The 143,716-nt window shown below is 41.3% G+C and overlaps 7 protein-coding genes and 1 non-coding gene across 13 annotated transcripts; 3 read left to right on the top strand and 5 right to left on the bottom strand.

Moving 5' to 3' along the window:
* Positions 1-38,901: 38,901 nt before the first annotated feature.
* Positions 38,902-41,525, bottom strand: kcnk15 (potassium channel, subfamily K, member 15). Its single transcript, XM_035158859.1, has 2 exons — positions 40,969-41,525; positions 38,902-40,807 (listed from the first exon to the last, which is right to left on the bottom strand). The coding sequence occupies exons 1-2, from the start codon at positions 41,249-41,251 to the stop codon at positions 39,804-39,806; spliced, it is 1,287 nt and encodes a 428-aa protein (XP_035014750.1). The 5' UTR covers positions 41,252-41,525; the 3' UTR covers positions 38,902-39,803.
* Positions 41,526-48,975: 7,450 nt separating this feature from the next.
* Positions 48,976-55,254, top strand: ogfr (opioid growth factor receptor). The gene is made up of 7 exons (XM_035158858.2): positions 48,976-49,319; positions 49,850-49,915; positions 50,794-50,875; positions 50,979-51,057; positions 51,609-51,675; positions 52,638-52,786; positions 52,876-55,254. Exons 1-7 carry the CDS (start codon positions 49,194-49,196, stop codon positions 53,921-53,923), a joined length of 1,617 nt encoding a protein of 538 aa, XP_035014749.1. The 5' UTR covers positions 48,976-49,193; the 3' UTR covers positions 53,924-55,254.
* A 1,545-nt stretch (positions 55,255-56,799) lies between these two features.
* On the top strand, positions 56,800-71,134 carry col9a3 (collagen, type IX, alpha 3). Its single transcript, XM_035158857.1, has 32 exons — positions 56,800-57,073; positions 57,965-58,033; positions 59,420-59,455; positions 59,857-59,928; positions 60,147-60,200; positions 61,760-61,795; positions 62,229-62,252; positions 62,359-62,412; positions 62,862-62,915; positions 63,050-63,091; positions 63,196-63,252; positions 63,416-63,469; positions 63,604-63,657; positions 64,018-64,071; positions 64,182-64,235; positions 64,364-64,417; positions 64,505-64,558; positions 64,645-64,698; positions 64,785-64,838; positions 64,987-65,031; positions 65,231-65,284; positions 65,430-65,483; positions 66,073-66,126; positions 66,218-66,289; positions 67,002-67,037; positions 67,271-67,315; positions 67,746-67,778; positions 68,945-69,091; positions 69,210-69,264; positions 69,360-69,542; positions 69,877-69,954; positions 70,180-71,134. Exons 1-32 carry the CDS (start codon positions 57,008-57,010, stop codon positions 70,362-70,364), a joined length of 2,037 nt encoding a protein of 678 aa, XP_035014748.1. The 5' UTR covers positions 56,800-57,007; the 3' UTR covers positions 70,365-71,134.
* On the bottom strand, positions 70,463-75,430 carry LOC118110794. Of its 2 annotated transcripts, none has more exons than XM_035158862.2 (7): positions 75,211-75,430; positions 74,212-74,744; positions 73,702-73,858; positions 73,566-73,611; positions 73,350-73,470; positions 72,375-72,516; positions 70,463-71,764 (listed from the first exon to the last, which is right to left on the bottom strand). In XM_035158862.2, exons 2-7 carry the CDS (start codon positions 74,715-74,717, stop codon positions 71,723-71,725), a joined length of 1,014 nt encoding a protein of 337 aa, XP_035014753.1. In that variant the 5' UTR covers positions 74,718-74,744; positions 75,211-75,430; the 3' UTR covers positions 70,463-71,722. The 2 variants fall into 2 exon arrangements, with proteins under 2 accessions (XP_035014753.1, XP_035014752.1); XM_035158861.2 differs by having other exon boundaries at positions 75,231-75,429.
* Positions 75,431-76,513: 1,083 nt separating this feature from the next.
* Positions 76,514-106,216, bottom strand: si:ch73-181d5.4. Its single transcript, XM_047340150.1, has 17 exons — positions 106,111-106,216; positions 104,943-105,002; positions 103,004-104,153; positions 102,643-102,880; positions 102,327-102,450; positions 102,104-102,291; positions 101,478-101,661; positions 88,535-89,063; positions 88,180-88,339; positions 87,484-87,600; positions 87,258-87,380; positions 86,979-87,141; positions 86,276-86,888; positions 86,000-86,153; positions 85,802-85,891; positions 85,503-85,698; positions 76,514-84,929 (listed from the first exon to the last, which is right to left on the bottom strand). Exons 2-17 carry the CDS (start codon positions 104,986-104,988, stop codon positions 76,924-76,926), a joined length of 12,081 nt encoding a protein of 4,026 aa, XP_047196106.1. The 5' UTR covers positions 104,989-105,002; positions 106,111-106,216; the 3' UTR covers positions 76,514-76,923.
* Positions 106,217-106,629: 413 nt separating this feature from the next.
* On the bottom strand, positions 106,630-124,005 carry LOC118110706 (protein kinase C-binding protein 1). 5 transcript variants are annotated; one of them, XM_035158678.2, is made up of 20 exons: positions 123,549-124,004; positions 118,363-118,433; positions 117,596-117,756; positions 115,348-115,569; positions 114,798-114,911; positions 114,610-114,702; positions 114,422-114,509; positions 114,285-114,340; positions 114,111-114,188; positions 113,894-114,009; positions 113,312-113,787; positions 112,775-112,903; positions 112,545-112,700; positions 111,314-111,826; positions 109,787-110,263; positions 109,527-109,675; positions 109,274-109,354; positions 109,115-109,193; positions 108,753-108,992; positions 106,630-107,812 (listed from the first exon to the last, which is right to left on the bottom strand). In XM_035158678.2, exons 1-20 carry the CDS (start codon positions 123,560-123,562, stop codon positions 107,634-107,636), a joined length of 3,492 nt encoding a protein of 1,163 aa, XP_035014569.1. In that variant the 5' UTR covers positions 123,563-124,004; the 3' UTR covers positions 106,630-107,633. The 5 variants fall into 5 exon arrangements, with proteins under 5 accessions (XP_035014569.1, XP_035014573.1, XP_035014571.1 ...); XM_035158682.2 differs by having other exon boundaries at positions 115,348-115,491; XM_035158680.2 differs by lacking the exon at positions 123,549-124,004 and adding an exon at positions 120,619-120,726.
* Positions 124,006-126,766: 2,761 nt separating this feature from the next.
* trnak-cuu lies at positions 126,767-126,839 on the bottom strand. Its single transcript has one exon. It is a non-coding gene; the product is annotated as a tRNA-Lys (tRNA).
* An 866-nt stretch (positions 126,840-127,705) lies between these two features.
* zgc:113278 (Translocating chain-associated membrane protein 1-like 1-like) lies at positions 127,706-137,798 on the top strand. The gene is made up of 11 exons (XM_035159699.2): positions 127,706-128,164; positions 129,530-129,590; positions 129,695-129,813; positions 130,527-130,643; positions 130,718-130,776; positions 131,101-131,185; positions 131,811-131,881; positions 133,150-133,254; positions 133,342-133,485; positions 134,097-134,266; positions 134,405-137,798. The coding sequence occupies exons 1-11, from the start codon at positions 128,045-128,047 to the stop codon at positions 134,476-134,478; spliced, it is 1,125 nt and encodes a 374-aa protein (XP_035015590.1). The 5' UTR covers positions 127,706-128,044; the 3' UTR covers positions 134,479-137,798.
* Positions 137,799-143,716: the final 5,918 nt, after the last annotated feature.

The raw sequence follows: 143,716 nt of genomic DNA, 5'->3' as shown, positions 1-143,716 counted from the left end.
ATAAAATAATATCAACGTGAGAAAAGTGTGTTTAGGAGGAAGGAAGCCAATTCATGATCGGTTTTGAATCTCTCTGCTCGTATAATTCTCTCCATCTGTTGAGTGTCTGACCAAAGTTGACACATCGTTTAGTTAATTCTTGCTCATGAGCCTTTTTAGCTTTTCTTTGTTCTTCAGTCCTTTCTCTAATTTTTCGCTTTGCTGATCCGGCCGCAGCATCAGCCTCGTCTACAAAAATGCAAAGTCAAAAGTAATAATCTCTAAAGACAAGGCTGCTCCGGCTTTCTTTCAACCGGCTAACGTGCAGCTCACTGTGAAAGTTTGCCGGCAATGTGAGCATAGGCTTTTCCAGCCTGAGTGCCGTAAATCGTCGCCGGTGGTCCGACCCGACCACAGACATCGACTATGGTTTATAGAAAAAGCCAATTTTCTCCCTGATTGTCTCCTTTGCTGTTGTAGCTCATAAAGAGGCAGAAATATTAAAACGATTATTAAAAACTCCTTGCGTGTACATTTAGAATTGAAATCCTTGTAGCCGACTCTGCTCTCAGCTTGCCTGAATAACAATCAGATTAATAATCAGATTGGGGGATGGGCAGTGTCAGACTTTGATAAATCCTCATGTTTGGAAATTGAGATGGATTTATTTGGTAAAATGCCATTTGATGGTTGGACAAAAAAAACAGGTTGTAGCTGATTGCTCGTCGTTGGATGAAATGAAAAGGTTTACAGCCGAAGTGCTCTTGATGTTCTCTGTCAACGTGCAGTGGATCCTGAAGTCAGAAAGCTAGACATTGAAGTTAAAAGCATGACATGAAGCATTTCATTGAAATGACGCGAGGCAGGAAAAGGCAGAGAGTATCGAAGTGAGGGCAAAGTGGCTGAGATAGGTGTTTAGCTAAAAATGGTATCAGAGGAGCGTCTCGTGCCGTGGGTTGACAGTGCACTACAGCTCTTAGCCTGGATCCCCATGATGACAGACATTACCCAGCTGAGATCTATAATCTCATGTAAATAAAAGGTATAAAAGCCAGGCGTGGTCCTGAGTCACTCGACTTAAATCCACATTTTTCCGCGAAGACCTGATTGAAATCGCTCTTGTCTGTCCATAATAGAATTAACATGCAAGGAAAATTAATCATGCACCGCCGCCAGTGAGTTTTTGCTTTTAATCATGACAATTTCAGGCTTGACGAAGCTTAGATTGGCTCATTTAAGAAGAGGTTAATGGGTTTTTATTATGGTTAGATTTCTCATTGCACAGTGAGTGTGCCTGAACAACAAGGGGGGGGGGGCAGAGTGACCATCTATCTGATACAAAGGCTACTGTAAAAAAAATGTCTCTATGGAAAGTGCTACGTCGAAAAAAGGGAAATGATTTGAAACTTAATCTAAACGGTTTATGGTTAAATTAATTATAAAAGTGCAGTTTATCTCAGAAGAACATTTTTAAATAAAAAATCGGAGGTTGTGCTTCCTTTGTAAAACTTAGTGTCCGTTTGTTAAAGTAAAAAAGATTTAAAGTACACTGTGCTAGCTGCTATTTACAAGTTGGTAGATTAACATCTGTCCTAGATTATTCATCAATTCAGGATGTGAGATTATTAATCATTATATAAAATGGGTAAAGGAGAGGTGCATTATGTATAGTAGCAATGTTTAAACCTCTGCCTACTAGAAATCACATTTATATTCTATTAGTATTCAATAGTAAATCAATTTTAAAAGAGTCGTAATGCAGCGAATGGCACTCGGTAGTGCACATCTCCTTAAATCCAGTCAAGCCCAAAATTGCAAAAGTCCCTAAATATGCAGGATTTCTCAGTATATCAATGAGTAAAAATACATATGTTTTAACTTTAAAATTGCTCCATGCAGCAATGTCAAAGAAAGTGATTAAAATTCCTTGATACAAACCTTCATCCAGATGTGCCCCAAATCTCTATGAGTTCTTCCTTGGCCCACGCTCCAGCCTTTCACCAAGTGTCGTGGAACTCCATTTGGTATTTATTTGCATTACAAACAAACAAACAGGACTGAAAACATAAACTTCTTAGAGGAGGGAATTACACGACCAATTTGTGTTTGCTAAATGTTCAAGTATCTGCAAACCTTTACTGGAGATTTATGTGTTTCAACACAAAATCCACTCATTGGTCATTGGTGACACTTACACAGTCGAAGCACCAGATGGAAACATTGTGGTCCTGGTTAAAAAGTGAAAGAGTTCAGTGTGTAATGAAGCATGACACAAAAACTAAAGCACTTGTGTTGCCTACACTGAATCACACCCTGGTCTCTGGTGTCAAATCCCTGCGTTGTGTTCACCCATCATGGACCCACAACCCTCTCCCTACAACCTACATGCTGGACAGGAATTTCACCTTTTCATTTATATGATGAATATTTCCACAGATCATAATCCACACAGCGATGAAGTTTAGTTCAAAACAAATTTTAACTAAATAAATTATGTTGATTCTTGTCGTTCCTTGAAAACTGTTTTGTTGTAAGAAATAAATTGTTGTACAAGATATATTTGTACCATCTGTGTCACAAATGCAGCAGAAACAGTTGTTACGATTGCGATAAATGTTTGATGTGCTGCGCTGTGTGTGTGTGTGTGTGTGTGTGTGTGTGTGTGTGTGTGTGTGTGTGTGTGTGTGTGTGTGTGTGTGTGCTCTGTCTCTGGCCATTAGTGTCAATAACATTCGCAATCAGCAGTGAAAAAGCAGCACTACCCTCTCGGTGAAGATAATGAGAGAAGATGCAGCAGATTTGTTCAGCATCAGTCAGAGTTGTGAGTTTGTTTTCTGCACCACAACTGTTTTGGCATCTGGACACAGTAAAAAACACGTTTGACTCGCTGAGCGCTTCACTTCCCTCCGATAGAAGAACCAGTTCCCGGCACACTGGGGGTCCTGAAGCCTCTAATGGCCCACGAGCAGCAGCATGTTCCCACGACCCCGCCACACCAAAGTGGTTTAAATTAAACCGAGCGATCTCCAGACTCACATCTGAAAGTGGACCTCTGTGCTCCTGGGGCTAATTATTCAATATGATTTATTGCATAGTCCTTTGTAAACACTCCAGGTGCCTGCAGTTAAAACTTTGTAAAAGTTACATTTCAAACCCTTTATTTTTTTTTTATTAAAGTTTATATTACTTGTGGTATTGTTTATTTCTACTGCCCACATCCTGCTGTTTCCTGTTTCCCTGATTACAAAAGATGGGTTTTTTTCCCATTTATTTCATTATCGCTATTACGAAGGTCAAATTATGCTGCAGCTTTTCAACACTTTTCCCTGAGCTCTCACGCAGCCCACACATCCAATCACCTGCCCACATGGGGCAGCATGGTCACTTGTGATGAGGGGAGATTGTTCCACTCAAGTCAACAGTCTATCAAAGTATAGTTCAGTAACAATCAGAAATCCCCACCCACAACGCGGGGAAATACACAAATCAACACTTTTCATAGTGTCATGAAAACATTGAGAAAAACTTTCTGGCAGTTTTTTCTCTCTCTCTCTCTCTATTCAATAACTTGGTCATTCAGTTCCAGAGCAGGACTTGTTGATTTCACATTACGATTTTTGAAATGCTTTCACTTCAAGGCCTGCGCCTGACCTCAAATATATATCGTGTTCATGTTTAGACTTCCTGCGTTCAAGCTTCAGCTCTTCTCCACGCACATCTCTGCACATGTCACAAGTCTGTCAAAAGTCCCCAAACTACAGAATGACAGGTGCATGATAATGAAGTAGTGATATCTTTAAATCTATAGGAAGGTGAAAAGAAACACAAATAAATTTGAGATTGGCAATACTTTAAATTATGTCAATATCTTACAGGGAGAAAAAGAGGGGGTATTATTTTAAATATAACTTTATTATATAAACACAATAATATTTAGATAATATTCAAAGATACAAACTTTTTAGCACTTTCATATACTGGCAAAAACAAATGCTCGGACAGTCACACGACCAGTAAACTAATATGATAGCTATTTTCAGGGATCATTTTTCGTTGTTGTTGAATTTGAAGATTTAAATTGATAATTATTATAATCTTTCCTTTAAATTATCCTCCATTGCAGTTGACTGCAGTTTGCAAAGAGGATCCACTTGATGCAAGGACGCCCGAGATGACGTTCCTGGTAAACAAAGCTGAAGAGGAGACAGCAACTTCTGTCTGTATTTTCCTTGATTCAAGTGGCACAGAAATAAAAGGAGAAATGATGGTTTCGGTAACAAAAGGTGGATGTGCTGACGACAAAGAGCCACGTGGAAACTCTCATGTCAGCGCACACTGATAACAGGTGGTCGGATCGCGGCTGTGAGCTTCATTTCAAGGTTCATTATTGTTTTTCAGACACAGATACAGCGGCGCTTAAAAACTTGTAGGTGCAGTCATGGTCTAACAGGCGGTAAAGTATTTTGTTGTTATTTATTTATCTATTTCTTTGCTGGCTTAGACTTTTGGAGTCAGTGGAGCGCAAAATTACTTTGCACATATATATTATTCACTACATGGCAGCTTCATCGTCGCCATAGAAACTGGTTCATCGTTTTCTCTCGTTAAGGCAATTATCAGACAATAAGGTCAAGAGCGAACGTGGGGTAAATGTTTAAAATGTTTAAATTAGAAGACAAATTAATCGAAAATGTGAGGGAAGGACGAACAAGACAGAAAATCCATCTCAAACAGTTCATTTGTCCCACGATTATCATCAATCAACTCAGTCCACAAACTGTTTTTTCCTCAAGATGCATTTTTTTTCCACAAATACACATCTTTGACTGTTTAAAATTGAATGGTGAGCAAAGAAGCAGTGAGCAGACTGAATAATCCACAGACACTCCCAGAAAAACCCGTTTCCCAAAGAGAGGGCTTGCAGAGGGGAAGATGCATTTGCTTTTTTCATCATTTTGCAGTTTTCGAGGCTCCAGTCGTTCATTATGAACACATTCTGTGGCCTCGGCTGAAATCTGACTGGTCTCTGAAGAGCCCCTGTCCAGTCAAAAAAGACTCGTCACTTACTAACAATAAAATGTGACAAATTGTTAAGACTTTTAAAGCTTTTTTGGATTTGCTTGAACAAGGGACAATTTTCAAAATGTACTTAACGATATGTGGCTTTGCTCAAAGCTATAGAGCTAACATTGAACAAGAAATGACTTTAAATCTTTGTGCTCAGCAAAACTGATCAACGGGAACAAGACAAACTGAAGCACAGAGACTTATATACAACAGGGAGGGATGATTGAACTCAGGTGAAACACATCAGGATCAGGTGCAGACGATCAAACAGGCGGGAAACAGGACAAAGACAAAAGGAAATAAACCTAAAGACACACAAGGAGTGAAACTTCAAAATAAAACAGGAAACAGAATGAACAACCAACACAAACCGAATCCAAACACAATTTTTTTTTTTCAATATCAAAAGGGTCCAACAAAAGATCCAAAAGGTCTTGAGAAAAATAGAGCTCAGAGCTCAGGGTCATGACAGAACTGTAATAACTTTGACTCTGTAAAAGCTTGTTTTCCTCTAGCGCCATCATAAGGTCAAAATTTGTATTTATCCAATGTTCTGGCTAATTTAACCTCAGTTGCATAAATAACTTTTTTAATTGGAAATTAAATAAAACTGTCAACAACTCAGTTCCTATTTAATCCATGTATACTTTAATTGGTCAGTGTCAGGTGTGTGTGAAAAGCATAATCAAACGCTTATTTTATTGCAGCTTGGAAATAAACAGTGAGAAATTTAGTTAATAATATGACTTCTTTAAATGCAGCAGATAAAAAGAAAGAACATCTAATAAACTTAGTTACAATGACAGTTTAAATTTTAAAATACACTGCAAAAATTGTGGCTTTGAAGTCAGGGTGCTCTCATGTATTTTCATGAAGTTCATGAATCATCATTCAGTATTTATTCAAGCCTCGTTTGACCATTTTCTGTGAAGTAGTTTGGACTTTAATGTTTTGAAGTATTTAAATGCTTCTCATTGTCCCAATGTAAACTGTTAAATAGGGTGTTCATTTAAAATCAAGTTCTGTAAAGATATTTGTCTAAAGCTCACTCGTTTTTTCTTTGTGCATAACAAACCCCAAACCAACTGATGTAACAGTTTTAGATCATTGTAATATTTTGAAACCAAATTTACATATTCTGCATTAATATTATGTTTCCGTTCGTGTATAATCAAATAAAACCAGGATTCTTTATTTTAGAATCAGCCCTTTAAATCTACAATGGGAGAAGGTCCTGTTCCATGGAGGCCACCATGTTGCACCACCATCTTCCTACAGTAGCCCAGAATGGACAAACAAAACACTGGCTCTAAAGAGGGCATTTCATCTTAAGGGTCTTAAGTTAGATGCAATCTGCACCTTCACCATTAGGTGTCACTATATCCTAGTGCTCACTGAACCTTTAACCAACCTGTTATAACCTGTAAAAGTAACTTACAAAATAAATCTATTTAATATGTTCTATTCTAAATTACACATTTGAAATTAAAGTTTACAATTTATACCTTCTAACTTTTATTTTCATATATGTAGACATTTGTTTTCACAGAAACCACGTATTGAAGGACGACTGGACAAGTGGACTGTGGCTGAATCCTCTTACTCTCAGTAATGCAGAGGCCCGACTCATTTACTGATTGTGTTTTCAAACAGTCTCTGTTTCTGTGTTGTTGAAACGTCTGCAGTATTATGTTTGACAGACAGTTTGTGCTAATTTACACTTCAACTGAAATAGTACAAAGATCCTTTATAAGCAGATTACTGTATTTGTATCTGTCTGAGATGATAAACTGCACCAGTAATGAGTGTTTATGAACTTTTGGATAAGGCACAAAGAACCCAAGAAGAAATCTGTATGACTAGAGTTATTTCAATGTATAGCAGTTAACAGAAGAGCTTTGGTTTAATGGCTGTTTTTAATGAATATTTATTATCTTGTTATAATTGTCGGAATCGTTATCAAAAGGCTCAATAGCATAACTATGATTAAACGCTTAAAAGAATGTCAGTTTTAAATTTAATTAAGGGCTCCTCACACTTCTAATCTTATTTGTTTTGGATACAATTCTATGGATTTGTAGAATCATACATTAGATTGTTTTGTGTTTATTATTTATTCATTTATTGTATTTATTTAGGTCTTGGAATAGGGACATGACTTTCTAATGTAAATTCAATATTAGATTACAGTGAGTATTTCTTTTTTGCAGAATGCTCTTTGAATTGTTACTTCTAAAATACAGTAATCCACTGATTGTCACAATAATACAATAGGGCCTTGTGTTTAAATGTGCAGCACACGACAGATGTGGGATTCCAGCAACACTATCACGATTGTAGTTTTTCTCAGGAATACTTTATTTTCATAAATTTTGTAATTCTAGAGGTAATTTCCCACAAATGGTTGTAACACACAGGACTGACGTTGAATTGTTTTCTTTTGAATACAATTGATTATGTTTTCATATTATATAAAACGACTCTTTGTTATTCCTCTTGCAACACACGTCAATTTTGTTTTATATTCAAGAAAAAGACAAGAGTGCGACAAAAGTACACAACAATTTAACAGAAGCTGTCCTCCCATAAAAAAAAACAACCCCAAAGGTCGTCCCTCTCCTGACAGTTATATACAGTTAGGTTTTATTGTTGAGCTCTGGGACTCGTAGTTGGAAGAGAGGACGACCAAAAACATCCAGTGAATGAACACAGAATCGAGGGAAGGGCTGACAGTGAGGAAACAGAGACCAGGAAATCAAATGGGTAAAGACTGACCGGGGAAATGTACCCCCCCCCCTCCACCCTCCACCCTCCTTGGTCTGTTCAGCTCCGGTGTCATTTCCATGGTCCGATAATTTTGCTCCTACCTCTGGTGTCACTGGTAAATGACAGAAGTGGAACCACAGCAGTACTCTCTGTTCCGCACACCACGGGCAGAAAATTGCCCTCCTTTCACTCCTCCAGCCAGGCAGCGGCGTGTGTGCCTGCTCATTCACCGAGATCCATGCCAGACCTCGTCAGTTCCTTTGTGCAGCGTGGATGTAATTCCACAGATTACTCGGAATGTATAGGAGAGTGATGAACGCTAATAGTTTGCACAAGGAAAAAAAAAAACATACATCACCTGAGGATTAGAAAAACTTTCCCTGACTCTTCTTTCGATCTCTAATCCCATTAAAGCCTGAACTGGCTCCTGCACTGAGGCTGCTGCTATCCCTGTGCTGTTTACTGAGGTCTAGTTTACTCAGATATAGCACCTGCGATCCCACAACACCCACGGAAATATGCCCAGAAACCACCTTAGGAAATATTCTCTCCTGCTATCTCTCCCATGCAAGTGCTACTATTTATGGACCTTGTCTCTCTGCTCTCTGATTGTGTGTGTGCATGTGTGTGCATGTGTGTGCATGTCTATATATAAGCTATGTGAGAGAAAAATGCGAATAGGAGCATTGCTTATTTTGCCTTATCTTATGTTACCGTACTTGCAAATTTAAAATACATTCCTGCCCCTTAAGAAACACGATGGAAGCCATCAGAGAAAACAAGGCAACTGCTGCTCAGTCTCACAGTTTGAAAACAACTTTATTTGAGCAAACAGAATTGAAAGCCAAAGTTACTTTTAATATTGAACTTTTTTCTTCTTTAAAATGACAACATTTCGTGTGGACTTTAAAAGTTGATCAATTTGGCCACACAAGGTTTCAATGCCTGGCTGGAGTCTGGTATTTTATTAAGTTCTCTTTCCATTCTTGTTTTTGTTTTGCCTTGTGAACACTTTTGTCTCAAGGATGCTTCAAGATACATAACACTCAATATTTTCAAATTTGGCAAAAAAAAAGTCACTTAGACTAAGATCAAGGTCACTGTGGCCTCTCAAAACAAGGTTCTGAAGATTTTATCTTCAGCCTGCCTTCAAGAAATCTCTTCAAGTTTTGATTTCCATGCTCACGATGAAACAATTTATGTCGACTGAAAATGCAGTGGTTGGCTGCACAGGTTGGTTATTCTGGTTCACATTTGCATTCATTGGTCAATTGTGACCTTTCATTTTCCTTTTATCAGCAAGAATTATTAATGACTTGATATATTGATTAAGTCAAATCCCAACCGTCGCATTTGTATCGCTCCTCCTGAGCAGAAGGCAGATCTGCCTGCACTGGGAGATATTATAGGCAGATGCTGTGTAGTATTCGCCATGTGAGCGATGGAGCAGGGACAAGACTAAGCAACAGCAGCACAATAAGGCCCCGCTACATTAGACTGGGTCATTGGGAATGAAAATGAGTGCAGGGCCATGACATTTTGTCATTTTATGTGAATTCGCTGTTCCAAGAAAAAGGGAAATATTCCCAGAAGATAATTCAGGCAGTGATTATGTTTCCCTAAAATCATTATTGGTAAAAACCCATTATGGCATGTGGCTGTAATTTCTGCCTCGAATACAATTAGTACAAAAAATATCATGTCAGAATTTTTTGTTTCCTCTTTCCCTTTATTGACAACATACAGCTGCTGTGTGAAGTCCATCAATAGATCCTACTGGTTATTAAGATGCATGACGCATGATTAAGATGCAAGCTAGAATTAGGATGTGGGTGTCACCATCTTTCACCTTGGATGTCATATGGAGCAGGAGTCTGCACAGTAGTGACATTCGCCCTGTTTTTATGGTTTTAAAAAAACTAATCAAATGCTAACATATGAGAAACATGAACACTTGAACATACTGTGTGATAAGAACTACTGGAATTAAATAAATCATGTCCCAATCCCCTAACATGGAGGAGGAGAGGTTTATGACCTATATTGCAGTCAGTCACCAGGAGCTTCACTTTTCAAGTAATGTCATGTTGCCCATCTTTATATTCAGTCTTTGAGTCTCTTGCCACTAATGGCCAGTCACATTTTCATATCATGCAAGTTGTGATCGATTGTGGTTTAATGTATTTCACTGTCATTTTCCCTGAGCGGGGCGCGGCAGAAATCTCAAGCGCCAAGATCATCTGATCCAACAATGTGACCATCTCAGAAGCCGTGCATGTCGTGTAATCTGATTTTAATTCATACAGCAAATAAACCATTAACTCTGCAGCTTGAGACCCACCAGCCCTCTAACAAATAACTGATTAGAGGCTGAGGAAACTATTTTAAAAAAAGGTACAAACATACAAATATGGATTCCACAGAATATCTCCTCTCATTCTACTGAATCATCCTTGTTCTCCATAAGAGAAGCGTTTGAGTTTAGTCTGCAGACCTCATCTGAAAAACCCTGGCAATAGATATTTTGCCCAACATGACTGAAAATAGTTTCTGCTGAGCTGAGAGACTTTTTTCCCACCTGTCATCCACTGACAAATCTTTACACTGTGTCATAAATGACCTCCTGATGGGAAATGATGGGACTACTTATCTTTTATCTCATCAATCAGTCTGCACGTGGCGGGGGGGCCATCACCCGGCTTTTGATCGTTGCATTTTTGGTAAACTGCAACTGTTTCAGAGCCGAGTCCCACTCGACAAGGTCAGAGAGACGCAGGTCCAGGCATTTTAACCCCTTCAAACATAAAGGTGATGTTGTGTGTCCAGTGTCACGGGACAAAACACATCCCGACTTTCTGACCCACACACTCCCCACGAACGACCTCAGGTCAAACAACATCCTGCTGCCCATAGATCTCCGTCACTGGAGACCGTACTTCCCGTGAAGCTGCGCTCCGACTGTGGAGCAAAACTACTTGATGATGATTAACACCTGAGGGTATCACAGACGCTGGGTCCTATTTATTCAGAAAACTCCATATTTACAAAATGAAATTTGCTGTGAATAAATACGTTCGGTGAATAGCCTGGAATCTTTTTCCTGTAGCTTTTGGTGTATAGTGTTTTATAGTCAATACAACGAGTATCACTGTTATTGAGGTTTGTAGAGGACAGAATTGTAATGGTACTGAGATTTAGAAAATGGTGCATTTATATTTAATATACAAAAAAATATATATATATGAAATCTAAAAGTACAGAGATTTAAAGGTTTCAATGGAAATATATACGAATATAAAAAGAAAAAGACTTTCACTGTGCAAATGAACAATAAATAATCAGCAGCAGATTATGAATACGAGCAGCATATTTGAATGATTGCACAGATGCATGATGAAGAGTTGATTCAGACGAGGGGGTGGAGTTGGGCGGTGAAACATATGTAACTGTCAGTCCAGTGTTGTTGTATCTTTTGACACAAGCGTCCACCTCAACGCTCCACCTCCTAACATGGACTTTTCTTTGTTTGGTACTGTTATAACTACTACAGCCACTAGGGGGGGGGTTAGTCAAACAAATGTAAAGATGTCGTTTTGGGACATAATTACTCTCGCAGACCCAGATGTTTGTATTTCTTTGAACCGATCACAATCCTGCTATACGCTAATCACAGCAAGCAGCGACAGTGTCCCTTCAAAAGAGCGTGAGGGTGAACTTGTGCTCGGAGGAACATTTCCACACGGGGAGGTGATCACCATCTCTGAAATTCGAACGTTTACTGTGTGATCGCACAAATCAAATCTTTGTCTAAACTTGCCATTTTTTGCATGTAGCTTTCTTGCTTGGAGCTTGTTGTTGTTTTCCATAAAGACAAACGCTAACGGGCAGGAAGTGGAAGGTCGAGGAGAGACACACAGCCAGCGGCAGGTTCATCAGAGTCAGACTGGGACATGATCGACAGCATAAACTTATCGAATTTATTGTGCTTTTGTCAAAGTAAACATCATCTCGTCGGTTCATCGCCGATTTCAAATAGTAAGTAAGTTGGAGTATCACAGGGAAAGGGTTGAACCAAGGAGACCACGAAGCCAATGTGGAGATTCGAAAGTATAAAGTATGTCACATTTACGCAATAAACTTTGGCACAGCTATTTTCAGTGACGCGTTTCCACCCTCTGATGATGTACATCTTGCTGTTGGTGAGCTCACCTGCAGCTACGGGTTCTTATCAGCCTCTGCAGCGAGAGAGCTGCTCAGAAGAGCCTCAGCAAAGCATGCAGCTTTGAGTTATACGGGGAGGTCAGTAATGTCTGTAATGGAAACTCAGCCTTCGGGTTATTGGGCGCATGAGTTTTCTCATCAAACCACAGAGCATGGTAATGCAGTTGGTACAGACAAACCTGGAAGGGTTGTAGTGATTTGCGGGGGATGGTTTCTGGGGTCAGTTGAGGATTGAGGTGATGATGTAAAGAGCGAGGGAAAACATTTCGCTGTCTGCTAAGTCCTCGGCACACGGTGGAAACTGAGAGAGAGGCGGGAGGATTTGTCACAGCACAGCGTTGAATGTTGTGTTTCCGTGCGAAGCAGTTGTTTGTGAGGATTTTCCCATTTCCTGTCGAAAAGACTGATGTTGTCTCGAGAAATGTTTACGCGTTCTGTGAATTCATGGGATTCCTGCAAAAATGAAACACTCCCAAAAGAAAAGAGAGGACCAAAAATTTGGTTTGGCATCGTCCCAACCAATGTTGCGACAACGCAACAAGAGTTCTCACCTTGATATTTGTCACAGCAGCGTGACACAGCGCTTTCTGAGAGGTGGTCATTTCTCACTTGTAAAAATATCTCCAACGCTACTTTGAAAATCTGCATCATTGCGAGCGATTTTTTCTCCTGTAACCAACAGAATTCGGCCTAATGTGGCGGAGAAAGCGTCTGAGCTGATGTGAAAAAAAGGATTTCAGAGAAAAATGACTTCAGCCTCAGCAAGTGAATCAGCCAGCCAGGCATTGATAGTCTTATCAGAGCACTCCACAGAGAGAGAGAGAGAGAGAGAGCACCAGCAAACTTTTCACATCAGTGTGCCGCTTCTGTTGTTTCTGTGTTCAGTGGAGGGACGGAAAGTGTGTGTGTGTGTGTGTGTGTGAGAGAGAGAGAGAGAGAGAGAGAGAGAGAACAGGCAGAGATAGATACTCTATAATGAGTTTCCATGAAGCACTCTCAGTGTGTTATCATTTTGGTGATTTTATGAATTCATCACAAAAGAGTGAGTAAATGTCACCGCTGAAGGCAATAGAACAGGATGCTACATTTGGAATGAAAGGCAGAGGAGTAAGAGAATGAAGAAGAGAAGGTGGGGGTAGAAAAAAGGAAATTGTGAGGGGGGCTTCTGTGATGATTCGGCGGATAACAAACGCAGCGGCTGGTGTTGTTCATGTGTGCTGTCTTTACCCGGGGACTCGCACAGATACGGGGGGTTGACTGGGTAGAGGGAGCCGGCCATGTCTCTAAATAAAACACGACATTGATTTATGAGAGTGAACCTGCTACGAGTGCAGCAGGTCTCTACAATCGCTCTCACCACACACACACACACACACACACACACAGAGAGAGAGACACACACACACACACACCAATCACAATGCAGTTAAACCACTGAGTAGACTCCTGCACTGTACATCTCAGCAATCCCACTTCACTTCTTCAGACAGAGCAAAGCCCTCGGCATTTCTTCTTTCCCCATTTCTTCTTTTTATTTTTTGGTATTAGTCGTTCCACAGCTGCTCTCCTCTCAAACTCCTCATCGGCAGGGATCATCACAAAGAAGCAGAATTTCAAAGCGGAGAAGTTATTTAATTAATGAAAACCAATCACTCTGCGTTTCAGTTTGAACATGAAAGTTGCGGGTCTGTTTGTGTGAAATGATTGAATCTGTGGAGTTTCTGTCGCACCACCACACTGAGGTTTGGACACACGAGGCGCTGAAATAACCTTTGTTCTGGGCTGGAAGCAAATAAACACTGGGGGAAGTAATCATTTCTCGCCTGGAAGTGCCTGTTTATGAAAGTCTCCAATATGATTTGCTGATGCTGTATTATCATGTTGTCTCATCACCTCGGCAGAGCAGTTTCACCCCTTTGTTTGTTTGTTTAATGTTTGTAAGCAAGATTACACAAAAACAACTAACATGGAACTTGTTGGAAGGAACATGGGCGAAGAAAGATCCCATTTGATGAGGATCCAGATCAGGGGACGAATACATTTGAGATGTTTTTCAATGCATTTCTTTGATTTCTCAGAAAATCTTTTATGGATCTTGATTAAAAAACAGTTTTGCATTTTACAATTTGTCATGTTTGAGGTACTGGCATGTTTGCAGTGGTGGAGACAGTACTCAAACACAAGTAAATAGTACATATAAATAGACAAAAATGTCCTCAAGTAAAAGTAATAGTACCACAATAACTATTCTACTTTAGTAAAAGGCAGTAAGTAACTGATTCCCAAGTACAACAGTGAACTACATCATTGTGAGTCTGTGCCTCCTCTGAATCGATTGCAGGTGTTTGCTCACCAGTGACGTCTGAACCAAATCCCCTTTTCGTCATTGATTACTTTAAAAAATATATAAATAAACATTGTGTAACATGTATTGCAGTGTCATAGTGAAAATGTAGTGGAGTAGAAAGTATAGAGATTTGCTGGAATATGTAATCGAGTAAAAGGGAAAAGTACCCAAAAAATAAATCCACTTAAATAAAAAACAGATACATATAAAATGTGTTTAAGTGCAGTTTGGATGTAAATCTACTTTGTTCCATCCCATCATTGCAATTTGCTGAGTCAAACTAAAGTATAATGAATTTTAATGTGGTTTCATAAGTCGTTTTCAGACATGACCTCTGGAGGAACTCCGGAGAATTGGGTCAGGCTCTTTCTCCAGGCGGAGACAGGACGAAACCTATTCCACTGCAGAGATCACAGGTTTTTGTCTACAGCACATTGACACCGGCTGTTATCACTGTCTTCTACATGTGTGACACTGCTTTTTAACCCTCAGATATTTGTTTTCTTTTTGTTTTTTATCAATTTTGCATCTGCCGCATGATGGAAACATCATTAACACACCCACTCGCTTGCTGTGAGTCCTGCCGAGGAGTGAGATCTCCTGCTGTGAGAACACATCAGCTCCTCCGGACTTTCTGCGGATTTTACACCAGGGAGCCAGGTGGAGAAAGTCTGCAAAAAACTCTGGAGGCTCTCACTCTGAGATTTGCGTTCGCACGTACACCTCTGCAGAGTTCAGTGCATGTTTATGAGGGGAATGTCAGGTCTTAACAGAGGCTTTAGCAGGAAATATCATCCAGAGACTCAAATATTTCTTCATTTAATTAAAACTCTGCTGCAAATATAATCAACCCCAAAAGGTCAAACAAGAGGCGGCAAGCAAACAGGGAGGAACTGTGCAGATGAAGAAGCAAGAGACAGATGATATGTTTGAGTTGGTTTTAGTGGTTATTTGCTTAAAGGAAGCAGAGGTCAGCAGGCACAGAGTGAAGAAGAGGAGCTGCTGCAGGGACAGGCTGGTGAATGTAGAGAAGGGGACTGAGGTGAGACAAGTTCACAGGATGTTTATCGCTGAAACCTACAGGTAACTCACGCGGGTCTTACTTTCGAGAGGGGAAAGGAAACTCAACGACCTGATGAAGACGTGAGAGGAGACGACCACCGAGTTCACTCCACATCGCTCAGATGGTTATTACAAGTAACAGAGTGGAAATCAGTCTCGCATCAGCCTCCGAGCCGCACGTCTGACTCAGAGAGATCTGAAACTTTTGACATCCGCAATAAAGCTGGTGGCAAAATGATTACAAGGACACTCACTGACTGTCACATTTAAATATATTTCACAAGTGAAGGAAAAGTTCCACATATTATAAATGTGCTTTTTCACTTGTCTGCCAAGAGTTGCATGAATACATCAATATCACCCTGGTGTCTGTAGATGTGAAGCAACAGCCGGCAGCTTGTTAGCTCGCTAGAAGTCCTAAAGTCAGAATACCATGAGAATAAAGAGGGAAATAAGAATAAAGTCAACTTACAAGAGTAAATAGGAATCTAATTAGTAATGCTACAAATGTAAAGTCACAGTTTAATGAGGAAAATGTTATGAGGATAAAGAAAAATCACTAAAAAATCATTTCCTCCACCACAAAAGAGGCGATTTCCTACAAGTTTGTGCAGTTCTTTCTTCAGAATAGTTTCTTGCACAGTCTTTTCAAAGCTTTGTTACTCGGTGCTGATGTGCTATATTAAGTATTTTGTTATCTGTGAAATCTAAAGTATAACAAAATGTTACACATTCCTCATTTTGAGACAAGCAACAGACTGATCTTCTGATGTTTTCCTCTAAAATGACACAAATTCAGACTTTTTTCTCGTAATATTACGACTTAATTACTCAGATACTTTTTTCCCCTTTAAATGATCCCAATACTCATAAAATACACGATGTACAAAACGTACATGAGCTTAGATCATGTTCGATATTAACATGAGGATATTGTAGTAACGGCACTAATCATATAGCCCTTGTTATTTTGCACTGCGTGATGATCTTTCAGTGTTATATAAATGTTATATTGGTACCAAATGTTCACAGACATAGTATTTGTTTCCCACCCAAATATTATTATTGATTTGTGCAGTACAATAACAAAATAGCAAGCTAGAATAAAAGGGGCTTTTCCTGTTTGTCCCATTCTTTTGACCTTGTATAAATACAGAAATGAACTAAATAGCCTGAATAAAGTGGTGCGGCTGAGATGTTTTCAGGACAATGACTCAGACGATGAGGTTTCAGGACCTTTAGTGTGAAGCAGACGACTCAGACGGTGACACCCGTGACACCTATAAGTGACTCTGACTGTTTAATCTGCCTGTAATGTGCAGAGTCCTGACCCTGGAGAAAACCAACTCCTTTTATGAAGTATTTTTAGATTAATGGTGTATGATTACTGGGGTTTTTTTCATACCCGGCACTACTTTGAAAAGCTCAGTCTGCGATCCATTAAATTAACCAAAGCCCTTTTAAATGAGGCAAATCAAAGAGTGAGCTAACAATTAATACAGCTCTGAGAATAGCATCCGCTGAGCTGACACAAAATCCCGAGCACAGTAAAGAGCAGTGGTCCACTTAAAGAGGGAAAGTTTAAGAAGAGCGGCGAGGAAACTTTAGTGTGTTGCACATCCTCACATCTTCCCTGCTAATGACGGCAGTGTTGTGTTTATTTTGGGGTCATATCTACGACAGCAAGTCGTTTTCTTCATAATTTTGTTTGAATGATATAATTACAGATTTATTACTGAATTTTAAATGTGGTGTGATCCCAGTGTGGGTTTTGTTGAATGCTCACACACACACACACACACACACACACACACACACACACACACACACACACACACACACACACACACACACACACACACACACACACTCCTGTCATGAATGCATCTGGCTCGTACAATTTCCTTCGGTGTTCTTCATACGTGAAAGGCAAACTCTGCAAATTTGATTGGAGGTAAAAAAAAAGAAGAGAAACCCTTCAGTGTTATCTCTCCATGCAGGTTTATCACATTTTAAAGGGCGTCCATTAATATTTGATATTTCAAAGCCATGTACAACAATGGCTGCTAATAGCCAGTTTCTTTTTTTTTCGTTTTCCGACGGAGGAACTTTATGGGATTCACAGCAGAAAACAATGGGACCGTGGACTGAAAGGTCTGCACAGCTGCAGACACACACAGTGAATAGATTGGAAAAAGTCACCTGAGTCACCTCTGGACCCCGCGCTCGCTACTCCACTGTTCGGTTTCATTAAGGTTGGGAAACGCTGTCCTTTTCGGTTTCCTGATCCTTAAAGGCAAGCTGTGTGGCTCATGGAGTGTGAAATAAAGGAGTTATCACCAGCGCATCTGGAGAGGTGACACCATATTTCCTCATAAATGCAGCAACATCAGATTTCAAATAGAAATCTCCTCTGGGCATGAAAAGGCTGTTATTCCTTTATTATCATTCAAATGTGAGAACAGTAGCTTAAGCTGTAAAAAATGTGTGCATTACCATGTCGGGTCAATGTCAATATCTGTAGAACTGTATATAATAAATGCTACTGGGGTGTAGAGCTCTGTAAATGCAGCCACACTCACAAATGTTTCACCTGATGAAAGACAGAATACAATTTTAAATATTATTCATTGCTGTTTTTTCATTTTTTCTGTTGCACCGTCACGCTGGTGAGATACACAACTTCATTTTTTTATGGAAAAACTCTTGACAATGACAAGGAAAAGAATCTGGAATATTGAGAAAGAATGGTAGTAATACTTTGAAGTGAATATACATGTTACTACCATTCACTTATAGTCGTCTTAAAGACAAATGTCCTCTTCTTATTACAGAATTAAAACAATATAGTCAAAGACAAAATATAAATTTGTTGGTTGCACTTCTCTCTTTTTAAGGAGAAAACAAAAACATTTCTAACATTTCTACTTATTCCAACTTGTACATAAATATTGCAGAATGCATTCCAGCGATTTTATTCCTCTAAATCTTTCACGCGATGAGATGACACATACAAATCCAATCAAAGACGTAAATAGATGTGATTTTCACATCACTCACACCGGGCAACACAAACGGTGCAAATGACAAGACATGATAGATTCGAAATTTGCACAATTCAAACTGGCCTCTGCTCAGTCATCCAGACGCAGCTCCTGGAGAAGATGGTGAAATTCCCTAAGCTGTGTGCACGTCCAATTTGTCTTGTGGACACACACACACACAGCAGTGTTGGCTTCACCGGGTTTCCACAACAACGCAGCGATTATACAGGTAACACAAATGACCCTGCGGCCAAATGTGTGTGAGTCACTCAAGCTGCACTAAATTGCACACACTCATAGTTATCAGTTCCCTAAGAATTAATCCCTGTGAAAATATTTTAAAAAAAAGGTAGAGTGTTAAAAACAAACAAAACAGGATCCCACACCTGTTGAAATCCTTCGTTAAAATCTGTTCAGTTGTTTACTCGCTTTGGGAAAGAAACTGGGGCGAGAGATGTGGATATATGTGGCAGATGATGTTATCAGCAGGTATCTGTGATAAATAATTAGTGTTTTTCTAGAAATATTTCTTACCCTAAACACCTGTTGTTTTACTAGTTTGTTCTCGTCTATATACAATCGAGCATCAGAATCACAAAAATCCACAAATGTTAGTTTGTCTCCCACTTACCGGAGGATTTAATCAGCGTCTGTTAGGATCCCAACACTGATTGTCTCATGTGAATTTCTTTCCTCAGCGTCCTCTCAGATCTATTTCTGTCGCCTTATCGTCTTTGTATTGTCACGTCACCTCTTCGTGTCAGGTTTTGCAGGGTTTTTAAATTGGAGCTGTGCAATCAGACAAACATACACGACATTCCTCTGTCACCCGCTTTCAGTTTCTGCAGAAACAGGATCAGAATCCGTTTCATTTGCCGTGTATGAGCACACATACTAGGAATCTGACTCTGGTGAAGTTAGGCTCAGTGGACTTATACAAATAGACGTACAATTAACAACAGACCACCGGACACTCAAAATAAACGTGACCACTGTGTGCAATAGAGACAAACTTTACAAGACAGGAGTGCAAGGGGAAGCAAAATGTGCAACGAGAAACTTTTAACTGCTAATTATGACCCGAGGATTGTGCAGTGGTGCAGAGATGCTTAAACAAATATGGATCGTTAACATGCAGGTTACTTATATGGGGGTAGATGAATCATATAGTGCAGAGTACAAAGTTGCTGGATCAAGTATGGACCATTATGTACAGAATGCATATATATACACAAGGTATATTATGACCATAGTTTATTTGTACAATGTATATATACAGTGCGCTTAGATTTCTATTGTCGTAAACCTGTAAATATAAACCTGAATTGAGAAACAGTATAAAAATTATAAATAATTGGGGTTTGTGGTGGACGATAGTTGTATAGTAGTACATGTATATTGTCGTTGTATTGTTCCTGACACTGTATGACTGGTTCAGTGTTCATCAGAGTGATGTCCTGCAGTGGGAACAAGCTTTTCTGTTGCTACATTAACGGAGCTTTATTTTGTAAAGACACTTGTATGTTGCATGTGTGAAGTGAAAAAGTTGGTGGCAGAAAGTTGAATTGTGCATATTTATACTGTGGAAGCCTGTGAATTAAGTACAAATAACAGCAGAAACACGAGGGTCTTGTACGTTGTCAAAAATGTCCACTACAGCAAGAGTGATATTTAAAGTTTTAAAGTGAGATAGGGTCTAAATCCTGTTGCATCAGACAAACAAAAAACATGCACTTTGGGAAAAGCTGAACAATCGTGATGTGTCAAAATGGAGAAGCTCATCCTTTAAATGTAATTACTTGGTTAGGGCTCTTACGGTGCACAAGTAAACACAAAATGCCATTTAGAAACCGTTTCAGCGGCTCAGTGCGTCCTCACTCAGACTCCAGCGGAATTAGTCATTTGAGCACAATGCGTTGCTCCGTCATGCAAGACGATGCCAACCTCCATGAAGTATTCAAATTTTGTTTTTATACTGTCACATTCATAAACCTCAAACCTGAGCTTCAGTCAGGCACAGGCTTCTTAAAATGGAAATGAACGAAAGGGCTCAAAGGTGGAAAGCGCCGCAAAAGCTAAAAACAAAAAGGGCAATGAAACAAGCATAAATCACCCGTGCCCTTTGGCTTTCAAAATTTAATTTGTGTAAAGCATTTGCATGTTGTGGTGACTGGCAGGTTGAATGTTCTTCCACTCGCCGGTTCATAATGTGGGCACATTTAAAGTACAGCAGGTTATGTAGCAGATTATAGCAGTTTTGTTGTGTAGCTAAATGCCACCAGCGCCACCTCTCACATCACCTCTTCTTTGCTCTTCTCCTTGTTTCCTGTGCTCCTACTCGTGTAGGAACACGGCTCTGAGGGCGCACTGAAGATCACATCTGAAAGCGAAGCCACCGCTGCACACGCTATCGGACGGCTCCACGTGTGTGGAGATGTGGCATTTGAAAGAAGACGAGCTTGCGTGTTTTTAAAAAAAAAAAAGGGGGAGACAGGGTTGGAAGGGGGTTGCAGCGGAGCGACAAAGGTACGCCAGCGTGCCGTGTGCCAACAAAGTGCCTGCTGCCTTGTGCGGGGAGGGAGATGCGACCTGTCAGAGAGTGAGGGGGCTGGCTGAATGACTTCACATCACCCTTTCAGCTCCAGCAACTTCCCATTTATATTGTAATGCAAATCCGTGGCCTGTCCCAGATGGTGCTTTTCCAGCATCGTGGGTGCATAGAAATATGATTATTTATCCCAAGCACTTCTCAAGTCTTTAATGCACCCTCCTCCGTCTGCTTCCATCGCCTCCTTCCACTGGCAGCAGTTTAAAGTCTGTGCAGTCTGATGTGTGTCTCCCTAATGGTGAAGGAGGAAAAGAACAGATGATAAATTTGGGGAGAATTTGACAAGGGAGTACCTAAGAGATTACAGAGAAGCAAGAGAGAAACAAACCTAAGTGCATGAATCAAGAGCATCTTGGCTGAGCATTAGGCTAAGAGGCGTTCGCAGTAATTCTCACGACTCAAAAGTGCCTTTAATCACCTTTGCTGTGGGCAAAATATTCCTGAGTATGATCTTCCTAAAAGCATTTTTACTCTGAGTAAATTCAACCTCCTCTGCCTGAGTGGGACACGGACACAGATTTTCTGGTTTGCTTGTTGTGTGCATCAAACAACTCAGATTTTGTATAATGTGGATAAATCAAATCTGTGTTTTACAGATTGCACTGAATGAAACTGTAATGATAAGTTGAAAAATTACTGCAGATATTGAAATGTGTTAATTTTGGAGCCGTTTAAAAGATGTGACCGACAATAGATAATTGAACTTCAAGGCAAATGATATTACACCGAGGTGAGAGTTGTGAAAACGCTGCCTGGAGATACTTTTCATCCCATGTAGAATCATTTACAAGTCCGTTTTCAGATTGCTTTTTAATGTGACAGCACTTTGTAGTCACTGCTGATGGGATCATCTGAGCGGGGTTATGCGTGATGGCATAAACAGCGTAGCTGCAGGTTTCAGAGTGTGAAACAGGCAAATCCTGAGGGGCTGTGAGCGTGGTAATCAGCTGTGGACTATAAGTCGCTCTGTTATACTGTCAGCGTTTCTATACTTTCATCATAACACCTTCAGCAGAACTGTCGCCGGCTTCAGAATCATTTAGGTATCGCTTGACACTTCCCACACAAAGTAATTAAATCACAATCTTGTGTCAAATCATCTCCCCCAACCCCTGTCGCATCATTATCTTGTACAGTACGTACTGACATGTACTTTTTACTTCTAACTGAGGTGTGGAGGAGAATCATTGAATTATGAGGATTAGCTGAAAATTATGGTTTATGTGCAGTGAAACCAAAGGTTTGTTGCAGCTTTTCATTTTGGAAAGTCAGAATTATCTGCAGTAGAATTCAAGAGTGGAATAAACTTGTGATAAAGGGTCGGTTCAACCAAGTCTTTGAGTTGTTTGGACATGCAGATAGTTTTGGTTTTGTCCACTGAGTAGGGGTTTGTGGTGAGGATCTCTTACGTCACAAAAAGATCTGCATGCAGATTTATTCCAGGAGTGGGCAGAGCATCTACCAGAAGTTGTTTGAAATGATCTCGACTGCTAACCCTAACCCCCCATCTTTTTAGCATGAACTTAAATTAAACAAATTTAAGTAGCCCCAACTCTAACCCTACTTAAAAACAGAATTTGTATTTGTATCTTATTGAAACGAGACTTTTTAAAAGCTGTGATCGTTAATGACCCTGGTGGAGATTTCTAATGGGAGCTTTGAATATGGAAAAATGCAATATTTTCCTTTAATAACTGAAGATAGTGTTGATGATGGGAACAGGGTGCAAATGTGTGATGAAGCTCACTGGGTCATATTGGACATTTTTAAAAGATGACCAGGTGAGAATAAATATTTGTTTCTATAAAAATTTTAATTATACTGACAGGGCAAGTGAAACGTTGAGGATGAGGATGAATATTGAATCTTAAACACCCCCTGTGTTTTTAGCCTCATGCATGGAAAGTCCTGTTGACACTGCACAGAGTGAATTATCTGCTCCTATCTGCTATTTGCTATTTGTTTACATCCCTAACTTTTCTAAATATTGCTGCTGAAACTCCCTAAGTGATGAGGTGAGCAGAACTTTGGTTTTGAAACTAAAAATCTGTTTGAAAATATCTCAACAACAAAAGCTGTTTTCTAACGTCCCGGTAAATCGAGGTAATCCACAAACATCTGTCAACAGTTTTCTTTGCAGCTTCTTGAGCAGAAAGTATGAAAACATTGCAGAGATGTGTACTTTACTTCCCTGGTTCCTAACAGTACAAGGAATATAAAGTGTTGCATTTACTGGATTAAAGTATTTTTAACTGTAGCAATGAATAAGTCAACCCACCATTAACACTTTGTTATTCATGTAGAGTTTCTGCATATCCACACGCTGCTGGCTCATTTCAATGAAACATATGCCTTTATTTTTCTCGTAGAGCACATTTAAGGCAAATTAGAGGCAAAACAACTTAACAAATGGAAATGGCTTCATGGAGCTTTCCCCAGCTTTTCCCCCTCCGCTCAGTCAAGCTTTCATTAGGAAACGTTGGCTATTCTGTACTTTTTACTCAACGCAGAACAAACTCTCTCCTCGAACTGTATCATCATTGTGTGTCGTTATTTCATTTCATGGCGTGAATGCGGTAATTTCGGTCAATCGCTAGTTCAACTTCTTTATTTCCCCTGGATTTGCAGCTGAAGCCGAACAGTGAGCGTGTTCGTGGTTTTTCATTGACCTCTGGTGGACCTGCAATCACAGATCAATGCAAACAGGGTTCAGATGCACCACAAACTGTCTCCATGTTCCCAAATACATGAAGAAAAACCCGACGCTCCCAATGACCTCAACACAGAATGAGTGTTGAACCGTTTCATCGCTTCTCAAAGAAAAATCTAATCCATTTCACAAACCTGACCACAATACAAATTGCTGAATGAAACAGTTGGAACCTTTCAGCTGAAATCACAACTTCTCCTGCAGATTAGGCTTTTTTCTCTCTTTCTAACAAAATTGCTTAAATCAATGATCCGGCCATCAGCAGATTATTGTGTTAGTCATGTCCGCCCTGTTTTCATCCCACATCACTCTCCAAACACTTTACCTGCCCGCACAAAGAGCAGTTGTTGGCCATGAGCCTGGATGGTCCCAAAAGTTTCCCTGTTGTTCACCATCTGCATTCAAGGCAAAACCCCGCTATTGCCATTGTCACGAAGGGAAGCCTGAGAAGGGACTGGGAATTTAAAGCTGCGGCTGGTTCATTCAGAAAGGAAGACAGAGGAATGGAATTTGTGAAAAGTTAAGTCCTGCCCACCTACGTCTGTCGAGCTTTCAGCACATTTTACAATCATTAAATTTTCCATTTGAAATGTGCAGTGGTTTTATTTTTCTCGAATTCGATTTCACAGAGAAGTAAACAACAGCAGACTTCTCATATACCGACGACCACAGTGGATTTAGCGCCGGTAACAGATTTTATCACTTGACTCTACTCAGCTTAAACTCGTGAAACCTCACAGCTGAGTCCCAATTCAGGGGGTCGCATCCTTTGAAGGCTGGATTTGAAGTAGTTTGAAGTCAGCAGTGCGACTAGGCTGTACAATTCTGAAGGCTCCTTCAAACGCAGCCAAACAAATTTGTCCTTCCATTCCTGAGCAACAAAGGATCTAAAGTGGATCATTCTTGGAGCCAACTTATCTCAGGATTCATTGCAGAAGATGATGGATGAAACTACGGGTGGCTGAGCTGCGGCAAGTGTAGCCGCTCAAAGTAGTTAGCAATGAAATGGTATGGGGAGGACGAGGTGGAGACGCAAATAGGAAATCATCCGTAGACCAGATTGTCTCATTTCATTCTCCTTTCAGCTTGTCCGACGCAAAGTGCGAAGACGTGGCCATCGTAGGCCAAGTAGACCCCAACCTCTGAAGGATGCAGCCCATGAAGTACAGCTCATGCATGGTTGGACACTCCATTTCGAGCCTTTCTGATTGGTCAGAGCCTTTGACTTTTAGATTTTCACAGTATGGATCATTCAACCAGATACGATGTTGGCGCTCGCACTGAGTTTAAGAATGGAAACCCTGCTCGAGTTTGTCCATTGACAGTTCCGATATTTCTGTGCGCCCAAGTTTATTCACAGAAGACGGAAACCATGTGTTGAACAGATTGAGGCAGAGGCAATTTTACTATCTGCAATTCTGCAAACAATGGATAGTAAGAAGAAAAAATAAATATGGAATTGGGAAGATACAGATAATAATCTGTCTTTCCTGAAAGATTTTCAGTTTTGTAAAAGATTGCTCCTGTAATATTTTTTTTTAAAGTTCAGCACAGTTTATATTGGACATTTTGACAGCAGTCATGTGGGAAATTGGACCGGGGACCTGCTTAAACTGACAGCTGACCAAATGTCCCCGTGTGCCAGAAATCCAACCAATCATTCCAAGAACCAGATCGTTGATCATTCAGACAATTAAGCAGTGGTGACCCATTTCAGACTAGACGTCTCACGCCAAGCAAGCTGACATGAATTTAGCCTCATTCTAATTTTAGTCAGGGGTCACCGGTTTGAGGCTAAAACTGGGCAAAATCTGTGCACTGTCTGTCCCACTTTAAATATGCATGATGGGTATAATACTAAAAGATTGAGGCTGCAGTATCTTTACTGGCTGATGTGACGGAACTGTTATAACCTTTGGATGGTTTAAAAGCGTAATATAAAACAAAATACCTGGAGAAATACAGTCATTAAATATTAAATCTTTCATGATTATATCGTCAAACAATGTTCTTCACTGACAGGAGAGCAAAGGCTGAGGAATAACCGAGGTGTTAACTCAGCTTTGGCTCAAATTAGTTTTAAAAAAACAATAAAATAGCAAAAAAGCTGTTATTGTTACTATAAATACTTATATATACGCACTTTGGTTTCCATGCAGTGAATGCCACAGTCCTAAACAGCTATTTCGCTACTATAACTGCTGGTATGCCTTTAACCTTTAGAAAATAACACTTGAGCTGTTTTCACACCTGCAGTGATTTCCTCCATAATTTATCTGTAAGAACACAAATCTCGGAGCCAGCTGCTGAGGAACTTTTCTGGACTTTTCTGTAAAAACTCAGAATGAGCCCATGCATGAGAACACAGCAGGAGATTATCCAGAGGGTCGTGTTGAGGGCGTTTTCTAACACGCAATGGACGCTCAACTAAAAAAGAAAAGGTGTCATGCATGAGAAGACATTGATGAAGACGAGGAAAGACGATGCGATTCAGGAGCTTTTGGTGACGAGAGTGTCTGATGTGCCGTAAACAAAGCATGTGATGTCCGCAGGAGAGTCTATAAGTTTCTTCCAGACAAACAAAATTAAAAACTAAAGTTGAGAGAAAACAGCTTTGTTAGCCTATAAGCTACTTAGCTGTGCCTGCTAAGATTTGCAGCCTGTAACAAGCACATTGTTTAGTTCATCCCTCTCACTTTTTGTTTTTAGAAAGACGATTGAGAAAGAACGCCCCACCCTCCAAACTCTCACAACCGCTCCCTGCACGCCACACCAACATGCTGAAAGCTAGACAGGCCTATAGCTGTGATTGTTAAACTGTGATTGGACAATTGCTGTTCGGGGTCAACTTCAGTGAACCCACGACTAGCAAAAGTTATTCAAGAGCTATTGAATTACCCCCATTAATCTCCACACATGAAGGAATAGTTAGAGATACTGTATGAAAGCAGTGATGAGGGATTGACTCTGAAGTTGGAGATAAAATAATAACAATAAAAAAAAACCTTCATCCATCGTGGGTGGACACCTGCAGCTTTTGACCTCAGCTGTCTCTTTATTCTCAGAGAGCCGATCCCCAACAAACCCCACCAAGCAAAGAGAAATCACTGTGTTCACTCAGCAGCAGGGAAGTGCAGCATCACCATCTACAGGCCGGCGCTGCAACAGCACGCCGCCAGAGCTGCAAAACGACAGCTGCCTTTTTACACACAGTGCCTGCTTCGCCCTGTAGACACACACTGTGCCCACAAACACCACTTTCAGAATCAATTACTCACACACCACAGGTCACGGAACAGTTCATTACTGTTCAATTACCAGCGAATGTTCAATAGCGAGCCCATTACAGGGGAAAAGCTTCAACCTCGGTGCCAAGACAACAGGAGAACAAGTATGGCATTTTAATGATACTATTAAAGATGTGAGATAGATGAGTACAAACAGATAAATTAAAGCTGATTATATTGAGCTGTATGGAAGCGGGCACGTTCTGACGTCGGTGTAACCAATGACGAAGCCGGCCTCTAATTGTATCGATCGGCTGTGCCCCATTACGCCGACTTATCATTTATCTCACTGAGATCCATAATGTCGTTATTATCCCCGTGAATGCATTTTACCAACGCCGTGTTTTTTAAAACTTCTGAATAAATGGAGGAGCTGCGTGGTTTTTCTCCACTGACTCACACAGGTAGTTGCGATTCGCTGTTGGAGTCTCTGTGCTGCAGCTAATTAGGTCACAGCCGACGAACCTTTTCACATCTTTCTCATCGTCAATTATTCCAGCAGAACGCAGCCCTGATCAAGAGAAGGTTTACTTTTTTGCTTCTTCACCGTTTGGTTTTGAATGTTTTTCTTCGTTCCTCCAATCGCCCAGATTCCCCAGTGGGGCCTCCCAAGCTGGAAACCACAGCATGCGCATCAGATGAAATTTGACGAGGTGGCAACTAAATACATGAAAGGAAGGACTGCAGTGACAGAAACATCACGTCCCACTCATTTGATGAGATAACACACATGCAAATCTCACCGAAAAACTATTTATTTTGATTTGGCCACAACAACAAAGCCTTTCAAAGATGTTTACTTGGCAACACATTTATTTTAAGTTTTGCCAGTCAACACATCGACTGTATCTGCTTCTTTTCCATTTTCTCCCAAAGGCGTTTTTAAAAGAAAAACCTTCTGTATAATGTGACTATGACACGATGTAATCTACAGCAAAATGTGTATTTAACTGAGGCCACATAGTGTAGGATACTTACCTCTTACCTTATTTAATGGGAAAATATTCCATTCTGTTCTGCATTTTACATTTAAAAAGTAAAAATACTGAAGTTTTATAACACGGCATCAAAAACATCAAAAGTAAAAGTACTTTCTTATGTGGTTAGTTGATTTCCAGCCTGGGGCGACGTGCCCCTTCTAAAGGGTCACATTTTTTTTTGTCTTTTTCTTTAATCTTTGCTTTTTGTTAAATATTCTGTGCATGAAACTGTGGAACATCAGAAAGTCACTCCTAACTCCTCCTGGATTCACACAACATGTGAGAAGTGGCCCCAAGAAGGAACAGCTTCTTTGTGAAGAATTGAAAAAGTTGGGAACCACTTTATGAACTTAGCCAATTTTTTTTTAATAAAATCTCAATTTTTAAAGCTGTCAGATAAATGCAGTGGAGTAAAAAGCACAATATTTCCCTCTGAAACCTTGTGGAGGATGAAGTAGCAGAATATTGAAATATGAATCTGCCTCATACATCAGGTTTGAACAAAGATGATAAATCATCTGTCTAATGTCGGTTTTCTGCTTTTTATCATATAAATGGAGACAAAGGATTCACTCCCATTATGAATGAATCTCTTCAATCTTTTGTTGAATTTGACTCAATGAGCCCTAATATTAAAGAGTCACTAAAACCTTGGGCTGCATTTAACACCGACTTATAATCAGTTCTCTGATAAAACAGTTTTCATTCAACATTAGAGAAAATTCAGTCACTTGAAAGTGCACAAGACTTTAAAAGGGTCAGTTTATCTGAAACACAAACAAATATGCATGTTTTTCTACAGAAGGACACAGTGACAGACCAATTTGAGTTTTTCTTTTGATTTAAGTCATTTAATATTAACGGTGAACATCATGTGCCACAGTGCATGATGGGGAAGCTTGACAGTTGAAGGTCTTGCTGTATGAAATAGTAAATAAACTGATGAACATGTTCCTTCATTACAATGAATATTTAGTTTATTATGACTCAGCCGCACATTAAGCATTAACTAAACCTGCTGCTGTAAATAATTTATATTTGTTTATTTATTTATTAGGGACAGTGTCAATAATCAACAAACAATTAGCTGCATCGGCTCATTTTCATCTGTTGTCCCTTGCCAGCTCCTAAAAGGCAAAATAACTCATCTATAAACATCTATGGATATGTCATGTGCATATATAATGTGCATTATGCATTTCATCCAAACAGGATTAAAACACAACGGCTGATGAAAACAAACAGTGTGTCTTATGATTACATCACAACATCCAATAAAAACAAGCAAATAAATACCAAATGTGCATTAATCCATATCTTAAAACATAGTCTCTAACCAAGGACTCACCCGTGAGCGTTGTTTTAACTCTTGGCGGTGGGCGTGCATAATGCTGGTGTGGTCGTCATAATGATGATGACAGCCAATCACAGTTCTCCTCCACCAGGTAAGTAGGTAAAGGAGACAGGACCTGTTATTTTCAGAGGGAGTGAGAGGGATTGGAGCTCAGGGCTGCTGCACACTAGGATAATAACTGGGCCGATTTTAGACCTATTCACGGCCAGTCTGAGCCAATTATCCACCCAAATAATCCTGAATTGTGAAGGGTTTACAAAATACAGATTGTGTCTGAGCCTCCCTCTCAAATGGTAAATATCATATTTGATCTTTACTATAATCCGCTAGCGATAACCAATGAGAGCGAGCTGACCGGTAAACGCCACCAAGCGGATGTTGCGTACTTGTACAGCTGCGACTAAGAACAACAACACATCACCAACTCAACTTTCTCTTTTTTAGTTTTTTGCAGCTAAACAGAACTCAAGCAGGTGCAACCAGCTGACAACATTGATCCTCAGGCTTTTGTTTTTTTCTTCTAAACTCACGATTGATCGTGCGAGTTTATGTGAGACCCCAAATCTCTGGAATCGACTCTGTGAAATTGTTTCCCTACAAACACCAAGTGTGTGGTCTTACGTTCTGGTCAAATCGTCACATGTGTGTTCTTATGATTATAATATCAAAAATCTCTTTATTTTGTAAACCAACACTAATTAACCATAAGTTTCCCCATGTTGTTCCTTTCCTCCCAGGATGTGGAAAATCTAAATTGTCACTTGTTCATTAATGTGAAGATGCTTTTCCTCTGACAGTTGCTATTAGCTGCTGTTGATGCAGGGTAGAGGAGGGTGACAGATCGAGCTCCAGATAATACTGTTATCAGAGCGATTAATGCCGTCATTATGTAAACATGATAATGGCTTTTATTTGCCACTGCAGAAATAATTCAACCTGGTTCATTCGTTTGAAGCGCGCTCATCAAGACAGTTTGCATCAAAGAGTAAAAAATAAAGCGAATCACATTTTAGTCAAATGGTTAAAAACAACAATAACATGAATACATTATCGGGCCGAGAGCCATAAATCAAGCAGAAGACAATGAAAGTGTCAAAAATGTTGAATTGTTTCAGAGAACACTGCATGTTTGATCAGGGCTCGGAATCTTCCATAAAAGCACATTTCCTTCTTCAAATGCTCCCTGCAGAGTGTGGTTCAGAGAGAGGGGGAGAGACAGAGAGAGAGAGAGAGAGAGAGAGGGAGGGATAGAGAGAAAGAGAGAGGGAGGGAAAGAGAGGGAGAGAAAGTTGGCCGGCAAGTCCTGGCTCCCCCCCGGCATCTTTTCCAGCACACAGCCAAGATGGCCATATTGTGTCTCTAAACAAATCGAACGCTTGGCACTGTGACAGCTCGGCCTCTGTTGGTGCTCAGATGCAGCGAGTCAGCAGGACTGTGCTCGCCCGCTCCCCAGGTCACTGCGTGCGGCAGCCAGCGGGGGAGCCTCGGTCACGTTTTCCTCTTGCTGCCGGATGGCGACTGTGTCATTAGTCTTTTGGCTGCGAGTTGAGAAAAATAAAACATGAAGCATTGATTACTCTGTGTGAAGTTTTGAAGCTAAACGCAGTCCGTCTTCTGCCCTTTCCACTTCATTACGTTATATTGTGACTAAAGACTCCTGCTGAGGTGGAGACTGGGCCTTATTTATTTAATTTAAACATTTATCCTCAAGGCTAAAGAGAATTCATCTCCCTCTGGAGAGTCACAACACACACACACACACACACCTTGTTTTTATATATACACAATATGATGACTTACACTTTCCAAACTCATTTTTTAAATGGTTAAGCATTTTTTAGACCTTTTTGCTGACGGAGACATTTTGATCAATAAAAATATAGTGTAACGAGAAAGGAGAAATAAATCGAAATAACAGCACATTCTCAAGCAATCAAGGCAGCCCAGTGATGAATATTAAAACTGCAACTGGAACATTATTTTTTTATCATTGATTAATGTGCTGACTATTCCCCTGATTGATTGTATGGTCTCTAAAAAACATTTCAAAACGTTAGAGCCCAGACGTCGTCAGTCTTGTCAGTGACCAACAGCTCAGCACACAAAGATACTTGATTTACAGAGAGAGAGAAACAGCAAATCTTCTCGATGTTTAACATCTAACAGAACATTATCAAAACAGCTGGAGGTTAATTATTATCCTGCGATATGGTGAGGTTTTGGATATGTTCAGACACAAGTTCAGTTGTTTGGCAAACAATGTGGTTTGGGTTAAAATATAGAACCTTTGTTGTCATTGTACATATTCTGTATTTCTTTTATTCTATTGACATTTCTATTTTATTCTCTTGTCTACCTCTTACTGACTTGTTTGCTGCTGTAAAAGGTAAATCTCCCTGTGTGGGATCAATAAAGCTTCACCTCACCTTAGATTACAATGATAAATACATGGTGGAGGTTGGGAAACAAGTGAACAATGTTTTGTTGACTGGTCGACTTTGAGACTTTATAATAAGGATTACGCAAAAACTGAAAATATTACCACAAGCTACGGACATTTATGAGATCTAGGATTCCACATTTTGGCTTCATTGACTTCTCAGAGATTGAATTAATTGATCTTGATGTATTTAGGGGACTGATATTTATGAGTGTGTGCAATTCTGCGCAGATCCAAATAAAAATCCAGGGTGAGTTTAAATGTGGTTGCAGAAGGGGACTGTTGGGCTTTGGCACTCAGTAGTACTCTATTCAGTGCCAAAGTTGAAAAGTAAAATGTTCATTTGCTGTTAACGCATTGTCAGAAGGGTGTTTCCAATACTTAGTTTATCACTTTGCTTGATAAAAACACTATAAAGTGCTGTAGATATGAAATAATCCAGTCAGAAGCTGCAAACTCCATAATGACAGTAGACAAGAGTTGTTGTTTTTATGCTCACTCGGCATATATCCACTAGTGAATAAATACAATCTGCACAGATTCAAAAGGGTAGCATATAAAGAAACTCACACACATATATATATGTATACACAAACACTGTATTTCCACATAAGGCTGTAATCTGTACACTCCAGAAACCCTTTTGCGTGGGAAACAGAAATGGCTCCTTTCTCTCTCTCTGGGGCGATATGTCTATTTTTTACGACCGCACTGTAAAAGAAACGTCTTTGTGACACACACTCACACACAAAACCACAGACACACACCACATACATACTGTATCTACACAAAGGCACAAAGACAAAGCCTTGACAGCCTCAGACGCACACATCTATTACCGACTTCCCAATAATAGCCTTTTACGGGCATATAAAGGGTATTAGTGTAAGAGCTGTAAAACCTGTCACACCTTCAGTTGTGTGTGTACGACAGTCAAACTTTGAGGGGGGGGAGGAAACATGTCCGATGGGAGATAAAAGGATCGATAGAGGACGGAGAGAAAGTGAAAAAGGAGCGAGATTAGCCACAGAGTGCTGTGTACTCGCTGGGATGCAAGCAGCAGGCTAATTGCTCGGAGACCAACAGAGCTGGACGAGGAGCGGCAGCAGCTCTGATCGATTGTTAGAAGTTCTGGTGATATGTGCGTGTGGTGGTGGTGTGTGTGTGTGGGGGTGTTACATATGTGGCCCACAGGGATGAGCTGGTTGATAAGATAACCAGCAGATATTCACAGTGGAAGCTGCAACTTGATCCTTTAACGTAGAAATGAGCAGTGTGAAATTACACAGCATGAAAGTCTCTCATGCATTTGGAATCTCACTCGAGTAAAAGTCTGCTATGAGCTAAAAGTACTTGGAGCTGGTTTCATTAATAACTTTAAATGTAAATGTATCAGATGTGTGATGTGAAAGGTGTCGATTTTTAATCCACAGTGATTTATCGCTCACAGCTCCACAGAGGTTTTCACACTCATTTCTTTGGTTTGTCTTCCGCTAACTTTACTGTTTGGTTTCCTCTCACCCCTTTCATCAGTCTTTTTTCTGCAAGCTATAATCAACCTTATTTTCATGTAAGTAATTGCAATTTGATTTGTTTTACTCGCAGTTAATTCCTATTTCTGTTTTCTCTGACAATTGTGTAAAATACAAAAATTAAAGTAGCTACAATGTTGTGAAAGAATGTATTGTTCATTTTGACTTTATTCTGCTACAAAAACAACGTACCTGTATGTCACTAATAGAATAACAATATCACGCTATTAAAATACTATAAGTGGAGATCCTGCAAGAACTATTTACAGCAAAATTAACTATCAAAGTAAAAGTAGGCTACTCTATGCAAAACTACTTTTAGAGGTTTATATTTATATATTGTACATTTGCAATATCAATTCTGATGCATCATGTAATTAGTAGTATGTAGTATAATGTACAATATTTCTCTCTGAAATTGTGAAGTACTGTAGTACTACGGTAAATATACTGTCTACCTGTGGATGCTAACTGTGGTATCTGGTAACTGTTTGATAGCAATGAGGAAAATATCATATTGAATCAGTGATAATACAGAAGATTTTCTGTAAATTGATTGAATATCAAAAGGAAGCAGAAATTGAGAATTTGTTAACCACCGAGCAGCAGACAAACAATAATAATAATTTACGCTGCCACAATGAGCGATGAGCATTATATCTAATTCCATTTCACACACACACATCAGTCAGATCAGTGGCAGCTCGTCTTCATTTAAAATCATTAATGACTTTCCTGCAGAGAATTCAGCAAAGTGTGTCTGTGTTTGTGTGTGTGTGTGTGTGTGTGTGTGTGTGTGTGTGTGTGTGTGAGAGAGACGGCGTCCAATTCATTTGCTCTCATCTCAGTTTGAAGTAAGTGTTTAATTATTGTGTTGTTTGAGCGGAGCCACATCGTGCTCCGTCAACATTTGCGTCGAAATGAACGATGGAAGATTTAGCATACGAAAATCTCATATTGGGATTGGGGCCTCGTCTAGATCTTCATCATCGCTTATCTCCATCCGATACTCAGATCAGTCGTGTCAGGAGTAAAGAGGAGGGGGAGGCGTATAGATGGCACACAAGCTACAGCTGGACAAACACACACATATATATATCGAGAGTCATGTTCGATGTCAAGACCAAACCTGAAACTGAGAAGCTCTCTCACCTCGCTGTCCTGCCAGTGCTGCATCATGCTTGATATGAAGAACAAAATCAGTGTTGCACGTTCCCAAGATGTAAAAAAACGATAGGTACGCAAACGTTCATGGCTATTAATGCACCAACACATAATTTTAATGCACCATGTAAGTCTGTGTACTTGAATTATAGGGTGAGGAGAGGAGAGGAAGCCTTTAGACTGGGATTCACTGTTAACTGAATGAAATGTTCCATCCATCCATCCCACTTAACTGCCAGCTTGACACGGGGTCATCATATGGAGACAAACAACCGTTCAGTCTCACATTCACACTCAAGGATAATTTATAGTTTTCAATTAACCTAACCCCAGTCTGTGTGTCTTTGGATTGTGGGAGGAACCTGGAGTACCGGGAGAAAACCAACACAAACACTGGGAGAACATGCAAACTCCACACAGAAAGACGCCGGTCGAACTGGGATTCGAACAGGAAACCTCTTTGCTGTGAGGTGACATCAGTCCATCGTGCTGCCCTGTCTCCATGTTATTCTGCGAGGAAATATTTGACTTGGATATTCTGTTTTGTTTTATTAATGTGAAACATTTACTTGCCATCAAAACAAGACCTGAATGAAATGGAAACAAAAAAGAAAACTGGCAGACATTTTACATTAGAGAAAATATGCAACGATAATGAGAATTTAGCAACGAGACGACAGGAGCAGACAACGAAGATGCATTGAGAGCGTTTGCAAACAAAATCAGTATCTGCTTCGTTCTCGTTTGTTTGCACTGATGATGAATTCATAAGAATAAAGTCTCATAAAATGTTCAAATCAATTTTAAATAATTGTCATCATAGCCAGTAATATTTTGTTCAAGCCATCAAAATGTGTCTGAGTGTGTTTCTGTGCTGCAGTTATCAAAGATCTACTCAAGAGATTAATGCAGGAATCTTAACCTTCTGTACTCACAGTAGTTTCTGGTAGTTTTTCCCTCCTGTTACATTTTTCACTGCAATTTAAAGTCCTGCACTTCTGTGGAAACAGCAGGATCATGACCAGAGAGAGCTTGTGACAATTTAAATAGACACGAGTCTGTGAGATCCACTTCATGGGATCCATCATCCACTTCACTTTTACAGGAGACAAAAAAAAAAAAGTAATAACGAGACTGGAGATGAATAACAGGAATCATAATGTTACTGCAACAGACAATATTTTCACAGTCAAGATGAAGTTGCAGCGAGCGTCGGAGGACTGTGATGAACTCTCCACAGACTACCAGCACCACCGCCCATTTTGATTAGTCTCCATTTGATAATCCCTTTCAAAACCATTTGAGCAGGAGACGTAGCACCTCACTTTGAACCATGTCCTTGGGCACAAAAAAAAATCCTCACAAAACCCCAAAACTGTTTGGGCAGATAATAAAACGGCAACACAAGATGAAGGGATTCTTCTGTCGCCGGGGGGAATTTTTCTTGGGCTTATGTTATACTGATGTATAAAGAAATCCACTTCAACCAAGGTGAATTCTACCATTTGGATTGAATAGAAAAAAGGCTGCGATGATAACACACTGTCGAGTACAAAAAAAGAAAGAAAGAATTAGCAGCATGATTATACTCTAAGTTCTTTGAAACTCATCCTTTTTCAAACCCAAAGCTCCCATTCAAGGACGTGGTAATGAGACCAGCATGTGGCCAATCCACTATTCATCATGATGCACCGTGCAAAGTAATTCTGTAACTATTTTAGCCTCTATGCTATTAAAAGCTGCCATAATCCATCAATTGAAAACTAACTCTGTCTGGGTTTTGTGCCAATACATTGTTTGTACCCGTCAAGCAGTTCATTTAATAACTAGTTCCTGGAAAACTTATATTCCAATCGATGTATTTAGTAGAAACGATGTAGCATAATTTGCATTAGAAATGATAGCTACAAATGTTGTTTTGACAGATATCGATTGTCCAATGGAATAATGGCAACGAGGCCAGTTAATGAGAAAAGTGTCTGTGGATCATTTAAGTGCAGAGGGACACAGAGAAATAGTCTGAACTATTTTGGTATTTTCCTTGAACTCGAACATTTAAAAACAGAGACACGACCTTTCAGAGGATGTGAATCTTCTGTCTCGGACCAATGAGATGACATTTCAGTTTCTCAGTGTATCATGTCACAGGGATTAATAAACAAGGCACGGATCCGTCTCAGATCACATTCTGGTCATGTGAACACGCTGTTCTTCTCTGATGCTGTTGAATGTGAGGATTCACATTGTAAGCACTTCTTATTTGCTATTTAAAAAAGGCTGTGGTAGACAGTAATAGCCTCTAGTAATACATTCAACTCACTTCACAGAATATGATTCAACAGTATTTTTGTAAATATTGATGTTTGGTCCCAGTTTTATTTTGTAGAATCTTCTGATAACATCCACATGCAACCATCACTTTGGACAGATTGGTTTTTCTGATCTGGATCAAGAGTCCGAGGCCTGAGGAGATTCATGCGATGCAGATTGTAAAGCACCTTGAGGAAAAGGTGTGATTTGTAAATAAAAATTACTTTATAACTACTTTACTAGTATTAACTTTATTCTGCATTTGTGAACTAGTTTGATAATGACCTGGATCAAGAGGAACCTGACACCACAAGGTTAAGACATGTATAGATCCATAATTTATAATTATAATTTTAAATTGCAGTTGTTGACATATTTCATATTTTATTGTCAAAGGGAAATATACAAACTCAGATGAACCTAACTGATTAACACAATATTTAGCAATAGTTCACCATTCTATAATAATCAAACTGGACATTATCACATTCCTCTGTGTCAATGTCGTTGTACAAAAAGAGAAGTAGAAATATAAATCCTGTATTATAGAATATATTTTTCTGTCTCTGTATTTTTTTTCTGTTATACAATATATCACATTTTCTCTTTTATACAATATGTAACCTGTATACAGGATTTCATGCATTTATGTGAACTAAACTAAACTCGGTTGTTTTCTGTATAAATCAGAAAATAGCAGTGACACTACGAGTTCAGTAAATGTTGTAATATTGTCCATCATGTCTGAATTGAATCAAAGTTAAAGCAGTTGATCACAGGGTCGAACAGGGGCCGGCTCACCACCGCCACATGGACATATGCTGCCATCAAGTGGCTAAATCTCTCACATAGCTCTGTGTGACTGTCTGAACATCCCCAAGGCCTTCGACACTGCAGAGGGCCCCCTCGTCAAAGTTATTTCATCACACTTCCCTTTTCTCCCCGTCGTAAGATCACAGTGATGAGAACAATCTGACTCGTTGAACACAGGAAGGTCAAAAACCAGAGCATGTGACGTGAGGGTGTGAGGAAGTGGGTAAACGTTCCTCTCTTTACCCCCGAGCAGCCAGAGCAGATGGGATTTCATAACCAATCACCGTTTGAGCTTCTATCGGCCAATCACTTTTACATTTATATGGAAAGTAGTCGCCTCCTCCAGCAGATCAACAGATGGCTTGAGATGGAAGCTCGGGGGACACTTACTGTACAGACTTCATGGTTTCTGCTCCTCGTTCCAGACAGAGAACAGCTTTTTGAAGATGGCTGCAGGAGGAACTGTGCAGATGTTAAGACACATGATCTCATTGTATCTGACGACAGTTGAGATGTGGTGTTTAATGACTTGAAATATTGGCACTTGAGAAAAGTGGAATTTTTCTTTATGCTGTTGTTTATGGCCTTTTTACTGTTTACTGCATATCTCAAACAGACAGTCATACCTGAGAGCTAGTTTGTTTAGCTCAGGACACATATACTTATACACACCCACATATATGCATAAACTATAGCAGATAGTTGTTATATCTATAAAAGTGTGTTTTATACAGTCATCATATAATTTAATAACCACAGGTTTATCGGAGTGTAAAGGAGAATATTTGCCTCTGAAGACATAAAATAGCATGAAATGAAAAATAAGTAAAAGAACAAAACTAGAGTAAATTTATTTAGTTCCATCCCATCACTGTTATTTTCCAAATATGCATTAATTTGATAACTTGCAGATCAAACTTTTGTTTAAAACTGGGTTAAATTTGATAAATGATCAACTTTATTACACACATATTTAATTATTTTATAACATGTGTAAATTTAATTTCAATTACAAAAAAAAACATTTTCAACCTATTTTTTTACCAAAAAAAAATTATTTTGTGAATAACCAATAACCAATGCGTACTTGGTTTATTAAGTCAGTTAGTCTCTGTGTATATGAATTCAGAGGAATCACTTAGGCCATTCTTCCACCCTGTTTCCTCTGAACCACTTATATTGTGTAACATGTACTGCAATAAAAAGAAGGAAGGAAGTAGACTTGAGTCATTTTTTATTAAGAAACAGTACCAGGGAAGACGATTGGTCACAAAAGCTACAAAAAAATCTGCCTCACACAAATGTGACTTGATTTCTTTACACCTCCTAATGAAATAAATACACTCACACATTCAAAGGTCATGTCCTTTGGTTTAATAGAACAATAAGACTCACATCGAATCGGACTACAAACCAAGTCTACAAAGGAAAAAAGAAACACTTCCCTAGAAAATGGCAACTTCTCCGGGAGTGTGGGAAGCTCATTCACAACCCTGCTACATACAAGTTGTGTGCTACATCCAGTAAATTTGACTCAGTCATTAAACAAAGTGTAATCTGTTTATAGTGCTGAGCGATGCACTGAAATGTTATCCTACCCCCCCATGATAAGACAGAAGACGACTTATTAAATTCACTGAGCTAAGACGCCACATCTCATGTGGTTTGTTAAAGTTCTTTAAGGCTTTTTAATAAAAAAGTATAATGACATCCTGTAGCTGTGGCGTGAAAACGTTTTGGAGGAGCAGAGACCACTTACCTTCACTGAACAGTTGTTAATGAGCACTATGTCCAAAATACTGCTGCTAAAAGCCCAAACTTTTACATCTTCACATGGCACTCATGCAGCCACATTGTGTGCTGTACATTCATTTTGAGCATGCACTGCACTTTGGCTTACATGCAAGGAAAACTGCAGAACCACTAACAGAACTAATGGCAATGGTAAAAGATAATCTGTGCTTTTCAAATTAAAATGTCAAATATAGCCACAACAGAAGTTATTCAGTTGACAGAATCACTGTGTTTTCACATGCACAAAAGAGGTAACACAAAGTACAGAGTCGTCCAAAATACTGTTTACACTCAGTGCAAACACTTTCCTTCACTGTGGTGCTCTTCACACCGACCTTCTCCTTGAGCGGGGGAACTCCCGGAAGCTGTGCCCGGGCGAGAGCGTGCTTCCTGGGGAGGAGAGTCCAGTGTTGTCCCTGGAACCCGGCGAGCAGCCCTGGATCCTGTAGGACACCGAGTTGTAATAAACAGAATTGATATGGCAGCTGTGGTGTTCACTGTGGGACATGAGGGGACTATCGCAGACCCCTAAGCGGTAGCACACACAGGAGCAGAGGGAGCTGAGGCTCGACTCCGGCCTGAGTCTTCCTGGCTTGATCTGAAAATGCAGCCTGTGTCTGCAGGGGCTTCTTCTCCTCTCCTGATCCTCGGCTGGGAACGCGATGAGGTTGGTGCGGCTGGTTCCTTCCTCCATGGGGAGGAAGAGCGTACTGTGGCTGCGCACCACATTGCTCCTGCTCCTCCCCCTGTGGCTGCCTCTGCTCTGTTCACCCCCAACATGGAGGCTCACGGCCCCTTCCAAAAGGCCCCTGTCCCTCTTCAGCGATGCCCTTTCCTGAGCATCTCTCCGCTCATCCTCAGTGTTCATGGTGAGGAAGCGAAGCACCACCAGATTGAGGAAGGCCCCGATGACGGTCAGCCCCACCAGGATGTACAGGAAGCTGAAGGCCACATAGGGCGTCTTCTCCTGGAGGTCATCCTTTTTCTGCAGGGCCACAAAGTCCCCGAAGCCAATGGTGGTGAGCGTGATGAAGCAGTAGTAGTACGCATGGAAGAAGCTCCATCCCTCGAAGTGGGAGAACGCCGCGGCTCCCACACACAGCGTTCCGATGCAGGACAGGAAGCCCACCAGGACCATGTTCTCCATGGACACCTCGGTGCGTTGGAAGCCTATGCACTGCTTGGTCTTGTGCAGGAGGTAGCGGACGAATGTGTTCATCCTTTCTCCCAGACTCTGGAACATGACCAGAGTGAGAGGAATGCCCAGCACGGCGTAGAACATGCAGAAGACCTTTCCTGCCTCTGTGCCTGGTGCTGCATGTCCATAACCTTAATGCAGAGGTACGGAGATTAGAGATATAGCAAAATTCATAATTTACTTTTGTTTATGTGAGATCAAAACAAGCCTGAAATGATGCAGACTCAATCAAATGCTTCACTGCAAATACAGTAGAGAGAAAAAAGAAGATGGATGCATTACACGAACTTACCAATGGTGGTGATGACTGTTATGGCAAAGTAAAAAGAGCCGGCGAATTTCCACTGCCTGCCGGCTCGGTGGGGCTCAGCTTGCAGCACCACCCGCTCGATCTCGCGGTAGTCGCCCTCGGAGAAGCGGTACTTCTTCTTCATCTCGCTGCGCTTCTGCTCCAGGATGCGCCGGCGGGAGCTCTCCGACTCGGACTCGAGCGCGTCGAACACCGCGGCGCCGACCAGCAGGTAGGAGAACATGCAGAGGATGAGCGACAGGGTCCGGACGTTTTGCTTCTTCATCCTCGGCGGTTGGCACAGTTACAGGTGGCACGGCTGCTGCTCCTCCTCCTCCTCCTCCTCCTCAGCGGGGAGACTCCTCATCGGTGATGCAGCCTGTTGCTTGAAAACGCGGGCTGCTCGGAGTGTAGTTGCAAAATGTAGCGCAGGAGAAAAAGTTAAACCTGGAAATCTTATCTCACCGGGTTTAAATCCCTTGTTGGTGAAGAACGCGCATATTCTGCGGTGCGCATCGAGAGCGGCGGAGGCTCTGGACGCGGTCATCTGTTGAACCAAGTGGCCTCCTCGCATGCGCAAAGCAGGCACCGATACAAGGATGTGTGTAATGTTATATATGGAGCCTGTGTGACACATGGCACCACGAGCAGTCCTCTCTCTCACCAGGGGGCGACAAGTGAAGTCCCGGCTCGACCCGGAACATCTGAACTGGTCCTGAAGCTGCGCGTCCGAGCTGGAGACGTCCAGAGGATGAGGAACATGGAAATCATTGAATCTACCCTGGAATGACATGTTGCACACTAACTCGTTAAGTTGTGTTTGCTTACAGGCTCAAAATTTACTTCCCTACAATCAGTACATCACTTATGTAAAAAACATTATAATATAGTGATGGATTAAAGAGGGATTGTGCTGCTGATATATACACAAAAGAAACCACCATGACAATTACATTTTTAATCTTTGTTATCAGCATCATTACTGCTAATAACCACTTCTGCATCATTAATTATTTTAAATATGAATTATTAATATGCATGTTATCATTCATTGTTTTATCAGTCACACATTCTCTCTCTCTCTCTCTCTCTCTCTCTCTCTCTCTCTCTCTCTCTCTCTCTCTCTCTCTCCCTCTCCCTCTCTCTCTCTCCCTCTCTCTCTCCCTATGAAAGAGTCTAGTAGAACCAGAGTTTTATTCCCATTAGGATGGAGGTTTTTTTTTTTTCTTTCTCTCTCATTGTGGGAACGGTTGGGTTTCTCTACAATACAATGAAAATGAGATAAAACTTGGTTTACTCTGAGTTTAATCTCCCAACTTTAATCCATGGTCAAAACATTCATATAAAGTTGCCCAATTTACACAGAAACCAGCAACAACAATAAAACAAAATCAAGTGAACATTTAAAAATGTATTTGCAAAAACAAATTAAGGAAGAATGTACCAATATACCAACCTAACATGAAAATACAAATATGAAAAATCAGTAACCATACAGGCTACATGCGAGTTTAAATTTTAAGTATCAGTATCGATGAAATTGAAATGAATTTCTTGGCTTTATGACCTCGGCCTCCGTTTGAAAACCTGTTTATGTTCATGGATAAACACAGTGATGCGTGTTTCACATCCAAAGTGGCTAAATAAACTGCATTACAACACTCGGCTTCTGGAAACCTACTGTAGGTGATGCTGGTTGCCATGGTTACTTATACCAGACTCTCCGTGAGGTTGAGGCTAATATGTTAAGTGTAATGATCCAGGGCCTTGTTCAGTGAATCTTTTTACTGGTGAAACGTGAAGATAGAGACATTTCCCACAGTTGTGTCAGAGACAGTCTGAATGGAAACATCCTCCTGGTGTCACGGTGGGTTTCAGCAGCACCGGCAGGGCAGGTGCATCACTCGGTTTTATTTTCCATCCTCTCAAAACACAGAAACCTGCTCTCCATGGGCCCCTGTTTGCGTTAAGTGGCTAAATCAGCACACGTATTCCTGTTGTGATTCAAACCACGCTCTCCATAAATCAATTACATCTCAGCTGATAAGAGAGGAACCTGAAGCCGTAATAGCCACTCATCAATCCACACAGCTTGTACTCACATCCTTTTCAAAGCCCGGGGAACTAAATGAGGAGGCCCATCAATCCCCATCGGGCCCGGGCTTAAGGAGAAGTATTTTAACTCAAAGAGACGCCTCATTGATTTAGTCTTGCTCTCTCTGTTCTCCAGTCTCAGGTGCATTTTATTAACATACAATATAGTAAAATACGACAATTTATTATTGAAATGTTTTGTCCATGCAAGCTCACAATATCCCTTGCAATTTTCCCCTTTTGATATTTATTATATTAAGCTCTGTTAAATAGATATATAAAATGTGATTATAGATACATACACGGGTCTGTTTGTATTGTTTGATTAATGATAATGATTTACATTGAGATTATTGAATCTCAGCTGGATGGTTATTAAAAACTTTGCATTTATAGAATTTTCTAAAAGGTGCAGCATTATAAAAATGTTTTGTTTTAACCCTCATAAAATTAAAGAGACCTCATCAGTGTTCCTGGTGATGCAGAGACTAACTATGCAGATGGTGCGAAACCATTTTAAAGATGCACACGGCATCATGCAGAGAAAAGAGGATCTGGTGCCTGAAGGCACATTTCTCCACTAAATAAAACCCATCTGCCAAATCCTGCTGCAACAAAAATGTAAATCTGGCAAAAATCCTATAGGAAGGTTCATATAAAAAGAAATGAAGCTGCATTGTAAAAGCCAAACTTTTAGAATAGAGAAGTGGTTCTTTAGCAGGGAACAGCAGCTGTGCTTTGACAAGAATAGGAGAAAATTACATACGGGGACAATACAGAAATGCAAGATTAGGAAGCAGCTTCGTACAAAGAGGATTTGTCTGCAAACCTGTCATCTGTCAAAGAAATCAGTGAGAAGAGGACGACAACCTAAAGAAAACCAGACACGGACAGTGTGAAGGTAACTGCAAGGGCTTTAATCCAGGTATTGATCTGCTGGCTTGCTTTGACACATTGGTTTGATGATTAAAGTCGTTCAATACATCGTACTTTGAAATTGCATTTTAGGCTGCAAGGTTGTTCATCATATTTCTTTGTGTTTCCTATTAAAAATACAAATTAGAAAGTTCCCACAGTTAGAGTCTCTACCAATTACAGGATGCAGCAATAATTTGAAATGCAGACACATTTCACTATTGAACTCTAAGCAGATCGTTGTACAGGAGCAGGATGATCGAGCTACGGTACAAAAGAGAAAGAAGCTAAAAAACAAAACTACAACGGGAGGATAACAGGGATGAGGAGGCTTTGGTGACATGATACAATAGAACATAATGCCTTTATGTGCCAGCCATAGAGAAGAGGCAAGAAAATATGCCACAGCCGCTCTCAAAGCAAGTGTATAATGCAGAAATGTAATCCCTCCCTCATAATGTTACTTGCAGACAAAATTGTAAAGAAAAAAAAAGCTCCAGAACAGATACAAGAAACAGAGTAAGATTCTTTTCTGATAAATTGTTTTGTCATTCATAGTGTTTCTAATGTCAAGAATTAATTTTCAACTTTGGCATTTTAACCTTGGGATTTAACTCCAGACATTAAATGGATGTTGGGATAGGATTTTTGTTTCTTAAGGTCTTTTACAGACAGGTGATATGCAGAGAATTGTATACCAACATTAGTATGCAGGAGGCAGTGATACCTCAGATACCTATCTAATATATGGAAAAATATTGAAATACATGAGTTTGCGTTAGTGTATCTTGCAGAGGCTTGTTAGCTCTCCTCATACTGCAGCTCTCAGACATACTTTGTATGTATGTATTCTCTTCAGAAACACTTGCACAACGGTCAGCACAACAAGACATGTTAGAATAGACATGCCTTCATCTGCACAGGAGAACATGCCAGGTAAAACAAAGCAATATTATGGATGGACATGGATCAAATACTGAACGGCCTTGACCGAGCACAGACTAAGGGTCTCCAATGGGTCTTCACCTGCAAAATATCCCAGAAAGAGACAAAACATGACACAAAGACGGCAAATGTCCGTACAGACATGATCCATAACCACAAGGAGAGGCCCAGCAACTGCAAGTGATGCAATAAGCTGCTAGAAATGCAGAATGACCGGAGACACTAAATGATGCAAGATCATCAAAGATTAAAATAAAAAAATCTAGAAGATGGAAAACTGTCACGACTTAGAACAGGAAGGAATCGAACCCTAGACTCGAGACACTGATAAAAAGTTCAACAGGTGGTTGCACCATACTGTCTAGGAATCACACTTAAAGGAAGCAGCTAATGTAGAAATAGGCTTCTGATTTACATTTGAATAAACTCTACAAACTGTAGAATTGAAAATGTGTACTGAGATACATATTTTGCAGTACGTGTCATGTCCTGCTTTCTCCATGATAATCAGAATCCTTTTAATTGCCAAGTATATTTACACATACAGGAAATTGCCTTGGTGTGGTTGATGCATTTGGACATAAAAACAACAATCGGACATAAAATAATGGCACATGGATCATATTGAAAAGTCAAAAAGCGCCGGGGTTGGTCAGCAGTCCGATCCTGGTGCTGCAGTCTCTTCCAAAGGTGTTGCAGATGAAATTGGAGTGAGGATACTGGGACTGAATTTGTTGTTTGTGCTTCCTTCAATATCTTCTGTCCTCACGCTGCTGGTTGCACTTTTCTTCGCCCCTCTTGACTCCATCTCGGACAGCGTGGCACCATCTACTATGATTGGCGGGAAGCTGTTCCCAGCACGGCGGCGTTGGTGACTTTATCTCGCCATGTGATGTTGAGGATGCGTCGTAGGCAGCACAGGTGGAAGCTTTCCATTCTGCTTTCCCGCCTGGCATAGGTCATCCAGGATTCACATACAGCATGAGGACACATGCCTGGTACACCTTGGTTTGTTGTTGTCAAATCATATTTGTCTGTATTAAAAGGCAGTTATTTTGCTGCTGTTCCTCGGGTGTAATCCATTTGACTAAATCAGTTTCAAGCCATCTAGTAACGTTGGAAGGACTGAATACATGCAACTATGAATCTGCAAATAGCTGGTGCAACAGCTCTTGGGAACACAGTTCCCCAAGACGACCCTCAACTCCACCCTCCCACTTCCTGCAGGGTTAAACTGTAAGAAGCAGGAAACCGAGTTGAAACAGGGAGTAGATTAGCAGCTTGTTTCAGAGTCAATCAATTCCCTTCAAAGCCACACAATCAGCCTCGTTTCATTCAAGTATCATCATCTCTGTTTATGTTAACAAATCTTTCCATCTGCATTGATTTCACAGAGAATAAGGCAACATGGAATCCATTTTATGAGGCAGAGGCACTAAATTGCAACAGCAAACACTGGATGCCTGCAGAGCCCTCTTGGTTTCCACAGTAACTAGGACCAAAAATAGAAATCCACACCAGCGGCCATTCAACACTGAATCCCCTTTGATAACACACGGTTCTATTTATACCTTCTAATGCCGAAATATACTCTCGTATTAATGCATTTGTCTGGTTGCTGTCAAAAGACGGACATCACGGTCCAATTACGTGTTCACGCCTCTGAGTCCGTCCTCGTGCTGCGGCTCCTTACAGTGTGAAAACTGAATCGAAGTCATGATACTGTGACTCCAAAGATACAACATGAGCATATGACTTAGTGTAATGAGACTGGAACACTGGATATATTGGACTGTGCATTCATTTGTGTGGGTGGAGGGTGTAAGGGAGAGAGAGAGAACAAAAGCATGTGAGTTTGTGTGGGAATGGCAGCAGTGCTGTCTAAAGCACGTAACACAGATACATTCTCATCTCGTCTTTATTGTGTTGGCGGTCGACACTGAATGTCCTCAGAAACACTCCCCAGTTTGAGGTCAGTTGGGCGAGCGGTTGTCGAGAAAGATCAGAATAAAGACAGACAGAGATTCGTATCCATTTATAACTACATGCGAAATTGTAGCACATTTTGCTGTGTATTGATAACTCCCCTTCGCTCCCTGTGCATGTATTTTTTCCAGCCCCATCTCAATTTTGGTAATCCAGTCCTGGACATAATCAAAATGATCAGTCAATTATCAGTTCACAGAAAAATAATCAATTCATCAGTTAATTGCTGATGTAATCTCCAGCAAATAGACCAAACATTGCCTCGTTCCAGCTGGAAACCACTTGCTGCTTTACTTTGTTATACAAGTTCATAATGATCAACCTTGGTTTCAGGACTGTTGCTCAGTCAAAGCAAGATATTCGGTGATGGGCATTTATCACTAAATGGTAATTGCACTGCACTTATTTCAATAGAGCTCTTGTAGTCCTAACAGACACTTAAGGTGTTTTATGCTACAAGTCAAACTCATTCACATACACATCATAGAGTGCTTCTGTTACAACCCCCCCAAGAAAAACAAAACCTGGTACACAGACGCCACTGTTACTAAACTAACAAAACACTAAACACTGCAACAAAACTAACAACATGGGCCCTTGGGTTCTGAAAGGTACTGGTGGGAATATATATATAGAACTGTCACCCACTAAACCGATCAAAAACATAGAACAACAGATAAATAGGACCATAACCAAAAGATAGTCGGAGTCACAGAGAAATGTGGGGTGTAAATAAAAATGGGCACATGACAAAACCAACAACACAAACTCAGAGAGACAACTGAAGGTGTTGATCCTCTGACAGCAAACAACCAAGTGACAGAGGAAACCAAACCTCCTTATATACCCTCCCTGCCAGGTGACTCCTATTGCTCCTGATGAGCTGGGGAACATGTGACCTGGATTCCATATGATCTCTTTGGCCATAACATTATTTATATGTATGCTGCTGCTCCATTTCATTCAAGATTTGAGATTTTGTGTTTGCATTTAAATTGTTTGGTTTGATCGATGAGTGAAATAAACTCATATAAACAAAATAAACTATATTGCACATAAATGGGTTAATGGAATAGTTTTCTTATTATTTTTTCTATGTGCATTGGTTTAAAATGTGTTATTTTACTAGTTATCAGTACAACTATCATAGCTTGACTGCTGCTTTAGGTTATATAAGAGTAAAAGTGAACACCAACTGGTTGACAGTTTTTATTTCCAACCAACACAGCAAGTGTGCTGCCTTCAAGCTAGGTTGGAAAAAATCTTATTCTTACTCAGAGAGTACATAACACATATAGATAGATACAGACAGACAGACAGACAGACAGACAGACAGACAGACAGACATGGACATTTATTGATCCCAAATTCAGAAATGATTGTGTTACAGCAATGTACTAAAATATAACTGAACAAAGAATAAGCCTATAAACAAGAGACTAGATACAAGAGATGACAAACTATGTACAAGAGACAAGTTTGCAGTAGTTGCAGTAGTTGTTTGCATTTAAAGACAATGTAATGAGGTAAGTAGGAATATGACATACAAAAGAAATGTGAATAAGAATATAAGATGTGGTATAAGATATTTAAGATAAGATATGATAAGATAAGATAATCCTTTATTAGTCCCACAATGGGGAAAGGTGCTGTGTTACAGCAGCAAAGAGGACAGTCACTAATGGACATCAGTAAAGTCAGAATAAAGATGCAATACTTATATATGTAAGGAAATGTAAAAAATATATATATAATAAATATAAATAGAATAGAACTAAATATACAGTGAAAAAAGATTGAATTGCACAGACATAAATGAATATCGCACAGTCAGGAGCCAAATAACACTAAGATATTGTGGAATTGTTGGGGTCTAATTTGTCAGGAGTTGGTGTTAAGGCCAAATGTAGAATAAACAACTTCCTGGGGCCGAGAGGAGATGAACTATCATCTAATCCGCTGTGACACGGTCATGTTGTGACTCTGGAACCACGACTTCTTTGTCTGAACAGGACTCGTTTCGTTTTCTAGACTTGAGGTCACGCCGAACCGAGGCTGAGATGAACGCTGCTCCGCGGGGGTGCGTGAAGGCGTCGCGAGCACCTCAGCAGCCGCCAGCGGAGCCAGTGACGATGGAAGCCTGGAGAGAGGCGGGTGGTCAGGGCCGCTTATAACCGCAACATGCGAGGGTAAACCGCGTCCGTGTCCGCTCACAGACGGCGCTCGCCCGGCTCCGACGCTTGTTCAGTACCGCTGCTCTCAAGACGGTGTGTTTAATTCGGAGCAGGATGGAGGACGACTGCGTGTGTGAGTACGACTCGACCTGGGACACCGAGAGCGACGGAGACGAGCCGGCTGCGGAGAGCCAGACCCGCCGGTCGAGCCAAGACAAGAACAAGACCAGCTGGACCTTGGTACGTGTTGTTCCCGAACCTGCACTCACACAGACCGTGCTAAACAGTTTAAATACGACGAGTCGCTGCTTCCCCACCCGGAAATCACCATGACTGCAGAGCTAATGTTAGCTTAATGCCCAGCTGCTGCAGGCTGGCTAACTAGCCTAGCTAGCCGCTGTCGTTAGCTCGCTTTTGCGGGATTAAAGGTCTCTGGCTGCGCTGGTGTGTTTTGTTTCCAGCTGTTTGCAGTGGTTTCTGTTCATATCTCTTTATTCGTGGTGTAAATGTAAGGCTGTGATGCTGCTATGTCCGTTTCCGGTAGTTGGGTGGGGGGGTGGCGGTTGATTAGCTTGGCCTTTACATATGTCAACTTGTTTAAGGCTGTGTCAGGTTCCTGCTGTCATGTTGTGGCATCGTCGCTAAAGATAACGTGTCGATGCCGCTTCGCGTCAGGAAACCGCAGCTCCGAGTGCTGTCTGTGATCTCTGCTCTTTGATCTAACGCTGAAACACTTGATGCAGTTATTTCACTTTCACTTTTGCTTGCAGTGGCACCACACGCCCAGAAACACGAGGGCAGCAAAGGACATGCAGACGTACAGGAGAGGATATCCAGTAAGTAACAGGCCACACGTTGCATGAGGGCTGCACAGTAAAACATCACCAGTAGTTATAACAGAACAAGGTTCATCAGCATTGTGCAAGCATTGAGGAGTAATAATGTATTAATAGACCTCAGATCTGTTCAATCACAACCTTCACTCAGGATCAAACTTAAAGCAAATAACAATGTGACATTTAATGTGATAATTATCTATATTGATTTTCATTAAGTCTTTATATTGATATAATTTCTGGCCATATTTTCCAGCCGTATAGCTGCTTTCAGACATACACAGATCTCCAGAGAATCTCGGGACATTCTCCGGAGGGGCTGTATGTGAGAACACTAATGTCCGAGTGAGAGGCTCCGGACTTTCTCCGGAGTTTCTCCAGGTATAGCCTAGTCTAGTAGAAACTCCAGTAATGTCCGAAATGAGCCGATGTGAGAACACAGCAGTAGAACCTTCGCGAGCGAGTGGGTGTGTGATGCAGTTTCTAACTCGCGACAGATGCAAAAATGTAAAAAAACAAATAGAATACAAATATCTCAGGAAGAAAAAGTGGAGCCGTACACGTAGAAGACATCAACGAAGATGACGAGACATTTTGGCGATAAGAGTTGACGCCAATGTGCTTTAATCAAAAACAAGTGATTTCTGCAGCAGAATCAATGAGCTGCATCCTGCCTCTGCCTGCTGCACCACCCCTTTCTGCTTTGTTGTGAAAACGTCTGAGCGGAGAATCTCCTGCTGTGTTGTAAATTTCTGTAAGGCAAAATTCTGAGTTCAGTGATTTTGCAGAGTTCATGTCTGAAAACAGCTTATGTTGCACAACAGAAAACATCTTGTCACGAAGAGTGATGACACATTTTTTTGCTTGTTTTTCTACAGAATCTCACAGATGACGAGTGCTCAGAAGACAAAATGAACAATTTGCAGTTTTATCTGAATAAATTTCCCTCCTCTCCTGATGGTAAACACATTTGGATGTTAACACTTAACAAGATACTCCCAAGTGTTTGGGAAAAGTTGTGTGTGTGTGTTGAAGTTAATACCTTCTTTCTGGTTTGGTACAGATGTCTACATAGAGTCATTTCATAAGGAATGGAGAAATGACTACAAAAGACTGGAGAGAGTTCACTCGTACATTCAGTGGTATGTATTGTTTAATTCTTCGGGGGTATGTTTTGTCTGCGTCTAATCTGACACAGCAAAGTCATTGTCGTCTTATTTTTGGCAGACACATGACCTTGTAGTCTGAGTAAGTAGTGTGTGCACTGGTTTATCAAATGCCAGGACACAAGCTGTCCCGAATCCATACTCAATAAGAAATATGTAAGCAGGGTGTAACTAAGCAGTTTGTTCACACTGGAAATTAAGTATACTCCTTACAGTTGGTATTCATACTAGCAATGCTTGATTTTTGAGTGTAGTGTTGATTATGATGCAATGTGAATGAAGGAGCTTCTCACAGCTGGAAACAGAAGCTGCTTTCTTACCCGTCACTGTAGCTTTGGAAACAGGGAAGGACGTCTTGTGAGTTCCCTGTAGTTCAGAGATGTATGTTTTTTTTCTTTTCTGGAGTGAAGCACCAAATGATTATTGTTTTATGTTTGGGTTGTGAACAGCTGACATCCTCATTGAATTAGAGCACAGTTTCATTAGGTGTTAATTGGTTCTGTGTTGTTTCTCTCTGCCTCTGTAAGGTTGTTTCCACTGCGAGAACCGGGGGTTAATTACATGGCTTCAGAACTCACCAAGAAGGAAATTGAGGTAAGACTATTTTTAAAAAACAAAAGGGTATTAAATAATTGCTCAGCTGTGAAGGATTTGGCTTTTAGGAATGACTTAAAATTGTTCGGCTCAACTTTATTTGACTATTTATCCTGATGCTACAAAATGTTATATAATAAGAGCAAGTGAGTGAAAACATCAGTGTGTTCCTTCTGGATTTGATAACTTACAGACCTTCATAAGCTCAAGAAGTTTTTTTACAAAAAGCTTTGTAACAGAAGGTGCTCTCCTCTTTCTGACATGTTGGAGGTGAAGAGCATCTTTTTAAAAGCTCCAGAGCCTAAAGATGAAACAAAACCTGTGTAAATGATTAATTTGTTTCAGGTTTTCAGGTTCAATGTCCTTTTTTTTTATGGTGTCTATAATGTGTGATAAAAGCATATTCATGAAACCTTAAAGAGCCACCACAGTTTCATATCAAGCTTTACCGGCGCTGAAAGAGTATAATGTTCGCCCGGAGCAGCAGCTAAATCAACCAAACTTTCCTTTGCTGTGGATCATTTGCTGCACATAAATCTTCCTTTTCATGTACTTCCAAGTACAAAACATTTCTTTGTGGTGTTTACTACGCTTTGGGTTTATGTAGGATATATTTCTAATATAGGAAGTTTTCAATATGAAGCAGCTGACATGGAGAAGCTCAAAACGACTCAACTGCTGCTTTGAGAAACGTGTCAAAATTGTAAAGCATTTTTACACTCTTTTAAACTTTAAACTTCTTAGATCAATACTTATCAGGAAATGGCAGCCAGGTCTTTTTATTTGGACATTTTCTTCTTTACTATTTATTTTTCTACCCATGACTATCAACAGTTGGCTATGTATTGAAGCAAACCTACAATATGCTTATAATATTGTTTTTTAATATGCTTTTTTACACATTTTGACACATTACTTATATTTAAGATTGTGTTTTTCTAATTGATATTTTACCTCCTCAGGCCTTTAAGAAGAATGAGGAAGCCAAAAAGAGACTAGTCGAGTCCTATGAACTCATGTTGGGCTTCTATGGCATCCGTTTAGTCAACAAAGACACTGGGGAGGTGAAACGTGCTGAAATTTGGAAAGATCGCTTTGGAAACCTGGAGCGGTAAATATTAAATTTTCTCACGCTAGCAACCTTTGAGATATGTACTCTTTCGTTTTCAAATTCAGCTTCAACTTTCTGATGTCTTGCAGGAATATGCACAACAACCTGCGCATCACTCGCATCCTGAAGAGCCTCGGGGAGCTGGGATTCGAGCACTACCAGGCCCCACTTGTCCGCTTCTTTCTGGAAGAGACTCTGGTCAAGAAGACCCTCAGTAGTGTTAAACGCAGCGTACTTGACTATTTCCTGTTTGCTGTGTTGGACAAGCAGAAACGTCAGGAGCTTTTGCGCTTCGCCTACCTTAACTTTGAGCCAAAGGATAAGTTTGTGTGGTGTCCCAGGAAGATTCAGAAACAATTCAGGAAGGCAGACAAAAGATCCGATGCCATCGGGAATGGAGACGGAAAGGATGAAGCGTTTTCACGGAGTAAAAGCAAAGATGGGGAAGCAGGTGTGCAACAGAAAGAGGAAGGAGTGGATAACGTGACAAAGAATCAGAAAGGAAGCGATAAAACAGAAAGTAAAGACAAAAACAAACTGTCAGATGCGTCTGCTGAGCCAGAGCCAGAACCAGAATCAGAACCTGAGACTGTGGCAAATGGAAACACGGAAGTTGAGTTTACTAAAGAAAGTCTGGGGAATGGAAATGACTCTGCAGATGATGAGGAAATGGATCAGTCGCTCAGTCCAGACGCTGTGGCAGCAACAAGTGAGCCCTGTGCCGACAGTGAGAACAAACTTACCAACAACTCAGACGATACCATCCAGGAACCCGACAACAGTATGCAGACAGAGGAGGACATCGACCTTAAAAAAACACCGAAGAAGAAGAGGGAAGATGTCAAGGTGCTGCCAAGCAACGGCTCGGCCGGGGACCCCGACTGTGTTCAAATGGAGGAAAAAACAGGTGCAAATAAAGCCACTGGTCAAACGAGCCCGGCAGCGCAAACCCCTCTAAAGACTTCGAAACACTCTCCCACTCTTTCATCTGGAAGGGAGGAAAAAATCCCAAGGACTGAATTTAATGAAGTGCCAGAAAAAAAAACAGAAGACGATGAAGAGGAGGACATGTCGGAGGAAAATGTGTCGGCAACAAATGGGTCACAGATGAGCATCGGCAAACCTGAGGATGAGTAGAGAAATGGGACGTTGATTCAGCATCAAACCCCTCGAGCTCAGACCAAAACTATGGGACATCAAGACTAAACCGGATGATTGATTTGACTTTAAATGAAACATAATCTAGGGACAGAGTACTGAGAAGTCTTTCTGAGCCTTATTTCTACTGTATTTAATGTTGAGATATTGATTCTTTTCACTTTGAAGGAGTATATGGATTTATTCATTCACCAAATGTGGGACTGGATATGACTCAGTTTCTACATGTCCATCAGATATTAAAGAACAAGTCTGGTGATATTATATATATTTCATTTTTTTTGTTCAGCAAATCCCATGAAAAGACCAAAAGTGATGAGTTAGTTTATTTGTTCTCCAGATACTTTCTGACTTTTGTTCCTAGCTCCGAGCCCATGTGATCCTAAGAAAGACATAATCCTTTAATAACTGGTCAGATATAAAGTATGTAAGTTTTGTTTTTAAAGGGCTACATATAGTTTTTGCTAAGTGTTACTCAAACAGGAGTAAATGGTGTTTTTGCTGGGGGATGTTTCCAGTGTGGGTGATTGTACAGCAGCACAGTGGTTTACGTGGATTTATTGTAATGAAAGTGTCACCAAGTGCGACACTGTGGCTTCATTTATGTGATGTGGATAAGTTCATGGTTGTTTTTTGGTCTTTTCATGGGATTTCTGTACAATATGAACATTACCAGATTTCTCCTTTAAGGCAGTAATAGCTGAGACTGTCAGCAACTGATATGAAATATCTCTATAGAATACATAAAGCACTATTAATGTATGTCAATGAAATGATTTCAGATTTTCTAACACCTAAATACTTTCACAATTGAACTGTTTGTTTTTTTTTGCACTGAGGAATAATTGGAAGAGGGTTTTTTTTGTTGATAAAAAAAACAACTTGTTCTGGACCCCGCTGTTCAAATGGATTTAAGATTGAATGTTGCACGTCTGTGTGTTTTCACGCAGATTTGGGGAAGTAGACTTTTGATCACCTGCCAAAAAATAATGAGAGAAGACTGGTTGATTGTACGATGCGTTTGTTATCGGCAGAACTGAAAAAGCTTTGTCTATAATTTAAAGTCGGCTGTATGTTCATTTGAGACTGGATATTTATGAGCCAGGGTCAGTTATATTGATGCATCTTTTTTATATTTGCACTTAATTTTGAAATATTAATTGTTGAAGTTATGATCTTTACATAATGAAATGGTAATAACTTTACAAAAGTACTGACTCCTTTATAAATGATCCTTTTTCTTTCTTTCTTTTTTCTGAAGTAAACACCTGGCTGTTGACAAAGCAGAATAAAGTTATACTATTTTCTGATGCTTGTTATGACATTGATCTGTTGAGTTAAAATCTGAGTCCCATCATCATTAAATCGCAGTTGTCAGGATAACGCTGTCGGCTTTGGCTCCTCATCCTGATATTCTTCTTCTCAGCCGTATATAGTAAGAAACACTGGCCCTCGGTGAAGTGGAGTGACTCACAGGAAGAAGCATGTTAAACTTAGAGATACTGACGCAACACAACTTGTACAGAGCTCAGGAATCAGTGTGGAGGTTGAGATGTTTTTTTTAACTGCGTTGTCTGTGGCTGCCTCCATCTATAGATCTACCAGTGCCTCCCCTGAATATTATAAATAACACTGTTTGTTGGATTATTTTAAATTCAGACCAGAGTTTGCTTGTCCTCCTCAAAATGGACTACGATAGTTTGATAACTGATGTACTTCTTCTCTTGTGTAGATTTGTTTTCTGTTCAAGATATTTAATAATAATATATTCATAATATACTTTGTCTGGGGTAGTGTTGAAATGATTAGTGAGTAACATTTTTATATTCCTTTGACTTTTTGGAGCCTGAGCTTTATTCTTCATTTTTATCTCCACTAAGGAAGTTATGTTTTCACCCATGTCTGGTTTCAACAGGATTAGGCTAAAAACTACTGAACATATTTCCATTCAACTTGATGGGAGATGCGCCAAGAAAGAGCTCATTAAATTTCCTTAGCAATGAGAGATGGGATTTCTTTTTAATTTCACCAGTTTCCCAGTGAATAATTCACATGCAGATCTTGATTGGGGGGGGGATCAGGCACATGTAGGGGACTTTTAGTATTTTGTGACATCTTTATCAAAGTCTTTATCCATCAATCAAGAAAATGATCTGCAGATGAAGTGATGAAGGTCATTAGTTGCAGCTCTAGTCTGGGAACAGACGGGGAGTCACTTTAAGTATTGCAGCAAAACCTAAGATGCAACTGCACTTAAAAAATAGTTAAACCTCAAATGCTTCTACCGTTTTTTTGCGTTTTTTTTTACCGAAATACATGTTCAGATTACACTGAAAAAAAACAAAAGGTATTTCTCTCTGATTAAGATTTTATGCTGATTAAAACCTGATTGTTTAAAGTCCATCTGTTTTCTTTATAGCCTATAAATGCCAGTTTTACTCATCTTAAGAAAAGTGGTACCTGCTATTGTATATTATGTAAGATAATGATGTCACCAGGGTTATGTATAAAGTTTGGATTATATTATAACCAGAGGGATGTGATTACAATTTGCTTCTGAGTTGCATCATGGGAAATGTAGGATTCTGAGACTTTACATCAGGATACTAGAGGCATTTCAACTTTAAATCTGCCTCCTTTGAGAAACCAAATGTATTAAATGGATGTGCAGCACTAAATGTGAAGGAGTTCTTTATTGTGATTGTGCTTCATGGTGACACCAAGGAGCCTCTAAATTACCAACCTCTGGATATTTCTAACACCTTTAGCTCAGCCCACTTCTTCCCTATCCGAAACGGCTCCTCTCTGCCCCCCCCATGCCTCCCTCACCAGTCCCACTCCTCCTCACCCCCCTCACCCCTGTGCACTGTGCGCCAGACTGAGTTCAGCCCCTTCGGCTGGAGACTCGGGTTTATCTGGGAGCAAAGGGAAAGCCATTCAGGAGCTGCGCGCCGTGTGGTGAAGGAAGGCTCCGTTGCGGATTTGGGGGGGAGCGAGAGAGTACCAGGAACCGGGGATTTTACCTTTTCCACATAAAAGTTTGTGAGGGCGAGTGGAGGAGACATGGCGGTGTTCTCTGCTCTGTGGGTGCTCCTACTGTGCCAGCTTCTGACTTCATCCACAGCCCAGGTAAGAGGCATCAAGTGCCGCATCCTTCTCTGCATCCAGCGGCTGCAGCTGCTCTCTGTGGTGATGTGTGCAGCTAAAGTTCATAATCCTGACTTAGTGTGAGGAGTTAATGGGACCTGCAGATCCACTGGTTGATAGATCAAGTGTGTCCTGGTGCTGCTGATGAGAGTCGCTCTCTCCTGCAGCTGCTCGAGGCCCGAGCTGCCTGCGCGTCACACGGATGCTCTCTGGATGTTTCAGTGCAGTCAAACAGTATCTTAGTACAGTTTTGTTCATTTGAGTGAACGTGGAAGGTGTTTTTTCTTCTTCAGTCGTATCAGTCTAAGTGTCTTCAGGGGCTCGGTCCTTTCGCACCACTTGATGAATTCGGGGGTTATGTTGTCCCTGAACCTGTGGAATGCGCGGATCAGTGCCAGGGCGCACAATGCCACCTCTGTTCATTCAGCCTTCCTCACTGAGCCAAACGCAGGAGCTCATTTAGAAAAACATGAAACGTTTATTTTGCTGACACGAATCTGGTTTATGTGTGTCTTTTGTATAAATCTGGATCAGACTTCTGCTTGTGCGTAAATTCAGATGTAAAGCGTCTTTACGCACGCACTTGTTTGCTCATACTTTTGATAGTGTTGCAGTTGTACTGAATAATTTATGTCTATTTACATGTTTAGAATTTGCCTAAATTATTACATTTCGTTAACATTGTCCTGAGTATCTATTTTATATTATTTTGATTGATGTTTTCACCATTCTGTCATCACTGATTTATCCAGTTGATCTCCAATCTGTACTTTTCCTCTTGAGGTGACTGCATCAGACAAAGTTTGGATACATGACAGTCACATATAACACATGGAGAAATGCAAGGTTCTGAATTTGAATTTTGTGTTACAGAGGCCGGGCCCCAGAGGATCTCCGGGGCCATCAGGACCCTTTGGACCACCAGGAAAGGATGGCACTGATGTGAGTTGACCTGGTTCCTAACTTAAAGCTCATACACCTAATACATATTTCCTATTTAAGATTTAATACTCAACCAACTGCAGTGAGTGAGGAAGGTGTCACCTCCTTATTTTCTCTGTGTGAGTAATAAACTCATAAATATTTTCCTCCTCTGTATAAACATTATTATGAGAATAACCTTTTTTAAACTTGTGCCACACACACACACCACAGGGATAGTTCACAGCTCAGTGGCTTTGCATCCTTTACACGTTGCACTTCAAAATCGTATACAGATTTCATTTGAAATTCCCATTCAGGTGCAGCTTTGGTAGAAAAGTGTTTTCTTTCTGCTTAAACGTGGCTGAAATGTTTCTAGATGTTTTATCACAGTGACTCCTCCCACAGCTCCACCTACAAGTATTAAATGATAAGCATGGACATCAGGTGGGCAGGGTTTAGGTGTGTATGTACTAAATTTACTAATAGAAAAAATATCTGGTTAATTATACCTTATTCCTTTAGGCCTGCACCCTGAAAAGCTGAGATCATATTAATGCTATGAATGGACTGTGCTTCTTCTTTAGTTTGTCTCATTAACTAATTCAACTTGGTATGTGTTGATTTCCATGATTATATCTTGTCAGTGAATGTGAACAATTCAACAGAAACCACCTGAAATCCAAGCCCCCAGATTCTTCACTAACTAGGATATGATGTTATTGTAGAAATCTGAGTGAAATGACTCAATGAGACTTAATTTACTTACATTTTTTAATTTTAGGAGGAAATTGGATAGTTGGGAAAGTCAAATTAACAAGAAAAACGTTGGTAACATGTGGACTAAAACTCTGTGCATTCATTTTATTTGATTTAATCTGCGACATGAGGAAAAATGTTTTATGTCAAAATCTGTCTGGATTTTTTTTTAGTAGTTGATATTTCTGTGACTCCAGTAAAGTGCGGGCACACAGAGGGCTCATTCATACATTCCCCAACCCAGTGAGACCATCTAGAGTTTCACCTCACACCTCCTCCCTCCACCTTCAACCGCCCCCAACCCAACACTACCCCCCCAGTTCTAACCAAACTGAGGCTTCCATCATGTGACCAGTGGGCATCGGCTCAGTTTGTTCTCCCCCCGGTCGCTGCAGAAGCTAAACATTGAATCCTTTTCACTGATTCAGACCAGAGACTCACTGTAATATACCAGTTACTGATGATTTTGAACCACGAGCAAACACTGGATGTCTTTGAATCCGAGTGTCAGTGGAATTTAAAAGGCTTCATTTGTATGATCCAACATTAAACTGCAGCGTTTAAGACGTTGAACAAAATGAACTTTGAAAAGGAGCAACAGGTGTTTCTCTGTAGCTGTGATGCTCATTTGTCCTTTATAATTAACAGGCGAAAGACGGACCCGCTGGACTGCCAGGGAAAGCTGTGAGTATTCCAACTCGTCCAGCCAGTTTTATTTACAGTCGTTTTATGAGACAAAGCTGCGTGTGTCAAAGTGCATCTCTTTAATGTGTAGCACAAAGGAAAGTGGTCTTTTTATGTAACTGTGCTGCAAATGAAGGCCAAAATAAAATGTAAATTTAGGATGAGAAGACAATGAAAGACCAGCTGCTCGTCCAGACTGCTCCAATTTGTGCCAAAAACCGAAAAGTAGCACCATCCTCTTCAAAATTACAAATTTGTCTCAATTTGCACAACGTATGACATCGTCTTTCCTTAGACACTTAGGTTTAGAAAAACTTCCTGGTAAAATAATTTCATAGGTTTAAACTAATGAATAAATAAATACATTTCTTGTGCACAACTTCATGAATCTCTTTATGCAGGGTCCTAAAGGGAAAGCAGGAATACCGGGCTCCCTGGGGAAACCAGGCCTGCCAGGACTTCCAGGAGTGGATGTAAGTGTCCACAATAACACACACACACACACACACACACACACACACACACACACACACACACACACACACACACACACTTTGTCATCAACACATCATCTCTGCCCAAACCAAGTGACGTCTCTGGAACTGGGACTATTGATTATTGGTTGTGTCAAAGCAGCAGACCACAGAGTTAATCATCCTGTTGTTGTATAATGTTCTTCTTCTCTTTCCAGGGTTTGACGGGTCCTGACGGTCCTGCTGGGAAGGATGGGCCCCCGGGGGAAGCAGTAAGTGTCTCTTAAGTCTCGTGATCTTTCTGGGATGCTGAGGATCCACTTACACATGCAGCCAGTTTAGTTCTGTGACCCGTGTGCTTCAGACTGCCCCTCGCTCATCAGAGGTCAAACACACGAACGCGTACGCAAACTCCTGCATCCTGAGTGGAAGCTGTTTACGAAGATCTGTAGGAGAATCCAACGGGGACAGGGCCCGTGTTTCCGTGTTTTCCTCTGTCAGCCTGGATTTGTTAAGCCGGCTCAGCGTCTTGGTGGGAATATTTTTAATGAGGGATCAGAATGGGATTTATTTCTGCTGCTTCCCTAATCCGGCCCGGAATGCAGCCCCGTTTCCCACCAATCTGCGACGCGACTCTGGGATGATGATGATCTGTTGCCCTAATGCTGAGGGATACAGGTGTTATCCTCCGAGAGATACGGTGGAATGTGGAATTACAGCATGTGTGTGACATCAACCCTAATGCAATATCTCATAATTAAACAGGGAGACGTTTATTTCCCAGGATATATATAAGGCACGAAAGAATAAATACTGAGGGACCTCTGCTGTAAAGCTGCAAAGTCACTGTCAAGACAGATAAACGCTGCCAGCAGTTCAGCTAATTAGCAAATCTAATGAGGGAGCCTGCGTCAACCAGTGTCTCTAATTACTCAGATTACTCCAGTTGTAGCTGGATCACTGGGGCTCACGGTGCTGGAGAGACAAACAGGATCTGGCTGCTGGAGTTTGATACAAGGAGTGAGCTCAATGTTCAGCAGCAAACCAGATATTCATTCATTTTTTAAAATTTAGGGTTTTAAGTTGTTGTATTCACAGGTCATTTTCTGTGTGGTAATGATTTGTTGTCTCGTTTGCGCTCTGGGGAATGTGGTAAATAAACGTCTCTGTGTCAGGCCTGATTATTTGGGGTCTTTTGTCCTCTCACCTCTCGGACAACACAAATACAGCTGTGAGGGGTAAACAAACAGCTGGAGGAGGAGGAGGAGAGGTGGTCGTTAGAAAGGAAAGAGGACAAGGAAACCACAGTTTGATCAATAATGTGTAGAACGATTTGTAGGAGTCTTCTTTCATTTCACTAAAAGCAACAATAAGGGTTCATGTTAAGAAATAGGACTGAGTTTAAGTAACAATAGTTATTCTTTTTACAGCAAACCACCCTTCACATGCACGGGATCGTCCACGTTCTTGTGTCTACGTTACTGCACTTTAATGACCTTCTGTCTGTTAATACTGTTTGTGACATTTCTGCCTTTATTAGTCATTTATTAATCATTAATAATAAAAGGGTCTGTATCATTAATCATAGCAAACAGCACTGGTCAATGATACAGTGTATTCTCAACAACTTATATAGACAATAATATAAAAATATAGCAACACTAACAAAATCGTACATGAAAAAGGTTATAACAGGTGACTCTATTAGTAGTCACGCTGTTGGTATGTAGCAACGTTGGTTTTATTTACCCTGATTTTTGTGAAAAATATATATATTTAGTTTGAAGTTGTCTGAAAGGTTAATTGTGATGTTTCACTTTTCTCTCCACAGGGTGACTCTGGACCTTCGGGGCCACCTGGACCTCCTGTAAGTACGCCCACATACCAAGAAACACCACATCACACGATTACACAGCAGTGACTTCATGAAGGAATCCACCTCGCCCCATCTATCAAACAGTATCAGTCATCAAAAGAGAAAAAAACTGCTCATGCACCATCTGCATTTTTCCCTATTTCACACTGGAAATAACTTCAGAGAGTCAAGTTCTGCTCAAATCGAATGATGTGTCGACATTAAGATGATGAAGCAGCGTCACACATCATCGCTCACATCATCATTCACTTTGATCTAAACGGACTGAGACGGTTCATATTCACCTCACGGCAACAAACCAGCGACAAACTTCCAAAGCAGATTTGATGCAGTTTTCGCATCACGTGTTGGGTCCTGATGATGTGAGAAAATCCGATCACCTCTCGGTGTTTGTGACTTAATTTGTCTTCCTGTGTTTCCGTAGGGCAGAGGGAGAACAGGAGCTGCAGTGAGTACACGACTCTGACGTCTCATGTCATGCTCAAGTGCAGAAAGTTGAAGAAAGTCATGTATTTGGATGATTTGCACGTATACTCAGTGTCTTCTGTTTGCAGGGTTTACCTGGAACCAACGGGTTGCCGGGCGGAGTCGGACCCCAGGGTTCAGCGGTGAGTTACTGATCCCCTCGATTAGACTATCTATCTATCTATCTATCTATCTATCTATCTATCTATCTATCTATCTATCTATCTATCTATCTATCTATTTATGAAAAGTGCTACATGAAATGATCAGAATCGTATCAGCAGAGGCTCAGATATCCAGACTATTGCTCCAAAAACACTGGATCATGTGCTTCTCATTGTTTCCTCCACCAAGGAAGTTATGTTTTCACCTCTTTCTGTTTGTTGGTTGGTTCGTTAGCAAGATTATGCCAAAACTAGCAAAACTTGGTGAAAAGATGTGCGTCTGGAAAGAACCCATCAAATTTTGGTGTGGATCCAGATCACGGGTCAATGAAACACCTGATTGGTGACATTTCTCAGTAGTGATGATGAGAAAGGCTCTAGAATCTCCTCAATTACTTCAGACTAATCTTTCCTGTCTTCTGTCTCAGGGATCTGAGGGTCTTTCAGGACTTCCCGGACCTGCTGGCTCTGATGGACCCCCAGTAAGTGCAGTCATCATTATAGACTTGAGGAATGCTGCTGGTACAATGTGGTCATATGTTTTCACCACTGCCACCCAGTGGATCTCCAGTATGAAGGGAACGCTCTGATTCCCTGTGTCCTCTCCCTCTCTCAGGGTCTTCCTGGTACTCTTCATGACCTCAGCGGTGACCTTCTGGTAAGATTTAAATCATGCGCCCTGTCAAAGCAGCGTTAATGATGGTGACCTGAAGCTGCGTCCTCTGCAGACAGTCCTCAGTGTTTTGTCTCTTTCCTCTGCAGTGTCCTGCGATCTGCCCCCCTGGTCCCTCTGGTCCTCCTGGGATGCCGGGATTCAAGGTAAATAAATAAAGCTCCTGTCAGGGTTCTTCGTTTTCTATTTGTGTTTAATCATACGCCGCTCAATATGTCCTTGGAAATATATACAACATAAGTCACCCTGCACTCACACAATATGTGTCCTCATGCCTGTACTAACCTCTGTGTATGGTTGCTCACGTAGGGTCACACAGGACATAAAGGAATCAAAGGAGAGGTTGGAAAAGATGGAGAGAAGGTGAGTTTTTCAGGGGACAAATATCAGGGCCTCTGTCCCTGTGGCTGATCAGGTCACATGATTCTAATTTGGCTGCTTGTGTTTCTGGGATTTGTTGTTTTGATGCAACACTAAGTGTCCTGTTCTGTCTCCAGGGTGACTCTGGTCCACCTGGTCCACCGGGTATTCCTGGCACTGTGGGTCTGCAGGTGAGTGACATAAAAACTATTCAGGGAAATGTCTTATCATCCCATCGTAGTCTTCTGTCAACAACAATTATTGCGATATAATATGAAATGTTTTGCTGTTTATCATTCTTCGCTCATAAAGAAGAATTAAAAAACCACAACCTTCAAACGAGTCTTTAAACTTAGAAAGAAATAATAATGTGACATTAATCGTGATAATTATCGATATCAACTGATAAGAACATTTTTCTCTTGATGGCTCCTCAGATTTAGATATTTACATGGTTTAACCACATCCAAGCAACATTTGAGGAATTTGAGAAATATTCTGAGCGAGTGTTGTGTGTCTGAAGCTCACGATGACCTCATGTTGTGTTTCAGGGCCCACGTGGTCTGAGAGGTTTACAGGGACCGATGGGAGCTGTAGGAGACAGAGTAAGCACCTTTAGGAACATGACCTCTCTTCTCCTCTCCACCTTTCATATCACTCTCAATATTCACGCACCAGTTTGCTTCCTCTGACCTCGTGCTCTGTTCGTCTCCAGGGTTTTCCTGGTTTCAGAGGCAAACCTGGCATCGCCGGCATCATCGGAAAGACAGTGAGTGTCTCCTTGTTGTAACTTATGATGCAGTAAAATAAAAACGGCGTTTGATAGTAGTTTACAGCAGGAGTAGACGGCTGCTCCCATCAATGAATAGCTGTGTGTGTTTCATCTGATGTCTCCAGGGTGATGCTGGAGAAAAGGGACCACAGGGATTCAGGGGACCCAAAGGAGAAATTGTAAGTAAAGACTTTGAATCCTTACTATTAGTTTTTTACGTGTACATAAAAGGTGTATAAATTAAATCTTAATGTGTCTTTCAACAGGGTAAAATAGGTCCCAAAGGAGGCCCTGGGGGATCAGGACCCAAAGGGGAGCCTGTAAGTGCATTACCTGACAAATTATACTTTTTCAAAAATACGTCAGCGCTCAGAACCACAGGGATCATATTCCATGTCTTCTACAGGGTATTCCTGGCAGAGATGGCAAAGATGGTACGCCGGGATTAGATGGCGAGAAGGTAAGATGCACTTTTCTCTTCCTGTTAGATGTTTAGATGCGAGTCCAGTGCTGACGCAGCATTCACAGTGATGTTTGTGTCGACAGGGTGATGCCGGACGCCACGGAATCGTCGGAGAGAAAGGACCAAACGGCCTTCCTGTAAGTATTGTGATGTACACTTGGTGACACTGTGACATGGAATCACTCATTACTTTGATTCTCAAAAAAGTATAATTGTGAAAATACTATAAGTGATAAGTTCTGAACATGTTCAACGACGCTCATAGTTGTGTACTTTCTGTTTCAGGGTCTACAAGGAAAGGCTGGTACAAAGGGATCTACAGGAGAAGTTGTGAGTATTTAGACACCAACAGACGTTAAACTTGAAATCAAATCACCAAAAAAAAACCTGACAAATCTTCTGTCCAAGAAGCTTCTTGCATAAAACATCTACAAGTATCTACAACCAACTTCGTTAGCCTTTAATCCAACGATGACCTGGACGAGTGAGAAACTTCACAGAAAACTTATCTTTTGTCTTTTTCCACCAGGGTGATGTGGGGAAGACTGGGGAGACGGGGCCCTCTGGAGAGCCAGGTATTCCTGTATGTATCTGATGGGCTCTTTTGGGGGGGGATACTACTGGGTCAAAGACTCTCTGACATTTTACCCACATGAAACTTTCATGTTTGTGTCTCGTCTCTAAACATTTCTGACGTGTCTCCAAAATCTTTCCTCTGCTGCCTTCAGGGTGACATTGGTGTCCCAGGAGAGAGGGGAATAGCAGGACCCAGAGGAGTGGCTGTGAGTTAACGTCTACACTGTGTGGATATTGTGTGTTATCAAATTGCTGCACTGCGTTTATTACTTTCAAAGCTTCAAAAGCATATGTTACACGATATTTTAACATAATCATTGCCCCATGTACGAGCCAAATTATGAGAATTTCTGCTGCACAGAGGGACGTCTGGTGATTTTTAAGCAATTTGCAGAATTTAGATTGAGTTTGCGGTTCTTATAATCAGTGCGGACAATGTATACATAATTTGTATAAAGGAACCGTGTAGAATGCTTAGAGGCTTCTCGCATGAATATGAGATATAATAAACTTCTGCCCTTCGGAGTTAATGATATTCTGCTGCAAAGGCACGAAGAGCGTCGCTGCTGATTCAGGGTCTCGCTGAGGTGGAGTTAGAGGAAATACAGGTCCAGTGATGAGAGCAGGTTTTCATAAACAGAGAGGTCTTTGTTTTTCACATCAGATCCTGTGACGAGCAAAAGAAAAATGATAAATCATCACAGGAATGAACAAACATCTTCACGCCTTTCAACAGTTGTTTGCTGTATTATGTGTTTTGTAGTGCGATGACATTAAAGTGTCTGTTTCCAACAGGGAGGAATTGGACCAACGGGCAACAATGGACCTCAGGGAGGCAAAGGCTTTCAGGTCAGTTGCATGAAATCACTTATCGTCATCACTATTTTTAAATGTTGTCATTTTGCGTTACCTTACTGACTGTGTGTGTTGTGCGCTGCAGGGGGTGAAAGGAGCCTTGGGGGATTCAGGTCTCCCAGGTCCGACAGGAATCCGTGGAGAGTTCGGTGAAAGGGTGAGTTTGACGTGTGTGACGATATGAAACGTGTGCCGGGGTTTAATGCCACCCATCATCCAGGATACAACATAGGGCTGTGGCTATTTAATCGTCTTATAATAACGAAATATATTCTCTAGATTAATCATTTGGTCTATAAAGTATCAGCAAATGGCAAGAAAGTCCATTCACAAGGTGTAACTTGTCTAAAAACCAAATATTTCCAGTTTACTATCACAGAACACAAATAAAATACAATGAAAAATATTCAAATCTTTAGAAGATGGGACCATTTTTCTTGATACTCAAAATGCTGAATCCATAATCAGAATAATTGCAAAATAGTTTTTGTTTGATCGACTAATTCTTGCATCTCAAGTCCAGAATGCAAAAAAATAACAACAATAAAACAGGTCAAATTAAACGTCTCTGCACAGACACAGCAGAGACATGTGTCTGTCCCCATATGAGGGTCCTGTGTGTCTGTTACCAGGTCGTCCCTCCTCGCTCGGAGGTATAAACCGAGCGGTGGTCGACACAAAGCGGCCTCCTGTTCAGAACGTGAGGACAGAACAAAGCCAGTCTTTATACCAATCCCAGTTCCCCCTCAAACAGCCCACCTCACTTTCCTCCATCCCCCCTTCCCTCTCCCGCAGTCGGCCTTCTGCAAATGTCTCTCCATGCCGCTAGTTTACTCTCTTTCTCTCTCTCTCTCCTCAAACTCCTGCAGGGACCGAACGGAGCTTCAGGAGCCAAAGGAGACATGGTAAATATCTCTAAGTCAAAGTTCAACTTAGATCTGACCTCCCCTGAATGACTTGTAATAGTCTGCACCCACCTGTTATATGTATGAGAAACTATTATATAAGAGTTTGATGTTTGTTGATGCTGAGACTGTGTTGTCAGCTCAACAGATTATAGAATATTCTCAGTTATTAAAAAGAATAAAAATGGATTTGGATGAGAATCAATCAGATAATCCAGATGTTGTCTCTTTAGGGCGTCGCAGGAAGTGACGGTTTACCAGGAGAGAACGGAGAACCTGTAAGTTTTGTCTTTCATATTTGATTTCATATCCTCTGACAACAGTAAATAGACGTAAAACTGATTTAGGGCTCTGCTGCCTGACAGCTGACTATAGGACCAGCTGATAGACAACACCAATTTGAAAGTCTTTACACTGGTTGCTTGGTTATTTCACTTCATGGTCCTGCACTGGAATTTATGGCTCTGCAGTTCATCAGTGATTCTGAAAAATATATGGGATTTTCTTCCCTAATCGTATATTACCTTATCTATTTCATTTGTTGTATTATTTTATTCTATTTGTCGTGTGCATCAGTCTCAAATCGTTTCACTGTTTATATGTGAGCTCTATGAAGCCATAACCATCACGTTTGAATTATTAATTGATTATTTGTTGTATAACAGTGTGTTTTCATGTATATTCAACTAAAATTCTATCTTTTTTCAGGGTCACTTTGGACCAGTGGGACAAAAAGGAGAGGTGAGCGACAGTGTTATTACAATTATTACATCAGTTTCCCACAGCAGATGAATTCAACAGATCCCTTTACTCATTTTACCATTTCTCTCCATTTCTCGCTGTTTTACCATTTATTATTAATTTAAAGCTAATTCTTTCAACTTTTGATCCATTACTTAAACAAGTAACCAACAATTTGAACCAGCTTAACTGTTCTTCAACTTACGTATATCAATCATTTTCATATTACTTTAAACTAAGAATTCCATCTGTTTGTATATAACAATAAGTTCACTATTTTTACTATTTATTCTTTGGTGTTTTAATCTATTTTAACAAAAGATCCATTCTTTTTAACTACTTGAAGTTTTAATCCAGCATTTTTAGCAAACGTTCAACATCATCTTCTTGCTTGATAACTACTTTTCACACAAACACTCCTAAAACAGTGTTCAGGTGTTAAAACTGACTCAACATCAGCAGTTCATTCATTCTCATTTTTAAATCTCTCTAAGTTTTAGGCCCAATTTCCAATTTTTCAAACAATTTGAGCTCAACGATCTTCCACACGCACCCGAGCAGCTGCAGAAACACTCCCTGCAGAACTGAGACCCCTGGTTGTGAGTCACTGCAGTCGATTTGTGTCTATCAGCACAAAGCACATGAAGATGTTGTGTGTGGGTGTAATTAGCAGCAGTTTGCCCCCCCCGCTCCCTCACTAAACATTAAAAACAGGAGCCGTGCTCTGAACTGTCGCCCACTTGTCAGACTCGTTGCATGTGATGCAGCCTCACATTCCAGCTTTAATAGGATTAATTAGAGATAGGTATTGCTGCTTTAGTTTTATTGGCCTGTTTGCTGCTGTCGCCATGAGGGAGAGGAGACGAGTCACATTAAGCTGCAGCAGACTTTATGTAACTGGAGTTGCGGCGCTGATGAGCCTCCTGCTCAGTCTCATTTACTGTTTGCTGCTTCTCTTTGGAGTAATTATCAAGCAACGAGCCGCCGTGTGAATCCGCCCCCGCTTTGTCTCAACAGAGCCGGTTTAGTTTGCTCGTTAGTTTGTGTTCAGTGATTAAAGCGGAGGATTGTGGGTGTTTTTTTTAAGCTCCAGCCTGAAAGTGATTTTTGTTTCAGTTTTGTGAAATATAATGAGTCATTTAAAGGGTAATTCTCATTAATAATAGTCTGGAAAACGTGGTGAGCTGGGACCAAAGGGCGTGACGGGTCCTCAGGGAGAGCTCGGTTCCAGAGGGCTTCCAGGAAAACAAGGGGTAATGGGCTTCCAGGGAGAACAGGGTCTGCCTGGGATCTCAGGAAAGACAGGTGTACCCGTGAGTATTTTATTTTCTCTTCTTGGTATAAATCTCCTGACCGACGGAAGCATATTAAATGTTAATGTCTTATAATAAACTGCATGAATGAGGTTGCATTTGAAAAATGTCTCTCCAGGGTAAACTGGCGAGCGAGCAGCTGATCAGAGAGCTGTGTGGCTCCATGATTGATGGTGAGAAATCTCAATTAGCATTTGTCCATAATTCATTCTTACGTCGAATAAAAGCTGGAAATTCAGCCCCTGGTGTTTTCTTTTCTATCACACAGATCAGATAGCCCAGCTGGCCGCTAACCTGCGAAGACCCCTGGCCCCTGGTATGGTGGGCCGCCCGGGCCCTGCTGGGCCTTCAGGAACCCCAGGAGTATCTGGATCTCTTGGGCATCCAGGCACTCGTGGACCACCAGGGTACAGAGGTCTGCCAGGAGAGCTGGGAGACCCTGGTACCAGAGGTAGGAAAAATCAACTCTCAATCAATATTGGAGCAAAACAAATCAATCATGTCTTTTTAGTTTTACCATATGTTCTACTCATTAAAATCAGAACTACTCATACCGCAGAAAATGACATATTATCGTACATTAAACCATTAGATTTATAATACTGATGGCATTGCATAAGGAGCATGTTTCTAGTTTTAGATATTTTATATACAGGCAGGTATTATGGTGACATATATCTCAGGGTAGTGTTGTATAACCCGATCTTTTAAACTTCAGATATTATTATAAAACTGTACTTAATGACAGCATTAGGGTAAATTCACTTTTAAATTGTTTGCAACAGGTGATGTTGGTGAACAAGGTGACAAGGGAACCGTTGGTAAAGCCATTGATGGACCAACTGGAGACCAGGGATACCAAGGTATGAGGCTCTGATGAGCTACAACACTGTGGGTTACTAGACTGTTCATATAGACCTTACTCATGGAGGACGTGTCAAACAAGTAGGGCTGATGACAGCTGCTTCCACAATTTGTCCATCAAACCATCATCACAGATTTTCTGATTGTCCTACAAGAGGTTTTAAATACTTGATGCCAAATCGTTTGATCCACGCAACTAAAACCAACTCAAATCTTTTGCGTAGGCCTTCCTGGAGTTCCAGGAATCGTCAAAGATGGCCGTGATGGATCTGTAGGAGATCCAGGTGAGCCTGGAGAGTCAGGCAGGGTAGGTAGGACTGGGCACCAGGGACCTCCTGGTATCTGTGATACATCGGCCTGCCAGGGAGCAGCAGCCGCTGGGAAATCCTCCAACCCCAAAAACCAATAAACAAGACTTCCTGCACCCTGTGGCCAACCACCCCACGCAGGAAGGGTGAAAAGTGAGGGAAAAGAAGAAATGAAAGAAGAGTGATCACAACAAAAAAAAACTGTCCTCCTCCTTTATTGAAACAAATGTATTACAAGATGGGAAGAGTAACGTCAACAGATGTGATATTTTGAGAGGAACAGAGGAACATCCGAGGAGTAACACTAAGAAAAGAGCAACTGAGAGACAAAAACATGGAGATGACATCCTGAAATAAAGTGGACAGAGACACGAGTGCAAAAGAACAACTGCATCGCTCCAAATACTGTCACATCCGACTTGATGACTTACAAAATTTCAAAAAATGAAAATGAAGAGTCCTTTTGTGTATAAAAACTTTGTACATGTTATTTCAATGCCCCCCCATTACTTTTTTTAAAACAAGTGACTGTCTCTGCAGTGAATGTGCATGCATCACAGCCCATGAGTGAAAATCACAGGTGTTACCTCAACATACGAGCTTAACGTGTAATATATGGAAATAGGTGCCGGAGGCGAGAAGCTGTGTTTGTACTGTACAAGGAATAAAAGAAACAACTACCCAGGTGCCCAGACATTGTGTAGATTGATGCAAAAAAAAAAAAAATGTATACTGTTTTTTACAGCTTTTCTTATTCTAAATTACATGTGAAGCTGATTCTCCAGATTTGAGAATCAAATGTTTTCAAACACAACATCCACTTTGTACTACCAGTGCTGTAACTATTAAATATACAAGACTTTAAATACTATTTATTATTTGTGGGTGACTGTTGTATGTACAGTAAGATGCTACAGCGACATGTTGTAAGAAAGAACAAATAAAGCCACTTTTCAGTAAGAACAAACTCTTTTCTACACATCAAATGAACAGTCTTCACTTCGCAATAATTAACTCCATGAACATTACTTAACCCCATTTAATCACCAGGCAGTAACACTTCATACGCAAGATTTAATTATGTGATTGAAGACTAAATGCACGTGGAAAACTGAACAACACTCTGCCTGAACACAGTTTAACCAAAGTAAATGGTTTAAAAATCAACGCAAAATTTAAATTAGGTATAAAAATAGGCCAATATAAATAAATTAGTTAAGTCTATAAGTTGAGGAGCGTGAATGTTGCTCTTCAGAGAACTGTCTATTTTACCAGGGGAGCAGTGCCACCTGTTGGTGACTCTATGAAAAGCACCCCCCTCCCCCAGGCTTAGAGTGAACCAATACATAAGACTTTGCTGCACAACCTCAGCTAATGTTCTCAAATATCTGTCTGACTTACTAGATAAATGTCTCTATCTCCTGCTGGATAGAGTCCTAGCCTGAAGAAGAGCTGGATTTCAGACACAGTTCTTTCGCGTCATTGAATGATTCTGAAACTCCTGTAAACAAGGAAGATATGAGATTATTGTAGTTAACGACAAACTCAAACTTGTACTGTTTTATGTTATTACCATATACTTATATCTGCGTTTGGCTGTTACTAAGCAGCATTACATAAAAACAACCGGATGGATTAACACAAAACCTGGTGGCAGGAAATAACCCTTTACATTTTGGTGTGGATCTGGATCAGGGGCCGGATACGTGTAGTGTAGATTGCTAATATCTAGGAACAGGTGACTGGTGGTGTTGCCGCACGCTGTCAGCATAATATGGATACACAGCACGAGGGCTTGTTTTAATTTGCTGCCATGTATTTTTCACAGACTAAATAACCGCAACATTAGATAATCCATCACAGTAAGATAATAACGTTTATTTGATTTTATACTGAAAAACTAAAGAGGAATTTGATTTGAACTCTCTAAATAACAAAAGCAATATAAAGTCTACTGCAGCTCTATAATTCAACAAGAGGAAATTTAATAAAGATCTCATCTCCCCGTCCCCGGCTTTGAGTCTCAAATGATTTAGCTGCGGGGCGATGAAGCCATAAATGTTTTTCATCAATCTGTGTTTTAACTCCACGATCAAACCACACAAATGTACCTTTTTGAAGGTGTCTCCATACATCTTGTTGATGTACACGAGGAAGGCGGTGGTCCACTGGAGGGTGGTGACTCTATCCGTCCCTGACTGGCAGAACGGCACCAGCATGTTCAACTCGTCGCAGTATAGACGAATCATCTTTCTGCAGAGTGACACAGGACATACTGACATTTCTCAGACTTAATATACAGAACCTGTGACTTTGTTCTTAGATCCTTTAGTCTCATGTCGCTCATAAAGGATAGATAATGGTTTCTTTCTATGGCTGCAACCCACAAATATTCTTCTGCCATTTATGTTCTCGGTTAATCATTGACTCGTTTGGTGAAGAAGCATCAGATGACACTGATCAACACAGTATCCCAGAGCCTGAGGTGAAATAATGTCTCGTTTTGTCCAACTAAGAGTCAAGAGCTCCTGAACCAAAACAATTTTGGAGATTCACAAAACGTTGATGTTGATGACCCTGAGTTATAATTTGTATTTGAGTGTTCTGGTTATTCTCCATCCCTGCCTCAGGGTGGTGCTGTTCACCTGTTCTGTTTTCCCAGTAAGTATCATGTTGTAGGTGGTGCTGGTGCTTACTGGACCGGAGCTTGGTTCACACAGTTTAAAATGATGACTGCGGATGTCCCAACCACACTGTGCTGTGTTGTGTATTCAGTTTGCTATTGTGATTCTTGACAATTTGACTCTGTGAATGTGGGACCTGACCGATGTTGTGTCATTGTAAACAGTGTAAATATCTTTCTTGTGGTCCACATGGCCGCAAGGGTGAGAAACCATTTTTGTTGTAAACTATTTCCCCCTGTTTATGTTAGGGCGGCAGGTAAGATCCCTGTATGGTATTTTCCTTTTTTTCATTGTGAGGTAAGTTTGAGAAAACATTGGTTTAGTCTGTTTTTGTTCATTATTTTGGCAATGCTCACCCCAACTTCCCTTTTCTAAGGGAAATGACTAAATACACCCGCTCACCTGCGTTCCCTCTCGATACTGTTGTGTCTCTCCCTGCTCTGGATCAGTGACATACCGGGTCGGGCTCTTTGTCTGGTGCTGTGACCCCACTTCCTGGAGACAGCAGGTGTCACCACATCATCTATTTAAAATAAATATGACAGCATACAAGTCTCATTTAGATACAAACAAAACAAGTACTACTTTTGAAAATTATCATTATTATAATTATCAAACCTTGGTGCTTGTTCAGTTCATCCATGTGAGGAAAATTATCAACCACCTGAGATTTAAAAAAAAGAAACAAATGATTAAACATTCTGCAATAAAGTTATAATGAAACTTAAAGTTGTGATTTTTTTTCCCACCACACCTGAGCACACATGGTAGAGACAGGGTTAAATACACCCCCTGCGTTGGCTGGGCTGGAAACCCCTAAGAGACTCGCTCCTTCAGTCTTCATCCACGTCTGCATGTGTGGGCACAGTGTGTTTTGAGCATTTCCAGGCTGCTGGAATATCTTTACAAAACTGAAAGACAATAACAGATTTTGTCAATACATCAATATTATTATGTATTAATACACACAAAGATTTTTTAATTTCTGTGTTGTGCAGATGCATTTGGCTCATCCCTTGTTGGGATTACAAGAAAAACCTCATTTACAAACATAAACATCTTCTTCTTGTATTACATATAGAAAACATTTGGGTGGATGGATGGATGGATGAGATAAGATAATCTGTGTTACAGAAGCAAAGGAGTATTTCAAATAGTGAAATACACAATCTGTACGGGTAATAAATACATTTAAAAATACAATATAAACACAGGGAACTAAAAGATAGAAATGTGTACAATGTAGTATATTGGTGGAACCTACTGGCAGACAGCTGCTGACTGAACATCCCTCTGTCTCTGGAAGTCAACAGACATTGTGTTGAACCTCTTCTCCAAGCAAACTCTTGCGGAAAATCTCTGACCTGTGACCTGTGAGGACGCGCGGCTGTTGACGGGCACTTTAGTCGGACTCTTTTCCCCTCTGAGTCCGGCCAACACAAACCCCGGGACCTCCACAAAAGAGGATGGGGTCTTCTCCCCTGGTTTCACCAGACTGTGATCTTCAGGGGCCACCGACAGGTCAATGGCTTGGGTGGTTGCGAGGGGAGAAGTCACTGTGGGTCCAGTGACATCTGTAACCATCACTGCAGCAGGATGATCCCTCACATCAGGCCAACATCTGCTCATCAGGCTCACATCAGGCCCAGTCCCTGCCTCCATGTTGGCCGGGATGACGCGCTGGAGGTGTGAGTACTGACCATCGGTGAACTCCATCAGATCGAGCTCCGCTTCCAACATCTGACCCTGTGTCAAACACCTTGTCTCCATATGGCAGAGACCCAGACCCTGAGTTCTCTGGATGGACGTGAAACATGAAGGTTTCTACTTGCTTGGGAAAAGGCTGACATTTTGTTTTTTTTACATATAAGACAACTAATGTGTACATTTTTCTATTTCCACCATTAAAATGTAGCTAGTTTTTAATTAGTCACAGTGTTATTAACATTATATTTATGAACAAAGCTCAAAATGATGTCCAGTTGAGTTTAAACAAACACTAATGATGTTGGGTTAATATATAATATATAATATTCACAACTCAAAGATAACTCATTATATAATTACGAATGCTAGCTACAAAGAACCATATGAGTATGCTAACATTAAGCATTAAGCTAGTATTAGTTTGCTAACAACCTGTTAGTAACTTAATAAACTCATAGAAGCATTCGCATTGTTAACAGGAGATTATTGAGTCGTCCACTTGAACTCGACTCAAACAAAGCTGCAGTTATTGATCTGTTTTCTACAAGTTCATTACCTCCGGTGTTTTCCACTTACTTCTCTGACAGCTCCGTGATCTGTAGCCGCGCTGCTAACAGCCGGGGCCGACTAATTCCTGGACGTCGATAGACTTGAACTGTCAGTGTCGGATTATTGAAATGTTGCCTGTTCTATTGTGTGGAGAGAATAGATTTATAATACGTGACACGTTGTAAATACTACTACTACTAAGTACTTTTACTTAAGTACATAACAGAAGCACGAGTAAAAGTAATATAGTTTTCTATATAGCTTCATATAGTGTAGCACCACTCAAGTACAATTGAGAGGGAGATTCAAATATTAATAATGAACTTTATCTATATAGCACCTTTCATACAAAAGTGCTTTATATGCAATATAGATCAAATATATATAGCTGGACATTAAAAGTACTCTCTCCATATATATATGCACTTTATTCAAGTACAATTCTCTACAAACAATATTTCCTTAGTGGAAGGTGTATATTACATAAATATTCTCTGTAATTTGTCATTCAATTTTTATACTTTTAATCTAGTGCCTGTTTTATATTCTCTCGTCTACCTCAGATTGTCTGCTGCTGCAACAAGAACATGTCCCTGGTGTGAGAAAGACACTTCAACCAAGTTACCAAAGCTGTATCAATATCTACTAATGGAAGACACGTGATTCAACTGAATGCTGTCGCCCCCCACTGGTGAGACATGAGCTCTTCAGGAGAGGGTTGTTATGGACAATATAACTTCAGTCATCCATCAGCATTGATGTTTTTATTCCCAAGGACTTCCTCTTGCCTACTTATTGTCTTTCTCCATCTTGTTGTCATAGCAAGAGCCCAAGAAAATCTGAATCAATTCAAAGCTGGTGCTTGTAATGTGAAAAATACCCAAATCTACATGATACACAAGTGTAAACGAATACATGTATTCAAATGACTTTGAGGCTCTTGTAGTTGAATATTCATATATTTTACTTTATATTTCTAACCCACTTCATCTCATAGATAGATACTGTACCACATGTATTATAAACAATTCTAAAAACTATAATTAGCTTATTTACATTTACATTTATTTCCAAGTGGAGTTTCTTGCCTTTATTGTCACAAACAATGAAGCTGTCATGATAAGCAATTAAGAATATTGCCTCTAAAGAGACACCAGAAACCTTATAAAATGTGTCAACTTGTGTTAAGGAACCTTTTTGACTTTACCTGTAAAAAAGTACAAATTCATGGTTTGCTTTCTTCCCACAAAAGGCAATAAACATCAATCAATCAATCTTAATATCAATGACAAAATCAGACTTAATACAAATTTTAAAAAAGGTATACGTAACTTTATTGACTTGAAACAAGCTACGTGGTATCAGCAGAGGAACATAAAAGCCAGATCAAGGTTACTGTACCGACACTATGGCTATGTTAAAAAAAAACTAAAAAAACAAAAACTGTACATTTTCTGTACAAAACAATTCTGTATTTTCAAAAGGAAATTCACAGCTGGTTAGGTTTAAGAGACATGTCATCAAATAACAAAAATAAATGATTAATTTAACACAAAACTACAACAACGTGAACTCAAATACCCTAAGCATTTCCATATCAAGCAACAATGTGTGATCTTGCATGGCTTTGACCGTTGATACATTCAGTGTGGTTATGTTGTAGTATCTCTATCCACCCCCTGTACTGAGGGGGCCCAAGCATTTAGATTTTTGCCCATCTCTAACTTGGCTTGACATTTGTTTTATTTCCATCACTATTTATACTTCGATTGATTTTGGTTTCATTGGATGCTCCACTAACCCCTTGTTTATCAGTTTCACTGCTCTCCGGCCTTTTTTCTTTTCCCAACCCTGTGTTTGCATCTGCCAATGTGCTAGCAGGACTTTTCTCCTGTTTTTGACCCACTGCTCTATCTCTACTCCACTCCCTGTCTGCAGAGAAATGCATTTGTTTTGGTTTCGGGGTGAAGACATCAGAATGGTTGATCACATTTGGGAAGCGCATAAGACCCTCCGTTGGAGTGGGAAGTAAGGCAGCTCTAGGTCTCTGTGGTTTTCCACTGTTTGAAGGAAAACCCGGGGGCCCATTGAACACTGCAGAGCGTGGATTACTAGGACCTTGGGATCTGGTCATGTGATGTGGACTATTGAAATGACGTGATGCAGTTTCATCTGAATGTCTTATAGCTTGCATGTCATTCTTCATGGCTGGCTCAGATCCCCTGGAGTCTAAACCTGGGCCCATCATGTCTGGACCTCTTCTATCAGACCCAGGAACCTCAGAGTTTGGATCCCACCTACCAGGCCCATGTCTTGCATCTGAACTTTCATCAGGCCCTAGCCGTCTCATGTGTGGACCTCTCTTCTCCCTTCTAAACTCGTGCTCAAATCTTCGTCTACTTGGTCCATGGCTTTCCATGTCTGCCTCTCGCCTATCAGATCCTCGCCCCCCACAATCTGAAAACATTCCATCAGCCCCTGGACCCTCAATGTCCGAACTTCTGTTTACAGGTTCTGGTCGTCTTAAATTTGAACCTTCGGAATCTATTCTATTGAAGCCTTCAAATCCCCTTGGGCCTCTCCTATGTGCACCAGGTTCTTCCATGTTTGGCCCTCTCATATCCCCCCTGAAGTCTGGCTGCCTCCAGTCATTTGCCATATCTGGACCCCCTTTCATATCTGTCCCTGGTCCCACAAAGCCTGAACCTCTTCTATCAAGGCCTTTTGTTCTATTATCTGGATCTCTTTCCCCTCTAAAAAATGTCCCTAGTCCACCTCTGTTTGACCCAGCACCTTGTCTATCAGGCTCTCTATGTTCATTTCCAGGTTCTCCCCTTGGACCTTGGTACATCATGTCTGGATTATCTTGGAAAGGCCCTGGACCCCCGCAACCTGGAGCATTCCAATCATCTTGTGGACCCATAACAGGCCCTGGAAAACTAAAATCTGGTCTTTCCTGTACTGGTGTTTGCCCCCTCTCTCCAGCACCTCTCCATTCACTTTGAAGACCTGGCCCACTTTCTTGGCCCTTCTCATCTGGACCTTCCTGGATAGGTCTTGGGCCCCTGTTGCCACGTCTTTCCAAATTATCTCCTGAATATTCCTGCTCATTGTCGACAGCCTCCATATTTGGCCCTCTCATATCTGACCATTGTTCTTGTATGTTTGCGCCCCTCCATCTCTCTCCCCGAATTAGGCTAGAATCTGGCCCTGGTCTTCTAACATTTCTCCTCATAGGCCTTGGAGCCCTCATATTTCTATCAGATATTCTATCAGATCCTGGACCCTCTATACCTGGGATTTCTCGGTTAGCATCTGAGTCCTCAAAATCAGCCATTCCCCAGTCATTTCTTCTATCATGCCTTAGACCTTCTGTATTAGGACCTCTCTGTTTTATGCATGGGCCTCCTATGTCTGGACCAACTGATCGTCTCCTTTCAGGTCCAGGTTCCCTGGAGCCTGTGCCTCCTGATTCTCTCCTACCAGGGCCTGGGCTCTCAATGTCTGGACCTCTGAATTCACAACCTGGTGCTCTAAAATCTGGACCTCTTGGACCAGTATCATGTCCCTCCGTAACAGCTCTTTCAGGCCTCACACTTCTGAAGGGTGGACCTCTCCTACCAAACTCTGGGCCATCCATATCTGGAGGGTATCTTTTTAGTTCAGGGCCCATGAACTGTGGGGGTCCTGGAAAGTTCATGCTGTTTTCTGTTTCCTTCATATCTGGAGGCCTTCTCTCTGGCCCAGGACCCATGAAATTTCCTCTGTCAGGCCCTGGATCCTGTATGTTTGAACCTGAATATTGAAGTCCTGGCCCCCTCATGTTTGGACCACCTGCCATTCTCATATCAGGCCCTGGGCCCTCCATATTTGGATACTCTCTGTCAGACCCTGGACCCCTGAAGTGTGGTCCTCCCATTCCCTGACTTTGAGTACCAGGTGGTCTGTCTTGTCCCATTCCTATGGAGTCAGGCCCAGAAGGCCCCATATATGGGCCTGGCTTATCAGGACCAAGTCCACTAGCATTTTGATGTCCTGGTCCTCCTCTCCTGTTAGGTCCCTCCACAGAGTGACCTCTCCATTCACAGCCAGGCCCTCTGTCTGGACCTGCTGGTACTCTCCTTTCAGGCTCTTGTCCTTGGAAATCTGGATGTCCTGGTCCTCTTTTGACAGGACCCTCCATAGCAGGACGTCTCCTTTCATGTCCTGGTGGTCTGAAATCTGGACCTTCGGGTCCTCTCCCGTCAGTCCCAGGGCCTTCGATAGTAGGACAGCTCCTTTCAGGTCCTAGTCCTCTTAAATGTGGACTTTCAATTCCTATCCTGTCAGGCCCCTGACCGGCCATAGAATAACCTCTCCTATCAGGCCCTGTAGGTCCTCTCCTGTTTATTCCAAGACCCCCCATAGCAGGATCTCTCATTTCAGGCTCCGGTCCTCTGAAATCTGGACCTGCAGGTCCTCTCCAATCAATCCCAGGATCCTCCAAAGGAGTACCTCTTCTTTCAGGTCTCGGTCCACTGAAATCTGAACCCACAGGTCCTCTACTGTCAGGCCCAGGACTCTCTATTAATAAACTTCGGTTCTCAGCTCCTGGCCCTCTGAAATCTGGACCTCCAGGTCCTCCTCTGCCAGGTCCAGGGCCATCTATAGCGGGACCTCTCCTTTCATGTCCTGTTCCTTTAAAAGCTGGACCTTCAGGTCGTCTCCTATCAGTGCCAGGACGTTCCATAGCAGGACTTCTCCTTTCAGGTCTTGGTCCTCTGAAATTTGGATCTTCAGGTCCTCTCCTGTCAGTCCCAGGACCGTCCATAGCAGGACCTCTCCTGTCATGTCCTGGTGCTCTAAAATCTGGACCTCCAGGTCGTCTCCTATCAGCCCCAAGACCTTCCATAGCAGGACCTCTCCTTTCAGGTCTCGGCCCTCTGAAATCTGGATCTTCAGGTCCTCTCCTGTCAGTCCCAGGACCGTCCATAGCAGGACCTCTCCTGTCATGTCCTGGTGCTCTAAAATCTGGACCCCCAGGTCCTCTCCTATCAGCCCCAAGACCTTCCATAGCAGGACCTCTCCTTTCAGGTCTTGGCCCTCTGAAATCTGGATCTTCAGGTCCTCTCCTGTCAGTCCCAGGACCGTCCATAGCAGGACTTCTCCTTTCAGGTCTTGGTCCTCTAAAATCTTGACTTTCAGGCCCTCTCCTATCAGTCCCAGGACCTTCCATAGCAGGACTTCTCCTTTCAGGTCTTGGTGCTCTAAAATCTGGACCTTCAGGCCCTCTTCTATCAGGACTAGGACCTTCCATAGCAAGACCTCTCCTTTCAGGTCTTGGTCCTCTAAAATCTGGACCTTCAGGTCCTCTTCTATCAGGACCAGGACCTTCCATAGCAAGACCTCTCCTTTCAGGTCTTGGTCCTCTAAAATCTGGACCTTCAGGTCCTCTTCTATCAGGACCAGGACCGTCCATAGCAGGACCTCTCCTTTCAGGTCTTGGTCCTCTGAAATCTGGACCTTCAGGTCCTCTCCTATCAGTCCCAGGACCTTCCATAGCAGGACCTCTCCTTTCAGGTCTTGGTCCTCTGAAATCTGGACCTTCAGGCCCTCTTCTGTCACTCCCAGGGCCTTCCATAGCAGGACCTCTCCTTTCAGGTCTTGGTCCTCTGAAATCTGGACCTTCAAGTCCTCTCCCATCAGTACCAGGGCCGTCCATAGCAGGACCTCTCCTCTCAGGTCCTGGTCCTCTGAAATCTGGACCTTCAGGCCCTTTCCTATCAGCCCCAGGACCTTCCATAGCAGGACCTCTCCTTTCAGGTCTTGGTCCTCTAAAATCTGGACTTTCAAGCCCTCTCCTGTCAGTCCCAGGACCCTCCATAGCAGGGCCTCTTCCTTCAGGTGCTCTCCTGTGAGTTCCAGTGCCCTCCATAGTTATACCTCTGAAATCCAGACATCCTGGTCCTCTTCTGTCAGGCCCTGGACCAACCATATCAGGCCCTCCTCTTTTGGGCCATGGTTCGCTGAAATCTGCATCTGCCGGCACACTCATGTCAGGTCCTTGATCTTCTATAGCTGGGCCTCTTCTCTCAGGCCCTGGACCTCTGAAATGTAGGCCACCAGGTTCCTTCCTGTCAGTTTCAGGATGCTCCAAAGCCAGACCCCTCCTGGCAACCACTGGTCCTCTCATGCCAGGTCCTAGATTGTCCATAGTTGGATCTCTCCTTTCATACTCTTGTCTCCTGAAATCTGGACCTGCTGGCCCTCTCCTGTCAGGCATATGAACCTCCATATTAGGTCCTGGTGCCATGAAATCAGAAGCCTTTTGTCCTCTGTCAGGCCCCTGTGTCTCCAGGTTGGCTCCTCTCTTATCAGGGTGGTAAGCCATCCATTCATTTTGCATAAATGGCATTCCTGTAACTGAACATAATTTTGCCCTATCTGGCCCTCTCCAATCATTTCTGTCTGATTCTAGGCCAGTCGAATCTGTTGGAGCCAGGCTTATATTTTGACTTCTATGACCAAACATATCAGGACCAACAACACCTGGTGCTGAACCTCTCCAGTCTGGATTTGTAATTTTGGGCATGGGACCTCTGTCCCCTTGGCTAAATTGATATGGTCTCCTTGCACTTGACTCACTTTTATCACCTCTTGTATCTGAGCCAACCGTACTATCAATATCTTGACCAGACCCTCCTGTCACATTGTGCCTTTTAGGCTCATGCATAGTGTCTGATTCTCTCGTGTTCAGACCATGCATACTCCTTTCAGCCCTAATATCTGTCTGTGGCTCCTTCATATGTTCTGCATGCGCACGAACTGAACTGTCATCATGTCTTGATTGCCTTCGAACACTTCTTTCATCCCTGAGAGATGGACCTGCACCACTTATATCTGGACTCTGATCTCTTATATCTCCACCCATCATAGCAGATCTCATACCCCTAGTATGTGGACTCTCGCCTCTTTGTTTTTGGTCTCTTGACTCTGAACCACTTGTGTAATGCCCCGATCTGTCTGATGATTGCATTGGACTCCTCACCCCTGAGTCTCTAATGTGTGGCCCAGGGCCCCAAATGTTGGGGCCAATGCCTTGCATGCCTTGCATACCTGCTCCTCTCCTATCAGACCCTGGAAATCGAATTTCTGTGTCTCTTGGCTCTATCTGTTGTTTCATATCTAGTCCTGGATTCCTTAAATGTTTTGACAGTTGGTCTATTTCAGGGCCCTGAATATCGGAGTCTCTGGCTAGCTTTAAATCTGTCCCCCCTTGACCCAACATTTGTTGATGGTTTTTCCCCCCTTCTGACTGTTTCTCTGCCTCAATCATACATTGATCTCTAACACTTGAGTCATGTAGATGTAGAGGTTTAAAATCCAAATTTCTGATATTTGATTTTGGACTTCCCAGTATATTGGGCACTGTTGCTTGAGCACCAATAGGCAGATAAGTATTTTCAACTTTAACAAATGGCATTGAGACTTTGATATGTGTCTCAGGATCTCTGATTTCCTCAGTCTCAAAGGAGTCACTCTTTTCTATGCTGCTATGTTTCAAGAATTGTGGTTCTGGATCAGGGCTTTGAGGAGAATCTCGAAGGGGTGGGTCAATTTCTCTTAAAGGAACTGTATTTTCATATTTATTGTGAAACACAGTTTGCTGTTGAGGTTTTTTTTCCACCGGGGTAGAAGAACCACTGACTGAATTATTTTGGAGGTCATGGGGTTTTGATGGTTCTGATATCTCAAGCTTCACATTATGAACAAGTTCATGTGAATGAGGCAAAATGTCTTTATCTGGGCACTCAGAAACATGCTCATTTTTAATGGTAACAGGGGCAAATGATGGTGTGTTACTCTCGACAGATTGTCCATCAACCGACTCCAGCAGATCACTTGGGACTTTTTCAGAATTTGATTTCTCAGGGACTTGAGGGGAAGGTCCTCTGTTCTGCTTCGGTGAAAGGGACGCAAAATCTGTTTTTATAGGAGACGATGGAGATCTTGTATGACCATGAGAATGACGGCGTGTACTATGCTCTTTACGATGGCGACCCTGATGTTCAGACTGGTTTCTAGCTCTATGCCTTGACCTGTCTCTTTCACTTCTTTTGTGTCTATCCTTTTCTTTACGTCTACGGGAATGTGAAGGAGAACGCCTCTGTGACCTACTTGAAGGACTTCTATGGGAGTCCCTTTCACGATGACTCCGCCTCTTTGGTGACGACCTTCGCTTTTTGCTGTTGTATGAATTTGGCAGAGCACCCTTGCGGCTAGAACTATGCCCTGGTGAATGCATACTGCTTCCTTGAAATACATCCTCTTGAATTAAATTAAAGAGTGATTCATCCTCAGGGTCATAGGCTACATCAGAATCTTCAATCTCTCCAGCAGAAGAATACTTGTCACTATCCTCAACATTGTTTTGCGTTTTATCTTGCTCTACAATGTTATCTGTGTCATTTTTAGAAGCAGGGAGGGCAGTGGCTGTTTCTAACTCAACAGATTGTGAATCCACATTTGATTTGTCCACAGCCTCTGTGGGGTTGCTGGTCTTGTCTGTTGATTCCGAAGGCCTGGATTCTGTTTGCATTATGCCACTCTGCAGTGATGACAGTTGACTAAGAGGCAAAGATCTTTGTGGAGGAGACATCATGGAATCAGAAACTGAAAATTTAGCCATGAACATACCCACAGCCTCTCTCTGTTGACGTAGTGCCTCTTCCTGCTCTTTCAACTGTCGTTTCTGTTCTTCAATCTGTTTATTAAGCTCCTCCAGCATGCGCTGCTGTTCAGACAATGTTGCAGCTGAGACAACTACAATGCCTGTAGGAAGAGTTGGCATGACTGCAGCTGGGGTAGTTTGCACAGGAGTGGTAGTTGCAGATGGTGTTCCAACCTGGGTAGAAGGTGGTGCTGGGCATGATGTAGAATCTGATGTTGTAACAGGGGCCTTTGTAACATGATTATCACTTTGAATATCTTCGAAGATAGTCTCATCCTCTGGATCATAGGCTATATCGTCCTCCACGAAGCCTGATACTGCAGGGCCATCTTTCTTAATCGTTTCTATGTTCTGTGGAGCAGCCACTCCATATCCCATGGCTGGATCATACTCCTCCTCCGGGTCATATGGTCGGTCATAGTAATTTTCCTCTTCTTCTATCTTTTTCACTTTGGATTTCTGCCCATATTGTTGGACGATTGGATCCACCATGGATGCAGACACGTGAGAAAACACAGGGATGTTTTTAACACTTGTTGCAGAACTTCCTACAACAGAGGCCTTAGAGTCAGTTTGCTTGTTGCGGTACATCGATTTCAAGATAGTCTGTAGTGGTGTTTTGTCATTAGATTCTGTTTTGGAACTCTTGTCCGAGATGCTATTGGAGGTAGATGCAGAAACAGCAAAAGGGGAAGAAACAGGAGGAGTCACTCTCATAGAAGTGAAAGGAGGTGGTACGGTAACTGAGCCAGAAGACGAAGAATCTGATGGTGAGCCAGGGCAAGATGGTGAACGAGGATGGAAAGAAGTAGCAGGAGTCTCTGGATCATAGGGTTGGAATATCTCCAATTTGTTAGAACCATAGAGGACTGGTGGTTTTGGCATCCACATTGGGTCTTTGGCCATATGAACTTTGGGTCTCTTTTCTTCAATTTCCTGAGGCAAGCAACCTGGACGTTTTGTCTTCTGGATAATTGCAAGACCCAGAAGAAGATTGGGTCGGTTTTTTTCAAGCCCTAAGAAATAAAGAAAGGCAAGAAAAATAAATCCTTAAATGAGATCTTGGTCGGAAAGGTCAAATAAATATTCAGATTCACATAACAGACATGTATTGGCAAACAACTGTCAAAATTATATTGTTATGACCTCTGACAGAACTGACAGTGTGAACTGATGAGAGTTGTTTTAAAGCATTAAGCACATATTAAATATTTAGATTTAATTTAAACAGATATTATTTTCTTTGCTCACATAACTTTTTGTTGTCTACTATTAGAGGCCAAATACTGACATCGGCCAAATTTTTTACATTTTATAAAAGGGAGTTGGTTATTTAATCATAAGAGATGTGCAAGAAGTGATTTACTGGTGGATAACATTTCAAATTTTTTAAGTAGATGGAACAGCAGGACACCTTTAAGTCAATAAAATAGAAAACCAACAGCAGGACAAACCATTTTTATTTGTTGTGTTATTGTGGCCTGAGTAAGATGTTACTGTTAAAGCCATTAATATAGTTGCTTGCCTATGCCAAACAATGTAAATGTTTTTTATGCAAGACTACTGCCGTAGACGAGGTATCATCTCACCTGGCCCTTCAAGAGGTTGCAGCATCGATGGGATTGATTCTTTTGCACCGAGTGGGACAAGGTATACATCCTTGAGAGAGCGGCTGCTATTGGCAACAACCCCAAAACGACCTCTACTGCTGAAATACGAAAACAGGGAGACGTAGGCAACCTCCTCCTCTTCTGTTGCGGGCTGAAACCGGATCACACACAACTCCTAATACGCAAAAAACAAACAAAACAAGGTTTATGATAGTGAAAAACTTGAACATATATTGGGTGCAGAAAGAGAAAGTACATATACATTGTGTACTGCTTGCCTTGTTAACAGAGGTCTTTAGCTTTGCAACATAGTCCCAAACTGTTTCAGGCATGATTCGTCCCCCGATTTGTATGGTATCCGGTAGATCCTACACAAAACAACATACAGTAAGTTCCAGTGACAAAGACAGATTTGATGAATACTGTGCTGTGTGAATAACAGAATATGTATGAAAAGTTAAAGTGCAGTACTGTACCGCTTTAAGGTTTTCGGCAGATCCTGAAACCAGATATCCCTTCGTAACGAACTTGGCTACATTGAGCATGTTTAGGAAGCCTTTCCACAGTATCTCTTGCTTTGAAAGGAACTGAGCAGTCTCTCCAGCACCCGGTGATTCAGAGATCACAGTCCTGAAACACAAGCCACAGCAGCACAATAACAATCACATCCACACATCGTGCTTATTATAATCTAATGTATATTATTTAATACAGAATATATTTACATTTAAACTTTCAAGAGTTGTATTTACCTTGATGATGGGGCATAGAGTCGAGGATCTGACAACGGCTTCATTAAGATAGATTTAGGTAAAGGTTTTGTTGGTGGTAGTGAGGATCCTGATACTAGTGAGGATCCTGATGCAGAGGTCAAGGCAGAGCTTTTCTCTTTAATGGACATATAAGGGGATGATTGGTTAAGGGTTGTGTTGCTGGGACCAAAGGAGCTACTAGACGAAGCAGAGAACCTGCTTGCTGCCGTGCGGGGATCACGTCTTGAGATGGTCACAGTGGAGACAGCTGGAATCACAACTGGTGTGTATGTTTTCTTTGTTGTAGTAGCTTTAGGAATGTCTGGAGTTGGGGATGCAGGGGACTCTGAGACAGGGGAAGCAGGAGACTCTAAAGTAGGGGAGGCTGGAGAATCCCTCATGGGAGAAGCAGGGGATTCTACAATGGTCAGTACTGGAGAGTCAATGACAAGGCAGGATGTTGGGGAGTCCATGTCTGGTGAGTCAGGTGGCGCCCGCAGAGGAGAGTCGCCTCCGGTATACCTTCTCCAAGAGGGTTCGTTCCTATCTTTTGTTTCAGAGATCTTGGGTTTTTTCTTTGCGGGTTCATCCTCTTCCCCGGGTAGTATCTGGCCTGTGGGAAGAAATCCAATCATTATTAGAATAACTAAAATAACAATATAAGATAATATCTGTTTAGTATTGACCAAATATATTATAATACCTGTGCATATCTTGCATTTCAGGTCAAAGAGGTGAGCTTTGTGCTCTGATGTTGTGTCCTTAAGCATACAGGTGAGAATATCGGATGTAGCGCTGCTCTGGGTTGGATGGTTTGGTCTGATCTTGAGAGCAGGAAGACTTCTCTTCTGTTCCTGGGAAGCAACCTGTACCGACAAAGACACAAAAACAATGAGACCCACAAACACATCCTTGGCCTTTCATGAGAAATGTGTACATGGGACAGTATATTGATCAATTTAATGAAATAAGTTGTTCACACCATGCTCTCCGGTCTTTTGTTGGATCTTCTATCAGGTCTAACAGGATTCAAACTGGGCAAATCAACCTTCACTGCTTCAGGCTTCTGCTGTAAACTTGTTGCTTTAGCAGGAGAATCCTTAACCTAGATACACACAGCAATGGAAGAACATGGTCATTTCTGACACAAACATAGTTTAACCTTTCTGAGGCATGATAACAAGTGTAAGTGTAATAAACCACTTTACCTCTGCTGTTTCTTTTGCACTTGGTTCAGGTGCCTTGGTGGCCTGCATATCCTTCTGGCTCATCCTTGCCAGTCTGAAGGGACTGATATCTCCTTGTACAACCCGATACAACAAGCCCTAGAGAGAAACCCATAATTAGACTGTTTACTAGAAACACATTTTTACCATGAGCTGCTTGTAAAAAACGTTCATTAGAAACATTTCTGTAATATTTAAGTGCCCATATTATGATTTTCCTTGTCCTTAATGTGTCACATAGCTTGTTTGTCTTGTTTAAGTTTTCTTTCTCTCCCACAGCAAACTGTTGCTCCTGAATTGCCATGAATATCTACCTTTATATTCCTGGCTTTTTGGCGTAAAGTGTCTACATCACAAGGTAAGATGTCACATGCTACCACGTTAACATGTTACCATGGCAACAGCAACATTTACTGCTGATCAGGAGCATGTCGAGAGGCATGACATTTCTGACTCACTCTATGTTGTTGACCAATCACAAAAGAGTAAGCTAGTTGACCAATCAGAGCAGAATGGGCTTTTTAGGAAGCAGGCCAAAAGTTGATGTGTTTTGAAAAATACAACAAATAAACTGATTCAAGTAGACCCCAAAATTGAAATCACAAACATGTGAATAGCAAAAATATGGGCAATATTCCAATGTAATGTAAATCACAAAACATTGACAGATTGTATCACCTTGTTTCTTGGGTCTTTTAGGTTGAACATTATGGTTCTGTACTTGTTCATGTATTTGCTGTCTGTGTTGCGAAATATGTCGAACATCTCCATCTCAATGCTTGCGACAAGCTTTGCAGCGTCACTCTCAGACATGTCCAAATCCTCACAGTCACACACCCTTAACAAACAAAAGCAGTAAGTCAACAAGTTGTTACACAGATATTCATGATATGTAAGTCAATATTATTTCCAAAATATGTATAGTTTAGGAAAATGCTGCTGAAATGTAGATGATTGACAAATAATCTGGTCAGTAAATACACCCAAAAAAAAAAGAGGTTTTCAGTCAAACACTTTGTAAAACAGTTCTCACCTTTTGAACAGGATGCCGGTGAGGGAGCGCTGGATGCTCTGTCTGACCTGGGTGTTGGGCTGAGAGGGTCTGGAGGAGGGAGCGCTGGGCGCAGGAGGCACAAGCAGGTTTCGGGTTTCATTCAGCAGCGTGGGGGCTGAAGAGGACTTCTGGCAAGATGCTGAGGCCAATACTGACGGAGGCTGAGGTCCAGACTGCTTCTTTGGTATGACGTACGAGGTCTTAGTGACCATAACGGCACCTGTTTCATGGTGTCTGAGCACTGAGGTGGTAGGGGATTGTGCAGCAGGAGACGGACTAGACATAGCTGGGGTGGCTGCTATTGAGGGATTGGATTCAGCTGGTTGTGGCTTCGACACACCACTGTCCGCTGGCTCTTTTGCTTCTTCTTGAGAGTCTCTGTTTGGTGGGCCTGGCTCAGTGACATGATGGGAAGAGGGAATCGTATCTGTAGAGGAGTCCTCTGGAGATTGTTTTGAGGGAGTTGCAGCCTCACTGTCAGCCTCTACTTGCTCATTGTCCTTATTAGCTGTTAGAAAGAAGAACAGTAGGACACTTTGTGAATATGAAGAAATATGTGAACATCGACATAAAGGATATGTCAATCAGCAGAGTTAAAAGAAGGCCCAACAGTAGATGACAACTAAATATACTATATACAGTATATTAATGATTTTTAATGATGTTGTTTAAAACAGAAATGCTTGTTAACATTGGAGTAAAACGGGCATGTATTTGGAATTTCTCAATTGTGAAATAAATAAAATCCAGGTATCCAATCTAAGTAAATGCAAGTGAATAAATCTGTAATTGATTTAATCAGAAAATGATGATACATAGGAGCAACAGAGCTTATATAACAACCTCCAGAATTAAAAGAAAATAGACCCAAGCTCCTCGGATCTCTGCTGGCATGGTTGTGGAAAGTGTGAGCCTGGATTCATATGTTAGGGCAGAAGTGTTTCATTCAATCTCGGTTATAATAAATATAAATCTCTCCCCATGTCCTCTGGGTTTTTTTGTTTAGGATATAGAAAGAGGAAAGGAGAGAAGAAAGGAAAGAAGAAAGGAAAATAGTAGGCCTTGTCTTCATGGCTGCTTATGGAATGATTTTGTTAAATTGGAAAATTCTTAGGCCAGAATGTTTCTCAATAGAAACATGGTTACTTGAATTCTCCAATCTTCTTGGTATGGAACAAATAGCTGATGGGATAAGTGCTATAACATTTTGTGAAAAGTTTCTTCACTTTGGTTTTTCCATATTATACATTTTCATATATTCCTCAAGATAATGATTTCAATTACTACCTATGAGCCACTGTACTGTACACCCCCTTTATGTTACATGTTGCGGTGTATTGTGTCATTGTAGGTTTTTGTACTTTTCGTTGCCGTTTTTGTTATTGTTGCAGTTGTTGTGTATCAATCAGATGATGTTATTTTTTGTATGTCGATAATAAATACAAAAGTATAAATAAAAAAATAAAACAAAATCTGAAAAAAGGAAATAATGATACATAGGATTTAAGCCAGTGATTTTTGACTGCAAATGACAACCTTATTAATGAATACGTGTGTATCTTTTTTTACTGAGTTTTTATATTGAATACTGGAATGTTCAGATTTATATTGATCCTAAAAAGAATTTGCTCCAACTTGTTGGATCATGTAAAGGTGATTCACACAAAACTTTAAACTACATTTAGGTTGTAGTTTAAGTCTGCATTTCTTAATTTCATCATTATCATCATCATCTCGGGAAGTTACTGCCAAAACCTCTGAAGCATTTTTACACCACTGTTATTAAAATAACCAATCTTTTAATTGGCTTAATTTAACCTGTATATCACAAAGGACATCATTGATTGTGGATGATTTATCAATTAATTAATCTCCCAAAAAACTGAAAGTAAAGGGAACATAGATTTGCCAGCGCTGACATGTCTGCCCTTGTTTCTTTTATCACTCAGTGAAAAGCTGAAGTGCATAATATCGCTGCCCCACAGGGAATAAGATCAGAGAGCAACACATCCACAGCTGTTCCTAGTCACCTGCAGAGACCTTCACTTAAAAAAAATATATAATTTGTTAAACTTTTTGGCAATTTTCTCTGAGAGGTTGAAACAACATTCACCTTCTCAGTATTTTTTTTAAGGTTTGGAAGATATGAGTGTGGGTGTTTAGTATTGGTTTGCTGAGGCAGCGCCCATATATTAAGTTGTGATATCCACACAGACACATAGTTTTTATGTATGTGGAGGATCATAGACACAAAACAACATAAATGTGATCAGTCAGTCTCACTGCCAGTGAGTGTAAGTGACTATTTGGTTCTTTACGTCAGCCCTGTGATATCCTAGTGACCTGTCCAGGGTGTAAAACGCCTCTCGCACTATGTCAGCTGGAATAGGCCCCAGCCCCGTTATCCTCCAAGGGGATAAGCAGTGCAGATGATGGATGGATGGAAAAGCTAAATCTTGTCTGCTGCCAATTTCTATAAAACTCTACAGTGGCAAGAAAAACTGTGTGAACTCTTTGGAGATACCTGCTTTTCTGCATTGGTTCTAAAGTGTGAACTGGTCTTCTTCTAAGTAAAAAGCATTGACAACCAATATGCTTATACTATTAATAATCTATTGTATCTTTATTGAACACATCGATTAAACAATCCCATTTTAAGTGGAAAGAGTATGTGAACCCTTCAACTGAACCTCGAACCTCGATGGCTTCATCCATAGTCTCATCTGTCCACAACACATTTTACCAGTAGCATTGCAGAGTAACTGTTTCTTTCGAGAACAGCAGCTTCCTCCATGGTTTCCTGTTGCTCCATTCAACCATGCACAATGATTTCCATATGGTTGACTGATGAAAAGAGATTCCTTTAAGCTTTTAGTTGTTTCACTGGGCTTCATCATTAATTGTTCTACATAGTTCCTTTGACGCATTCAGTAACGAACCCACTTCTCCATGTATAAACACTGGACTGATCAATATGTAAACACCTTGAGATGACAGCTTCATACAAATCAACTCTCAAAATGTTTGTTTGGTTTGTAAATCAAAGTAGCTCCAACCTTTAACCAGCTCTAATCTTGTTTCATTGATTGGACTCATTGTTTTTTAACTCCTGACTCCAGATAGTTGTTGATCTAATCAGCTTCAGGGTTCACAGACTCTTTTCCAACCAACATTGTGAATGTTTGATTGATGGGTTCAATATTGACAAGATTGTAATTCAGATAAAGATCTGAACATACTTTATGATAAATGTGTACATAAATGCGAGTGTAAAAAACTGATGTTGAAGCCTCCATGTTGAAAACGAACATAATGTGGGCTCACATACTGCACAGGCACGGACATAATGGTGCAAGTTATTTTTGATTCTGTCCTGTGAGGAAATTCATCCTCTGCATTTAATCCCTTCAAACTATTTACTCAAAGTGTGCAGCCACCGTGCAACACCTGGAGACCAACTCCAGTTCTGACGCCAGTGGCTCAGTCGAGCATGTCTGGGCAACAACAAAGCAACAACGAGAAAACCCTACACAACCACTGATCCAAAGGGCCATGACTTGCTGTACACATTCTTGTGATGAGGTGTAAATTCATAGCCCTTTGGAGTGAGAAGAATACAATGTGATAGAGCTGATGTGAGCTGTCCACTCACACCAAGTTTTTGTGTAGATGCTTGATTAGTTTCAGAGCCACGAATTGAGGCTGAGTTAAAGTCTGATTCCTATGAACTTCTTAGACTTCCTGGGCAGGCAAACAGGCTGGGGCAATGTCAATATACACATACTTCAAGAAATAGAAAACCTTAACAACAGCAATGCATAAAAGGAAGTAAGTGAATGATCCAGGTTCAGTGAGTCATCTGAAGAAATGTCCTTTTTCTGCTTTAGGCCACCGATGAGCAGGAAGCCCAACATGAATTAATGAAAACTTAATACTTATTAATGAAGGAAAGAACAAATATTTAAGTGAGTCACTTTCTACACACATTAGGAAAAGAATCAGGGTCCTGTACTTGTACTTCAGTATGCTTGTGTGTGTTTGTGTGTCAAAGTGAGGAAGAAACATGTGCATTTGTCTCAGTGTAGATGTGGTTTCAAGATAAGATGCCCTGTCAGTGGTCAATCATAAAAAATCTCATCACACCTCTTTAAATTGTTGGGAAAACACATTCTATACAATGAAACTACTGTAAATAATCATACAATAATTTGTATATTCATTTGGGGTATTTCATGGGGTTTCCATCTCTACACACTTTTGTTATTTCTGATTTCATATATGATCAAAGTCTCTACATTCACAATTCTGACGTAAATGGTCCATGATCACTCTTAACCACCGTTACCTCCAGAATGTTCCAAGGAGATTCAACTGAAAGTTTCCATCAACCACCACCTGCCAACTTTACTGCCACCAGCGTCAAGACTCCAGGGGCACGCTGTCCTTTCTCTTATCTTAGCATGGACCTTTCTTTAATGAGGAGGCATCACATCAATGTAGGCTAATCAGCAAAGCCTCTATTAATAACTACGGCTATACACTTCCAATTACATGTCTGGTGAGCATGAAATCAGACGAGACTGTGAAACAGAGTTTAGAGCATCAATAGCATCTCTCTAACATGCTTTGTATCTGAAATAAGATCACGATCAACCACAAACATCATATCTGTACGATTTCATTTTTATTGTAGCACTGTTCTGCTGTTTTTCATATAACTTTCGCCCCGTTGCTGCTCGAGGCAGCCATTTTATCCTCAGCACGATAAACTCTCCAGCGCCATAAAAGTCCTCATCTCTTCTCTGAGCAACTGTTCACTTAAGAATCAATCTCAGGGGCCGAGATGCTTCATAAATCCTGAGGCTTTTCTTCTTTTCCTGAATTTACACATTTCTGGAGAAAATCTGTAAACCCAATGTAACTCACTGAATTTCACCAATATGACTTGGGAGCTTTTATATTGCAGCTTTGCAGTCCTCTTCTTTCTGATGACATCTCACAACTACACCTTGTTTTGTGAAATTTACCAATAGGAATTTCCTTGACAGTAGTTTCTTAACCTGGTTTCAGATCCATGAAACACTGCTCATAACTTTGACTGCTCAAGATTTCTTTCAGAGAAAGGAAATGGAAGTTCAGTCTGAATATCAAGTCTGCACCAACAAACACTTAACGTACGTTTCTCTGAGCTCTAAACTATTTTCTTTTGCACAAGAACAAACTTAACATTTCACTTAACTTCCCTGAATCAAACTCCAAAGTCGTTGCAGCCATGGATCAATACCTGGCTTCAGAATGAATCACTGTACCAACCATCATGGAACACCATCATAATCTTGCTTGTCAGGTAAGACAATCGTTCATTGTGAGCATGGAGGTGAGAGAACCTCCAGGTGAACCAGGGAGAGGTGACTGGCACAGCTGAGACGAGTTGGCCAATCAACTCTCGCTGGCTTCAAAAGGCAGCAGCGGAGACACATGGGATAAAGACAGACACACAAGGAGAGCCTGGAAGAGGCTGAGCTTAGAAACCTGAAAAGGCTGTGTGGGACAAATTAAGTTGAGTTTGTTGAGTTTATGTTTACACTGTGTGAAGACAATAAAATGCTGAAAAGCTACTCGTTCGTCTCTGGCTGTGTGTGGGAGCCCCCGGTGGCCTCGTCATATGCCACAGTGGCGCCCACATGCTCACTGTCATATATATCAATTCTTTTTTCAGAGCTCATTCAACAGATGAGTAACACATTTACTTCACATCTTGTCATCGGATCTCACTTCCCCGCTCTATATGCAAATGAACACGTACATCATTTCTGCTTAAGAAGACCAAAATGAAGTTGTTTTTGCCCGTCAGACTCTATAGAAAGTATATTTGTGTGTTTTGGTCTGAAAAGGAGAGAAAGAGGGAGAGAGCGAAGCCAGGAGGGGCCGAGGGAATCAATAAGCCTAGCTTTACAATAAAAAAAGATGTTACTCAGTTGAAAACAAAATAGAAAATCAGTATAGAGCGGCCAATGTTCATATCGTGGAAGTGTCCACAACTAAATCGATGTATGCACTGAGAAGTATAAAAATGTCTGAGTTGTGAAACTGTAGCAGGTCAGAGGATGGCGGTTGAGTAGGAGGTCCCAGGACATATCTGCATTCACACTGCTAAAAGAATGTGGCCACGTGTCCTCAGTGCATCTTGGGTATGTGCACATGTACATAGAGCTGTCCACTTGTTATTGGATCCCATCAGCTGTTAATACCAGGTCTGAACGAGGTCCCAAAGTCTGAGAAATGTTGTAGTGCGACAGTATGAGCACATCACTGAATGATATATGAATCCACCAGGCTCAAAAGAAAAGAAAAAAATTATACTTCTAACAGCATTAAGCAATTCAAAAGTAGTATTGTGCCTTATTAACTGTGTGATGTAACGAGGTTGTAACTTTTCCACATTCTTGAAATTTGTCTAGTTTAAGTTTTATTTGCTGACATTGTGATCCTGTATGTCTGCTCTCATTCCATAATAAGGGAAATCCAAATATTATACATTTTGGGCAGCTTTGATCTTTTGCTTTGAAGTCAACAGATGGCATCATGGTCCACATATTGACAATTTCCCTCAACCCATCTCTGTGTTTGCTCAGTTGCTTCCATGTATAAAGGGAAATATGTATGTATGGAAATATGTTTATACACGCAAGCACACATACTGCTTATTACATATGTATAAAGGCTATGTACAGTTGTAAATGGGAAAGTGATTGTACAAAAATATATTTACACTGCAATCTTTTTGATGTTAAAAAGAAACCTGCATAATCCCTCACAAGCTGTGAAATATCCATGGAATGTCAGCTATGCATTCTCTGTGGCTGCATGTTTTCTGTTTAGCCAGTAGAGGGTGCTCGTGTTTTACAATTAAAAGCCAGAGACAATGAGGTAATGAAATGAAAGCGTTGAAAAAGACACGTGTAGGAAACTCAGGCTTGACAGCCGTTACAGCTGTTAAGATGCAACAGAGAGCCACAATTGATTCACAAGCTAAAATTTAAATAGATTTGAGCTAAAAACCTGATGTTGCTGGCATCACTTCTTATAGTAAATACCTGTCTTGCTCAAAGCTAAAACTGATCAGTTTGAATTAAACCTAAGTGCAGAATTGAAATTATCATCCCAGACCTCAACATTTTTCCACCCAGATCATTGGAAATCAAATCACAGAAATCACATGTCTCTCTCATGCCAGTTACACTACGTCATGTGATCACACGGCACTCAAAGTCACCACAAGGGTCCGACTGTTCACTCTTAAAAGAAATTTAATTTACTCCAACATAGATATTAGTTCATCAAGAATAAATCCAATTTGTTTTAATGACCAACTACTAGCTAAAAATAAGTTAGCTTTAAGATCTCCTTAATACTGACATCCTGTGTCATGTATATTAATAATAATAGAGGTTTGTGTATGAGAAGTAATCCCTGACATGACAGTACCAAACCATTAAAGCATCATGTATGAGTGGATTAGGCATTCGCAAGAAGTATGAATAATAAAAAGGCCAGTGTACCAGTCCTGAAACATGTCATCAGTGTAGTGGGGTGAAACTTTCAGACACCTGTTTGTTTCAAAGGTTAAAACAAGAAAGGAAACAGCTCTCAGTGAGAGTTTCACTCAGACCATGTGGAATACACATGATACAAAACCAGTAGATTCAAGAAACAATTCGTCAGTTGGGCTTAAATTATTCCACCGAGGTGAGACGGTATCAAGACAGTGGACTTTCCCTTCCAGTGACTTCAGACCAGTCACAGCCCGGCAAGGCTTTTACAGACACATAGGGCACCATTGTGTGCTTGTGTTGTGTGACGCAGCACATGATGCACCAGGAGTCAAGTGTGGCAGGATTTCGACTAAATTCAAGGAACGAAGAGAGGTGACAGAGAAGACAAAAAGATGTTGTTCACTGGAAAAACTCCCGCTGAGGGCCCTTACTCCCTTTGCTCCATCTTTAAATCTAAATTATGTGGAAATGAGTGATTATCCGCATCCAGGTCTGATCAGCCTGTTGTGGGTTTGCCTTAGAAGAGGGTGTCTTTTGATTAAAAGGCTGTTGACGCTATCCGCTGGTGGTCGCTAACATCCGCTAACATCTACTGGTGATTGGTACCTTTGTATTTAGAGCGGTGCACTTTTTATTGGATCATCCAAGATGTCTGTTAATGTCAGGTATGAACAGGGCTTTAGTATCACATACATTTAAAGGCGGTTTTAATATTTTCCCTTTTCTATATTGTCATTATGGGTCATATGTTTAAAAAAGTCAAAAGGTCTGATTTGTCTTATGACGCTGAGGAAATTACCTCAAAAGAATGACATTTGTTTTAAATTTTTATAATGATAATTACAGTTTAAGCACCCACACCCATATTTGTTTAAGAGTTAAGTTATTTTTTGATGCATTACCTCCCACTAATAGTGAAAGTCAGAAAAACAAGTGTGACCATGACTGAGGGCTGCTTTCAAATCAGATGTAGGCAAAACAAATTAAAACTGCAATGCAATGCAATATCATGCGTTGTAGGAAAACACGTCAAAGAAATGTTTCTAATATATGATGATGAAAACTCTCATTCCCATGACTATCCATCAAGTGCTCTAAAAGAAATCTAAATGTTTTTATGTGCATCGTAGTTTTTATTATTTTTAGATAAAGTTATGAAGGCATAGTCAGTTTGAACATGTGTAAAAATTGTATAAATTAGTTTCCAGAGGCGATGTGGAAATAGTGTTTATACTGATGGGAAAAAGTATGTTTGAAAGAAGTGTTAAAAGTCTTCTGCTTTATCACCAGAAATAGTAAGGCACCAAAACATACAATTTGACATTCACAATGAGGATCACTGGGCGTACTCTGAGGTACAGCAGTAGAATCATTCATGTCGGCTTAAAAATATCCTAATTTTAAGTCAATATCGCTAGGAAACAAATGCCACTGCACTTTGCTTCCTGAGTTGATGTCATGTGTTGATGAAATTGTGCAGCGACGCCACCCCTCATCAGGAGAAAACCTCTGTTCACCAGGTCCCCTCTGCCCTGTGGACTGCTAGTTAGCAGATGCTGTCTCAGCCTGCAACATCCCCTGACCTCAACCCCACTGAGAACCAGTGAGGCGGGCTGTAACACACAGCTGGAGACGTGACCTCTGTCCGCCAAGAGCCAGAAGCTTAGTCAGAGGTTTCTCCCGAGAAGTCTCAGCACCTCACAGCTGCACATTCAGAGGCTCATTGGCTCCACGAGGTGTCGACTAGAGGCGGCTGCGACAGGGGATCACCCAGGGTTCTGATGGACTGCTGGTAAACTACTGATGAAATGTGGTTCTTTTTTTGGACAATGTCGAGAGAGATATGCTGAAAGTAGTGTTAAAGGAGTTTCTACTAAAGGTTCAGGTTCAGTGTGAATCAGCAAAAGTAACCGTGGGCCACTGGAAATATTTGCTGTTTTTGGGGTTGGTTGATCAATGTTTTTGATCATAGCAATAGATAGAACAACCTTCTGGACGAACTTTAGCTACTTTTCATAGAAGTAGTTTGGAAGGAAGACTGTTTGCACTGAGAGACAAAACAGTCTTTTCTGGATAATACCCGGAGGAGCTGTATGTGTCAACACAAAAGTGTGAACCAGTTGAACTAGATAACAAACAGATTTTCTCCCGTCAGCTACAGAACACGGTCTGTGTAATGTCCGACTGAGTGGATGTGCACCAAGAGAAAAGCTTGAGCTCTGACACAAGGCAGAATGAAAATACAATGTGTTGACCTCACAGGCCTATTTTACAGCAGATACTTAGACATGTCAGACACTTGACAAAAGTTATCACTGAAGTTTGAATTTCATAGAATGTTTCAAATGCCAATATAGTTGACTAGTACAGGAAAGAAGAAGCGGATCATGATTTAATGCTCCAAGAAACATATACTATTGACGTGATTGTATAAATGTATAGAGAAAAGTTGAGATTTTGCTGCTATCACTTCAGATACCGAAGTTAAAGAGGCCCTGTGGAGTATCCTCTGTGTTATTCACCAAAACACAGGCGGTCAAACGGGTGCAATGCATTCCCTTCCTTATTAAATGTGCATAGAAATGTTTTAATAAATGCAGTAAAGGTTATAACCAAGCTTGTAATATTCTTCTTCTCTGCCTTTGCTTATGTATTGAAGCCTATCTTGGCCCATTAGTCAGAGGAACAGTGTGAAACCATTGTCTCATTTTCGTTGCAGTTTCAAACTAAGCTGGAAACCCCTCAAAAACAGTTCCTATAAGGCTGCTCGGTCAAAAACTCCCAGGGAACATTTAACATTTTGTGTTTTTACGTGTTTTTCTTCTTTCCTTTTTGTGTCGGGTTATGAGTCCTTTACAGTTGCTCACAGGGCAGTCGAGTCTGAAGTTACATCTGACTTATGTCAAGTTTTGGACTTTTGAAATGAAGTGAGGAATAACTACCTTTGCCAAGGAGGTTATGTTTTCACCCATTGTTTGTTTGTCTGTTTGTTTAATGGTTGGTTTAACTGTTAATGTAATACACAAAACTAAATAAACCTATATTCACCAAACTTGGTGGAGGGCCTGGGAAGAACCTATAACATTTTAGTGTGGGTACGGATTGAGGAGCAGATCAAGGATTTTTTTTCACCATTTTCTTTAACCGTTTTAGGACAAATAAATCATTTAGATCATCGGAGCAGTCTTTTTTCTTTTATATTTCTACTGCAAAAACTGTACATTTGTGTGCAAGATTGTTTGGCCTAGGAAGAGGTATATGATTTACTAAGGGCCATTCTAGGTTTTTGATTTTTTTTTTTTAGACCTTTTAGTAATCCAGAAGTGTGAACCATTGTATTCTGCTTATATAAATCTGCAAGAAAACCTAAAAATGTAAAAATGCCAATCTAGTGTCTGTTGTATTTACCTTCATGCTTTATGCACTTTTAGTGAAAGTAAGGTGGAGTTGTTTTGTTGTTAAAATCTGCAATTCTACACTAGTTAAAAAAAAAGAAAAAAATCTACAGAAACCACAAACATTCAGTTTTTTAACTATTATTGATAATCTTATTGTAAAATAACATGTTCGCTTCTGATTGTGTTCGTCTGAATATGAGGAGGCACATGTGAGTGTGTGTGTAAGCAAGTGAAGGGTGATAGGGGTTCAAAATGTCAGGAGCGTGGGTGTATTCATTCTGTTTGATCCATAAAAAGTTAGATCAAACTGATTTCCTTAAACACTAAACCTTGTGTTACTAAAAAGAAAGTCTCATAATTCCTTCCTTTCTAGACTTTGTGTGTATGTATGGTGAGCAGCAACAGTTTCTTCCTTTTTCGCAGAGGCTCAGAGGAATGGAGGATTTCGCTGACGGAGGCCCGCTGACACTTCCAATCACATCTTCATGGAAACGAGACCACAATTCTCCTTTTGGCTGTTGGGTGGAGTCCAGGTGGAACGTCTTTCTAGCACCTGCACGGGTGAATCCTCAAGTTCTCTCTGTACCAGCAAGAAGTCCACTCCTGCTCCAGTTACCAGACGCCCAGTCCCTAGTCCATCGAGATGCTAACCAATCTGGTATTTGTGTGTCTGTACCGACTAGTCCAAAAGTGTGTGTCTGTGTGTTGAGTGTTGATGGTTACGACACTGTTAGTTGCAACATCAAGAGACTTGGTGTAAAACCAAGTTTACCAGGTAACTCAGACCTGGTAGGTTGTCTGAACACGAAATGGGGACAAGGAAGGTTGTAAAATGTGTAAGCAATGAAGTGCATTTCCTGTATTAGGTGCAATTAAAAGTTCAATTAACTTTCGGTATATTTTATGCAACTGCCATCAAAACTACAAGATACAGGAGGCCTCAACAAACCATAAGGTTTGGGTATAGCGATGTCAAACCAGTGTATTCACTGGTACTAAAGAGTTGTGAAGGGTTTGATGTCTCCGCTTGATGATGAAAACTGTAGGCATCATTTATTTTTCTACATTTGACTGACTTTTCACATCACGTCAAATCGTCATCAGCATATTCTATGATTAGTGTAGCTTTTCTTTTTAAAATCATCTTTCCACAGTGGCATGTAAAGGAAGTTGAAGAGTTCAAATGTTATGGAGAATCGGATTTTAAAGTTGTGATTCTTGAAGCTTCTTGAAGACAAAAATGCAAAAATCAAGGTGTTTCCATTGTTGAAATTATGTGATTTGTTGTGTGATCCTCTTCCAGTTGACTCTGAATTGACCATTTGCACTGCTTGTTATGGTGAAAAGCGGAACCTCAACCTTGATTCTCAGGTCACTGAAGTATTATTCAAACTCTTCAGTGCAGCTGAGTTCATCGAACGAATCATGTTTCCAGAATAAGAGACTCTTACCAAAGGGCTCATTGTGTTAAGTGTTCCCCATCATCCTTCTGAGTGTGGTTGTCATGTTGTGTTTTCAGTGAGCTTGCAAAAGACCTCGGGCAAACTGAACATGGCAATGGTGTTTGAATACATGGATACTAAACGTGGTAAAACATCCTGCCTACCCAGCACTACCATACACACTAGTGTATTCGGTATGTTGCTCATTTAGCAATTTCCAGTTACGAGACGTGTGTAAGTGAGTGTATTTTGTTGAATCCTGACTGAAGACTGTTTCAGCAAAACACTTTGGACATTTCGATTCAAATACTACAAAAGTGAACATACTTACCCACTTCTGACCCCTGCTACTTGTCAGCCATCCCAGAGAGAGAGGGTATGTGTATGCGTGCTTATGTATGATTGTGTAACATACTGCATTAATTCAAAGAGGGAGGAAAATCTATAATGCCCATAGAGACGATTTGTGCACAGTGTTTGAACTGCTGTATGATTTGAATGTGTACGAGTAGTGAATGGTACATACACGCTGTGTACAACTTAGGTGATGGTATTGAAGTGGCCTGAACTTCTGTGAGAATGGGGTCACAGGATATGGGATATGCAGCCTCCCCATTTCCTTCATCCTCCTCCTTCATCATCTCCTCCTCTTCAACTTTTTCCTCAGCTTTTCCTGCTAACCTCTTAGACGTCCTAACAGACCTCTGACCCTGTGAAGAAAATATTTACGGAGGTCAAGAATAAAAACACCTAAAGGTTTGTGTTACACTGTAGTTTCAATTAAACACAGCATATGGAAAAGACCCAACAAGAAAATATGTAACAATGTGAAATTTTGGTGCCGTGATTATGTCAGAGGAAATATCATGGTTTCACGGTTTTCACGATTAGCGATATTACAGAAGGAAAAGCTGGAGGAGCTGGTCTGAACCCGAAAGTAAACAAGGATTTCTTCAAAACGTGACTTGCGGGAGATTTCTCCGCACGGTGCACACACAAATTACGTAAGTCGCGAGAGGAAGGACACCAGTTAGATATCGTAATTCTTTTATAATTCTAACCGTTATGAAACGGTTACGTAATGAAACCACATCCCTATTCCCTATACACATCAAACATCTGTCTCAATGTCTCGGTGGTTAAATTCCTTACCGTTGCAGCTGGTCTGGCAGTGGCAACTTTTCTTTGTGGCCGTCCTCTGGACTTGGGCACCTTAGGGCCTGATAGTGTCTTCATAGTGAAGGCAGCATGCTGAAGGATGCAGTCAGTGCCACAGTAAACAGAGTCCTGTAGGGCTTGTTTGAAGCACCCGGGTCCTATGCACAGGGGAAGAGAGCTGTCTGTCTCCATCTCAGCTTCAGCTTCAGGCTCAGGCTCAGGTCAGGCTCAGGCTCAGGCTCAGGTTCAGGCTCAGCTTCAGGTTCAGGCTCAGGTTCAGGCTCTAGCCGGATCATAGGGGCCTCCTCCTCCACCTGCTCATCCTCAAACACGACAGCGTCCTGAAAACAGATTCTCATTTTAAACCAAGAGAACATAATTCCTTCATGCAACACATTGTTTGACAGCACAACTATAATACTAAACAAACTACTGCTGCTGAACAAGTTGAACAGATATTTTAAAACTTAATTCTTGTGACTAAGAGCAATGAGCAATCTGTAGATCACTTGCAATTAAAATAAAATGTTAACCTTGAGGATTTGCTGCTCCTCCCCTTCTTCTCCAGAAGGACTCAGTGTCAAACACTCAGGAAAGCTAAGCTCGGGCTCTGGCTGAGGATAAGGCTCAGACTGAAGTTGCCTTTTGGTTGTGCAGGGGGGGCAGATATACTCTTGCCCTTTCTTCTCCATCTTACTACCTTGTGTCTCACTGACACCAACGCAGTCGCCATGGAACCATTCCTGGCAACTGTCACAGCAGATCATGAACCTAGAGGAGCCAATGAACAAATAGAAGTGATGAGGAAGTGAGACTAACAGATGGTTCTGGTATGCAAACCTCTGAAAGTGCAGCTCCGCCTAAAAGATCTTGTTACCAAAAACAGGTATGTACCTTTTGTTGTGTTTTTGACGGCAGATGCAGTACAGAGCATTCGAGTCATAACCTTCACTGTCCGATATGCTTGAATACTCTGCTATGTTTGTATCATCTTTCCCCTCCTCTGGTGCATCATCATACTGGCCAGGAGTTACATCAGTAACCTGGTCTAAGTCAGTGTCTATGATTATGCAGTCTGAGTTTGATCGATGCGCAGGACTCAGAGTCATAGCAGAGTGAGCAGGTGATATCGCCATTTCAGTAGGGATATGTGGATCGTGTTCCTCCTCTTGCAACTGCTGCTGCGGCTCAGCTGCACTTACAAACATCACATCTTCGTCATTTTCCACTTCATCTGCAATGATTGAGTGAAGCTCCACTGCCCTGCCCCTCCCTCTGCCTCTTCCTCTCCCTTTTCCCCTACCTCTTCCTCTGCCTCTACCCCTTCCTCTGGCCTTTCCTCTTCCACCTTTCCCCCCTCTACCTCTTGTGTCTCCCTGACTGCCTTTGGATGCCAGCTGCTCTTTAATCTGTATCAGAGTCATGTCATCACTGTCCTCTTGACTAGAGATCAACACCACATCACTTGTTCCTTCTGACACACAGTCGGAAGCAACCGGCTGCGAAATTTCCATTTCATCAGCAGATTCCATATTATCAGGCACTTCAGTTTCTATACCCTGTGGAGAAAGAGCCTTAATGGCATCAGAAGCTTCCAAAATGTCAGGGGCTGCAAGTGCATCTGACATGTCCATTGACAAGCCGTCATTCCCGCCTAGCAGCGAGAAAGCAGTGTGGAAAGCAGACCCAAAGTCCTGCCACAAGCTGGGGTCGAGACTCCCTCCTGCAGAGGCTTCTGAGGGAGGCTTGCTCTCTTCTGAAGCAGGTGAAGAAGGAGAAGACCATTCGAGCTCATCTATAACACTCCTAGATGTAGATGCAGCTTTCCGAGGGGTGCAGGCCTCTGTAGCAGCCGGGGGTGTCTGATAGGTTCGACGAGCCCTGCCCCTGCGTACAGGTGGAGGGCTGTGTGTGAGGTCTCCAACTTCTTCCATGAACTCTCTTCTGGCAATGGTTGTCCGTCTGAAGCCCCAGGACTTTGTGACCTGCGAGAGGGTTGGCCGAACACTCGACTCTTCTTCTTCTGTCTGGCTCAGCTGTTCCTCTATAGAAAAAGAGAAACACACATCAGGAACATAGTGAGAACTCGGGGTGGGAATCTCTAAGCACCTGACGGTTCGATTCCGAATTAGAAGGCTACGACTCACACTTAGAGCTGATCTTTATAAAAACCTGCTAAATTAATATTTGTGTTCCCGGATAAGCGGGGTGTCACTTCTTCTGCAACAATGAAGTAAAAAAAAACTGTGATAATCTGCGGGAAAGTACCTCTCTCTTGTCAGCAGCATGTGTGTATGTGTGTGTGTCTGAGTGTTTGCCCGTGTGTGTCGCTCACAAAAATTGATAACCACATGTATTTAGTTATTAATCAATGATGTCGGACCATGAATCCGGATCATTCACTTTAACCCTGATGTCCTGACTATGCACGTCTCATGTTGTATGTAGCTACAGTGCGCACATGTTTAAATAAGTACCTCATAAAATCAAAAGGGAATTAACAAACACAAATTAAACATCAGTAATGTTCAGGTCCTTCTAACTTCTGACTAGTGTCAGTGTTTATTGTTAAAGTGTAAAGTGAGTGCAGGTCAGCAGGAGAGTGGAGGGAGGACAGTCAGACAGGAGACTCTGACATGGTAAAAGATGACCGGACCTTTAATGTGCGTCTGTCCTGATCCTGAAGCAGAAGCAGAAATACATGCTCGTAGCGGAAATTGCATCTAATAATGGAGAAACTTCCCCACATCTAGTGAGAAACTACATCTATTTTATATTAATCAGCAATGACTGGCCAGTGAAGTAATTCATGAACTAAAAGAACATGATTTACCTGTATTACTATCATCTGTGAAGCAGTTATTTTTCATGGAGTCCATGCTGATGTCCAAGACTGTGAAAACACAGAGGAAATAGTTTGTTACTAAACAAGGAACATTAACTGTTGGTCTGCTAGACGAGGACTTGAAGGAGAGATACATTAAGGAAGACCCATTAGATAATGGGTCTTTATTAATCCAGACACACAACTTAACATTATAGCTGTTGAGCTCAATTTCTAAATATTGGCTGTTGTGGGTGATGACTGTCTCTGTTTAGAATTTTTTTGGGGACATTTGAAGATTTCATTAAAAATCTCATAACTCTGATTTAAGTACAAATACCCTCTACACATCAAACCATAACAAAGTTTATAAAATACCAAACTGAAATGACTTGTTTAGTTTTAGTGGGCACTGTTTTAGGAATAGATTCAGTTCAACTCAAGTTAATTTGTTTTATCTTTAGATGTGTTTCTATTGATAATTCAACCAACGCTAAACATAAATAAAGGTGCATTAATTTACTTGTTTGTATGTTTACCTTAAAAAATGGACAAGATACATCTACTGAAGTTCTGCATTTTAGTACAATATGAAATAACTATTTTACTCTGGCTGCTTTATACCCTCACTCTTCAAATTGAAATGTAAACATAAATGCAAGAAATTATGATCATAAAACAATATATTATGGTGATTATGATTTATGATTATCTGATGAAATCACCAATCAACCAACGACTGCATCTCTACAGCTGCTATGTTTGGTTTTCCAGTGAAATCGACCTGGTGTAATTAGATTAATCCTGCAGACACTAATCAGCAGAAATGAGAAGTAGGTGCTCCTCGCCTCCATGTTACTGACACTCGAAACAGAAACTACAACACAGACCTGGTTCATTTCACTACGAGAACACAGTCAAGTGTAGAAGCTCGGAAAGGAAACGTCCTCTCTCACACACTGTCACAAACCCTGAGTGTTTCTGCAGAGGGAGAACAGGAGGCTTGTGTCGGAGGGCGACCGACATTGTTCTCTGCAGCTAGCTTAGCTAACAGCTAACAGCTAGCTGCTACACTACCTGGTAACAAAGGCGACACGCTGACAGAATAATGCTCCTTGAAGACGATTAAAATGTTGCTCGTATTTACACGGACACGAGGTGAAAACAGAAACCATACCTTCGGTGTGTGAACGACAGTTTCCCAGTTGCGGAGAGATTATCTCAGCTAGCTAGTTAGCTAGCGCAGCCTTCCATTTTCTCTGCCGTGGTGACACGAAGTCTCGCGAGAGGTCACAGCAGGGAAAACACCGAGGTCACAGCATGTGTTGATCATTTTATTATTTTACTTTCTTTTATTTAATGGAATTTATTTATTTTTCCGTATATATTCGGTAATATTTTAGTTTTTAAATGTATTTTTAGCCTGGATGTCTTGGCTTTTACAACTTATTTGTGGGACTTCTGGTTTATCCCTGTTTTAAATCATGAATGTATAATAAAAGTAGTAAATAGTAGTAATAATAAATTGAATGATACATTATGATTAATAAAGTATAATTGGATCATAGTATCAAATGTCATAAGTTGATCCATGGTTATATACTTATTTTATTATCTTATTTGAATCTGAATCATTTTCTATACCCATGATGAAAGCTTGACTTCTCACGACAAATCAATAATCGATAAGCACCTCACTGATCAGAGCATTTTTATTTTTGCTTCACAAGTCCATATATTGTATTTACAATATGTAAACAAGAACGAGACACAAGCTCAAAACATACATGCTCACAGGAAATAATAACCAGCCAAAAATGCAATTTTCTATTCATACCTTCCCAGTTCTTAGACACAGTCTGACCAGGATTTACATCAGCTTTGGATAACTGGTTAAACAGAGACTTTGCTCAGTGCTGACATTCATATGAAGTAATTTATTTTTCAAATAACTTCTTTTTTTAGACACATAGAAATGTGATTTCATTTAACATACTATAAAAACATATAACACTATAAATATTGTTCAGTTATCTTCTTACAAAACTTTGTACAGTTTACATTTTTTAGTTCTTTTTTCTTTTAATAAATCACAGATATTTTTTGATGGAGGCCTTTACAATGTGGAGCAACAATACAAAACTGGTATGAGCCAAAAAATTTCATGAAGAGGACATGGTTAAAAACAGTCATGATGAAACTACTCAAAATACCTCAGATGGCACCGTTATAAATGAGCATCAAGTGTTGATTGGCTATTTTGAATTGTTTGTATCTTAGAATATGGAGAGTAAATCAACTCAATGAAACCGTCAGGAAGTACTTAAAAGCAGCATTGAATGTGATAGTGTAGCAAATAATCTGTGTGGAGATACAATCAGACTGGAAACAGAGTGGTAACAGAGTTGTAACACAGACGACAGTATGAAAACAGACAGACTCACATTTTATTTCTCCAGACAGTCTACTTTCACATGGTGAATCCACCTGAACACAGATTTGTGGGAACTGCGATTGATTGACAAACAAAAAATATCGGCGAAGCAGATGTACGTGTGGGAATGAAAAAATTAAGAGTTTCTTTTTGTCACAAAGACACAGGCTTTCAAGCACCAATTTTTTTTTACGGCAAATGTTTTTGATGCCACGAGCCCTTCAGTGGCCTTGGAAAAGTCTTCCAGAGTCTCTGTAGCGTCGCAGTTAGGTCACAGTAACGGCAGCACTGTCCTTACTCTTGTCCATGAATGAGGGAGAGTTGCTTTTGTCTGATATGGATCCTGCTCCTGAGGGCAGGGTCTGTGTGGCGGGAGAGTGACCTGATGCTTTGATGGAAGGTTCCGAGTTGGGCTCTGCCTCCGGGTCCTGTTGCGAAGCTGAGGCTGGAAGGGAAAGCGAAACAGAAAATGAGAACACGGACCACACACAGGTGCTTGTGTCACAGACGTATACATTTTGCTGTGGAAATCGCGTATTTTTGTTTCTAGCACATCAACACCAGTGTCAGCCCTTAATGGATTTTTTGACCATCTTCACACATTACAGTATATGCCACTATATATTATGTTCATAGTGTGTATAACTTCTGTACACCTTTGGGAGAGTGGGGACTGTTTTCGTTCCACACATAGTCCCTTCTCTCTTCAAGCTATACCCAAGGTCAGTTTATAGATAAAGGGCCAACCAACAGTACATTGTAGTGTCTACGCTTAGTCCCTTTCATATCTAACTCTCTTGCGTATTTCCCAAGTGGACACAATGTGATTTAGGAATGCATATTTAGACTTAACTATCCAATAGGATGCGAACACCTCATGAAACATAGAGTGACAGCAATTCTAGCCTTTCATGTGCTGTTGGAATGGGTGACGCAAGTAGAGGAAGATATACTGGGATGCTGGGGGAGACATCTTGACAATTGCTCATGTTTCTCTGTTAGCTTTTGTATATTGTTCCACCTTCTGGTCTCCTTGATGCATCAAGTCTACATTAAACTCATCTTCTTTCACCAGCTTCCAGAAAACTTCCATCACCAAAAAGCTCTGGACTCTCATCATCAATGTGACATCTTCTACATGTATGAACACTTCCTTTTCATCCGCAACCCCCTTTGTGTTCTTTTCTTTCAGTTTTGCATCTGGCATGTGTTAGAAACGTCATCAACATGGGCTCACTTCCCCAGAGGTTTTACGAGAGAGCTGGCAGGAAAAACTGCAGTTCAGTGCTCGTCTGAAACCAGCTTAACACGATAGTTCTTATTGACTCTCATTGCCAAATGTCCTACAGCCAATAACAGTTTTTTGTCAGTGTACTCTATATTACCTGACTGCGTGCAGGACTTCATGTGCTCAGGCCAGTGGGCTTGCTGACAGGGGTAGTCACAATAGCTGGTGTTCCAGCAGCAGTAGAAGATGGCCTCCTTCCTGCAGTTGGCGCACCACTGTTTCTTTTTGGTCTCGTCCACCGCCTGCTGCTTTTCCACTTCCGTCTGCTTCTTCACCTCAGCCACCAACCGTTCTCTTTCCTGCTCCAGACTCTGCCTCATCTCCGCCATCGTCAGTTCTACGTTCATAACATGTAAAAAATTTAAAATAAAAACACAAATGTAATCACATGATGTTCAACTACAGACTGGTTTAGTGGGATGTTAACGCTTAAAAGGTGTAGTGACGCCGGGAACTTACCTAGATTGTGTTTCATCTCTGACAACTCTTGTTGATGCAACCACTGGAGTTTTTCAATCTCTATTCTTAACCGTCGTATCTGAGACAAAAATACACAGATTAGAATCCGCTAAATATTAGTATTATAGCACATTAATCCCAGTGTGTGCCAGTATTTACCTCTGCAATTGTGTTTCCTGACGTGTTTTTGGAAAGGTCGCTGTAGATTTCAGTCATTGTCCCTTTTATTGTGTCCATAATCTGCAAAGATTTGCCAAAAAAACATCAAACGTCAAAGTTTAGAGACATGGCACGTTTTTCTTAGATTTATTTCTTTTTACTAGTTGCCATTGAGATTATAATGCCTACAACAGCCTGTAAGATAAATTACTGTGAGTCCTTTTAATCACTGGGGTGAGAACTCTTAGCTTACCTTGTTCGTGTACTTGGTTATATCTGCAGCCACATCAGCAGAGACTGTGGGGATCTGTACGTCTCCTGACATGAAGGAAGAGGAGCTAGAGGATGTGACCTGTGCAGCTGTGGATGAGGACGTATTCTGAGGCGGGTCTTTGTGTTGCACTTGAGGAGATAAAAGTGGATAAAGGGGGAAATGATGCATCTTTAAATACACATTTTATCCCATTATATTAAGAAGATTGCTCAGAGGATTGATTATAGTGACGTATGTACCTTTGGCTGCCTGTCTGGTCTGATAGCGGGTGCTGGAAGAGGAGTTCTGCGGTTGAGACTGCAGCTGCTGTGGGCTTCGTGTTTGACCTGGCGTCTGGGCCTGTGTTTGCACTGCTGACTGCTCTCCTTGCTGCTGCTGCTTCTGCACCTTCTCCATTTGCAACTTCTGAGAGGACGCTGGAAACTTGGTGGGATTCCAGACCACTGCCCGCTGCACGGCCTGAGCTGTCTCTTTGGGCAGTAGGGGGCGCTGTTTCTTTAACGCTGCAGGTACTGGGGATGCTGCGGAGACCGAGGTGGAGGCAGGAGAGGCAGCACTGGTTGGTCCGCTGGTAGCTGTGGTGGAACTGGACGGACCGGATGCTGCAGTGGAGACGAGGTTGAGGGCAGCGGTGATGGAAGGTTGCAAGGCATCTTTCAGGCTGGAGGCAGCGTCCCGTGATGGTGCTGCTGCTGTAGCAGATGAAGGAAGTTTACCTGGACAGAAAAAATATACATATATTGTTGTTTAAAGAGGGAGCCACTCTGGATTTCTAATTAAAGCACTTCCAGCACAAGAGGGTTAAGTTATTACAAACGTGAAGCAATTTTTAATGAGTCTACTGGATTAAATTTGTGCTCAAAGAACAGGATTTTTTGCTTTATTATTATTTAGGATTACCAAAAACAAATTGAAGGAAGTAATTTGAGTGTATTGTGTTTTGGAAAATGCAACTTTGTCTGTTGTTAACACAGTAGGAGATTTTCCAGGTCATACACGTTCACAACAACAAGAAAATCTCTGGAGTGATCAGGGGAGGGGTCAGGTGATATCTGGGGAGAGCACGCAGGAGGCAGCAGATTAAATTCCACTGCGGAAATCACATGTTTTTGTTTACAGCACATTAACTTTGACCCTTATCACAAAAAGCTCTCTGATCTCGTTGTCTTTCCAAGCTCAAGTCTTCCTCTGTGTCTTCTATGTGTATGTATTGGCATATTTAGTTTTTTTAAGTTTTAACTCTGTCGCATGTTAGAACCACCATCGATGCGCCCACTTGCTCACAGTGAATGTCCGGAGCAACTGACTCGGATGTTTGTATTCTCACATATAGCCCCTCTGGATATATTCAGAGGATTATCCAGAGTTCAGTGCATGTCTGAGAGCAGATTATTTTATTGTATATTTTGCACTTTAGCTCTAAATTGCCTGTATGTGTGAACGTGAGCATGAATGGCTTTATACGTCAGCTCTTTGGTGAACTGGTAACCTGTCCAGAGTGTACCCTGCCTCACGCCTAATGATGGTGGGATTGGCCATTGTGACCTACAAATGTTTTTGATACTTTGAATCTATGGGAATTAATCACTCACGACAACAAAAATGGCCACCCTGACAAAGGCAAGATAGAAGAAAGTTTTATGGTAGATAAAGGGGTGCTCTGGAGAAGTACTGATGGACTTGTATGGTCTCTATATTGGATACGTGCATTTAAAACATAAGGATATTATGGATGATCACCACAGAAAATATTTCCAAGTCCTCACCTTCCAACTTGGCAGCATTAGACTCTTTGGGAGTCTTGGCAGCCGAAGCTCCTGGCTCTCTTCTCGCCCTCTTTGAGTCCCGACCTCCGTGTTCATCACCCAGGTCAATCACCAGCTCTCTTTCAGAATCAGAGTCTTGCTCCGTTACTGATGTAGCAGAATCTCCTTTGCCCTCCTCTGGAGCTTTGGGCTTGTCAGCGAGGGGCTGAGACTGGGGCGTTCTGGGCTTGTCCTGGAGGTCCCTATCTGGGCCATTGGTCCCCTGTTTCTCTTTAAGCAGGGATTCAATGGTGACTTTATCCCCTGGCCCTGTTCCTCCCTCCTTATTCTCTCTGTCCGTGCTCGCCTTAGGCCTCTTTTTCTCTGCTTTGTCCTTGTCGTCCTGGGTTGAGATCTTTGGCTTGTGTTCCTCGTCGCTGAGATACTCGCTGTCACTTGAGTCCGACTTCTCAGAGTCTTCCGAGTCACTGTGATCCACACCTTTATACACATCTTCAGAAATCTCATCAATCCCTGCATGGATGAGAAACATACATTCTTCATTATGTCATTTTAAAAAGAGAAAAAACACTTTTTGACAGAGTAGAATATTAGAAGTACAATAAAGACTTAAATATCTTTGGTAACAGCCAAACATATACGGTTTCATAACTATAATCCCTGTCACCAGAAGTCACACAGTGTGAGCTGCACCATGATTTGAGTAAATTCCTTATTATTCATCACAACTTAAAATTTTGATTAAAGAAAATTATCAAATCTGAAATCTAAAATTAGGAAAACATTTAAATTCTTCTTGCGAATGGAAATACTCTTGACATAACTGTTAGATGTTATGGCAGTTTGTCCTACACTGGGTCTGGTACCCAGCACCAGGTACAACCCAATACAGGACCCATTGTGACCCGCAAAGATTGTTCTCAGTGGCTTTGTTGCCTGTAAAAAAAGCCCACAACATTTTAGCTTTTGATGGCCACAAGCTCGGCATGTTGTCGCTGACAGTTTACCAACACAAGAGGAGGCCATAACTCATTTGATCTGAGTGGCACAGTCACAATCCCAGGTGATGGGTCGGGTCACTTGTCATATGTTAACAGGTCTGGGTAAATCCGGTTTTGACTTGGAGATAATAGTGGGTAATGGGTCGGGTCCTTTACGGAGCTTTGTGGGTGCAGGTCTGTGCAGGACGCTGAACAGTGCAACAATCAGCACAGGTTGATTGTCTAGTTACCGAGCTGAGCCTTGCAGCTTTCAATAGTCTTGTCCAGGCTCCTGATGTGTTTCTTTGGGGTCGGGAGGGCGGCAGACGATCCTTGTTGCTGATTTTGTTGCTGCTGCTGCACAGTTTCACTTAACTCCTTCAGATCCATTTCAGCCTTTACTCGATCTGAAAAGGTCAACGTTTAGTTTCAGAGCAAATTCTCTCATCCTCATAATGACACCATCAATGGTGGTACTGACCCAGGTTGAGATTTAGGATGCCGCCTGTGCCCGAGGTCCTTTCCTGTTTGGGCACTAGTCCAGGGTTAAAGGGTTTTGGGCTGCCTGTCACACTGCCTGTAGGACCCATCCTGCCTGAGACCGGAGACCCTGTAATCACACACACACAGACACAAAAAACTTGGTTACCTTTGATTTAGGTGATGCATCCTTCTACTAAAGGCTACACAGTTAAGGTGATGTAGACTTTACACCTGTGATGACTGATTTTGGAGAATGGCAGAACAGAACACAAGCTGGACCTATCGTCACTTAGTGACTCCAGAGAGAAATATACCCTTTTGGCCACTAAAACCTTGTCTCTAATTTTATCTATATACTGTTGAGCAGGGAGAGAGAAGTGGATGTTCTGCTGCAGCTGACGATGCTATAAGAGCGATGAAAGTGAACCATAAGTATGTCTATAGAATGGGCAGCTAAACAATCAACGGAAACAAGCTCTGTCAACACTTCCATTTGATGTATTGCTATCATTCCGTATATCTACACGTTATTTACCTGAACAGTCCATTGATTCCTCTCCAGTGCTGTAGTGGAAACCAGGATTCCTGCTGGCCTTCTCCATGTCCTGCTCCCCATCAGACCCTGTGTGGATAGACGAGCTGGTGCTCATGGGGGACCGAGGCATGTCCGTCATGGAGACCCTGCGAGTCATTCCACTGGGTGTGGAACTCTTGCTGAGGACCATCTTGGGAGATGCGGTCGTATCAAAGTTTAAGCGAAGTTTCTCATTTTTCTCCGTCTTCACTGTCCCAGCACTGGGGTTGGAGGGGTCCAACAGCATCTGTAGCTGGTTGTTGGGTGTGAAGGGAGTGCGGAAGGGTGCGTAGTTGAAGACCCCGAATTTCTTGCGAATGTTTTCCACATAGACCTCCATCTCCTGCATGGCACTGTTGAAAATGCTTTTCGTCTTTTTCACGGAGAAGGGGATCTCTTTGGACATGAGGTAGCAGTTGTTGATGGGGACCCATGCCCTGCATGAAACATTGACCACATTAGATCACCTGGAGACAAATCTTGGCTCACTTTTGTTTTGACGACAAGAAAATTTCTTCTACGGTGCTCAAAAGGAAATCTCACCTGTCATGTTGACCAAAGAACCGTGCGTCTACCTGTCCGTCCTTATCTCGAAGTGCTTTTGCTGGCCAGAAAGGAAACCCCTTTAGCTTGGCCCAGACCAGGGGGTGGGGTTGACTCTATTGGGGACAAATGAATAAATCAGCGTTTCACACATTTACGATCCCAATGTGTATAAACACTGTTTAAATATAGTATTTAAGGTCATGTAAAAACCTACACATGGCTCACAAAACCAGTTTTCCCTTTTTTGGCATGAAGACAGGTAACACTCTGGACACACCTCGATCTCGTTCATCTAAGATGCAAATGGAAAGACAAAGATATGTTTGATTTCTAAATGAGAAGAAACGTCGGAAGCTTTGCAATCAGTGAGTCAGAAATGCTTCTTTACCTCATGTTCACAAATCTTGACGATGACTTTCGCAGTTGCTGTGAGTTTATGATTACCTGGAATAAAGTCACAAGCAGATTAGATGTTTTCTTTTTTAAGACTTTGATATGTTGTTGATATGTCTCGAAGTTGCCTACCTCCATTATAGATGATGCAGTTGTGCAAGATCCATTTCATATCAGCAAGAAAGGCTTCAGTGCAGCCGAACATTTTCTTTTTTACATTCTATGGACAAATAAAGGAAATTTGATTAAACACGAGGAACTTAAATGAAAATAAATCACATGACATTTTTGTGCAAAGCAAATGAAATAAACAATAGTACCTTCTCTAAAGTACACAGGTCCATGGCATGGAAGATATACTCAGCGTAATCTGGGTGTTGTTCCAGAGACACAGGCTTCTGAAAAGGCTCAGTCTGCCCACACAAATATTTAAAAAATGAATTAATGAAACAGGCTTTAACAATGATTTGGATTTCTCATTTCCTCACAGAGATTGTAGCATTCTTACCCCTGGCTGTTTAATCTTTTGGAGTGCAAATTTGAGCAAGTAGGACAGTTGGTCTAATGTCAGCATCGTCATTGCCTTGCTCTGGGTTTCAATGCATTCGGCAACGGTTATTTTCTGCAACAAAAATTATGAATTACATTGATGAAAATATAAAGAAGGTAATAAAACATCAAGCCAACACAGAAATCCAAACAACTTTACAGCTTGGTTTTTGTAACGTTTACTTCATCTGCATGTCTTTTGATTTAGCGTGCACAGATGTTAGATGATCAAAATTGTGCCAATTCAAAAAAGTTAAGAAGCGGATAAAACTTTAATCCTCTGACATGTCGCAGTGTGAGCTATTGGTTAAACTTGCGGGGGTGTCAGACCGTGTCTCAGAGGAAACAAGAGAGGTTTTTTTTCATAAACCTCAGATTGTCCCTGGCTGAAGCCGCTCACGACACACGATCCGACATCCCTTTCGTCAACCGAGCAAGCGAGATTGTGCCTCGAGTCCGACAATCACTTGCGTACACCCGCACACATACACGTGTCTTCGGCAAGATACCTCACACTCTGGACAGAACCAGTCGCCATCGGGCTCGGCTGGTAGTTTGAGGCACTTGGCGTGGTACACCCTGGGGCAGAGCTCACAGCAGAGCACCTGGCCCTCGCGGTGGCACAGCCAGCAGTAGAAGTCATTCCTGCCGTCCTGCGGTACAACATCAACAGGATCTGTGGTGAGTGCTGGCTGCTTCATATAGTAAAACGGACCATGTCTTAGCTCTGACTGAAATGCAGGCAAGAGAAACAGGGGGGCAGGTTTCAAAAAAACACGCAGGAACACAAAAAGGTGCAGTGCAACAGAAACAAGGCAGCAGTAGGTTGGGATAAGCAGGGTAAGCAGCATAGAGGACAATATAGCTAATTAACCCAACACACAACTTTTTTTTTTTTAGCAAATACAGTACACAAAGCTGTGACACCCCTGATCAATATCACTGAAATGTTAATTATAGCACAAAAACTGTACATTCAATACAATTTAATTTGTTTTTAAGCAAACGCATGAGAATAATGAAACCAATTACAAATGTTCGACTATTCTGACAATAACGAAATTTGGAAAAGCAAGAAGAAGAAAAGTCCTTAGTGACACTACAAGTATCTTTTATGTCCACCTTTATTTCTGACGACAGATTCTATTAGAAGGATGCAATGAGTGGTGTGATGTTCTGCCATTTCTCACTGATTAATTCTTGTTGACAGTATATTTTCTAATGTTGCTTATACAGATGTGTTGCAGTGTCCCAGGTAAACTGACTTTTCATGACCCATATTTTCATTTAAGTCTAAATTATTCACAAGGTTAAATCAAAATACAGCACATTTCAATTTAGGAATAATCTAATTATTGTAAGACGACAAAGTTTAGAATGACTTGACATTGTAGTGATACTTCACAGGGGTGTGTCAGCTTTGTTGTAAACAATCTGGTCATGTGACATTTTCAACTGTGAGTCAATCAAAACTAACACAACAGGTTTCACTATGTAAATGTGGCTCATCTTTTACCTGAGAGCAAACACTTTGCATGAGGTGAGGACACCACAGGTTCTTTTGTTAACTAGTTATTCATGCTTATTATTGGATAAATCAAACTGGTAAACTGTTAATCAACCTGTAGTAGTGGTGGTAAAATGTAGCGGTCACTTATAGAATTAGCTTCTAACATCATGCAAGGTCAACATGGGGCTTAAGGACACAAGGGAATCACTCAGCACCACATTAATCTGGCAAACACATAATAAAATCATCTGCATCAAATTCCACAGAACAATAACTGAACATAAGTGACCGTGTGTTATCAATGTCACCAAAAACACAAGAATCTAAAATGTATTCAAAGTATATTTGAGCTGACCAGGCTCATGACGCAGCTATAACCTAAACAACTTGTACGAGACAAATCCACTCTCAGTTTCAGCTGTAATCTATAGTCATAATCAAAACTGACATGTTCTCACAGGTAATATGGCATATGTTATGTCACAGTATAACAATGTGACTTTGTGCGAATCAGGGGGCAGATCCAGGAACTTTTAAGTACTTTATTAAAACATTGTGAAACAGGGCGATTTTTTAAATTTTCACTGATTTCTCAGGAAATAATTAATGGATCTTGTTAAAAAAAAAAGGCATATTTAGGGATCTGATATCTACAGCCGTCTTCAGACATGACCTCCGGAGGAAGGAACAATTTAGGATCTGGACTTTCTCTGCAGTTTGTCTTTCACACATGCAAAACGTGTTCACAACAGCAGCAACTCCTCCGGAGGATTCAGGCAAGGGGTGGCGCCGCAGGCAGAGGCAGGAGGTATCATTAATTCTGCTGAGGAAATCACTTGTTTTGGTTTACAGCAAATCAACACTAGCGCCGACACTATCCCCACAAACTTTGAAACGTTCCTCTGTGTCCTCTACCTCTGCTTTACCATCCATTTGTTTTGTTTTTACATTTTTGTGACTGTCGCGTGTTGGACGCGTCATCAGCACACCCTGTAGCTCGAGGTGAATCCAGCAGTGGATCCCCTGCTGTGTTCTAACGTTGGCTCCGTTGGAGTTTCAGCTGACTTTCTATTTATCGTATTAAGTCAACAGAAACTCTTCAGGCTTGATTGAATTTAAGGGGACTGTTGGGCGTTGCTTTCCACTGAGTGCCATTCTAATTATTGTTTTGGCTTTTATCTTAGGGTTTCGACTCTGCCTATGAGAACACACCAGATTTCGAAAATGAGTAAACTGAAGACACTTACCTGGTCTTTGTTACTGCCGATGGCCCCAGGCTTCTTCTTCTTCTTGACAGGGCTGGGGGAGGTGTCTGAGGGAGAGTGTCCATTGGAGGAGTGAGTGGGACTCGACACCTTCCTCTTCTGTGGCACCACCGGTCGTTCTGCCAACCCTGGTGGATCAGGGACTGGACACAGAGACACAATTGGGTCATGACACTACACCAGACAAACAGGCCTTTAAGGCTCAAGCACAATCCTGTCCGACAAGTTACACATATTTAATATGAATTAAAGTCTTGAGGGCTAGGACGCTAATTTAGCTATTCCTAAAATACATCGAGAAAACTGAAACCATAATATTATCATTTAATGTAAATAGAGCTTGATGAAAAATCAAGGGAGGAAGTGCAATTTGAGGCAATTTAGTTTTCAGCTGATCAGTTAAATAACAAACAATAATAATAATGTGTTGAGCTACGAGTATTTTATTTTGAAAGCAACCACGCTGATCTAAACAGCAATTACAGAGTAATTATTTGAGATGCTACAATAAAATTACACAACTACATTAACACTTGATGAAAACGAATGGCCTGAGGGCTTCCGCTTAACTAACTAGACCCTGTGTGGATACTTTTGACACAAACAGGCAGCAAGGTATAATGAATTATCTTTGAAGTCCTGAGAGAGCAACAAAATGCATCACACTGTGCTAAATAACCTCTAAGTGAAACTAAGTCACCTCAGACGTCTCGGCCCTTAACGTGAGCCGCTCGGCCTCTGAGTCTTACCTTTTGATCGCAGAGACGCATCCATCCCCTCTACCACATCCGACTCCGTCTTTATCTCCTCCTCAGCCAGACTGCAGAGCGCCGCACAGGAAAACACAAAGTCAGAAACGCTGTTCAGAAACCAGAAACCACAACAACAGCACAAGAGCAAACAAGTGGAGCGCCACCTCATGCACCAGGGTCCCAGTGGGTCCGTCAACAGGGACCCTGCAGGTTTCCATTGTTACCGTTTTTCCACTGGATTTCAGCACATCTCTGACACCAAGTTCACATCCCCTCCATACTATCAGCAACAAGCGAGTCTGAATATGTTCTTTATGTTGCAAGAGAGAGGATGGTAACAATCACCATGGCAACGCTCTTCTCTGCTAAGCACAAGTTGATATTCACAACAACACATGGGGCCATTTAGCTGACATTTCCCTGCATCTCGCTGCGTCTGGAGACATCGCAGCTGTAAGATTTTCAGTCCGAGTAGTACCCTGATATGTGATCTGTGCTAACGAGAAAGCCGGAGGGAATTGGTCCATACGACTGTGGGAGCAGCGTCTCGTGGTGAATAACAGCATATGTTTCTGCCACCTCTCAGGTCCCTTCAGTAGCTACAAGGCTGCACACCCAGAGGATTTGGGCCCATTCTTGGGAGTCAAATAACAACAGATTCATCTAATAGGCTTCCAAACGAATGTCGCCTGTTGTTAAGCCTGAACCTTCATCACAAGCGCTGCTGATTAAAGTCATGTTTATATCACTATCATCCATCTGTAGACAATCTATACCACATGAGCCACATTTTATATTTAGAATATATCAAAATAGAACAGTAATAGACTTTGGCGTTCCTCAGATTATAGTTCACATACGGGCCTCGTTTACTGACGTGTTTACAACCTGACATTGACATCATATGTTAATAAATCCACAGATTGTAAAACATTCCAAACGCTCAGCATTAAGTTCTGTCCATTACACACACACACACACACACACAAACAGACACACACCAGGCATTTCAAAAGCCTGATTTCCCAGGTCCAGCTCTCGTCTCATTTCCTCTGTGGGGGGAAAAGAGAAAGAGAATAAAGAAGGGTCCAGCCATAAACGAAGGGCTTTGAGTGTTTGGCTCCTCCTTTGTTCGAGCAACAGAAGGCCTTGTTCCAAAGATTGTAGCTTTTATTCACAAGCCCCGAGCAGAAGACACCCCTCCCAAGGACCCCTGACAGGTCACACACTTGACCAGTTCATAGCTTTGGCTGCAGCTCTGGGTTCCAGCTAGGATGATGGGTTTACAGGCTACGACACAAAGGTCAACCCCATTTGAAGGGATAAGCTTTTTTTTTTTAACTTTTCCTCTCGTCTTCTGAAAGTAAAAGAATGTTCTTCGTGTCCCCTCCTCCACCCTTATACAGGCGTTCCACACACAGCCGATCAAATGTCAGTTCACTGACAGGGACACGATGGTTAACATACATATCATAAAGGCTTTAGTGAATAAGATACAGCAAACCCAATGCTAACAGATGAGAGCAGAAGTCTATCTCATTTAAACACTAAATGATTTAACACTGGTTAAAGATCTTATTTCTGCCCAACAAAAATAACACTGTACCAAGCCAACACTGTAACTCACAACCATCAAGGCTTTTCTAAATAAATCCCCTGTTCTGTCAGACTTTAAAACTGGAAATCAGAAACAGTGCCTCAAACTGAACCTAAGAGGAATGTGCATTGTAACTTGTTTTATCTGACATGGCTTGAGCACAGATTCTTTCACAATATGGCACATGGGTATCTTGTTTCAGCCTGCCAACCGTCTCACACACGCACACACACACACAACCCCTCCGGGGCCTTCCTGTTCCGGACTCAGTGAACAAACCAGGCCCACATGAAAATAAGAAAACATTAAGCCAAGTCGTTCTGCTACGTGTACCACAGCCCTGAGAGAGAGAGAAAAAAAGGAAGATTCGCCATCATCAGGCAGCACCAGAGCTGCTGAACGACGTACAAGCACCAGCTTATATTGTACACACAGTCAATGCCAATGACAAGACACTGCAGCCGCAGCTACCAGGAAGACAGGATGAGCAGGAGTCAAAGAAGTAAGCTGATCCAAAGGGCATTCTCAGATCAGGAGCTATGATCCATCACAGTTTAGGCAAATAAATCCTCAGCAGGTTCTGGGATATTCCACAGAGAGACCCGGGTTCAAGAAAACACATGACAGCCATTTCCCCCCTCTGCTGCAAGTGGTACCTGATGGACAAGAAGGAAACAACACTGAGTCAGTGCCTTTGGATTCCACTCCTGTGAGAGAGAGACGAGCAGGGTTCTCTCGTCACAGAAAATGGAGGCCACGGCTTGCTCCCCTCCCCCCTCGCCCCCATCCCCCACTCCAAGGCTCGCACTCAGGCACTGGCACATCCATGCAGGAGGACCAGGGAGAGATGTGTGGAGATTACAGTCCCACATAAAAATAAAAATAAATACAGATACAAGATCATCTCAAAACAAAACAAAAAACCCTCATGGTGGAAACACGGACATGAGAAAATCCAGCAACGTGAGAGAAGCACTCATCTCTCACTCCCTCTCTTTTTTTTCTAATGTCTTCAATCTTGGCTTCCCTCCTTCTCAGTGAATACAGCTGTCATAGAATAATTACATTTCATTCTGAGGCGAGAGACACCAACATTGTGGAGCCACACGCAGATCCCAGCAAAGCTATTCCCTCATACCTACAAGAGCAAAACAGGTTTTTACACATCAAACAGACAAATATCTGAGTAAATATACAAGAGCGGCATTTTATATAAACATTTACACTAGAACCGGCATAGACAACCTTTAGGATTAATGCAATGGACCAAAAAACAATAGGACTCCTGCTAAAGAAAACCTCTGAAAGATTATTAGGTTCTGTAAAATGGTTAGATACATTCACAAACACCTAAAACAACATGCAGACGAATAAAAAAATACAAATTATTAGCTTTTACACAATTAATCAAAATTAAGATGATTTTCTGTTTTTTTAAATTTAACTACACTAACATAATCCTTTTACCCCCCCAACAGTTAAATCAGCAGATACAGTATAGAGCCAGTACGCACTGAATATCCTGTATGAAAGATAGATTTGACCTGGATTTTATATAAGGCTGTAAAAGGGTGAATCAAAGATGGCTGTGGAATTTTCCAGAAGGCCCTTGCTCTCCCTGCTGCTCTCCCTCTGATTGTCAACCTCAACTGCAGCTGCAATTGGCTGGAGGGCCAACAGGGTGGAACATTATTGGTCGGCTGTGCTATGCCACACTGATCACAGTGTGCAGGCTCCCCTCGTCCTTCTAAAATGCTTCTTTTTTTTTCTTTTTTGCTGCAATGCAGACATTTCTCACTGCATTAGACGGTTTATTTTCCTCCGGTTTAGCAGGTCCTTCTTGGGTTATGACAGTAAAAGATGGGGGGATTTGAAAAACGGCCTTCATGGAGATTATATTTGTGGTTGCGATGCATAACTCAATGGCCGTGCTGTTCAAACGCTGCCGTCCTGTTTATAGGCTGCGTACGCCGGGTTCAGAGAGAGGCCCAGAGAAAGTATTTGTACTCAACCCCGTAACGTTACGCACTGACATCTCTAACTGTCAACGCAACATTTATACGGCACGCTCATTTAGGCACTGCGGAGTCATGCCTCTTTAGTAGAAGATCACTTTTGGTTTTGGTTTTTACAAAAGGGAGTGAACTGGGCTGAGATGAAACACAGATTGTAACGTGACCATTTTCTGGCAGTCATGTAGATAAAGTGAAGCGAGCCACAGGAAGGGAAAAAAAAAACCTTTGTCTTCTCTACACAGACGACACTGTTATAATGATGATTAATGACGTGAAACAATGTACTGTCCTTCCATGTGCTGGCATTTTATATAACATGTTCATTTTGAAAGAAACAAATGATAGTTTCCACACAGGGATTTTAACCACCATTTTAAATGTGTTTTTTTTTTCATGTTTTCTTATATAACAAGGATCCAACTGCCTCTTTGAAATGTGCCATAAATTTGCCTTATTTTGGTGTATTTTGCTATAAATAATCAGTTTGTATCTATCGCACGTATATGACATTTCTGTTAAAAGGTTAAATCGTGAGAAATGTAGTGTAAAAACCTAGAAAAACGAGGCCAACAGGGTGAGAGGTTGTTGCTCAGCTCTGCCTCGGATCCGTGAGAGAAGCCTCTCTCCCGAGAAGACCTCTCTAGACACAAAATGGCCACTGTGTGAGGATCAGGGAGTGGAGGAAGCGGTTTCACAACACGCCGTGGAGCTGACGAAACCCTGCGCTGTAAAACCCTGGGCCCGAGGCCTGTTGACAAAAGGGTTTGTTTCAAGTGGGTCGTCCTCCGACCAGACTGGAGTGAGTGAGTTCTCTCCAGTTTTCAGGAGAAGCTGTTCATGTTACATGTATGTGAAATCAAACGTTAGACAGAAACGTTAGACAGAATACAGGTTTCAGTCATGCGTCCTCTGACAAGTTGTTGACCCCTGCGTCTATTTCCTGGTCTGACAGAAGAAAACAGCACAGAGCCAATGCACTTACAAAGGACATACACTCCCCCTATTTCTGTCCCTCTTCTCTTCCTCCACTGCCCATCCCCCATCTCTCTCTCTCTCTCTCTCTCTCTCTCTCTCTCTGTCTGTCTGTCTCTCTCTTTCTCTCTGCCAGGCTGCTACAGCCTAAAAGGAGGTGTGGGTGCCATTTTTTAATATAACTCTCCTTTGAATTCTAAGAAATAAAATAAAAAATGGGGTGAAAGGGATTTGCCATGGTCCACTCTGCCTCCTGTGTGGCAGCATGGCAGTCTGGGGGAGGGAGGTGGGGGGGGCACCCATGTGACCCTGAGACAGAGAGAGAGAGCAAGGGTGAGAGTCGTTACCCAATCCCCCCCCCCTCTCTTCCTCCCCTCCTCCTCCTCTCCTGCAGCCGTGGAGCACAGAGGCCTGGTGTGAGGCCTCCAGCTCCTCCTCCTCTTCCTCCTCTTCCTCCTCTTCCACTAAACTGATTTCAAGGTGTGAACATTCATCATGAGAAACCCCAACAGTCACCACAACAACGAGGAAGGAAGCCATGTTTGTTATCACAGAGCTGAGAGAGATATATATCTATGAAAAAAGGAGACAGAGCTTACCTCTGTGGATGCATGGCTGCCTGACACACTGTTATGTCAACACTTATAAAACATGGAGGACACTCTCAGCCCTCTCAGCCGAGGGGAAGGCTCCGCTCTGCAGGCAAAAGGCGATCCAGGCCCCGGCGATGCAAGCCGCCCTCTGACTGGTCGCCCTCCTCGCAGGCGGGATGCAAGGCCGCGCCTGATTGGCCGAAGCGTTTCCTTGAGTGATTATCTTTGTTCGGTGCAGGCAGGGGCAGAGACAAGAGGGGAAGCGAAAAATGAGCCGCAGAATCAACGTGGTTCACACGAGTCCCTCTGCACAGCATCGCCTTGAAAGCCTCCCAGCGAAGAGTCAGTCGGTGGGTTTTTTTTCTCATTTAGCAGAGGTGTGAGCGTGGGGAGGCAGAGGAGCAGGACACCAGGGCTGCTCTGCACCAGCCTCCATGTTTTTTCTCTCATGTGGACTAGGCCTTTGTTTAAACTCCTCCCTCCCTCCTGGCTGTTTCCAGAGGAGAGAGGAAAAAACACAGCTCTCAACTATTATCAGTGAACCAATCTGCAACAGACATAAAACACCAGGTAGACGTTTATATGGCTTCAACACTCTTTCAGTCACCTTGTTATTAAAATATTTGTATTGTCCATATCTCCACTGGCACATACTTCTTTACAGAGACAGCTTTGTAGTAGTTCTGGTGGCCTGACTTCCTTTTATTATTCTTATGCTCTTGTGTTTGACTGTTTTGTGTGATACTGGATGACTACACTTCCCTCGCGATCAATAAAGTATCTATCTATCCTATCTATCTATCTATATTTATATAACCATCCATTCATCTATCTATCTATCTATCTATATATCTAGCCATCCATCTGTATATCTATCTATCTATCTATCTATCTATCTATCCACCCACCCATCTATCTATCCATCCATCTAATATTAGATAGAATGAGATCATACTGCCTAACACCTCCTCATCACTGAGTACTGTGCACTATTCGTGTCTTTGCACCATTTTACCTTCCTCAAATCTGTGGTTATGTATATTTTCAGTTAGAACTGAAGAAGCCTCTTGGATGAGATGTGAAATGTCTTCAAGAAACTCAACCAAGTCCAGTTGACCTGGTTTTTACCACTTGGATAAACCACGACCTGGATGACTGAGAATATTCACAGACATTTTCTGTGTATATTTTTGCTGCTCTTTGTGTTTATGTATCTTTTTACTACACACTCCTAAAAGACTGCTAAACACACCTTTGTTGTTTTCACAAACAATGACAATATAGAGCTTTTCTATTCTGTTCTCTTCGTTGTGGCACATTTGTCAAGGAGTCAACGGTCTTTAGTTGCTTGGTTACGAACAGGAATCCTTCCTCTGGCCCTTGAAAAGGTGGACGACACTCGGGTTGTGTGAATTTTTTCAATCAGGTGAAGTTTTCTGTTTTTGTTTTCTCAATGGTGCTTTGGGCTGTGTATGTTTAATGCTTTACACAATAAATAAAATCAAAATGAATAAAAATCTAAATCTATTCTATTCTATAGTAAAGGAAAGGAAAAGAGTTTTGAGGTTACCTTTCCTTTTATGTCATGCACAATATTGTTACTCTTATGTCCTTCATATATAATAACACAGTGATAGTGATAGATAAAATAAAATATCCATGGCCCTGTCTCCTTCTCCATAAAAAGAATTACCAAAGCATGGTTTGTTGGAAGTGTGTGTGTGTGTGTGTTGGGTTTCCTCTTTGACGCCTGTGCTCTAACAATGACCATTAATTATTCAACACAGCTGGATTAAGTACCATTTTCTTTCTTGTGTGTTTAACTTTCAGCAGCACATTGACAGACATTTATAAGCTCAGTGATCAGAAAAACACATATTGTGTAATCCTACATAATAACACATATATCTTTATTTGGGGCGTTTATAAGTACGTGAAGGTGTGTCCAAATATTAGAAAAAGAATCCTAATGTCAACAAACCGTGTGTGCACATGGCGTTAATTCTGTTACACTTGACTGAAATAATGACATTATGTTATCTTAGTCTGCAATACACCAAGAAACGTGTCAATAGATATGAAATAAAAAAGTTGTCCAGAAGAGGACAGGGTTGCTTCCGGAGGATCTGGCCACATCTGCAGCCAGTCTTCATTGATGGGGCTGATGTTGAGGTGGTCAGGACCTTTAAATACCTCGGACTGCAGCTGGACGACAGAGTGCACTGGTCAGCGAACACAGACCCTCCACAGAGAGGGGCCGAGCCGGCTCTGTTTCCTGAGGGGGGATGGGGTCCTTTAACATCTGCAGGAAACCGCTGCTGATGTTTTACCAGAAGGTTGTTCCTGTGAGATGCTAAGCGGATGGACAGACTGTCACCATTACTGCCCAGGCCAGATCTAGAAGCCTAGACTTTCTACTCAGCCCACCCAATTGGTCAACTTTATTCTGTCTCATTTGAATCAAGTTTATTTCATTCCCCTCATTCATTATTTCCTGATTTCAGAATTGCTGGTTGGACACAGGGCTGGCTTTTAAAAAATGATTCTCTGACTAAAATGTATCATCATTTGAATGATCTGATATCGATTCATAAAAAGGACGGGTCGATCTTTTAATATTGTGACGCATTCTTTAAAAGAGAAAAATGTTCACCACTAAGTCCACTGTGTAAAGGGGCCCAACCCAAATTTCTAATTGCCCCCCCAATCTAATCAGTCTAGATCCGGGCCTGTTATTACCTATGTTTATCTTTATCTTATTTATATATTTTTTATATATCTCTCTAGTCTCTAGCACTGTTTTCACCTTCTTTTTTTTTAAACACTAACATCTGCTGTACCATAATTTTTACAGGCTATGTTAGTCTAATGCACAACTTTGTATAGCTTCAGTTATTTATCTTTAAATCTGTATATTTGGCTTAAATACTCTGTTACTTGTGTCTTTCAATCACCTTATAAGACACTTATATATATAATATAAATAATACTAATATTTGTATCATCGACATCTCCATAAGCACATAGTTCTTTACAGTGACAGCTTTGAAGTAGTTCAATTTAGATTAATTTTTACCTTTTTATTATTCTTATGCTCTTGTGTTTGACTGTTTTCTACCTACATTTCTCTTGGAAACAATAAAGTTTAAATCTATCTCTCTATATATTTATCTTTACCGGGACAACAGCAGATCTGTGAGAGCTTTACGGAGCAAAAAAGATGAAGCCCAACGTGGGGCTCGAACCCACGACCCTGAGATTAAGAGTCTCATGCTCTACCGACTGAGCTAGCCGGGCGACGATGTACCATAATACCCGGATGTTCATTTTGAATATGCGATAATGATGTAGCTTTAGGTCGTTTATGCCCGTCTGTGTCATACTGCCTCCTAGCGCCAACAACGTATAATAACAGATGTTTCAGTGGAACTAAAATATCTAGTTTGTTTACATTAATGCACAGGGTTATTCCAATATACAAATACTGTAAGGCTGCAACCAACAAGTATTTATTTTAACTGTTGGTAAAATACAATGTTAGAAAATAGTGAAAATACCTTAAAATAATGGATAGATAGATAGATAGATAGATAGATAGATAGATAGATGGATAGATGGATGGATGGATGGATAGATAGATATCTTCTGTACCTTTATACCTATTATTATTTTTCAGTCAAACAACTAATTGATTATTTAAATATAGTTAATTCAAATAGTATTGAAATAGTTATGTCAGCACTAGAGCACTAGTTGCTTTCTGAATACCTAATAATCATAATGATGTTAATAACTGTTTGTATATTATATTATATTATAATATATTATATTATGATACATTTTTTTATTTAACTTCCTAAAATAAAGTTACAAAGTTGCAAAAAATAAAACACAGGTACATACACATCAAAACATACAACATACAAACCTAAAAACAAATGAAACCACTGAACGTGTGACAGAAATTGAAGCACCTATCATTTATGTTGATGTTTGCTCAAATACTAAACATCCCAGAATAACGGTGCATAACTCAGGCTTCTGTCAGAGGAGAGTTTGGAGATCATCCTCTCTGTGTTGTCTCCTCTTCGGGCACCGATGAGCCTGAACACCGGCTTCTTCCGTGCAGCACGTGAAGGCAGCGCGGTGCCGGGTTCTCCTGCTACGTCAGCGGCTCGGGGCGGTTCATGAATGGGGGGTCTGAAGTGGGAGGACCCCGTCATCTGACTTCACCACCGGGGCAGCAGCGACGGGAGAAGCGGGGTGTAGCGCGGCGGTGCGCGGTCAGTGCGTCTTCATGCCTGATTTTAAGCACACGAGCAGCGGTTCAGTGCAGCGGAGCGACCGGAGCAGCGCGAGCATCCAGCGGTTGAGACGTGCGGCGGGGGTAAGCTAGCTCCAGCCCCGGCGGAGGCAACACTCAGTGACGGACAGACGCGCGGGCAGCACCCCCCCTTACCCACCTCCCAGGGACCCTGAAGGTAGAGCCGCGTCGGTGAGCCATGGGTTTCCGCAAGAAGAACAAGAGCCCGCCGGTGCTGAGCCACGAGTTCGTGATCCAGAACCACGCCGACATGGTGTCCTGCCTGGCCATGATCATCCTCCTCGGCCTGATGTTCGAGGTACTGTGGAGTTAGCCCGCCGATGCTAGCTAGCTGCGGCTGCTGTCAGGTCAGCTAACGGCAGCTAGCGCTCCAGGGGCAGGGCGCTAGCGTGTCTCTCCCCTTCTCATGTGTCTCAGTGCTCGGCAGAGGAGGTGACGAGGAGGCCCAGTGGCACCGCTAACAGGTCAATCACCAGCCTGCGGCTAATCCACTGCCTCCATAGAAAACCATGACATTACCTGTGATAACAACATGATCAGGCTCTGTCTGTCTGCTCCACATTTGATCATCAACCATTTGACTTTAATGTCTATCGTGACTAAGCCACGTTTAAAGCTCGTCCTCCACCTCCTTTACCTGTCTCCACCCAAACCATCCTCCAGCCTGACATGTGGAAAAGCTTAAAATCTCAATCAGGCTTTATCTGTGAGGATGGAGAGAGAGAGAGAGAGAGGGTTTGAGCTTGCAGAAGAAAAAACAATGTCTGTCCTCAGGATGCAGATGATCCACTCTCACCCTGAAACAATGACAGTCATTGTAGCAGAGGTAGTGAACTTAAAGGTTTACCTCAGGCCCCTGGGAGCCTCTTCAGGCACCCTCTGCAATGGGACCACAGTTATAGACCCCCCCCCCAGTCACAGCAGTGCTCACTCATCACATGTGTTTATAAAATGACGACAGAATATTTCATAATCGTGAGGGAGTTTTGATGCTAAAAGGTTAAACATAGACACAGTCGTTATAAACAGTGCACAGGCTTCACTTTTCTTTTGCAGCTCATACAAACAAGCAGAGATTTCAAGCAAGTCAAGTCAAAGTGTATTTATATAGCACTTCTCAAGTTACAAAGTTCTACGCGATAAAAAAAACACGCAAGTATAAACACATTAAAATAACAAAAACGAAATACTATGTAAAGTATGGATGCGTTCAGGCACACAGATGTTCTTCGTCTACATTTTCTTTTTTTTTACCTTTTAATAGTCATATATATATTTTAAAAGCAGGGAATAAATAGGAAATACAAAAAGCAAGTCAAGGTCTCCAACTCAACTGGAATTGAAAGCCAGTGAGAATAAGTGGGTTTTAAACGTTTCAAGGGTCTGAAGGCTTCTGATATGAAGTAAGTTGTTTCAGAGATACTGATCTGGTGAACTCTTATGTTTGAGTCTATATCTCGGGACGTCCAGAAGCCTCAGGTTGATTCACCTAAATAAAATAGTGTGAGTCCATTCAAAATCTTAAAAAAAACAAGGTGTAAAATCTTCTAAAACAGCAAAGAGAGGCCAGAGCAAGAAACTGAAGATGCCATAGATGCGTTATTGCTGCTTCTTCTGTACATGTCTTGCATGTGTGTGATGTGTTTCTTCTTTTGTCTTCCAGGTCACAGCAAAGTTTGCCATCATGTTCATCACAGTCCAGTACAACGTAACACAAGTTCTCGGTGAGTCAGAGTGTATTGGTTTCGGTATTTAGATTTCAAAATAAAAGCCCTTCGGTTATTGCTTTGTTCTGCCTCTTCAATGTTTTATTTTTAATTCTTTGCAGATGAGAAGAGTGATCCAGTGAACTTCTACCAGTACGGTCCCAAAGATGTGGCCACCGTGTTCTTCTACCTGCTCATCGCGGTCATCCTTCACGCCTTGATACAGGAGTATATTCTCGACGTGAGTACCCGGGCTGAGCAGCCATCACATATCTTTTCCCCTTTATAACACTGATTCATTTTTTTCAGTCTCATTTATATGTAGAGAAGTGGAATAAGTGAAACTGAAACCTTTTGTGTAAACGTATCGGCTTTGCAGACACGTCTCTTTTTTACAAGAATTAAAGTGAATCCCAGCAGCTGATCAGACTTCTTTACTCTCCACAATAATCTTTCTATTGTCTCTTATTTCAAAAGGTATTCAAATTATCAGGGGCAATCATTTTTATACGATCAGTTTTCTTAGAGCTGTTTGTACATGATCATTTCTCATCCTTCCTCTCATGTGAGCAGTGAGCATTAAAACTTAATGACTGAAACAGAGCTTGTGTTCCTCAAATACATCTTGTGGCTGCCATAGCAATTTAGATATCATAAGGATGGTATCCTTGTTTATTTTAAAGGATTTATAATAAAAAAAAGTCACCCACTTTTTTTATTCTTGCACTATTCGTGTTAACAGCAATGACAGTTATAACTCATTTAAAGGCAGTTTTATATACTCACCTCCCTTTCCTCAAAAATCAAGTGAAAATGAATCTAAAAATATCTCTTGATATCTCTCCTTTTGAAATGAGACATGAGTAACTAATAGATGTGTCGTATAAGACAGGAACTTAAAGCCCCCTCCGTGTGACATGCACAGCATTAATGTGTTCACGTGTTTAATTTCAGAAAATGAACAGAAGGTTGCACCTGTCAAAGACCAAGCACAGCAAGTTCAACGAGTCCGGACAGCTCGCAGCGTTCTACCTGTTCTCCTTCATCTGGGGCTGCAGCATCCTGACGGCGGTACGCGGGTCGGCAGTCACACATACTCAGCCTCCGTTAGGCTTTGTCTCACACTCTCTCTTCTTCTCTGACAGGAGGACTTTGCAACGAATCCTACATTCTTATGGGAGGATTACCCACACACCCACATGGTGTAAGTAAATGAATATATAATCATCAAAACATCATATTGTATAACTGTGATTCATGCATAGATCTAAACTCTAGGTTTTTAATTTCTCAAAAAAGTACTTCTTTTATTTATTTAATATTATGATCTTCTATCAAAGTTTAATGTCAGCGATCAGTGAGTAATAGTGTCAAGCTACACAGATCAGGGGTGTTCAATTACAATTCATGGATCTCCAGATAAAGAACAGAACAGTGCACATCATGTTCTATTGTATATTAATATAACTTGTGTCCATGTTGAATTAACACCAAGCTCTTCTCTCTGTGCCACCTGTCATCTGTCCAGTTTTCAGGTCAAGTTCTTCTACATTTGCCAAATTGCCTATTGGCTCCATGCACTTCCCGAGCTGTACTTTCAAAAAGTCCGAAAGGTAAGAATCAATTCAAAATAACGTACTCGTAAAAGTGTTTCAGAGTCACTCTTGTGATGGCATAAGTTTGCAGAGCAGCAACTTGTTCATGCAAATGAATGGTGTTGCAGATACGAGATGGAACAACGGCTGTAGTGAAAGAAAAATCTGTTGGTTTTATTTTGGTTTTGGGGAAATGCATGTGAAAATCACGTTTTCACCAAATCACAAAATTTTCATTCAATGAAAGAGAAGAGAAAATTCAAAAACAGATGTTATTATCGAAACGTCTGAGTGTTTCATATCGAAATTTGAGGACATTCTATAAAATTGCTCAAATATTAGGTCAAGCTCATAATCAATTGGTTGTTAGAGTCGCAATAATCTTAATGGAAATTGTATGTTCAAGAAAATCAGTTGAATGGATGAATTTATGAAGGATAAATTTAAAGTTTGTAAACCAGTCAATATATCTTAGAAATAAGATTTGGCTTAACTCGACTTATTTTTAGTCTTCAGAAAGTTACAATATAGTAAAGTGTGTTAAATACGTAAACCAGCATAATAATCGTTCATCCAAGCTGTTAGTCGTTGCCATAAAGCGTCTCCTGTTACTAACACACTCTTTTCCTTGTCTTTTCCGTAGGAAGACATTCCCCGCCAGCTCTATTACATTTGCCTTTATGTTGTCCACATCACTGGTGCCTATGTCTTAAAGTGAGTGAAATAATACTTCACTTGTTGAACGCATGTTTTAAACCAGCGCTGGGGAAAACACTTCTGTGTAGAGCATTGTTAGTTTCCATGCCTCCGCACCAGCTGACGTCTTTGGCTGGAGGCGTTCTGTTCACAGGTCGTTCATACGTACGTTCACACGTCTGTCCCATTCGCATCAACACGATTTCTCCACAGGGGATTTCTTTCAATTTGGCACAAATGTTCACTGTGATGAACTGATTAGACTTTGAAGGTCAAAGGTCACCGTGACCTCACATCTGTCCCATTCTTTTGAATTTAGATGTATCTGGAATACTTGGAGGCGATTTACTAACATCTGTCACAAATATCCACACAGACTCCAGGAGGATCTGATTTTAAAATTGGTGGTCAATGGCCAAGGTCAGCGTGAGCTCACAAAACATGGTTTTCACCATATCCAAAGAATTTAGACAAACCTTCACACAAATGTCTGACAGAATAGAATGAAGCGGTGTCATTTTTTTTATCTAAAAGGTCAACTTCACTGTAAACGCATTACTCGAGAACAGAGGGGGAGATTGTGGATGTATTTACTGCAACGTGACTGGATCACAGAGTTGTGCTGATAACTGCAGCACTTTCTAGTTTCTGTTGCAGGGAAATGTATGAAAGTAGATTCAGTTCACTATTCTGTGATTAGAAAACTCTTCTTTGGGGGTGACCTGATGGCCCGATGGTTAGGGTGTGTATCACATAGGCGCACATGTTCTGGGCAGCAGGTCCCTGGTTGAACTCCCACCCGGTCGGATCATTTACTTTTACTACTCACCCCTGGTTCCTATCTCTCCTTCACTGTCTCTGTCAAATGAAGGCAGAATTGAAAAAATAAATAAAAATCCTCCTCCTACCTGATGCACTACTACATCTTACCTAAAGTTAATAAATCACTGATAGTTTTTTTTAATTTCCTACTGAGATGGACTCCGAAGTGGCTCAATTATCATATTAGACTTTCTCTTATTGTCCTGAAGATCATTTTTAAACTCTTCAAAGCTTTAATTCGACTTAATTCCCCCCCCCACCCTCACAGGGAACTGATGCTGAAATTAATGGATGATTTAGTATTTTGACCTGGGAGTCTCTTCCTTTTAGATGTCCACTTTTCTAAGTCAATTGTTTTATTGATATCAAACTGATGTCTACAGGTTTTTTCTCTAATAAGAGGACGTGTAATTCATAGTACTTCTCATAACTCTGCTGCCGCCTCCCTCTTTGTGTCTCTTCAGCCTCCACCGACTGGGCCTGGTGCTGCTGGTCCCTCACTACCTGGTGGAGCTCCTGTTCCACGCTTCACGCCTCTTCTACTTCAGTGATGAGAACAAGCAGAAAGGGTATTGCATTCAGTATTTATTGGGCAGAAACATGGTGCTGATCTGGACAACCTGATGAAACCTGTATTTCTCCCCCTCCCTTCACAGTTTTACCCTGTGGGCTCTACTTTTTGTCATCGCCCGCCTCCTCACCCTCACACTCTCAGTCCTGACGTTTGGCTTCGGGCTGCCTCGTACAGAAAACCAGGGCTTTTCTCTGGCGGAAGGAAATTTCAATGTGCTCACTATAAGGTAAGTCCAGGTGGCAACTGACCGAAGAGGCAGTAATCTCCTCCAAACTAATTACCTCTGCCAAGCAGGATAAGTTTTCATTTGCGTTTGTCTGGTAGTTAGCAGAATTTCACAAATACTACTGGACAGATTACCACGAAACTTGGTGGAAGGATGCAGTCTGGTTCAGGGAAGAACCCAGTACATTTTTAGTGCAGATCCGTATCAGGGGGCAGATCCCGGAAAAATATTTCCCTAACTTTAACATTGCGAGATGGTGATTTTTAACCTTTTTGTGAATTTCTCAAGAAATAATGCAGAGATCTTCATGAACAAAATCATCTGTAGGGCTAATATGTATGAACAGGTGGAAATTTGTGCAGATCTGGATAATGACCTGGATTTTTATTTTGTGAATTAAAAGTATTTGTAGGAGGGGTGATCTTTATTCAGTTACTGTACAGGGAACAAATATTCCTTGTAACTAAATCAGAGAATGGATATTCTGCCTATGTTTAATAAATGTAAAAATTCATGTATATACAATATGATGACAAGTGATATGCGCTCTCCAAGTGTCCTTACCAATGGCATTATACTGTAGTTATACTGTCTCCTCCTCTCCCCCTCAGGATGACTTGTCTGGCAGCTATCTGCCTGACACAGGCCTGGATGATGTGGAAATTCATTAACTTCCAGTTGAAAAAGTGGAGGGAGCACAGCCAGAATCAGGCGTCGAAGAAGAAGACGACGACGACGGTCAGCCCGAAGAGCAAGCCTCACAAAAGGGAACCAACAAGGGGTGAGAACTCACTATCTCAGTCACAGCAAACAGACACAATGTGATTCTACATTTCAGTTTGCATGTTGAACACTTGGTTTGTCTGCTGTGCCGTATATTCCCTTAATCGGGGGTGTTTCCATTCACTTGTCTTGGCAGGAGGCGCAGCTAATGGGGTTGTGAAGTCCGAGGATAAAACATCACCACGGGCAAGAAAAGCCAAAGCTTCATAGAGACGGAGGAAGAATCCAAGTTACAACTGAGTGAGGGAGTTTTGACAGTGTGACATTATTATATGTCTTTACACAACTTCACATTTTGTCTACTGCTCTCCAAAACAAATGTTTCAGTGCACTAAGAAACCTTTCCTGTCCCTTTTGGGGTTGAAACTCCCCCTTTTGGGAAAAAAAAAAAAGTTCAGTGTTACTGTGTCTGCTTGAAACGTTTCTGATTCCTTTGGGTTCTCTGCAGATGGGACGGCGGTTTGGGCAGAGTTGGTTTTGATGCTTTAACAGGAAAGATTTAGCTCTTCAAAGTGTCCTTTGTGTAAAACTACGATCACTCGTCGGGTATTTCGAAACGGGAGTTGCTCTGCGGTAATTTGACGTTGCATCAGTTAATATCATGGTACCTTTTAAAAAGAAAAATTTTGACTTCAGGGCAACTCAGCAAAGTGTTGATGTACAGGTCGACTGTGCGAGGTGTCATTTTTCAGTTTGGACCTTATTCAGCTCAACTCGCAAAACAGGCCACTGGTTCATGTCCCCAAAATAAAGCTGTTTCTCGCTCTGCAGGACGGCACCGAGATATTCTGCTGCTTTCAGGAAATGATCCTAAATCAGTCGCTCCACGGGAAGATTTGTGCTATTTAGGTATTTGATATAGCTGCAGCCAGAAAACTGAAGCTTGTACTTAACTCCTTGATCATATACTGCCATTATTCGACAGCCTCTGCCTTTGAAATCCGACACGCTACCGGATTGAGGCGCTTTGGTATTTTCATTGCTTTCATCACCGGCCTGGTAACCAGCCTCTTCCAGGGGTTCATCCAGGTTAGGAGACCCACTGAGAGGAAGCTGTACGGTAACCTGTGACGCTGTACTGTCCACACAAACCTTCATATCAGCATGACTGGAGACTTGAGCTAGAGGCTGTATTGAGGCTGCACTTCAGTCTTTTATATGGTAATGTCCGTGCATGATGGTTTTAAGGCTAAAAGACGTTAATGGCTAGTTCCTACCTGTGCTGTTGTGTTTGCATCTCTCTCTCACACACACTCAAACACACACATATATATATATATATATATATATATATATATATATATATATATATATATATATATATATATATATATATATATATATATATATATAAACACACAAGCATTCAGTGGCCTTTTTACAACTGCTGCAAGAGGTTTGAGTTATTTATTTTTGTCATATACAACAGATAGTTATTATTTTCTATGCTTTGAGAAGCTATAACCAGCAAACACAGCGGTACATAGCAACTGCGTTCAGTTAGTCCAAACAATACAATCTTTCTTAAAGTGTCCTTATAACGTCGGTGGTTTGTATCACTCGTTCTGCTTGTGTTGCATTCTGTTTGCCTTCTGCTTTTTATTCTTGGGTATCAGGGGACAAGCTATCCGCCACTTAAACTATAAGTTACATCCCATATTGCAATGGGAGGAGTGTTTGTGAGGGATTGTGCTTGAATGTGTGTGTGTTTGTGTGTATGTGTACTGTGTGCAGTATTGTTTCGCCCACTGTGTGTGCGTGTGTTGGTAAATTAACTGGGCCTGAATGATGATGACAACGATGTTTATTGCTTGTCTCGTAAAAAAGCTAAATTATTGCCTGTGTGCAGAGCATGGATTGTGACAATCTTTTCATTGACTCCTGCCCTGTTGGTTGTATTTCACAGTCACATCCTGTCCTTTAGTTCACTTTCATCGGGCCCCGTCCCGTCAAGCTTCTATGTGTAAAGCACTGAGTTGTGGATTGATGTATGTTCTATAGAATATCAGTTACTAAATGCTTCTGTGTTCTGTCTCTGCCCCTCAGATGCCCTTTCCTGTGTGAGAGAGATTTAGTGATTTCTGTTTGCCAAATGTGGCATGTTCGGTCCCTCCTGCTTCGCCTTTTCAATGATCCTGACATTTGCTATGACGGAGCACACGTATTGTACTGTTGGCCGCACTCTTTCCTGTCATGGACCAAGTCCTGCGCCACTAACAAACCACTGTGCATGTGAAGCTCTGTATTGAGACGACTGTACTGCCTGTCTGCAGTCAGCTGGAGTTTGAGTCCAGAGCAGGGAGGAGATGCATATGCCGTTGATGTTTTCTCCCTTTAGTGCTCCTTGGTGGGACTCTGGTCTTTTAAAGCCCCGTGTCTGTGTGCGGCAGTGTCATAGGAGGGAAGGGGGAGCAGAGGACTTATGTACCAGCCTGTTATTAAACTGTCTCAGATGTAAAAGAGAAAAAAAAAAAAAAAACTTAACCCAACACTGTACTAAAATATGTGTCAGATTTTTAAGCTATTTTTATAGAGGGGGGAACAGTTGAAAATCACTGTTGTTCAGTACACACGTCTGAATATATTTGTTTTGCATCCATATCGATATGAATTGTTTTTTTATATATAAGAATGAAGCTTGCTGATCTGTTAATGTGGGTATACATTGTGGTATGAGTGTAAATATCATTTGACTCATGGCCTTATTAGAGCAAAGTGAACTCGGTTGTATAACAGTGCTCAGTTAACACAGTGCTGCAGGTGTACATGGCAGCCGTCACCACTCCATGTTTCCTTATCGTGAGACGCACCCTCATAATGACACTCCACACAAAATATGACCAGAGGTGAGTTGGTCAGTAGATGTGTTATTATATATATATTTTTGTCAGTTGCTGTGATCACTGGCCCGGATGTAGAACCAACAAACGACATTTTTTGCAGAGTGAAAGCGTCTGTAAGCTTCTCTCGCTCATCAGATGTACAACAATCAGCAGATGTTCGGGCTCTGAAACATGAGCCACGCTGCCGTTCACACCCTCCTCGCTTCAAAACACAATAAGCCTGTATAATCCCACAGGAATGCACTTTTTTTCTTTTGCATAATATGCATTTTGTCAGAGCACCATAACACTGCTCACTTTGGGCCGTTTCTGGATCGATTCTCAGCGATTTGGAAACTGCCCGATTAAAACTCTGTGAATAATGCAATTGTTGGGGAAACCTATTTTAAAAAGCAACCTCTGGGTGGCAACAATCATGAATGCACTCGAATGCATGGTCACTTAAACAAAAGACAGAGACACACGTTTATTGTATTGGATTAATTCATTCTGCATTGTCCTTGATTTGTTTCCATACCGCTGCTTGTCCGTAAATGTTGCAATATATATTTCGTTTTTCGGATCTGTTGTCTCTGAACTGCTCTGATGGTATTATATTTATGCAAATTCTTGTGAGCTCTGATCATTTTCTGTCACTATTTTTTTATTTCATGTTTGAATAAAGCTTTTGATCATTACACAAACTTGTTGAACATGTTTTGTATTTTTTTTCTAAGTAGTAGATCTGTCACATTGGAAAAAATATTGCATTTTCAAAGTGTGTAGTAAATTATCAGAGCTGTAGTCATTTATTTAAAAAAAGTCATTCATGAAGCAGGGATACTCACATGTCTTTTGAGGATTCCTCCCTTCTCCCCTCCTGCTCATTACACATTTCCACTGGATTTCACTTGAGGGTATATTCCGAGACCTCAATTTTAAACATTTTTTCATTTATACTACCCACCGGGAATGGTGTCAGGAGACGTGATGAAATATTGGCCAAACTGTACTCTGTGGCTAATTACCACCAGGGGGCAACGCTGAGCTTTTTTTGCCTGAGGGACCGAGGCAGTCTGCAGGGGCATAGCAGCATGCAGACCTGCATTAATAAATCACCAGTCAGACTGAGAAAGACGGAAACCTTGTCTTATCGCACAGCGTGCAGCTCGGCACTCTGAAAACAGTCTCCACCGTGCAAACCAAATCAACTGATGGGTTATAATATGTCTTTTATATACATTTAATAGAGAATCTTGGAGAAGGGACGTGTGCAGGTTTGACTGCTGGGCCACTGTAAACATGACATCTGCGTCCATGGATGTGAGGAACGAGCCCCGGTGCAGACGAGAGACACCTGCAGCTCACTGCTAATGTGTTGTGTTGTTTCAGACTAATGGCTTTTCTCTGGGCAATCAGACAGCATGATGGATCAGTGGGAACCACAGAGGCAGGCCGGAGCTCTGCAGGGTCAGCACAAGGACAGGGGGTTCACACACACCGCTCTCCATCACACACACACAACCGCACACTGATTGCTGTACCGTACCCCCCCACCCACCAGCCAACCCAGACATACATGACCTGAACCCTGCTTCAAAAGCAAACCTGCAGAAAGAGGCTGAGAAAAAAGCAAGGGGCCAGCTGAGGCGAGGGGGGGGGGATGATGATCCTGCTCCTCCCCTTCATCCAATGAGGATAAATCTCCCAGTGAATCGTCAGTATTATGTGTAATTTCCATATAAATTAGCTTCATTAAAAGGGGAGTACTTTCTTATTTAACGAAGCTCATTTGAAATTCTGTATTTAATAAGACATGTAATCCCAGACTTTCAGACTAATAGCCAACAATTAGCAGGACTGGAGTGTGTGTGTGTGTGTGTGTGTGTGTGTGTGTGTGTGTGTGTAATCTCTTGGAAGTATTGTCGTCCGTCAATGTTATTTCCATTGATTGTCCCAAATGAGCAAATTGGGGAGCAGCTGCTCTCTCAGCCAGGTTTACTTGCAGCGATCCATGAAGCTCAATGGAGATCTGAGGCGTTCATGACCTCACGGCTATTTGTGAGCAAAAGCAGACAAGAGGGGAGAGTGTCTGAGGTGAGCGGCGGAGCAGGTGTAGGCCTGGTGGAGGATGAAGGAGTGTGGAAACATCTGGAGGGATCAGAGGACTGAGACGGGAGAGAAGACAAAGTGTTGAAGTGAGAGGAAGAGAAACAGACCGACGGAGAGTAATGTCGAGTAGAGTGCTATGATTTACAGTTGAGCTACAGAGAATAATGGAGGGGAAAGAGAGAGAGACAGAGAGAGAGAGAGAGTGTGTGTGTGTGTCTTTCTTCTCCTGTGAGGACAAATTTAGGTTCAAAGCCATCATAGTAGGGACATATAATACAATAAAATTAAAATAATAATACAATTTCTGTTGCATCTAAACAATGTTACTAAGTGCTCTACAAAATTCATGGGAATAAAACAACACAGAACATAATAAAAGATATAACATGAAACATGGCTTTGGGTTGTCTACCAACCAGAGGGTCCGCAGTTAGATCCCAGTCTCTCCCATTCCATGTTGCCGAAGCGTCCTTGGGCAAGACACTGAGCCCCAAATTTCCCGGACGGTCGTGTGTGAGTGATGTGTGATGAGCATTTGCTGCACATGTACTGTAAAGCATCCAGACTAGAAAGGTGCTATATGACCATCTACCATTAAAGCCATTCAAAAATCAGGCATTAAAGGGCTTTTCTGTTGAAATATGTGTTAAGCAAAGATTTCAAAACAGGTAAAGTGCAAACAAGTCTCCTCTAGGTAAAGAAATCCAGAGCCTCAGGGCCCGTATAGCTACCAGACTTGATGTAGGAGCTACTACCGAGCAGATCTTAGCTAACGTCTTGGAGCATAGGGAGTGTGTAGCTCTGTAATATAACTGGGAGCCAAGCTGTGTTATTAAAAGAATCTTAAATCAATCCTAAATAAAAATGTTCGCAATGACAAGGGCTTTTGGAGGGTTAAGACTTGGTTTTAAGGTCATGATTAGATTTAGGTTTAAGTCAGAGTTTTGCATTAGGATAAGAGGTTATGAAACGGATCCTGTCACTGTCGTCACAGCTATACAAAGACAGACGTGTGTGTCTGTGTTGTGAGGAGACGAGTCGTGCCCTATCAGTGTCCATCAGAGCCGGCAAATGCAAATTAGAGCAGACTCTGAAATGGTACAGATAAAAAGAGGAAAGGTGAAATAGAGAGGCTACAGAGAAGATTGAGATAAATGAGAGACTAAATGACTGGATGGAGGGAAAAAGAGATAGGAAAAATAAGAAAAGGAAGAAAAAGAGCTCTCAGTAGGTTTATTTCCATCATTAAATGGCTTTTAGTGTGCGCATGTTTGTGTGTGACAGTTTTAATCAAGGCCAGTAAATAACAAGAACAAATTATTACTCAGTCACAGCTTGGTAAAAAGAACAACACTGACAAAAATAGAGAAATGCGGAAAGAGACAAAAAACTTAAAAGCCATAAAGCTACACGTGTATGGAAGTTCATTAGCCACAAAAACAATTGAAAGGTCAAGACTTAAGCAAGCACAGGGATAGGTTACAATAAACTGAGAGCAGAGAAAAGAAGACAGAAGTGTGATCTTGGACACGAAGAGTCGAGGTCCAATCACAATTAAAAACAGGAAAAATTTGCAGTGAAATTACTTCATTTCATTTCAGTTCAATTCCCTCGTTGGGGTTAAAGTAATTTGGGCATAACTTTCTCACAGAATTGAAATTTGGCGAACACAAATATGCTGTGTTGACCGAGCAGTTTCGACAATGCTGATCTATAATAATAATAATAATTATGATTTAAAAAAGAGATCCTTGAGAGGTCACCCATCGACATGGTCTGGTTTTTTATCATTTACCTCCAGGCAGAACTATGGAATAGATGTTAGCTAACAAAGATACTTATTCTCATTAGAAAAAAAACAGTTTTAAAGCCTCTCCTCAAGTTCTCAAAAGCTCAGACTACCAACACGTCTGGGTGAAATTATGAGGGCACGTGTTCAGCTGAGTGCGCGCAAAATCAGGATTTTGTGCTTAGGACTCTAAATCTGTCCCTGTGTGCTCTCAAATGGAGATTGATTGCAGCTTGAATTTGTTCTGTTCTCTCTTAGTAGTTTGGCAATTAATTAACTTCCCTACATATGGACACTTTTAAAAGCTTTTGTGCTCTTGTGGTTACTCCTGGCTGCCTGGGGGCGTGCGCAGGATTATTATGTGGCGTGTAGCACTGTGAGCTTATAGAGTCGGTGGAGACCTCGGCCGTGGAGTCAGCACATGTCCTTTTTGCCTCAAGTGTTCACATTGGGCAACACAGGAATCAACAAAAATGTGGAGGGAATATGAATATGATTTATGCATGTCCTCTAGACTGTGTGGAATGTTTTCTGTGTGTATGTGCAGCATGCAACGTGGGGGGGAGACGACAAGCTGTGTATCTGGAACATGAATTTTTACACACCTATATACGCGTGTGCATGCAAACACACACGGCCCAGCCGGCAAGTAGGACAGCTGACAGCACTAGCAAGGTCACGTGTGCTTGTACAGTCTCATCTGCTCCTTCAGTGCCTGCACTCTCTCTCTCTCGGTCACACTCGTTTCGTGCACTCCTCCACTGTGACAGTAAACACACCGTCCCAGGCTCCATCTTCCTTTCTCACTTGTTCCTCCGCCTCTGTGGGTTTTGTTTTTTCCAAACAGGAACTTTATCGTCCCCCGAGGCTTTTGAGCCAGCGATTCAACAACTGCCCCCGTTTTCGCTTTATCTGTTCAATCATGTCATATTGATTTTGCATTGGATGATGCTGAGGTAGGTTTCACAAACACAAATGGAGGCAAGGGGCTAATGGCTACATGGGACTGGGCCGAATGGTGGATTCATACATTTACAACAAGCTAATCGTTTTCCACAGCTCCACCTTAATCTTTAGGACGGAGTGTTGGGGCCACTTGAAGGGTAAAAAATATCAGAGATTTTGAGAATAAACATGTAGATGAAAAAAAGTCATATCGCAAAACAGATTTTGAGGAAACAAGTAGCAAGCAGAACCCAGGCTCGCCAGAACTGATATCTTTCTGGATCCAAAATCTTGATGAACAATCTCACTGCTTCTTGAGAAACTATGAAATCCCTTTGAATGGACCCACAGATGTAAAGATTCCATATGCAACGATAGCCCTGCTGCAATTTCCTCTTTTCAAAGTCTTAATTGTTACGATAATGTTAATATTATGAATTTATTCTCGTAAATTTTACATCTTTATTCTCAAAAACGCTGACACCGTTATCTTTGTGTGTCCATGTGGGTAGACCTCCTTTTCTTTTTCTCATGAGTGACCTCAGAGTAATTTCCTTCCATTTGTTTTTTTATACTGTTCATTTATTTGAGTGCTAATAAGCCCACTTCAAACTCTGTCTATATATAAATATATATAAAGAAGGCCACCTATAAACCTTCCTGTGTCATATTTACCAGCAATCCTGTTGGATGTGGAGCATTAGCACTGCAGCTTCCAGGCTCCAGTCTTATGTGTGAATTACTGTCGTTATACTCAAATATCTTTTCAAGCTGCAATTTTCCTGATGAAGGCAAAATAAGGACGATTCTTCCAGTCAGTCACCTGGTGACACTGGAGTCGTTTTCACATTTAGCCTGAAGTAATGTCTCCAACTTAAGTTTCAAGTTTCGGAATTCAAACCAGTTTATAATGTATATTCTCTTACAGCACATACAAATAGAGCAGTGACTAACTCATTCTTTTTTTATCAGTCAATCAACTGTCAGAAAGCAGCTCAAGATACCAGTTACAATTCTCCAAGTCTTGGGGGAAAAAAATCTCATTATGTCTGATGAGCGGGACAAAAAAAACGTATTGTTATATTAAACAATTAAGATTTACTAACACATTAATCTATAATTAGGGAATGACTGAGTGATTGATCTATTCCACCAGGGAGCTATCAGTTCATTTTCTGTTTATACTTTCACTTCGACATAGAAAACGTAACAGGATTTTCTGCATTTTCTACAGGTTGCCTCTTTCCTCTGACCATGTCATTCTGTGTGTGTGTGTGTGCGCGCGCTGCTAGCGGTTCCACAACCCTCCTGAAGCCTTGTTCCTACCTGTTTAGAATTTTAAACAGCTTCCCTGTTCCTCTCACCTTACCACAACCCTCTCTCTCTCTCTCTCTCTTCTCAGTTCCATCCCCTAAATTCTCACAGAGGAACTGTCTCGACAATAAGCTGGTAAATAAAACACGGCCGTCCTCTGTCCACTCTCTACACATCTAATGAATTGACATTAGGCCGTAAGTGTGCTTTATTGTATCTTTTAGGAGACGCAGTTTGATGCTGAGCTACTGTACAAGTAATTCTGCTGCATGTGTGTGTGTGTGTGTGTGTGTGTGTGTTTCCTTACATTTTTCACTTCCTGCCATTTCCATTTTCTTTTAGCCTCAGGCAGCACTATGGAATTTTCCAAATGACGGACAATAAGGACCATAATAATGTGGCTTTAAATATTGTGGAAGTGAAACCTGAAGCTACAGACAACAATTCACCACTGTTTTTACTTGAT

This window comes from Hippoglossus stenolepis, chromosome 6 (genome assembly GCF_022539355.2).
Source record: "Hippoglossus stenolepis isolate QCI-W04-F060 chromosome 6, HSTE1.2, whole genome shotgun sequence".
Classification (NCBI taxonomy): Eukaryota; Metazoa; Chordata; class Actinopteri; order Pleuronectiformes; family Pleuronectidae; genus Hippoglossus; species Hippoglossus stenolepis.
Note: the sequence above shows the minus strand (reverse complement) of the source record. Positions and strands in the feature narration are given on the sequence as shown.

Bases quoted from the DNA above. Each gene is read 5' to 3' on its own strand.
- ogfr (XM_035158858.2), top strand. From the start codon at position 49,194: ATGGAGGACGACTGCGTGTGTGAGTACGACTCGACCTGGGACACCGAG. The intron at 49,916-50,793 runs GTAAGTAACAGG...GTTTTTCTACAG, and splicing joins CGTACAGGAGAGGATATCCA to AATCTCACAGATGACGAGTG. The intron at 50,876-50,978 runs GTAAACACATTT...GGTTTGGTACAG, and splicing joins ATTTCCCTCCTCTCCTGATG to ATGTCTACATAGAGTCATTT.
- si:ch73-181d5.4 (XM_047340150.1), bottom strand. From the start codon at position 104,988: ATGGACTCCATGAAAAATAACTGCTTCACAGATGATAGTAATACAG. The intron at 104,154-104,942 runs GTAAATCATGTT...CTTTTTCTATAG, and splicing joins CACAGATGATAGTAATACAG to AGGAACAGCTGAGCCAGACA. The intron at 86,889-86,978 runs GTATTATAATAT...TTCTTCCCACAG, and splicing joins GAAATGCAAGATATGCACAG to GCCAGATACTACCCGGGGAA.
- LOC118110706 (XM_035158678.2), bottom strand. The intron at 115,570-117,595 runs GTAAGTGTCTTC...CCTGCATTTCAG, and splicing joins TCGGCAGTAACAAAGACCAG to TCAGAGCTAAGACATGGTCC. The intron at 109,194-109,273 runs GTAAATACTGGC...TTTTTGTCTCAG, and splicing joins CAGGAAACACAATTGCAGAG to ATACGACGGTTAAGAATAGA.
- kcnk15 (XM_035158859.1), bottom strand. From the start codon at position 41,251: ATGAAGAAGCAAAACGTCCGGACCCTGTCGCTCATCCTCTGCATGTTC. The intron at 40,808-40,968 runs GTAAGTTCGTGT...CTCTGCATTAAG, and splicing joins AACAGTCATCACCACCATTG to GTTATGGACATGCAGCACCA.
- zgc:113278 (XM_035159699.2), top strand. From the start codon at position 128,045: ATGGGTTTCCGCAAGAAGAACAAGAGCCCGCCGGTGCTGAGCCACGAG. The intron at 129,591-129,694 runs GTGAGTCAGAGT...AATTCTTTGCAG, and splicing joins CAACGTAACACAAGTTCTCG to ATGAGAAGAGTGATCCAGTG. The intron at 130,777-131,100 runs GTAAGTAAATGA...TCATCTGTCCAG, and splicing joins TACCCACACACCCACATGGT to TTTTCAGGTCAAGTTCTTCT.
- LOC118110794 (XM_035158862.2), bottom strand. From the start codon at position 74,717: ATGGAGACAAGGTGTTTGACACAGGGTCAGATGTTGGAAGCGGAGCTC. The intron at 73,859-74,211 runs GTAGGTTCCACC...ATTGTCTTTCAG, and splicing joins CAGTCAGCAGCTGTCTGCCA to TTTTGTAAAGATATTCCAGC. The intron at 71,765-72,374 runs GTACATTTGTGT...CCTTGTTTACAG, and splicing joins ATGGAGACACCTTCAAAAAG to GAGTTTCAGAATCATTCAAT.
- col9a3 (XM_035158857.1), top strand. From the start codon at position 57,008: ATGGCGGTGTTCTCTGCTCTGTGGGTGCTCCTACTGTGCCAGCTTCTG. The intron at 67,316-67,745 runs GTAAGTTTTGTC...ATCTTTTTTCAG, and splicing joins CAGGAGAGAACGGAGAACCT to GGTCACTTTGGACCAGTGGG. The intron at 69,265-69,359 runs GTGAGAAATCTC...TCTATCACACAG, and splicing joins GTGTGGCTCCATGATTGATG to ATCAGATAGCCCAGCTGGCC.